The 144,179-nt window shown below is 48.8% G+C and overlaps 1 protein-coding gene across 1 annotated transcript; it reads left to right on the top strand.

Annotated features, from left to right (window-relative positions):
* The first annotated feature begins 23,249 nt into the window (after positions 1 to 23,249).
* On the top strand, positions 23,250 to 141,279 carry LOC119975866 (antigen peptide transporter 2-like). The gene is made up of 8 exons (XM_038815753.1): positions 23,250 to 23,922; positions 24,935 to 25,049; positions 67,982 to 68,112; positions 70,076 to 70,281; positions 93,601 to 93,798; positions 118,561 to 118,689; positions 131,350 to 131,538; positions 141,100 to 141,279. The coding sequence occupies exons 1-8, from the start codon at positions 23,418 to 23,420 to the stop codon at positions 141,172 to 141,174; spliced, it is 1,548 nt and encodes a 515-aa protein (XP_038671681.1). The 5' UTR covers positions 23,250 to 23,417; the 3' UTR covers positions 141,175 to 141,279.
* Positions 141,280 to 144,179: the final 2,900 nt, after the last annotated feature.

The raw sequence follows: 144,179 nt of genomic DNA, 5'->3' as shown, positions 1-144,179 counted from the left end.
GCAAGCATGCTGTATGTCTTCTTGACCACTCTATCAACCTGCATTGCCACCTTCAGGGTACAATGGACCTGAACTCCCAGATCTCTCTGCACATCAATTTTCCCCAAGACACTTCCATTGACCATATAGTCCGCTCTTGAATTTGATCTTCCAAAATGCATCACCTCGCATTTGCCTGGATTGAACTCCATCTGCCATTTCTCTGCCTAACTCTCCAATCTATCTTTATTTTGTTGTATTCTCTGACAGTCCTCCTCGCTATCTGCAACTCCACCAATCTTAGTATCATCTGCAAACTTGCTAATCAGACCACCTATACCTTCCTCCAGGTCATTTATGTAGATCACAAACAACAGTGGTCCGAGCACGGATCCCTGTGGAACACCACTAGTCACCCTTCTCCATTTTGAGACACTCCCTTCCACCACTACTCTCTGTCTCCTGTTGCCCAGCCAGTTCTTTATCCAATTCTTCCCCCAATTGAGCACTCTTCCTTTAGGACTACTCTCGTCTTTGTCCATGTGTATTTTAAAATTTACGGAATTGTCATCACTATTACCAAAGTAATCCCCAACTGAAACTTCTCCCACCTGGCCGGGCTCATTCCTCAACACCAGGTCCAGTATGGCCCCTTCCCGAGATGGACTATTTACATACTGCTCTAGAAAACAGGAGGAGAGTTAGATTAGACTGGGTGGGATATTAGAGGGCATGGGCCATGAGGAGGAGAGTTAGATTAGACTGGGTGGGATATTAAAAGGCATGGGGAGTGAGGGGGAGAGTGGGTTTAGACTGGGTGGGGTATTAAAAGGCATGGGGAGTGAGGGGGACAGTGGGTTTAGACTGGCTGGTATAGTAAAGGGTGCGGGGAGGGAAAGGGTGGGTGGGTTGGACTGGGTGGGATATTAATGGGTGGGGGAGTGAATAGGAGAGTGGGTTTAGAATGGTGCGGAGAATGAGGGGATAGAGTGGAATTAGAGTGGATGATTATTAGAAATGCGGGGAAACAAGCAAATTAATGGGAGTAACTGGGGTGGGATTTTAAAGGGTGCGGGGAGGGAGAATGGTATCAGACTGGCTGGGATATTAAAGGGTGTGGAGAGTGAGAGGGAGAGTGAGAGGTAGAGTGGGATTAGACGAGGTGGGATATTAAAGAGTGGGGGTGTGAGGGCGAGAGTGGGATTAGACTCGGCGAATACAAAAGTAAATTGGGAGTGAATAATTTGGCTGGGTAGGATATTAGAATGTGGAGGGAGAGAGTGTGCATGGACTCGGGACAATATTAAAGGGTGCTGGGAGTGATGGGAAAAGTGGGTGTGGAGAGTATTGGGGAGAGTGGGATTAGACTGGATGGGATATTAAAGGGTGTTGTGAGTGAGGAATAGAGTGGGATTAGACTGGGTGAGATATTAAACGGTGGGCTGCGATAGTAGGGTAGGATTAGACTGTGGGATATTAAATGGTCCAAGAAGTGGGAGAGTGGGATTAGACTGGATGGGATATTAATGGGGAGAGTGAGTGGTGGGTCATTAGGCTAGGTGGGATATTAAAAGGAGTGGAGAGTGAGTGGGGTTAGATTGGGTGGGACATTAAAAGTGTGGTTAGTGAGGGAAGAGTGGGATTAGACTGGGTGGGTTATTAAAGGGTGCAGGGAGGGAATGTGATTAAACTGTATGGGATATTAAATGGTCCAGGGAGTGAGGGGAAGAGTGGGACTAGACTGGTTAGGATATTAAAGGGAACGGGGAGTGAGTGGGGTTAGACTGGATGGGATATTAAAGGGTGCAAGGAGTGAGGGAAGAGTGGGATTAGACTGGTGGGATGTTAAACGGTGTGGGAGTGATGAGCAGGATTTGATTTGAGTGGGTGGGACATGGGTCTGGGGAATGAGGGGAAGAGTGGGACTACACCGAGTTGTATATTAAAGGATTGGGGTGTGAGGGGGAGAGCGGGATTAGACTGGGTGAGATATTAAATAGTGCGTGGTGAGGGGAGTTTGGGATTAAACTGATTGGGATATTAAAGAATGCGGGGATTTGTGAGGGGTAGGTCTTGCCTTACAAGTCTTATTGAATTCTTTGAGGAGGTGACCAAGCATGTGGATGAAGGTAAAGCAGTGGATGTAGTGTACATGGATTTTAGTAAGGCATTTGATAAGGTTCCCCATGGTAGGCTTATGCAGAAAGTAAGGAGGCATGGGATAGTGGGAAATTTGGCCAGTTGGATAACAAACTGGCTAACCGATAGAAGACAGAGAGTTGTGGTGGATGGCAAATATTCAGCCTGGAGCCCAGTTATCAGTGGCGTACCGCAGGGATCAGTTCTGGGTCCTCTGCTGTTTGCGATTTTCATTAACGACTTGGATGAGGGAGTTGAAGGGTGGGTCAATAAATTTGCAGATGATACGAAGATTGGTGGAGTTGTGGATAGTGAGGAGGGCTGTTGTCGGCTTCAAAGAGACATAGATAGAATGCAGAGCTGGGCTGAGAAGTGGCAGATGGAGTTTAACCCTGACAAGTGTGAGGTTGTCCATTTTGGAAGGAACAAATCTGAATGCGGAATACAGGGTTAATGGTAGGGTTTCTGGCAATGTGGAGGAGCAGAGAGATCTTGGGGTCTATGTTCATAGTTCTTTGAAAGTTGCCACTCAAGTGGATAGAGCTGTGAAGAAGGCCTATGGTGTGCTAGCGTTCATTAGCAGAGGGATTGATTTTAAGAGCCGTGAGGTGATGATGCAGCTGTACAAAACCTTGGTCAGGCCACATTTGGAGTACTGTGTGCAGTTCTGGTCACCTCATTTTAGGAAGGATGTGGAAGCTTTGGAAAAGGTGCAAGGAGATTTACCAGGATGTTGCCTGGAATGGAGGGGTAGGTCATACGAGGAAAGGTTGAGGGTGCTAGGCCTTTTCTCATAGAACGGAGAAGGATGAGGGGCGACTTGATAGAGGTTTATAAGATGATCAGGGGAATAGATAGAGTAGACAGTCAGAGACTTTTTCCCCGGGTGGAACACACCATTACAAGGGGACATAAATTTAAGATAAATGGTGGAAGATATAGAGGGGATGTCAGAGGTAGGTTCTTTACCCAGAGAGTAGTGGGGGCATGGAATGCACTGCCTGTGGTAGTAGTTGAGTCGGAAAATTTATGGACCTTCAAGCGGCTATTGGATAGGTACTTGGATTAGGGTAGAATAAGGGAGTGTAGGTTAACTTCTTAAGGGCAGCACGGTAGCATTGTGGTTAGCACAATTGCTTCACAGCTCCAGGGTCCCAAGTTCGATTTCGACTTGGGTCACTGTCTGTGTGGAGTCTGCACATCCTCCCCGTGACTGCGTGGGTTTCCTCCGGGTACTCCGGTTTCTCCCACAGTCCAAAGATGTGCAGGTTGGTGGATTGGCCATGAAAAAATTGTCCAAAATTCTATGATTAACCAAGGACAAAAGTTCGGCGCAACATCGTGGGCCGAAGGGCCTGTTCTGTGCTGTATTTCTCTAAAAAAAAATCTAAATCTAAATAGTGGGATTAGATTGTGTAGAATATTAAATGGTCCAGGGAGTGAGTGACAGAGTGGGATTAGACTGGGTGGAATATTAAATGGTCCAGGGAGTGAGTGGCAGAGTGGGATTAGACTGCGTGAATACGAAAGTCTGCTGGGAGTGAGTGATCTGGCTGGTATGGTATTACAATGTGGAGGGAGAGAGGATGAGAGTGGGATTACTCCGGTGTTTGTGTCTATAAAACAGTTTTGGGTTGTGCTGAGGATGCACAGGTTGCTACAGAAACTTTATTTTTCCGCTGTCACACTCTGACATTGTGAAACAGATTGTGCGTTCAGAGTCCGACGAATCTGTCCCAATCTAATCTACCCAGTAACATACAACGAATGGACAGCGAGCAGCCCGATTTGTGTTTTTGAAATTTGTTTGATGGAGTTTGTGTTTGAATGTGTAGAATGGACAGTAAGGGAGTGAAAATCAAATCAGTTTAACACAGGGAATGTTAGTCAGGAAGAGACTGACTGGAAAAGAGGTGACGAATAAACAGAGTGGGGGCAGGTCAGGGACAGAGAGAGAACAGGAAAGGAGAGTCCAAATGTTAAACTGGGAAATTAGATCACATTAATTCCCCCACTCTGTGATAGAGACGCTCATGCCAAAATTTGAGGTCATCCACCTTCCGAAAAATCTGTTCGCGAAAAAAATCGAAATCTACGGAAAGGATTTGGGTGTGAGGATTAGTAGTGGGATTAGACTGGGTGGGATATTAAAGGATTCGGGGTGTGAGAGGGCGAGTGGGATTCATCAGATGTCTGTATCTGTAAAACATTTTTAGTTTGTGCTGAGGATGAACAAGGCGTTACAGAAATGTAACTCTTTCCTTCTCCGCTCTCACACTCTGACATTGTGAAACAGGTTGTGTGCTCAGAGTCCCAGAATATAACTAACCTGTCTCAATCTAATCTACCCAGTAACACATGATTAAACAACAGTGAGCAGCCTGATTGGTGTCTTTTGAAATTTGTTTGATGGAGTTTGTGTTTGAATGTGGAGAATGGACAGAAAGGGAGTGAACGTTTACCACAGGGGGAATTCCGGGAATATTAGTCAGCAGGAGGCTGACTGGAAAATTCCAGAAAGAGGTGGCGAATAAACAGAGTGGGGGCAGGTCAGGGACTGAGAGAGAACAGGAAGGAGACACCAAGTGTTAAACTATGCGAGAGAGACACTCACTGGAGATCCCGCTGTCAGAATTTGCTCTTACTAATTAATACTCCGCATCAAACACACACACACGAACAACACAGAGAATGGTGCTATGATCAGACCCAGGGGAGAGCAGGAGACCGCACAAACTGAAAGGGACAGGTCCCTGCACACCGAGCGGTGGTGGGGTGGGGGGGGGGGGGGGGTGGGGAAGAGAGAGAGGTCCCCACAAACTCACAGAAACAATGGGATAGGAGCTCTCCACACGCAGATTGGGGGAGAGTGGGGTTCGAACACACTGTTGTAGCATCCATAATAATAATAATTTTTATCATTGGCACAAGTAGGCTTACATTAACACTGCAATGAAGTTACTGTGAAAATCCCCTAGTCGCCACATTCCGGCACCTGTTCGGGTACACGGAGGGAGAATTCAGAATGTCCAAATTACTGTGAATACATGATGGCAGTGAACACTAGAGAAGGACAGAATCCGTATCTACCAAGACATTGGGGCAGATCTGGCAAAACGAAGGGCCGAGTTCAGCTAGGCAAACGCGACGCTATACAAAATGGGGTGCGATTTGGCTCTTCCCAGCCAGACTCTGGGGCACACATCAGAACAAAGAGCACTACTCCAATACCCCCGTGCAGACCAACAGCCTCGAAAGAGGGCAGGCGAGGTAGCAATGAAGTTGGATCGGGAGAAGATCGCTAAAGAAACAGACATGTGGGACTTAACTGCCTCATTCTGATCAAAAAGACCGGGTCACAGGAGAGAGCGAGAACAGGGGAATGCAGGTGAGGGTGCAGGAAGAGAAATCAGACAGTCAGCAGGCATAAGCATGGGTCGAGACTTGCCCAGGGAGGGGAGCCACCGCACTAGCCGGGATACCTGGCACGGAAAGATAGGTAGTAAGGGGGGCTGCGGTGAACCTCTTGGCATGGAGGGAGCGCCTGTCTGGGAGGAGGGGGACACAGGGGCAGGGAGGGGAACACGTAGGAAACAGGACAGGGAAAAAGGAGTTGGTTCCTGGATTGTCTTCAGCAGGTAGGGAGCAAGATGAAACAAGATGGCGCCACAAGCAGTCACTTTGGGGGGTCCTGGAACAAAGGGAAACCCTAGAGTGCAAGGGCACACCCACGTGGCATCCACAAAGTTGGCGGCCATGTTGGGTGCCCCCTGGACAAAAGGAAACCCTGGAGCGCGGGGCCCCGACCCTCATGGTGAGAACGGCGACCACGGCCATTTTGGACAACCCCCGAACAAAGGGAACCCTGGAGTGCTGGGGCGCATCCACCAGTTAAGTATGGGTGATCCCACAAGACCGGGGAGGACAGAAACCTCCCACCAGGATTGTTATCTGGAATGTCAGGGGACTCAACAGCCCAGTGAAAAGATCCAGAGTCTTCGCCCACTTAGGAAGTCTGAAAGCCGAGATAATCTTCCTGCAGGAGACACACCTGCGGGAGAAGGGCTGACTGCTGGTAAGTAAGGGCTGGGAGGGACAGACATACCATTCATGCTACGGGACGAGGGCTAGGGGAGTGGCCATATTGATTAGCAAGAACATGAGGTTCACTGAGACGAGGACGGTTATGGACCCGGGGGACGGGATGTCATGGTCAGCGGTGTTCTAGACGGGGCACTGGTGGTGCTGGTAAATATGCACGTGCCGAACTGGGACTACACAAACTTTATAAAGAAGAATGGTGGAAATCCTCGACATTGACAACACCGACTGATGATGGGGGTGGGGGGGGGGGGGGGGGGTGGGGGGTTGGTGGGGGAGGGGGCGACTTCAACTGCATTCTGACCGGCGGATAAAACCTCAGAACGGGAAACAAGACAGGCATGGCTAGGGAATTGGGAGCATTCATGGAGCAGATGGGGGCTGTGGACACATGATGGTTTCTACATCCCGGTGAGAGGGAATTCTCGTTCTTCTTACTGGTCCACGAGGTATACGCCCAGATCAACTTCTTTGCAGTGGGGAAATTGGAGTTTCCAGGAATAGCAAGGATGGAATATTCAGCGATAGTCATCTCTGACCACGCCCCATATTACATGGATGTGCGGTTAGAGACGGGTCGTGCCCAGCACACCACTTGATGGCTGGACAAAGACCTCTTGGCCGACAAGGACTGCTGCCAAAAAACATCAAAGGCCAGAGGCAAGTTTATTCCTAATAACCAGAACGGCAAAGTCTCACCTTCCACGTTCTGGGAGGCACTGAAGACTGTGATCAGGGGAGAAATTATGGCCTACAAGGCTTGGAGGGACAGGGAAGAGAGGGCAGACAGGCAACAACTGATCAACACTTTTTAGCTATGAGGAGCGGTTGAATAAACTTGGTTTGTTCTCACTAGAACGACGGATAGGCGACCTGATAGAGGGCGACAAAATTATGAGGGGCAAAGACAGAGTGGATAGTCAGAGACTTTTCCCCAGGGTAGGGGGGGGGTGTCAATTACTAGGGGGCATAGGTTTAAGGCGCGAGGGGCAAGGTTTAGAAGAGATATACGAGGCAATTTTTTTTTTACAGAGGGCAGTGGGTGCCTTGAATAGGATGGGAATAGAGCGATGGACCCCGGAAGTGTGGAAGATTTTAGTTTAGACGGGCAGCAGGCTTGGAGGGCCCAAGGGCCTGTTCCTGTGCTGTACTTTTCTTTGTCCTTTGACTCCAACCTTGTGGTTGACAGAAAATACTCCGAGGCCTCGACCATAGAGCTCTGGCAGAGGAAAAAGCTGCAAATGGACTTTAACCTGCCATCCATCAGGAAAGCCGTACATCAACTCTGCCACACACGGGGATCCTTCTATGAGCATGGATAAAAGGCTGGCCGCCTGCTGGCTCACCAGCTGAGAAAGCGGGCAGCCACGAGGGAGATAGCCCAGGTAAAGAATAGCAGAGACAGACTGGTAACCGAGCCTAAAAAAGTCAACCGGACGTGTGAGACCTTCTACCAAGGGCTGTACATCTCCGAGCCCCTTGACGGGGATGTGGGGATGAAACGGTGCCTCGATGAACTGGACATGCCAGTTGTGGGGGACGATAGGCGGGGCGAACTGGAAGCACCAATATCTGGGAGAGATCATGGAGAGCATCAGCTGCATGCAGACGAGGAAGGTGCTGGGACTCGACGGGTTGCCGGCGGACATACATAGAACATAGAAAAATACAGCACAGAACAGGCTCTTCGGTCCACGATATTGTGCCGAACCTTTGTCCTAGATTAATCATTGATTATCATAGAATTTACAGTGCAGAAGGAGGCCACTCGGCCCATCGAGTCTGCACCAGCTCTTGGAAAGAGCACCCTACCCGAGGTCAACACCTCCACCCTATCCCCATAACCCAGTAACCCCACCCAACACTAAGGGCAATTTTGGACACTAAGGGCAATTTAGCATGGCCAATCTACCTAACCTGCACATCTTTGGACTGTAGGAGGAAACCGGAGCACCCGAAGGAAACCCACGCACACAAGTGGAGGATGTGCAGACTCCGCACAGACAGTGACCCAAGCGAGAATCGAACCTGGGACCCTGGAGCTGTGAAGCAATTGTGCTATCCACAATGCTACCGTGCTGCCCTTAAGAACAAATTAATCTACACTCCATTATTCTACCATAATCCATGTACCTATCCAATAGCCGCTTGAAGGTCCCTAATGTTTCCTACTCAACTACTTCCACAGGCAGTGCATTCCATGCCCCCACTATTCTCTGGGTAAAGAACCTACCTCTGACATCCCCCCTATATCTTCCACCATTCGCCTTAAATTTATGTCCCCTTGTAATGGTTTGCTCCACCAGGGGAAAAAGTCTCTGACTGTCTACTCTATCTATTCCCCTGATCATCTTATAAACCTCTATCAAGTTGCCCTTCATCCTTCTCCGTTCTAATGAGAAAAGGCCTAGCACCCTCAACCTTTCCTCGTAAGACCTACTCTCCATTCCAGGCAACATCCTGGTAAATCTCCTTTGTACCTTTTCCAAAGCTTCCACGTCCTTCCTAAAATGAGGTGACCAGAACTGCACACAGTACTCCAAATGTGGCCTTACCAAGGTTTTTTACAGCTGCATCATCACTGCATGGCTCTTAAATTCAATCCCTCTGCTAATAAACGCTAGCACACCATAGACCTTCTTCACAGCTCTATCCACTTGAGTGGCAACTTTCAAAGACCTATGAACATAGACCCCAAAATCTCTCTGTTCATCCACATTGCCAAGAACCCTACTGTTAACCCTGTATTCCACATTCATATTTGTCCTTCCAAAATGGACAACCTCACACTTGTCAGAGTTAAACTCCATCTGCCACTTTTCAGCCCAGCTCTGCATCCTATCTATGTCTCTTTGCAGCCGAGAACAGCCCTCCTCACTATCCACAACTCCACCAATCTTCGTATCATCTGCAAATTTACTGACCCACCCATCAACTCCCTCATCCAAGTCGTTAATGAAAATCACAAACAGCAGAGGACCCAGAACTGATCCCTGCGTTACGCCACTGATAACTGGGCTCCAGGCTGAATATTTGCCATCCACCACCACTCTCTGACTTCTATTGGTTAGCCAGTTCGTTATCCAACTGGCCAAATTTCCCACTATCCCATGCCTCCTTACTTTCTGCATAAGCCTACCATGGGGAATCCTATCAAATGCCTTACTAAAATCCATGTACACTACATCCACTGCTTTACCTTCATCTACATGCTTGGTCACCTCCTCATAGAACTCAATAAGAGTTGTAAGACAAGACCTACCCCTCACAAATCCGTGCTGACTATCCCTAATCAAGCAGTGTTTTTCCAGATGCTCAGAAATCCTATCCCTCAGTATCCTTTCCATCACTTTGCCTACCACCGAAGTAATTCCCAAGGTTATCCCTATTCCCTTTTTTGAACAGGGGCAAAATTTGTAAATACTGAAGAAAAGTACTCGTTCAAGACCTCTCCTATCTCTTCATACTCAATACACAATCTCCCGCTACTGTCCTTGATCGGACCCACCCTCGCTCTAGTCATTCTCATATTTCTCACATAGTGTAAAAGGCCTTTGGGTTTTCCTTGATCCTACCCACCAAAGATTTTTCATGCGCTCTCTTAGCTCTCCTAATCCCTTTCTTCAGTTCCCTCCTGGCTATCCTGTATCCCTCCAGCGCCCTGTCTGAACCTTGTTTCCTCAGCCTTACATAAGTCTCCTTCTTCCTTTTAACAAGACATTCAACCTCTCTTGTCAACCATGGTTCCCTCACTTGACCATCTCTTCCCTTCCTGACAGGGACATACATATCAAAGACACGTAGTACCTGTTCCTTGAACAAGTTCCACATTTCACTTGTGTCCTTCCCTGACAGCCTATATTCCCAATTTATAGAACATAGAACATAGAACAGTACAGCACAGAACAGGCCCTTCGGCCCTCAATGTTGTGCCGAGCCATGATCACCCTACTCAAACCCACGTATCCACCGTATACCCGTAACCCAACAACCCCCCCCCAACCTTACTTTTTTTTATTAGGACACTACGGGCAATTTAGCATGGCCAATCCACCTAACCCGCACATCTTTGGACTGTGGGAGGAAACTGGAGCACCCGGAGGAAACCCATGCACACAGGGGGAGGACGTGCAGACTCCACACAGACAGTGACCCAGCCGGGAATCGAACCTGGGACCCTGGAGCTGTGAAGCATTTATGCTAACCACCATGCTACCCTGCTGCCCCCAATTATGCACTTCAATTCTTGTCTGACAGCATTGTATTTACCCTTCCCCCAATTGTAAACCTTGCCCTGTTGCATGCACCTATCCCTCTCCATTACTAAAGTGAAAGTCACAGAATTGGGATCACTACCTCCAAAATGCTCCCCCACTAACAAATCTATCACCTGCCCTTGTTCATTACCAAGTACCAAATCCAATATGGCCTCCCTGCTGGTCAGACAATCTACATACTGTTAGAAAAGCTTCCTGGATACATTGCACAAACACCACCCCATCCAAACTATTTGATCTAAAGAGTTTCCACTCAATGTTTGGGAAGTTGAAGTCACCCATGACTACTACCCTGTGACTTCTGTACCTTTCCAGAATCTGTTTCCCAATCTGTTCCTCCACATCTCTGCTGCTATTGGGGGGCCTATAGAAAACTCCCAACAAGGTGACTTCTCCTTTCCTATTTCTGACTTCAACCCATACTACCTCAGTCGGCAGATCCCCCTCGAACTGCCCTTCTGCAGCTGTTACACTATCTCTAATTAACAATGCCACCCCCCCACCTCTTTTACCACCCTCCCTAATCTTGTTGAAACATCTATAACCAGGGAACTCTAACAACCATTTCCTCTTCTATCCAAGCTTCCGTGATGGCCACCACATCGTAGTCCCAAGTATCGATCCATGCCTTAAGTTCACCCACCTTATTCCTGACTTGTATAAAAAATTTGCGCCAGCCCTGGCTCCACCCCTAAGAGATATATTCGCAGACTTGCTAGCAAGGTGCACCCTGACTCCTACTCTAACACAGGCCACGATATCACTGATACCCAAAAAAGACAAAGACCCGATGGAATGCAGATCATACAGCCCCTTTTCGCTGCTCTACGTTGACGAGAAGATACTCGCGTAGGTCCTGACCAAGTAACTGGAGAACTGTGTACCAGACATAGTCGCAGAGGACCAGATGGGCTTGTCAAGGGTAGACAGCTAACTGCGAACATCAGGCGGCTGTTGAATGTAATAATGCCCCCCTCTGGGGAGAGAACACCAGAGGTGATCAGCTCCCTGGATGCAGAAAAGGTCTTTGGCAAAGTTGAGTGGAAGTATCTCTTTGAGGTACTGGGGCGGTTTGGTTAGCAGCGTTCACTTCCTCACGCTCCCAAGGTGAGCGATCGGACCAACACCACCAGCTCTGAATACTTCCAGCTGCACAGAGGCACATGGCAGGAATGCACACTGTCCCCCTCCTGTTTGTCCCAGCAACTGAACCCCTGGTGAGACGCAAAGCTGGAAGGGCATCCAAAGAGGAGGCAGAGAGCACAGAGTTTCATTCTATGCGGATGACCTTCTCCTCTAAGTTGCGGACCCGCAGAATGGCCTGAAAGCAACTCCTGGAAGAGTTCGGAGCCTTCTCAGGCTACAGACTCAACCTGGGCAAGAGCGAGGCTTTCCCGGTGAACCACAATAGGGGAAGGGACAGAGCTGGAGGGACTTCCATTCAAACTAGCCCAAAACAAATTCCGCTATCTGAGGATCCAGATAGCCCATGACTTAGCACGGATCCACAAATGGAATCTGACCAGCCTGGAGGAGAAAGTCAAAAAGGACCTACAGACATGGGATTCACTCCCGCTCTCCCTGGCGGGGAGAGTGCAGATGATCAAAATTAATGTACTGCTGAGGTTCCTCTTCCTGTTCTCTCCAAACCGATCTTCATCCCAAAGGCCTTTGTCCATAACATAGACAAAATGATGATGCCGTTTGTGTGTGGGATGCTGGAGTCTTTCTGTATAGAAGCGACCTCCCAGGCCCTCACCACGACAGCGCTCCCATCCCTCCTGACGAAATACACATCCTGCTCAGTGGTGGTAGCCACACTAAAGAAATGGAGGCAGCATTTTGGTCTAACTGAGATGTCCCCCATGGCCCACATCTGCGGAAATCACAAATTCCCACCAGCCATACTCAACACCACCTTTAGAAACTGGAGATAGGACGGTAACCGCTAACCATCAGGGACTTCTACATAGGAAACAGACTAATGATCTGATGTACCTCCAAATCAAACACTTCTTCCGCAAAGAGACTACAAGATGCCCCAGGGCCCCCGAGAGACACGCTATTAGAGGAACTGATAAACACGGCAGTGGTGGGAAACTGGGAACACCTATGGACTGGTACTGGATAGGGCAAGACTGTTAGTGGACGAAGCTAGACAAAAATGGGAGGACGAACTGGGGCTGGAAGTTTGTTTCGGACTCTGGAGCGAAGCACTGAGCAGGGCCAACTCTACCTCCTCCTGCGCAAGGCTCAGCTTCATGCAATTTAAAGTGGTGCACAGAGTGCACCTAACCAGAACCCGTATGAACAGATTTGTCCTGGAGGTGGAGGATAAATGTGAGCGGTGCCAGGGAGGCCCAGCCAACCACCCCCACATGTTCTGGGCTTGACACAAACTTGCTGGGTTCTGGACAGCCTTCTCCGAGGCAATGTAAACTGGCTTCCAGTCACCAAAGCAGCCATCTGTCATCACACTCTGTCTCCTGCAACTCAGCCAATTTCAATCCACCTTGTCAAGTGACCCTGTATCCCATGTGCGTTTGCCTTCTTTATGTGTGGGAACTTATCATAGATTTTGTTGATATATTTAAACTGCATCCAATGCACTACCCTCATCTGCACACATACTCAGAAATATTGTTGGGCATGACCTCCCTCTGACAAAGCCATGTTGACTATTTCTGATCAAACCTTGGGTGGGATTCTCCTGTACCCAGCGGGGCAGGGGGTCCCAGTGGGATGGAGTGGCGTGAACCAATCTGGCGTTGGGCCGCCTCAAAGGTGTGGGGTCCTCTGCACCTGCAGGGGCTAGGCCCGCCCTGGAGTGGTTGGCGCTCCGCCGGCTGGCGGGATAGGGGCCTGGCGCCACGCCAACCGGCGATGTAGGGCCTCCGCCGGCTGGCGCACACACGTGCTGGCATCATCCCCGCGCATGCGCACATGGAGTCACTTCCGCACCGAGAATGGCGGATGACCATGGCCTCCGGTGCGGAAGGAATAGAGTGCCCCCACCGCACCTGCCCGCCCGCGGATTGGTGGGCCCCGACCGTGGGCCAGGCCACAGTGGGGGTACCCCCTGGGGCCAGATCACCCCACGACCCCCCCCAAGAACCCCGGAGCCTGCCCGCGCCGCCAGGTCCCGCCGGTAAGAGACCAATTACAATTTACGCCGACGGGACCGGCATAGAACGGGCAGGACATCGGCCCATCGTGGGCTGGATAATCCGGACAGCCCCGGGGCCCATTGAGTCGCGCCGGACCCCGCCATTCTCCGAGGCGGGCGGCGTGACTCACGCCACGCCGGTTTTTGGGGGTGGGATAATTGGGAGGACGGCGGGAGCGGGATTCATGTCGACCCCCGCCGATTCTCCCGCCTGGCGGGGGTCGGAGAATCCCGCCCCTTGTCTCTCAGTGGAGATAGATTCTCTTCAGAATTTTCTCCATTAGTTTCTCCATCATTGACGTGAGACTCACTGGTCTGTAGTTCCCGGTCTTATCTCTACAAACCTTCTAAAATAGTGGGACTACATTCCAGTCCTCTGGCACCTCCTGCTAGGCCAGAGAGGAATAAAAGTTTGGGTCAGAGCCCCTGCAATCTCCTCCCTAGCTTCCTGGGACACAATTCCTCTGGACCTGGAGATTTCTCCACTTTTAAGCTTGCCAACACCTCCAATACTTTGTCTCTCTCCCTATAACAATTTGCTCAAGAACCTCACAATCTCTATCCCTGAGTTCCATAACTACCTCCTCATTCACTTGGGTGGAGACAGATTTATTCATTGGAGTTTGGAAGAATGAGAGGGGATCTCATAGAAACTTACAAAATTCTAACAGGATTACACAGAGTAGTCAGGAAGAATATTCCTGATGGTGGGGAGTCCCAAAACTAGGGGTCATAGTTTAAAAATAAGGGGTTAACATTTTAGAACTGAAATGAGAAATTTCTTCACCCCAGAGAGTGGTGAATCTATGGAATTCACGACCACAGAAAGTGTAGTGATCTCTGTATGTGCATGTACATGAGGGGTTAATGTGTAATCAGTAGCACCACAAGATCACTCGAGGGCCGGACCAACAGGGGTATAAAAAGAACCACATTGAGTCTCTCTCTCTCTTGGTGCTCTGTGACCAGGGCAATAGCAGACTAGTTCAGATAACTACGTATAGTTACCGTAGTTAGATCTTGTTAGCCTTAACACTAGTATCAAGGTTAAAGTCAATAACTCATGCAATTATTGTTGTAGTTACTCGGCCCTCCCAGCCTGCGCCGATCCAGATCCTTTATCTAAACCTGTCGCCTATTTTCCAAGGATCTACTTGTAGTTTTGATGTCCTTATCTGAAAGATTTGAACAGATATTCCAAATATTTATCGCAGCTAATAATTTAAGCACGTTCTCTGACGCAACAAAAATAGCACTACTACTCTCAATAGGAGGGCATGAAGCTAGAGAAATCTATAATTGCTTTAATTACTTACAAGGTGAAGACAACACCAAATTTGAAATAATACTCAAAAAATTTGATGAACACTGTAAGTCAGTCTGGTGAGATGCTGGGAAGATTTAACTCTTGTCAGGCAGACAGTGCAGGGATCCCTCGTGGCCATTCCCCTTCAAAACAAGTATACCGTTTTGGATGCTGTTGGGGGGATGACCTCAGGTCTCTGGCACTGAGTCTGGCTCTGGGGCTCAGAAGGGAAGGGGGGAGCATAGAAAAGCAATAGTAATAGGAGATTCAATGGTTAGGGGAATAGATAGGAGATTCTGTGGTCGCGAGCGAGACTCCCGAAAGGTATGTTGCCTCCCGGGTGCCAGGGCCAGGGATGTCTCTGATCGTGTCTTCAGGATCCTGAAGGGGGAGGGTGAGCAGCCAGAAGTCGTGGTGCACATTGGTACCAACGATGTAGGTAGGAAAAAGGGTATGGAGGTAATAAACAAGTTTAGGGAGTTAGGCTGGAAGTTAAGGGCCAGGACAGACAGAGTTGTCATCTCTGGTTTGTTGCCGGTGCCACGTGATAGCGAGGCTAGGAATAGGGAGAGAGTGCAGTTGAACACGTGGCTGCAGGAATGGTGTAGGAGGGAGGGCTTCAGGTATTTGGATAATTGGAGCGCATTCTGGGGAAGGTGGGACCTGTACAAGCAGAACGGGTTGCATCTGAACCAGAGGGGCACCAATATCCTGGGGGGGGAGGTTTTCTAGTACTCTTCGGGAGGGTTTAAACTAATTTGGCAGGGGAATGGGAACCGGATCTGTAGTCCAGCAACTAAGGTAGACGATAGTCAGGACGCCAAAGCACGTAGTGATGCAGTGGGGAAGGTAACAATGACAAAGGAGAGTACTTGCAGGCAAGGAGATGGGTTGAAGTGTGTATACTTTAATGCAAGAAGCATCAGGAATAAGGTGGGTGAACTTAATGCATGGATCGGTACTTGGGACTACGATGTGGTGGCCATCACGGAAACTTGGATAGAAGGGGGGCAGAAATGGTTGTTGGAGGTCCCTGGTTATAGATGTTTCAACAAGATTAGGGAGGATGGTAAAAGAGGTGGGGGGGGTGGCATTGTTAATTAGAGATAGTATAACAGCTGCAGAAAGGCAGTTCGAGGGGGATCTGCCTACTGAGGTAATATGGGTTGAAGTTAGAAATAGGAAAGGAGCAGTCACCTTGTTGGGAGTGTTCTATAGGCCCCCCAATAGCAGCAGAGATGTGGAGGAACAGATTGGGAAACAGATTCTGGAAAGGTGCAGAAGTCACAGGGTAGTAGTCATGGGCGACTTCAACTTCCCAAACATTGAGTGGAAACTCTTTAGATCAAATAGTTTGGATGGGGTAGTGTTTGTGCAGTGTGTCCAGGAAGCTTTTCTAACACAGTATGTAGATTGTCCGACCAGAGGGGAGGCCATATTGGATTTAGTACTTGGTAATGAACCAGGGCAGGTGATAGATTTGTTAGTGGGGGAGCATTTTGGAGGTAGTGACCACAATTCTGTGACTTTCACTTTAGTAATGGAGAGGGATAGGTGCGAGCAACAGGGCAAGGTTTATAATTGGGGGAAGGGTAAATACAATGCTGTCAGACAAGAATTGAAGTGCAGAAGTTGGGAACATAGGCTGTCAGGGAAGGACACAAGTGAAATGTGGAACTTGTTCAAGGATCAGGTACTGCGTGTCTTTGATATGTATGTCCCTGTCAGGCAGGGAAGAGATGGTCGAGTGAGGGAACCATGGTTGACAAGAGAGGTTGAATGTCTTGTTAAGAGGAAGAAGGAGACTTATGTAAGGCTGAAGAAACAAGGTTCAGACAGGGCGCTGGAGGGATACAAGATAGCCAGGAGGGAACTGAAGAAAGGGATTAGGAGAGCTAAGAGAGGGCATGAAAAATCTTTGGCGGGTAGGATCAAGGAAAACCCCAAGGCCTTTTACACATACGTGAGAAATATGAGAATGACTAGAGTGAGAGTAGGTCCGATTAAGGACAGTAGCGGGAGATTGTGTATTGAGTCTGAAGAGATAGGAGAGGTCTTGAACAAGTATTTTTCTTCAGTATTTACAAATGAGAGGGGCCATATTGTTGGAGAGGACAGCGTGAAGCAGACTGATAAGCTTGAGGAGATACTTGTCAGGAAGGAAGATGTGTTGCGCGTTTTGAAAAACTTGAGGATAGACAAGTCCCCCGGGCCTGACGGGATATATCCAAGGATTCTATGGGAAGCAAGAAATGAAATTGCAGAGCCGTTGGCAATGATCTTTTCGTCCTCGCTGTCAACAGGGGTGGTACCAGAGGATTGGAGAGTGGCGAATGTCGTGCCCCTGTTCAAAAAAGGGAATAGGGATAACCCTGGGAATTACAGGCCAGTTAGTCTTACTTCGGTGGTAGGCAAAGTAATGGAAAGGGTACTGAGGGATAGGATTTCTGAGCATCTGGAAAGGCATTGCTCGATTAGGGATAGTCAGCACGGATTTGTGAGGGGTAGGTCTTGCCTTACAAGTCTTATTGAATTCTTTGAGGAGGTGACCAAGCATGTGGATGAAGGTAAAGCAGTGGATGTAGTGTACATGGATTTTAGTAAGGCATTTGATAAGGTTCCCCATGGTAGGCTTATGCAGAAAGTAAGGAGGCATGGGATAGTGGGAAATTTGGCCAGTTGGATAACAAACTGGCTAACCGATAGAAGACAGAGAGTTGTGGTGGATGGCAAATATTCAGCCTGGAGCCCAGCTATCAGTGGCGTACCGCAGGGATCAGTTCTGGGTCCTCTGCTGTTTGTGATTTTCATTAACGACTTGGATGAGGGAGTTGAAGGGTGGGTCAGTAAATTTGCAGATGATACGAAGATTGGTGGAGTTGTGGATAGTGAGGAGGGCTGTTGTCGGCTTCAAAGAGACATAGATAGAATGCAGAGCTGGGCTGAGAAGTGGCAGATGGAGTTTAACCCTGACAAGTGTGAGGTTGTCCATTTTGGAAGGACAAATCTGAATGCGGAATACAGGGTTAATGGTAGGGTTCTTGGCAATGTGGAGGAGCAGAGAGATCTTGGGGTCTATGTTCATTGTTCTTTGAAAGTTGCCACTCAAGTGGATAGAGCTGTGAAGAAGGCCTATGGTGTGCTAGCGTTCATTAGCAGAGGGATTGAATTTAAGAGCCGTGAGGTGATGATGCAGCTGTACAAAACCTTGGTCAGGCCACATTTGGAGTACTGTGTGCAGTTCTGGTCACCTCATTTTAGGAAGGATGTGGAAGCTTTGGAAAAGGTGCAGAGGAGATTTACCAGGATGTTGCCTGGAATGGAGAGTAGGTCATACGAGGAAAGATTGAGGGTGCTGGGCCTTTTCTCATTGGAACGGAGAAGGATGAGGGGCGACTTGATAGAGGTTTATAAGATGATCAGGGGAATAGATAGATAGTCAGAGACTTTTTCCCCGGGTGGAACACACCATTACAAGGGGACATAAATTTAAGATAAATGGTGGAAGATATAGAGGGGATGTCAGAGGTAGGTTCTTTACCCAGAGAGTAGTGGGGGCATGGAATACACTGCCTGTGGTAGTAGTTGAGTCGGAAAATTTATGGACCTTCAAACGGCTATTGGATAGGTACTTGGATTAGGGTAGAATAAGGGAGTGCAGGTTAACTTCTTAAGGGCAGCACGGTAGCATTGTGGATAGCACAATTGCTTCACAGCTCCAGGGTCCCAAGTTCGATTTCGACTTGGGTCACTGTCTGTGTGGAGTCTGCACATCCTCCCCGTGACTGCGTGGGTTTCCTCCGGGTACTCCGGTTTCCTCCCACAGTCCAAAGATGTGCAGGTTGGGTGGATTGGCCATGACAAATTGTCCAAAATTCTATGATTAACCTAGGACAAAAGTTCGGCGCAACATCGTGGGCCGAAGGGCCTGTTCTGTGCTGTATTTCTCCGGTAGCATTGTGGATAGCACAATTGCTTCACAGCTCCAGGGTCCCAAGTTCGATTTCGACTTGGGTCACTGTCTGTGTGGAGTCTGCACATCCTCCCCGTGACTGCGTGGGTTTCCTCCGGGTACTCCGGTTTCCTCCCACAGTCCAAAGATGTGCAGGTTGGGTGGATTGGCCATGACAAATTGTCCAAAATTCTATGATTAACCTAGGACAAAAGTTCGGCGCAACATCGTGGGCCGAAGGGCCTGTTCTGTGCTGTATTTCTCTATCTATCTCTATAAATGCCAGAGAAATGGAGGGCCCATCACTGACTTTATTACAAATCTCAAGTTAATACCACAAGACTGAGATTATGCTGATTACAGAGACACTGTGATAATGAATCAATTAATTTCTGGACTATCTGATAAAAATTTGAGGGAAGAACTTTTACAAAATGAGCATCTAACTCTAGAAATCGCTGTACAAAAATACCTTGCTTAAAAACAGAATCATTATCCAGAAAACAAAATCGGTAAAAATGGCGCGAACACACACGAGGCAGAGGCAGGATCTCACTCGATGCAACAGCAGTTTTTGATTGGCAGCCATCTTGAGCAAGAGTGTTCCGGCCAGTACGCACATGTGCACTTCTCAAAGAGAAGGAAAATGACAAACTACATTTGCGCGCATGCGCGAGAAGCCGTGCGTGCGCAGTTGCGAAAAGAGCGCACAGTAAAGGAAACTCGAATCGCGCATGCGCATTTGATTCATACGCATGACATCACGAGCGTCATGATGTCAGAAGACCAGGACCACGCCCACTTAAAAGGGAAATGCACGAAAATTAACAAAAATAAATTTAAAGCTGCAAAACCCAATTTTCTTACCTCAAAAGACAGAACCATGCCCCAACTTCCACCAGCAGTTGAAAATAATTTTCACAACACCCTGGAACAAGCAGTCTAAACCACCCAAAGTGAAGAGCACAATGACAAATCCAAAACCAAAGAAGATGATTTGTTCATTGAACATGAACAGAACGATAACAAATCTGAAACAAAAAGAGATGATTTGTCTATCGAACAATACACGCAATACTACTCAGACATGGCTGACTTATTCGGATATGCTGATCACAGCATCAACAACACAGTTGCAAAGCTCAACACGACTCTTCTCATGGTAGATGAATCCAATACCATGATGCCATGGCAGATCGTTGATACATTGGATGCCAGCAACGTGTCACACAGAGACTACAGAACGACTCAGTTGAGACAGCACAGACAGACTCCATAGAGAGCGGTGAGACTCCAAAGAGAGAGCGATGAAAGACTCCACAGAGAGAGCAATGTAAGACTACAGAGAGTGATGAAAGACTCCACAGTGAGAGCGATGAAAAACTCCACAGAGAGCAATGTAAGACTCCACAGAGAGAGCCTCCTCAGACAGCTCGTTCACAGACGCAAAAATGGAAGCAAGCAAACATTCCATAGTGAACGCCATGCATGAACAAGACTATGAAGGTCCATCCACCTTATCTGAGCAACCAGCAGCAGACTATGTTAGTCTACCAAGTTCACGTGAACAACAAAAAGTCTATGAAAGTCTGCCCAGCTTATTTGAGCCACCAGAAGAAGGCTATGAAAGTCTACCCAGCTCATTTAACCAACAAGAAGACACTGAATGTCTACCGCTGTATGTGAGAATAGTGATAATGTGATCGCAATCGACATACAGGATGTCCAGGATCACAGCTCGTCTGTACAGAAGCCCTCAACAATCAGAGGAGGGCTACTCATGAGTCCAGCGAGACCACATCAGTTGAAATAGTGAAGATTATAACTCTAGAAGAGGAGCACCAAGAGTCCAGAGAGACCAAGTCAATAGAAATCCTGAACATTTTGACTCCAGAAGAGGAGCACCACGACCCACAACAAAATGAAATTGTGAAGATTTTGACTCCAGATGAGGAGCACAAAGGCCAACAAGAAAATGAAATTATGAAGATTTTGACTCCAGAAGGGGAGCACCAAGAAATCAATGATGATTCAAGTGAACCTGAAATGACTCTAGAAGAGGAGTACCAAGGAAGCAAAGAAGAATCAATCCACTACAAATACTGATGTCACCAACATCAATGCAACATCAGATCATTCTCACAATCCTCAAGAAGAAATGCTCAATGAAACAGATACCACAAAGGACAATGGCACCAATAACTGTAACAATGACTCAAATCATCCACACAGAACACTCACTGAGCGCAAAAAGAACAACAAAACCCGCAAGAAGCACAGCAGAAACAAGAACAAAAACAACATGCAGCGCAACAAGACGCATCACAGGAACAAGCACGACAAGAAAAATGACAAGAACAGTGACAAAAACAACAAAAACAGAATCAACAAGTATGACAAAAACAACAATAAGGACACGAAAACAACAAAAACAGAATCAACAAGCATGACAAAAACAACAATAAGGACGACACGAAAACAACAAAAACAGAAACAAGCATGACAAAAACAACAATAAGAATGACACGAAAAAAACAGACAGAAACAACAACAATGAAACAACGACCTGTACAACACAGTACAACTCTGCACGTGAAGGACAATGCCATAGCACACTGCAAAACAATGACAAGACTACAAGCATGCCATGGCATGACAAGGAATCACAAATTCACATCTGCTCCAGAACAAACAAGCAAACCAGCTTTCACGGAAGATGACATACAGAATCAATACCACAAACACAAGGAAAAGTCCAGGTCAGACAACAAAGATGACGTACAGAATCAATACAAGCATAGAAAAAAAGCATAAATCAGACAACATAGTGATTCGACCATTCAAATACCTCATTGATGACTTCTTGGTTACTTAAACACAGGAACACTGACGACGATCACAAAGAAATAAATTCATACAGTATGGACTCACAATTTTTATTTATTTATTAAGATTGGATTCATAAATATTGATTGGCTTTGTATAATCATCAAGATCATCACAACTTGTACATAAATGCTTCACAGCTCCAGGGTCCCAGGTTCAGTTCCCGGCTGGGTCACTGTCTGTGCGGAGTCTGCACGTCCTCCCCGTGCGTGTGTGGGTTTCCTCCGGGTGCTCCGGTTTCCTCCCACAGTCCAAAGATGTGCGGGTTAGGTGGATTGGCCATGCTAAATTGCCCTTAGTGTCCTAAAAAATAAGGTTAATGGGGGGGGGGTTACTGGTATAGGGTGGATACGTTGGATTGAGTAGGGTGATCATTGCTCGGCACAACATCGAGGGCCGAAGGGCCTGTTCTGTGCTGTACTGTTCTATGTCTATGTCTATAACATCATTTGCCTACCTGTTTCACACAAGCAAAAACAACCTAAGAGACTAAATGTATTAACAATTGACGGATTAACTCATTGATTTTATAATATGCATTTGCAAACTGCATCCATTATGTTTGTTCAATTTTCTTTACAACATACAGAAAATATGTAACACGAAAGAAAGGGGATGTAGTGATCTCTGTATGTGCATGTACACAAGGGGTTAATGTGTAATCAGTAGCACCACATGATCACTAGAGGGCCCGACCGACAGGGGTATAAAAGGCAACCACATTGAGTCTCTCTCTCTCTTGGGTGCACTGTGACCAGGGCAATAGTAGACTAGTTCAGATGGCCAGTGGAGTGTATAGTCACTGTAGTTAGATCTTGTTAACGTTATCACTAGTATCAAAGTTAAAGAACTCATGCAATTATTGTTCAAGTTACTGAATAAACCTTTTGTGACTACTGGAAGAATTTGAATCTTTTTCATCGGGTTCAGAATACCTCATCACCAACCAAGGATTGAGTAGCACATGTTACCTACCACACAGGTAACAAAACAGAAAGTAATTGTGGACAAACGTGTAATTTCAAGGAATTAGAAATAGCTCTTGGGGCTAAAGGGATTGGGGGGGGGGGGGGGGTTTGGAGGTTGGGATCAAGGTATTGAAGATGATCAGCCATGATCATAATAAATGCTTGAAGGGCTGAATGGCCTCCTCCTGCTTATATGTTCCATGTTACCCTCTATCATGGCTGTATAGAGTTTATATTCCCTCTCTCTTGGGTTATCTGTCACCAGGGCAATAGCAGACTAGTTCAGATGGCTAGTGGAGTTATGTATAGTTACTGTAGTTAGATCTTGTTAACCTTATCACGAGTATCAAAGTTAAAGTAAAGAACTCGTGCAATTATTGTTGTAGTTACCCACAAACCTTTTGTTATTACTGGAAGAATTAAAATCTTTGGGATTCAGAATACCTCTCTCTCTCGCCCAGTATCTGGGCTGGATATAGTTTATATTCCCTCTCTCTTGCCCAGTATCTTGTCTGTATACAGTTTATTATTGTTTATTGTTAGTTTATATTTTCTTTCTCTTTCTGTCTGGGCGGGTCTCTCTGGCAGTGAAACTGAAAGCTCTCCCCGGGCTGGGACACTCGGCTGCCGGTGGCTCAGCAGGATGGACTCCCCGGTGAATACCCTGACTCCGGCCCCCAGCCCCCTGGCTCCGGCCCCCTGCCTCCGGGCCCTTGGCCTCTCCCTGGCTCCCGCTCTGCTCCACCTGGCTCTCTGCCCGCTGCTGCCGGCTCTGCCCGAGCTGCTGGCCCCGGCTCTGGCCGTGCTGGGGGCCCTGGCTGTGGGGCTGCTCCTGGGCCCCGCGCTGGGCTCTCTGCGGACCCCGGTGCTGCTCTACACGGCCTGCTCCAGCCTGCTGCCCCCGCTCTGGCGCCTGGTGCAGGGGGCCCGCGGCCCCGGCCTCTCCTGGCCGCTGCTGCTGCTCTCGCACTCGGCCTCGGGGCTGGCGGCGGGGCTGCTGGAGAAGCTGCTGCCGGGCCCGGGGGCAGACAGACAAAGCCCCGGAACGGCCTCTCACCGCCGCATCTACCGCCGCCTCCTCACCCTGTCCCGGCCTGACTTCCTCCCGCTGAGCGGGGCCTTCACCTTCCTCACACTGGCTGTGGTCGGTAAGTGGGGGGAGACAGCAATGTGCAAGGTGGGCATTACAGAGCTGTGGGGGTAAAGGCGGAATGTGGGGCTATCTGGAGTTAGGGGGTGTGAGGGAGGGAGATGCTCAAATAGAGGTGCAGTGATTGTTCAGTCCCTTTACCCTCCTGTCCCTTTTGTGCCAAATCTCCCTCTCCTTTCCCCATTCTGTATTCCACATAAACCCCTCCCTCTTTACCTCCCACCCACCATCTTTTTCAATTTCACTCATTTATCCTGTTCTCTCTCATGCTCTTTGTGGTGAATGTATTACTGCTACCATTGAGCATTACATTACATTACACTATTATGTTGGTGCCCTTGTGGGCTCCGTCTGTGGCTCCACCCCCTTGGGGGAGGTATAGAGATCTGCAGCCTGTAGGCGACACTCAGTACAGAGCAGTCGCAGGCAGGCAGGCACAGATCTAGCTGATTAAAACCACTGTTCGCTTCAACTCTTCGTCTTGTGTGGATTGATGGTCGCATCACTCCTCACTCTTGCTTCAATCCTCTCCTTTCTCATGTATAATGTGTAGTCAGGTTAGTGAAGGGTTAATAATTACATCTCTGTAAATCAAACACAGACTCAGGGAATTCTGGGAGAAGCATGGTGAAAGCGCAAAAAGCTGAGAGCAGAATGCGTGTTAATTAGAGCTTGCATGAGGTTAGATCACAGTGTAGTTAGTGACTAGATAGAATATTGAATACTGGAAAATAGATTCAATATAATTTGATTATCATCTGTAGCGCAGTAGAGTGTTTGAACTTCATTTAATTTGTAGTGTAATAATAAATTAGTTTTATTTCAATCTGTTGATCGGTATATTCTTTGTCAACACTATATCGGGTCATTCTGGAAGAAAAGACAAAGAATACAACATATTACCAATTATGGTAACATAACATCATGCTCCTCACCTTCTTTCCCCAATTCCTCTCCTTCCCCCCCCCCAATATTGATTTGCTATAATGATTCTGTATGTTTGATTCTAGGGGAGATGTTTATTCCTTATTACACGGGGAAAGTGATTGATTTGCTCAGTTCCCGCTATGACCATCGAGCGTTCCTCATCGCCATATCGTACATGTTTATGACCTCCATGGGAAGGTGAGAATTACCAAAGAGACTGGTTATCCTTTCCCCCACCCCTCTCAGTACTGCCTCGACCCGAACTGCTCCTTATACCTGGCAAGATGAGGATTAGTAACAGTTGGGATTGATGAGGTGGATGTGGAGAGGATGTTTCCTCTTGTGAAAGAATCTAGAACTAGGGGTCAATTTTTAAAAATAAGGAGTCACCCATTTAAGATGGAGATGAGAATTTTTTTCTCTGAGGGTTATACGTTTCTGGAACTCTCTTCCCCAAAAGGCAGTGGAAACAGAGTCTCTGAATATTTTAAAGTCAGAGCTGGATAGATTCTTGATTAACAAGGGGTGAAAGGTTATTGGGAGTAGGCAGGAATGTGGGTTTGAGGTTTACAATCCGATCAGCCATAATCAAATTGAATGCCAGAGCAAGGTCGAGGGGCCAAGTGGCCTTCTCCTGCCCCTCATTTGTATGTAGCTAGTGATGGTCCTGATCTGCCCAGTTCTATACTAACCAGACTGGCTTATTGTCCTAGAGCCTAGTAAGGAAGCTGTATTCTGGGCATGAGCTAGAATCGATGCCTTGATTGCTCAGCTGATGATGCACAGAATGAAGGCCTTCCTGGTGTCCCAGCCGCCCTGAAGGTTCCTCACATCTGCATCTACGGCCTCACCATGTGCCTCCCGGGCTCCTCATCAGAGACATCACGAGTCACCCTCCAATGCATGTGGAACTGTCTCTTTATGCTCCTCCTCCAGTTGCTCCTCCTTGCCAGATCTAATTTGTGCAGAGCACAGCAGACAATGACTCTTAGTGACATGCACAATGGAGGATGTAGCAGTGCAGTCTCTGATCGGTTCAGACAAACAAACATACAAATTGGGAACAGTAGGCCGTTTGGTCCCTCCAGCCTGGTCTGTAATTCAATAAGATCAGGGCTGATCTGATTGTAACTTTAACCCCACATTCCTACCTGCCTCCGATAACCTTTCACCCCCTTGCTAATCAAAAATCTGAACCTCATCTTCAGCCCAATGGTAACCTCAACTACTACACTTATGGAGGGATGACTCCTCTTCTACCTTTCCTCTGTCTTGGTGCTTGGGTGCCAGAATAATGTCATGTTACTTTTTCAAGGGATAGCCCTTGTCACCCAGGAGCCATCGATCCAAATGAGCTGGAGCAACGAAGAGCCTTGGTACCTATGAGTGTCACAGGATGTGGGCATCATGAGCTGCCAAGGTGGACTGTTGTATTAGCCCAACTCAGATACTTCAACCAGTGTATTAATCAAAAGTTTTATCCAGGTGCCCTTATTTGAAAGATGAACAAAGAACAAGGCAGGTTCATAGTTTAATGCAATGTTATTCACAATTCTCTCACTCAACAAAGCATGACTCAGACTGATAGCTGAGCTTTAGGTATTACCGCACTTAGTGAAGGAGGCTGGTCAGGCTACAATCACTACGATCTCTGGGCTTCTGAAACCCAGGGTCCTGTCTTTTTGCGATGGTTGTGCCTGGCGTTCTCTCAGGTTATTGCTAAAGATCTGTTCCAAATGTGGTCTGCTAGCATTGGGTCATAGATTCATTCCCACAATTGACTGTTGTCCCAACCAGACCCCAACTTGTTAATGGAAGAACAGGATACTCCTGAATATCCAGGGTGATTCAATCAAGACCATTTTTCCTGAATCACCCTTGTCTGACCAGCCATCAGCTCATTATGGAGTCTGATGGCTGTTTTTGTCTGTACTTCGTCCTGCTGCAAAGTTGATCATCTGTGTCTGGAAGTTTGTTACATATTTACAGCATGGTCTTGTCGTTTTTGTGTACACTAGTGAGTAATCACAAAGTCCACATAGCGATAATATAGTTTGTGTTGACTTGAGTGATCTTGCAGGCGACCAGTATCCTGGACCGTGTTGATTCCAGCCAGGGCCTCATGTGGTAGTTTCTGTTCAGTGCCACAGGGCACAGAATTGCAATGATTGTGATTGCAAATGATCTGAATAGTCATTGATTGGATCCCCTTTCTGTTCATGAAGGTACCTGGCTCACCCATTGGTGAATTGATGGCCACTCGAGTTCAGTTGATTGTACTCTGGATGCGGGGGAAACGCAGCAATTGCTGCAAAGCGTCTGGCTCTCAGCCTGGCTGACTTAATCATTCCATAAATGAATTAAGATCATGACCCATTTGAAGAGAGCAAGGTGGACAATTTATGCACCTGTGTTCAGCAGATTGAGATATACTGCACAAATCCCCCACTGACCCCTAGAAAAAAAACAGGGGTAGAAGTTGAGGGGCACTGTTACCTTCACAGACACTGGCAAAGAATGACCACCTATGCAGTTAGAAGCAATTTCCGGCCTAATCATCTGGGTATGGAGGGTTACAGTGTCACTAGAGAGGGCAAGCCTCCTTTAGCACTGGATCCCAAACATGTTGAGGTAGCTGGATTGCTGCCTGTAGACTCTGGCTTCAAGATAGCGGGTCTTCTACCTTGCATTCTCTGCTGGCCCTATATCCTGGTTTGGCACACTGGGCTAAATCGCTGGCTTTTAAAGCAGACCAAGGCAGGCCAGCAGCACGGTTCAATTCCCGTACCAGCCTCCCCGAACAGGCGCCGGAATGTGGCGACTAAGGGCTTTTCACAGTAACTTCATTGAAGCCTACTCGTGACAATAAGAAATTTTCATTTCATTTAATTTCATCCTTTGGGCCTCTCATCCCTGGCCCTCTCGTTGGAGGAAATCCCACCAGGAAAGTACAAAATCTCCATTAGCACAGTTTTTTTTAAAAACTCATTTTTACTGGATGTGGACTTTGCTATGCCAGCATTTATTGACCATCCCTAATTACTCTTGAGAAGGTGGTGGTGAGTTGCCTCCTTGAATCACTGCAGTCCATGTGGTGTAGGTGCACCCACAGTGCTGTTAGGGAGGGAGTTCTGGGATTTTGACTCCGTGACAGTGAAGAAACGGTGATATATTTCCAAGTCAGGATGGTGAGTGACTTGGAGGGAAACCTCCAGGTAGTGAGGTTCCCAGGTATCTGCTGCTCCTGTCCTTCAAGCTGATAGCGGCTGTGGGTTTGGAAGGTGCTGGCGCAGGAACCTTGAGTTGCTGTAGTGCATCTTGTAGATGGTAGACACGGCTGCTACTGTTCGTCGGTGGTGGAGGGTTTGAATGTTTGTGGAAGGTGAAGCAATCAAGCTGTTGTTTTGTCCTGGATGGTGTTGAGTTTCTTCAGTATAGTTGCAGCTGCACCCATCCAGGCAAGTGGGGAGTATTCCATTACATAGAACATAGAACGATACAGCGCAGTACAGGCCCTTCAGCCCTCGATGTTGCACCGACATGGAAAAAAAACTAAAGGCCATCTAACCTACACTATGCCCTTATCATCCATATGCTTATCCAATAAACTTTTAAATGCCCTCAATGTTGGCGAGTTCACTACTGCTGCAGGTAGGGCATTCCACGGCCTCACCACTCTTTGCGTAAAAAAACCTACCTCTGACCTCTGTCCTATATCTATTACCCCTCAATTTAAGGCTATGTCCCCTCGTGCTAGCCACCTCCATCCGCGGGAGAAGGCTCTCGCTGTCCACCCTATCTAACCCTCTGATCATTTTGTATGCCTCTATTAAGTCACCTCTTAACCTTCTTCTCTCTAACGAAAACAACCTCCAGTCCATCAGCCTTTCCTCATAAGATTTTCCCTCCATACCAGGCAACATCCTGGTAAATCTCCTCTGCACCCGTTCCAAAGCTTCCACGTCCTTCCTATAATGAGGCGACCAGAACTGTACGCAATACTCCAAATGCGGCCGTACTAGAGTTTTGTACAACTGCAACATGACCTCATGGCTCCTGAACTCAATCCCTCTACCAATAAAGGCCAACACACCATAGGCCTTCTTCACAACCCTATCAACCTGGGTGGCAACTTTCAGGGATCTATGTACATGGACACCGAGATCCCTCTGCTCATCCACACTACCAAGAATTTTACCATTAGCCAAATATTCCCCATTCCTGTTATTCTTTCCAAAGTGAATCACCTCACACTTCTCCACATTAAACTCCATTTGCCACCTCTCAGCCCAGCTCTGCAGCTTATCTATGTCCCTCTGTAACCTGCAACATCCTTCCACACTGTCTACAACTCCACCGACTTTAGTGTCGTCTGCATATTTACTCACCCATCCTTCTACGCCCTCCTCTAGGTCATTTATAAAAATGACAAACAGCAACGGCCCCAGAACAGATCCTTGTGGTACGCCACTCGTAACTGAACTCCATTCTGAACATTTCCCATCAACTACCACACTCTGTCTTCTTTCAACTAGCCAATTTCTGATCCACATCTCTCAATCACCCTCAATCCCCAGCCTCCGTATTTTCTGCAATAGCCGACCGTGGGGAACCTTATCAAATGCTTTACTGAAATCCATATACACCACATCAACTGCTCTACCCTCGTCTACCTGTTCAGTCACCTTCTCAAAGAACTCGATAAGGTTTGTGAGGCATGACCTACCCTTCACAAAACCATGCTGACTATCCCTAATCATATTATTCCTATCTAGATGATTATAAATCGTATCTTTTATAATCCTCTCCAAGACTTTACCCACCACAGACATTAGGCTCACCGGCCTATAGTTACCGGGGTTATCTCTACTCCCCTTCTTGAACAAAGGGACCACATTTGCTATCCTCCAGTCCTCTGGCACTATTCCTGTAGCCAATGATGACCTAAAAATCAAAGCCAAAGGCTCAGCAATCTCCTCCCTGGCTTCCCAGAGAATCCTAGGATAAATCCCATCAGGCCCCGGGGACTTATCTATTTTCACCTTGTCCAGAATTGCCAACACGTCTTCCCTACGCACCTCAATGCCATCTATTCTAATAGCCTGGGTCTCAGCATTCTCCTCCACAATATTATCTTTTTCCTTAGTGAATACTGACGAAAAGTATTCATTTAGTATCTCGCTTATCTCCTCAGCCTCCACACACAACTTCCCACCACTGTCCTTGACTGGCCCTACTCTTACCCTAGTCATTCTTTTATTCCTGACATACCTATAGAAAGCTTTTGGGTTTTCCTTGATCCTACCTGCCAAAGACTTCTCATGTCCCCTCCTTGCTCGTCTTAGCTCTCTCTTTAGATCCTTCCTCGCTTCCTTGCAACTATCAAGTGCCCCAACTGAAACTTCACGCCTCATCTTCACATAGGCCTCCTTCTTTCTCTTAACAAGAGATTCCACTTCTTTGGTTAACCATGGTTCCCTCGCTCGACTCCTTCCTCCCTGCCTGACTGGTACGTACTTATCAGGAACATGCAATAGCTGTTCCTTGAACAAGCTCCACATATCCAGTGTGCCCAACCCTTGCAGCCTACTTCTCCAACCTACACATCCTAAGTCGTGTCTAATGGCATCATAATTATCCTTCCCCCCAGCTATAACTCTTGCCCTGCGGGGTATACTTAACTAACATAAAGGTCACCGAATTGTGGTCACTGTTTCCAAAGTGCTCACCTACCTTCAGATCTAACACCTGGCCTGGTTCATTACCCAAAACCGAATCCAATGTGGCCTCGCCTCTTGTTGGCCTGTCAACGTATTGTGTCAGGAAACCCTCCTGCACACATTGTACAAAGAACGACCCATCTAATGTACTCGAACTATATCTTTTCCAGTCAATAGTTGGAAAGTTAAAGTCTCCCATAACAACTACCCTGTTACTTTCGCTCTTGTCCAGAATCATCTTCGCCATCCTTTCCTCTACATCCCTAGAACTATTAGGTGGCCTATAGAAAACTCCCAACAGGGTGACCTCTCCTTTCCTGTTTCTAACCTCAGCTGAAACTACCTCGGAAGAAGAGTCCCCATCTAGCATCCTTTCCGCCACCGTAATACTGTCCTTGACTAGCAGCGCCACACCTCCCCCTCTTTTTCCCCCTTCTCTGAGCTTACTAAAACACCTAAACCCCGGAACCTGCAACAACCATTCCTGTCCCTGCTCTATCCATGTCTCTGAAATGGCCACAACATCGAAGTCCCAGGTACCAACCCATGCTGCCAGTTCCCCTACCTTATTTCGTATACTCCTGGCATTGAAGTAGACACACTTCAAACCACCTACCTGAACACTGGCACCCTCCTGCGAAGTCAAATCTGTGCTCCTGACCTCTATACTCTCAATCTCCCGTACCCCAAAACTACAATCCAGGTTCCCATGCCCCTGCTGAATTAGTTTAAACCCCACCCCCAAAGAGCACTAACAAATCTCCCCCCCCAGGATATTGGTGCCCCTCAGGTTCAGATGTAGACCATCCTGTCTATAGAGGTCCCACCTTCCCCAGAAAGAGCCCCAGTTATCCAGAAATCTGAATCCCTCCCGCCTGCACCATCCCTGTAGCCACGTGTTTAATTGCTCTCTCTCCCTATTCCTCATCTCACTATCACGTGGCACGGGCAACAACCCAGAGATAACAACTCTGTTTGTTCTCGCTCTGAGCTTCCATCCTAGCTCCCTAAAGGCCTGCCTGACATCCTTGTCCCCTTTCCTACCTATGTCGTTAGTGCCAATGTGGACTACGACTTGGGGCTGCTCCCCCTCCCCCTTAAGGACCCGGAAAACATGATCCGACACATCACGTACCCTTGCACCTGGGAGGCAACATGCCAAACGTGAGTCTCTCTCGCTCCCACAAAATCTCCTATCTGTGCCCCTGACTATTGAGTCCCCAATTACTAATGTTCTACTCCTTTCCCCCCTTCCCTTCTGAGCAACAGGGACAGACTCCGTGCCAGAGGCCCGTACCCCATGGCTTACCCCTGGTAAGTCCCCCCCCCCCCCCCCCACAAGTATTTAAAACGGTATACGTGTTACTCAGGGGAACGACCGCAGGGGGTCCCTGCACTGACTGCTTCTTCCCAGTCCCTCTTACAGTTACCCATCTATCTCCAGTCTTTGGGGTAACTACTTCCCTGAAGCTCCTATCTATGACCCCCTCTGCCTCCCGAATGATCCGAAGTTCATCCAGCTCAAGCTCCAGGTCCCTAACACGGTTTTTGAGGAGCTGGAGTTGGGTGCACTTCCCACAGATGAAATCAGCAGGGACACTGACGGTGTCCCTCACCTCAAACATTCTGCAGGAGGAGCATTGTACTGCCTTCCCTGACATCACCTCTAGATTTAAAAAAAAAACAAGAAAAAGAAAAAGAAAGGAAGAGCTTACCTGGTATTCCCTCAAACCCTGCTGCCGCTGAAAGGTAAGCACATTTAAAGGCACTCACTCACCTTCACGACAGGCCCCTGCTCCCGCTTCCCAACAACCGTGGTTTTTTTTTGGTCAGAGGAGCAGGTGGGAAACATTGACAAAGTGTTTTGGGTTTAACTGTCACTTGACAACAGCCCCTCCACAAACCACCTTCAAATTAGGCTGACCGCACTGCACGTATGCAAATTTCCCCAGAACAGCTGATCAGTAGCTCTGCTCTGCTGCCCTCTGCTGGATGCTTGCCTTCACTCAAACTCCTTGGGTCTCCTTCGCAGGTTCACCTTCAAATTAGGCTGACTGCACTGCACGTATGCAAATTTCCCCAGAACAGCTGATCAGTAGCTCTGCTCTGCTGTCCTCTGCTGGATCTCTCCTGACTTGTGCCTTGTAGATGGTGGACAGGCGATAGATCTACCATATGGTTTTAGCAGCACTTTGCCATCACTAAAACTCAGTAGAGTTTAAGTTATAACTTCTCAGGTGCAAATAAGAATCTGCTTTATTGATTACAATTGAGAGTCATTTAAAGTCTTATTCTCTAATAAGTCCAGCTAGCATAGGACTCACAGGGAGGCAATTGTAGACAATTCAACTTGCAAACAATCACAAATGATTTTCTTGTTTAGGCAAACAGCTCGCAATAACTTCAAAAGTCAAAGTCAGAAAGTGAAATATAAAAAACAGAGAGACGGTGAATAGTTAAGTCAAAGCATAGATTGATTCATGAAAGAGAGAGAGCCAAAAATCCATCACAGTTATCCCAAATCATATCAGACTTGGGTCAGCTATCTACACCCCAATGTAATTCTAATTGGTTTATATTAACATCAAATGAGTTTGATTTGAGGGTTAGTTGTCACTTATTAATAGGCAACATTAACCTAAAATGTATTCTTGTATACAGTGTTCTGAAATGTGATTCTGTGCCATTATCACAAGCTGCTTGAACTGAATTCTTGCTGAGGACAATAGTGCCTTTAGGTTCCAGGCCTCTTGTCACAGAGCCTGCCCTGTCCCTGCCCTGGTAGATAACGAGGAGCCAATGGATGTGGGATATCTGGATTTCCCGAAAGCTTTTGACAAGGTGCCACACAAAAGGTTGCTGCATAAGATAAAGATGCATGGTATTAAGGGTAAAGTAGTAGCATGGATAAAGGATTGGTTAATTAATAGAAAGCAAAGAGTGGGGATTAATGGGTATTTCTCTGGTTGGCAATCAGTAGCTAGTGGTGTCCCTCAGGGATCCATGTTTGGCCCATAATTGTTCACAATTTACATAGATGATTTGCGGACCAAGTGCAATGGGCGGAATTCTCCGCTCCCGCGAAAAATCGGGAAGGCCGTCGTGAACTCGGCTGCATTTCACGACGGCCTCGCAGGCCGCTCCTCTCACCTTATTTACCCCCACCCGGGGGGCTAGGAGCGGTGCTCCGTAACTCTCGGCCGCCGGGCCTTGACGCTTGCGTCAAGGTGGTGCGCTGAGAGTGATGCGACGGCGGCGTCTAAGTGACGTCAGCCGCGCATGCGGAGGTTGGCCGGCTCCAACCCGCGCATGCGCGGCTGACGTCTCGACGGCTCAAACCCGCGCATGCGTGGTTGCCGTCTTCCCCTCCGCTGACCCGCAAGATGTGGTGGCTTGATCTTGTGGGGCGGCGGAGGGGAAAGAGTGCGTCCCTTTGTGACGCCGGCCCAATGTTCGGTGGGCACCGATCGTGGGCCAGTCCCCTCCCAAGCACGGCCATGGTGCTCACGCTCCTCTCCGGCCCCCACAAGCTTCAATCCAGCTTTTGACGCCATGTTCACGACGGCAAAGACCAGGTGTGGTTGCCGCCGTCGTGAATCGGTCGCGAACGGCAGGCCGCTCGGCCCATCTGGGTCGGAGAATCGGTGGTCGCCGCGAAAAACGGCGAGTGCCGATTCTTCTGAGCGGGGGGTGGGAGAATCGTGGGGGGCGCCAGGGGGGCGTGTCGTGAGTCGCCCGGCCCTCCTGCGATTCTCCCACCCGGCGTGGGGAGTGGAGAATTGCGCCCAATGTGTCCAAGTTTGCAGCTGACACTAAGATGAGTGTTAAAGCAAAAAGTGCAGAGGATACTGGAAGTCTGAAGAGGGATTTGGATAGTTTGCGTGAATGGGCTAGGGTCTGGCAGATGGAATGCAATGCTGACAAATGTGAGGTTATCCATTTTCAGGGTTAAATTCCATCTGCCACTTCTCAGCCCAGCTCTGCATCCTATCTATGTCTCTTTGCAGCCGACAACAGCCCTCTTCACTATCCAGAACTCCACCAATCTTCGTATCATCTGCAAATTTACTGACCTACCCTTCAACTCCCTCATCCAAGTCATTAATGAAAATCACAAACAGTAGAGGACCCAGAACTGATCCTTGAGGTACTGTAGCCACCTGGGATGGCCACTTCCAGAATACGAAATGGATGCTCGCAATGACTGTAGGGAACTATGGACAATGTTAAGAAAGCAAGCAGACACAGAGCCTGCATGCATATTGGAAAGGCAGCTCCCAGATGAGACTGAAACTGTAGGTTGATTAACATATTGATGGCCCATCTCCGGGAACAAAGGGAAGACACTCAAGCAACTTATACAGCTCCAGACACCCCGGCGCCAGTTCTCCAAACCAAGCCAGGCCAATGGCCACCGAGGACCCGCCCAGCCATCAGGGCACCCACCTCTTTATTGGTCAAGATCAATACGAGTGATCAAGATACGGCCCAATTAATTCAAGTTCAAGGCCCACCCAAAAGCGCGCGAAGCCCCTTCGAGTATAAGAAGAAGCCCCCGAGAGAGATTCATAGAACATAGAACATAGAACGATACAGCGCAGTACAGGCCCTTCGGCCCTCGATGTTGCACCGACATGGAAAAAATCTAAAGGCCATCTAACCTACACTATGCCCTTATCATCCATATGCTTATCCAATAAATTTTTAAATGCCCTCAATGTTGGCATGTTCACTACTGTTGCAGGTAGGGCATTCCACGGCCTCACCACTCTTTGCGTAAAAAACCCACCTCTGACCTCTGTCCTATATCTATTACCCCTCAATTTAAGGCTATGTCCCCTCGTGCTAGCCACCTCCATCCGCGGGAGAAGGCTCTCGCTGTCCACCCTATCTAACCCTCTGATCATTTTGTATGCCTCTATTAAGTCACCTCTTAACCTTCTTCTCTCTAACGAAAACAACCTCAAGTCCATCAGCCTTTCCTCATAAGATTTTCCCTCCATACCAGGCAACATCCTGGTAAATCTCCTCTGCACCCGTTCCAAAGCTTCCACGTCCTTCCTATAATGAGGCGACCAGAACTGTACGCAATACTCCAAATGCGGCCGTACTAGAGTTTTGTACAACTGCAACATGACCTCATGGCTCCGGAACTCAATCCCTCTACCAATAAAGGCCAACACACCATAGGCCTTCTTCACAACCCTATCAACCTGGGTGGCAACTTTCAGGGATCTATGTACATGGACACCGAGATCCCTCTGCTCATCCACACTACCAAGAATTTTACCATTAGCCAAATATTCCGCATTTCTGTTATTCTTTCCAAAGTGAATCACCTCACACTTCTCCACATTAAACTCCATTTGCCACCTCTCAGCCCAGCTCTGCAGCTTATCTATGTCCCTCTGTAACCTGCAACATCCTTCCGCACTGTCTACAACTCCACCGACTTTAGTGTCGTCTGCAAATTTACTCACCCATCCTTCTGCGCCCTCCTCTAGGTCATTTATAAAAATGACAAACAGCAACGGCCCCAGAACAGATCCTTGTGGTACGCCACTCGTAACTGAACTCCATTCTGAACATTTCCCATCAACTACCACTCTCTGTCTTCTTTCAACTAGCCAATTTCTGATCCACATCTCTAAATCACCCTCAATCCCCAGCCTCCGTATTTTCTGCAATAGACGACCGTGGGGAACCTTATCAAACGCTTTACTGAAATCCATATACACCACATCAACTGCTCTACCCTCGTCTACCTGTTCAGTCACCTTCTCAAAGAACTCGATAAGGTTTGTGAGGCATGACCTACCCTTCACAAAACCATGCTGACTGTCCCTAATCATATTATTCCTATCTAGATGATTATAAATCGTATCTTTTATAATCCTCTCCAAGACTTTACCCACCACAGACGTTAGGCTCACCGGCCTATAGTTACCGGGGTTATCTCTACTCCCCTTCTTGAACAAAGGGACCACATTTGCTATCCTCCAGTCCTCTGGCACTATTCCTGTAGCCAATGATGACCTAAAAATCAAAGCCAAAGGCTCAGCAATCTCTTCCCTGGCTTCCCAGAGAATCCTAGGATAAATCCCATCCGGCCCCGGGGACTTATCTATTTTCACCTTGTCCAGAATTGCCAACACGTCTTCCCTACGCACCTCAATGCCATCTATTCTAATAGCCTGGGTCTCAGCATTCTCCTCCACAATATTATCTTTTTCTTGAGTGAATACTGACGAAAAGTATTCATTTAGTATCTCGCTTATCTCCTCAGCCTCCACACACAACTTCCCACCACTGTCCTTGACTGGCCCTACTCTTACCCTAGTCATTCTTTTATTCCTGACATACCTATAGAAAGCTTTTGGGTTTTCCTTGATCCTACCTGCCAAAGACTTCTCATGTCCCCTCCTTGCTCGTCTCAGCTCTCTCTTTAGATCCTTCCTCGCTTCCTTGTAAATATCAAGCGCCCCAACTGAAACTTCACGCCTCATCTTCACATAGGCCTCCTTCTTCCTCTTAACAAGAGATTCCACTTCTTTGGTAAACCACGGTTCCCTCGCTCGACCCCTTCCTCCCTGCCTGACTGGTACGTACTTATCAAGAACATGCAATAGCTGTTCCTTGAACAAGCTCCACATATCCAGTGTGCCCAACCCTTGCAGCCTACTTCTCCAACCAACACATCCTAAGTCATGTCTAATGGCATCATAATTGCCCTTCCCCCAGCTATAACTCTTGCCCTGCGGGGTATACTTATCCCTTTCCATCACTAACGTAAAGGTCACCGAATTGTGGTCACTGTTTCCAAAGTGCTCACCTACCTCCAGATCTAGCACCTGGCCTGGTTCATTACCCAAAACCAAATCCAATGTGGCCTCGCCTCTTGTTGGCCTGTCAACATATTGTGTCAGGAAACCCTCCTGCACACATTGTACAAAGAATGACCCATCTAATGTACTCGAACTATATCTTTTCCAGTCAATATTTGGAAAGTTAAAGTCTCCCATAACAACTACCCTGTTACTTTCGCTCTTTTCCAGAATCATCTTCGCCATCCTTTCCTCCACATCCCTAGAACTATTAGGTGGCCTATAGAAAACTCCCAACAGGGTGACCTCTCCTTTCCTGTTTCTAACCTCAGCCCATACTACCTCAGAAGAAGAGTCCCCATCTAGCATCCTTTCCGCCACCGTAATACTGTCCTTGACTAGCAGCGCCACACCTCCCCCTCTTTTGCCCTCTTCTCTGAACTTACTAAAACACCTAAACCCCGGAACCTGCAACAACCATTCCTGTCCCTGCTCTATCCATGTCTCTGAAATGGCCACAACATCGAAGTCCCAGGTACCAACCCATGCTGCCAGTTCCCCTACCTTATTTCGTATACTCCTGGCATTGAAGTAGACACACTTCAAACCACCTACCTGAACACTGGCACCCTCCTGCGAAGTCAAATCTGTGCTCCTGACCTCTATACTCTCAATCTCCCGTACCCTAAAACTACAATCTAGGTTCCCATGCCCCTGCTGAATTAGTTTAAACCCCCCCAAAGAGCACTAACAAATCTCCCCCCCAGGATATTGGTGCCCCTCAGGTTCAGATGTAGACCATCCTGTCTATAGAGGTCCCACCTTCCCCAGAAAGAGCCCCAGTTATCCAGAAATCTGAATCCCTCCCGCCTGCACCATCCCTGTAGCCACGTGTTTAATTGCTCTCTCTCCCTATTCCTCATCTCACTATCACGTGGCACGGGCAACAACCCAGAGATAACAACTCTGTTTGTTCTCGCTCTGAGCTTCCATCCTAGCTCCCTAAAGGCCTGCCTGACATCCTTGTCCCCTTTCCTACCTATGTCGTTAGTGCCAATGTGGACTACGACTTGGGGCTGCTCCCCCTCCCCCTTAAGGACCCGGAAAACACGATCCGAGACATCACGTACCCTTGCACCTGGGAGGCAACATACCAAACGTGAGTCTCTCTCGCTCCCACAAAATCTCCTATCTGTGCCCCTGACTATTGAGTCCCCAATTACTAATGTTCTACTCCTTTCCCCCCTTCCCTTCTGAGCAACAGGGACAGACTCCGTGCCAGAGGCCTGTACCCCATGGCTTACCCCTGGTAAGTCGTCCCCCCCACAAGTATCCAAAACGGTATACTTGTTACTCAGGGGAACGACCGCAGGGGGTCCCTGCACTGACTGCTTCTTCCCAGTCCCTCTTACAGTTACCCATCTATCTCCAGTCTTTGGTGTAACTATTTCCCTGAAGCTCCTATCTATGACCCCCTCTGCCTCCCGAATGATCCGAAGTTCATCCAGCTCAAGCTCCAGGTCCCTAACACAGTTTTTGAGGAGCTGGAGTTGGGTGCACTTCCCACAGATGAAATCAGCAGGGACACTGACGGCGTCCCTCACCTCATACATTCTGCAGGAGGAGCATTGTACTGCCTTCCCTGACATCACCTCTAGATTTAAAAAATAACAAGAAAAAGAAAAAGAAAGGAAGAGCTTACCTGATATTACCTCAAACCCTGCTCCCGCTCAAAGGTAAGCAAATTTAAAGGCACTCACTCACCTTCACGACAGGCCCCTGCTCCCGCTTCCCAACCACCGTGGGGTGGGGGGGTTGGTTAGAGGAGGAGGTAGGGTGGGAAACACTCACGAAGTGTTTCGGGTTTAACTGTCACTTGCCAACAGCCTCTCCACAAACCACCTTCAACTTAGGCTGACCGCACTGCACGTATGCAAATTTCCCCAGAACAGCTGATCAGTAGCTCTGCTCTGCTGCCCTCTGCTGGATGATTGCCTTCACTCAAACTCCTCGGGTCCCCTTCGCAGATTCACCTTCAACTTAGGCTGACCGCACTGCACGTATGCAAATTTCCCCAGAACAGCTGATCAGTAGCTCTGCTCTGCTGCCCTCTGCTGGATGATTGCCTTCACTCAAACTCCTCGGGTCCCCTTCGCAGATTCACCTTCAACTTAGGCTGACCGCACTGCACGTATGCAAATTTCCCCAGAACAGCTGATCAGTAGCTCTGCTCTGCTGCCCTCTGCTGGATGGTTCTCTTGGACTCGGCTTTCAAAGTAGAGAGACCCGTCCACCAGCTGCACCAGAAACAAGTAAGTCCAAGGTCAACGCTCGCCATCAGACGGACGACCTTAGCTGTTTTCCTGTTACACCTTCGCACCCAACAGCCTCAAATCCGAACAACGGCCATTGTTCCTCTGACTGAGTGGGCACCCGAAGTTAAGTATAGGCGTTAGTGACAGTTTAATTTGTCGTATTTTGTGCATGAGTAGATCTTACTGTGTGTGTAAATAAATAGTATTGACTTTGAACTAACTAACTGGTGTATTGGCTCTTTGATCAGTATTCGGGTTTGAACTTTGTGGTGGTATCGAAAGACACCTGGCGACTCTAAAGTAAACATAATTAGGATTAAGGAAGGCGACCATATTTACCGCCATATTCATAACCAGAGAAACAGAGCAACAGTACGCCACTGGTAAATAGGCTCCAGGCTGAATATTTGCCATCCACCACCACACTCTTTCTATCGGTTAGCCAGTTCGTTATCCAACTGGACAAATTTCCCACTATCCCATGCCTCCTTACTTTCTGCATAAGCCTACCATGGGGAACCATATCAAATGCCTTACTAAAATCCATGTACACTACATCCACTGCTTTACCTTCATCCGCTTGCTTAGTCACCTCCTCAAAGAATTCAATAAGACAGGGCAGCACGGTGCCCTAGTGGTTAGCACAACCGCCTCATGGCGCTGAGGTCCCAGGTTCGATCCCGGCTCTGGGTCACTGTCCGAGTGGAGTTTGCACATTCTCCCCGTGTCTGCGCGCGTTTCGCCCCCACAACCCAAAAATGTGCAGAGTAGGTGGATTGGCTACACTAAATTGCCCCTTAATTGAAAAAAATAATTGGGTAATCTAAATTTTAAAAAAAAATAAAAATAATTCAATAAGACTTGAGGCAAGACCTACCCCTCACAAATCTGTGCTGGCTATCCCTAATCAAGTGGTGTCTAAGATGCTCAGAAATCTTATCCCTCAGTACCCTTTCCATTATTTTGCCTCCCACCGAAGTAAGACTAACTGGCCTGTTATTCCCAGGATTATCCCTGTTCCCTTTTTTGAACAGGGGCACGACATTCGCCACTCTCCACTCCCCTGGTACCACCCCTGTTGACAGTGAGGACGAAAAGATCATTGCCAACGGCTCTGCAATTTCATCTCTTGCTTCCCATAGAATCCTTGGATATATCCCATCAGGCCCGGGGGACTTGTCTATCCTCAAGTTTTTCAAAATGCCCAACACCTCTTCCTTCCTAACAAGTATCTCCTCGAGCTTACCAGTCTGTTTCACACTATCCTCTCCAACAATATGGCCCCTCTCATTTGTAAATACTGAAGAAACGTACTCGTTCAAGACCTCTCCTATCTTTTCAGACTCAGTGCAAAATCTCCCGCTACTGTCCTTGATTGGACCTACCCTCGTTCTAGTCATTCTCATATTTCTCACATGTGTAAAAGGCCTAGGGGTTTTCCTTGATCCTACCCACCAAAGATTTTTCGTGCCCTCTCTTAGCTCTCCTCATCCCTTTCTTCAGTTCCCTCCTGGCTATCTTGTATCCCTCCAGCACCCTGTCTGAACCTTGTTTCCTCAGCCTTACATAAGTCTCCTCCTTCCTCTTACCAAGACATTCAACCTCTCTTGTCAATCATGGTTCCCTCACTCGACCATCTCTTCCCTGCCTGACAGGGTTAGGGTTAGGGTTAGGAACATGCAGTATCTGTTCCTTCAGCAAGTTCCACATTTCAATTGTGTCCTTCCCTGACAGCCTATGTTCCCAATTTATGCACTTCAATTCTTGTCTGACAGCATCGTATTTACCCTTCCCCTAATTGTAAACCTTGCCCTGTTGCACGCACTTATCCCTCTCCATTACTAAAATGAAAATCACAGAATTGTGATCACTTCCTCCAAAATACTCCCCCACTAACAAATCTATCACTTGCCCTGATTTATTACCAAGTACCAAATCCAATATGGCCTCCCCTCTGGTCGGACAATCTACATACTGTGTTAGAAATGCTTCCTGGACACACTGCACAAACACCACCCCATCCAAACTATTTGATCTAAAGAGTTACCACTCAATATTTGCGAAGTTGAAGTCAACCATGACCTTTCCAAAATCTGTTTCCCAATCTGTTCCTCAACATCTCTGCTGCTATTGGGGGGCCTATAGAAAACTCCCAACAAGGTGACTGCTCCTTTCCTATTTCTGACTTCAACCCATACTACCTCAGTCGGCAGATTCCCCGCAAACTGCGTTTCTGCAGCTGTTATACTATCTCTAATTAACAATGCAACCCCCCCGCCCCACCTCTTTTACCACCCTCCCTAACCTTATTGAAACATCTATAACCAGGAACCTCCAACAACCATTTCTGCCCCTCTTCTTTCCAAGTTTCCGTGATGGCCACCACATTGTATCCATGCACAGTGGATAGCACAATTGCTTCATAGCTCCAGGGTCCCGGCTTGGTCATTGTCTGTGCGGAGTCTGTACATCCTCCCCGTGTATGCGTGGGTTTCCTCCGGGTGCTCCAGTTTCCTCCCACAGTCCAAAGATGTGCTGGTTAGGTGGATTGGCCATACTAAATTGCCCTTAGTGTTGGGTGCGGTTTCTGGGTTATGGGAATAGGGTGGAGGTAGGGTAGGGTGCTCTTTCCAAGAGCCGGTGCAGACCCGATGGGCCGAATGGCCTCCTGCACTGTAAATTCTATGATGATGCTTCTTGCGTTGAAATATACACACTTCAACCCATCTCCGTGCCTTCAAGTACTCTCCTTTGTCAGTGTTACCTTCCCCACTGCATCACTATGTGCTTCGGTGTGCTGAATATCGGCTACCTTAGTTGCTGGACTACAACTCCGGTTCCCATTCCCCTGCCATATTAGTTTAAACTCTCCCAAAGAGTACTAGAAAACCACCCTCCCAGGATATTGGTGCCCCTCTGGTTCAGATGCAACCCGTCCTGCTTGTACAGGTCCCGCCTTCCCCAGAATGCGCTCCAATTATCCAAATACCTGATGCCCTCGCTCCTACACCATTCCTGCAGCCACATATTCAACTGCATTCTCTCCCTATTCCTAGCCTCGCTATCACGTGGCACCGACAACAAACCAGAGATGACAACTCTCTGTCCTAGCTTTTGACTTTCAGCCTAACTCCCTAAACTCGTTTATTACCTCCACAACTCTTTTCCTACCTACCTTGTTGGTACCAATGTGCACCACAACTTCTGGCTGCTCACCCTCCCCCTTCAGAATCCTGAAGACACGATCCGAGACATCCCTGGCACCCGGGAGGCAACATACCTTCCAGGTGTCTCGCTCGCGACCACAGAATCTCCTGTCTATTCCCCTAACCATTGAGTCTCCTGTCACTATTGCTTTTCTATTCTCCCTCCTTCCCTTCTGAGCCCCAGAGCCAGACTCAGTGCCAGAGACCTGGCCGCTAGGGCCTTCCCCCGGTAGGTCATCCCCCCCAACAGCATCCAAAACGGTATAATTGTTTTGAAGAGGAACGGCCACGAGGGCTCCCTGCATTGTCTGCCCATTTATTTTCTTTCCCCTGACTGTAACCCAGCTACTCTTGTCCTGTACCTTGGGTGCGGTTACCACCCTGTAACTCTTGTGTAGTACCCCCTCTGCCTTCTGGATGATCCGAAGTTCATCCAGCTCCAGTTCCCTAACGGTCTCTGAGGAGCTGGAGTTGGGTGCACTTCCCGCAGGTATAATCAGCAGGGACACCGGTGGTATCCCTCACCACCCACATCCTACAGGAGGAGCATGCAACTGCCCTAGCCTCCATCCCCTCTTACCTTACAGAATATAGCTGCCCTGTGGACCAACTGGAACTCCGCCCTCCGACTCTGCTCCCAGTCAGCTGCCCTCTCTGTAAACCCCCGGTTCCCTTCACGCTCTTTGAGTAAATGTAGGAAATGAAATGAAAGGAGCACCTTGCTCCCTCCTCACCGAGCTCCCTCAGTCACCAAACTCTCACTATTGCACTCAAATGCACCCAAATTCAGCACTCAGTGAAAACAAAGTCTGCACTGTAGCTGACTCACTTTTACACTTTTTGGTAGGAATAACAGCAAAAGGGATTATTATTTAAATAATAAAATATTAAAACATACTCCTGTGCAGAGGGACCTGATTGTCCCAGTGCATGAATTGCAAAATGTTGGTTTACAGGTGCAACAGGTGATTAAGAAGGTGAATGGAGTTTTGTCCTTCATTGCTAGAGGGATGGACTTTTAGACTAGGGAGGTTATGCTGCAATTGTATAAGGTGTTAGTGAGGCCGCACCTGGAGTATCGTTCAGTTTTTGGTCTACTTGCCTGAGAAAGGATGTACTGGCACTGGAGGGTGTGCAGAGGAGATTCACGAGGTTAATCCCAGAGCTGAAGGGGTTGGATTATGAGGAGAGGTTGAGTAGACTGGGACTGTACTCATTGGAATTTAGAAGGATGAGGGGGGGATCTTATAGAAACATTAAAAATTATGAAGGGAATAGATAGGATAGATGCTGGCAGGTTGTTTCCACTGGCGGGTGAAAGCAGAACAAGGGGACATAGCCTCAAAATAAGGGGAAGTAGATTTAGGACTGAGTTTAGGAGGAACCTCTTCACCCAAAGGGTTGTGAATCTATGGAATTCCTTGCCCAGTGAAGCAGTTGAGGCTCCTTCATTAAATGTTTTTAAGGTAAAGATAGATAGTTTTTTGAAGAATAAAGGGATTAAGGGTTATGGTGTTCGGGCTGGAAAGCGGAGCTGAGTCCACAAAAGATCAGCCATGATCTCATTGAATGGCGGAGCAGGCTCGAGGGACCAGATGGCCTACTCCTCCTGGTTCTGATAGTCATCCTTCTGTTGGTGGCGTGATGGTCCTCCTCGTGGTGGCCGGTGAGGATCACCGTTGTTCTGTCCTGTTCCTTTAAACCTATTGCACCCTTTTGGGCAGTCTCTGGATCATTGCCAATTGGTTGATCAGGGTTCGATCACCCTGATCGATGAGGTGTCACATCGGTTTTAGGGTGTGCACTCAACGGCCATGCTCGCAGGTGTTGGGGCACGTGGGCTTTCCAAATATGGAATTTCGGCACCACTATGTCTGATAAACAAGTGTGATTGACTGGACAATTCTATTGTCACATGAGATGGCCTGGAGATAGCCTCTTTCCTGTGTCGGGGCTGGTTTAGTACAGTGGACTAAACAGCTGGCTTGTAGTGCAGAACAAGACCAGCAGCGCGGGTTCAATTTCTTGATTCTAAATTCCTCCCCGAACAGGCGCTGGAATGTGTCAACTAGGGGCTTTTCACAGTAACTTCATTGAAGCCTACTTGTGACAATAAGCGGTTATTATTATTATTGCAATGTCCAGACTGCAGCCTGCTCGTCAATATTCAATTAGACTGCAGCCTGCTTGTTCTTGCACTTGGCTAATTTTCCCAGTATACCTTGCAGAACGCCATCTTCGGTGGCCGTTCGGCCACATGTCCCTCCTCTTGATCCTGAACGCGAAGCACGATGGATCACAAACTCGGGACCGATATCTGTCAGGCATTCCCCAGTCACTCAGCAGTCAAACAAGACCTAGGCATTTTCATATTATTTACATACATTGGTAACAAATTCCTATAATGCATTTACAAACAGCAAATATTCTTCTATTAATTTTCACATTACAACCAAATGTTATACTGCTACCCATGGAAACATTCCAATAAACATTTGCCGGTCTGTGGTATATTCCAGTATTAATTGTCCATTAGTGAAAATAGCCAATCAGGCAAGCTTTCTGTCTTTACAAGATTACAGGAGACTGATTCGAGCGTGGGCCCCAATGTTTTTCCACTGCGTAATCTTTGCTTTCCATCGGCGGAATTAGACTGAGGATGATGAGATATATCAGGGTAAACAGGATTGGGCGGCATAGTAGCACAGTGGTTAGCACAATTGCTTCACACCTCCGGGATTGCAGGTTCAATTCCCGGCTTGGTTCACTGTCTGTGCGGAGTCTGCACGTTCTCCCGTGTCTGCATGGGTTTCCTCCGGGTGCTCCGGTTTCCTCCACAGTCCAAAGATGTGCGGGTTAGGTGGATTGGCCATTCTAAATTGCCCTTGGTGTCCAAAAAGTTTAGGTGGGGTTACAGGGATAGGGTGGAGGTGTGGGCTTAGGTGGGATACTCTTTCCAAGGGTCGGTGCAGACTCGATGGGCTGAATGGCCTCCTTCTGCACTGTAAATTCTATGAATATAGCCACATGTGATATCAGGCGAACAAATGGATGTATTTGGATTTTTGAGCCCCAATTCCAAACGTCAACCCACCAAGTGATGGTCTTAACTTCTTTAATTTGCCTTTTTACCTCTTGGATCTGCTGTATTACTTTGGTGATTGTGGGCGGTAGCCAATTTTATCTGAATCTGGTGTAATTAGTCTGGTAGGGGTTTTAGATCTGTGCCATATTCCTCATAGTACTCCCCCAAGTTCTGTCGGAGTTCATCAGTGGCATTTCCATCCACCCTCTCCCTCTGGTGAATGTCTGTCAGCTGGATGAGGCCCACCCTTGCCGGTATGTCTGGTTTGATACACAATGTGCTATTGGTAATGTCACAATGTGTTGTGCCATACTGATACTGTTTTTAGGGAGGTGGTAAGACAGTATTCCCCTGCTTCCCCGTAAGCTACCTGACTGATGTCTGTGCCCAGGCTGCGAGCTTCTATCGATAAATTTAGACTGGTGTTTATTCTGAAGCCACATAGTCCATGCTCATTCTAGTAAACTGGGTAAAGGCATGCGATTATTTCGGCAGTTTGCTGACATCTGTCCAGAGTAGTGCATATGAGTCTCCCTTCCTTCTCCACTGCGTGCGATAGAGTGCTGTTGTGCTCTATCCAGATATCCTCATGGATAGTCCCTATACTCTCTACCAAAACCTTAGTCCAGCTCGGACGTCAGTGATTATGGGGAGTCTTAATATCATCCCGACAGCTTTCCCCGGAGTCCCTCTACAGTCGTCAATAAACCATACTTTGGTAAACTGCTGCATCTGGCAGCTAGATAATGTTGGGTGTTTCTTACCCTTGAATAAGTGCTCCATCTGCTCATCACTAATCCAAGACTGAACCTGTCCCCTCTGTACCTGCTCTTGATTTTCTCTGAGCTGCTCTATCATCCACTGTCCATATGTGCTACACGAAGTCCAGTTCTGTTGCTGGTCGTTGTCTTCCAATTTTCCCCTGACAATTTGGTTGATTGTCTTAGCGTGTCCTTCTAATACAGTGGCCATGAAGTTGCTGGGTGCATCCCAGTCAGTTCCCCCTCAGCATCTTGCTGGTTGACCTCATTGGTGAATTTTAGTGCCTGTTTAACCTGTCGGGTCAGAATTCTAAGTTTATTATCCAGGTTGGCTGGATCAAGGGTGTTGATGGTTGCTACCACCACCCCCGTGTGCTGTGGCTACGTCATTCACTATTGCCCTGTTGGATCTTTCCTGCCTTTCATCCATTCCTATCTTTCGTCCTAACAGCCTGTGAGTTAAGTGTAAGTACAGTCGCTTGAGTTGGGGTGAGCACACCTCTGGCAGTTGGGTCCCAGCTATATCCACCACCACAGGTACCAGTTTGTGGTGAATGTTGGCATACAGGATATTCCCTGTGTGTTTTAGTACAAATCCATTTTGTGGTCTGGGGGTGACTTCAGGGCAAATGCAGCGGGGTAATTTAGAGGTTGGCTTCGGCTCATTTCTGATCTTGTATAGGGCAACACCCTTCTATGAGTGTTCTGAGGCACTCTGTTGCCCGAGGTCTAACTCTGGGCTGTTAGCCAGACATCTGATTTTGAGGCACCCATTATTCAAAAATCCCCACCAATCACCTGTTACGATGATGCTCAGATAACATTCAGCTGAGTTACCATTTGGTTTTTTTGGTATATCAGCCACTGATTGTTACACCCAAACATTATACTTTTATTAGGATGTATCCTCACATTCCCCTGCATTAGGTGGAGCAAACCACAGGTATCCAGGGTATATATAAAGTTCATGTTGTTTGGGATGTCCTGTGTGTTAATCCTGATGATGATTGTGATGAGGTAGATTCCGGGTTGCATCTTTGCCATTGTCCTGAGAAGATCAATGTAATTTCTGTTGTTAGGCCCAATATTTGATGCATCTACATTTAAACATGTTTAAACTATGTTTTTTTTTAAAAAGTCCACGAGTCGTGGAGTGGTTGGAAACAACCTTATTTTAACTGGTCTGCAAAATCAGGGTGGCCTGTTTTATTGAGCAACAATCACAATTTGCCTTGGATTTAAATAGCATGTGGAGTCAGTCTAGTATGACCGGCAGAGGTTGGCATTGGAGGGTGCTTTGAGAGGTGGGTGACTGGCAGATCTGATGGCATCGTGAGGCAGACAACTGTGGAAAAGTGGTATCGGAACCGAGGAAATGAATCTGCTGCATGGGCCGTTTCTTTTTGGAGCTTTGGCAGAACTGGTGGATACTGCGAGGGGTGCACCTGTTACAAGAATAGATATTTGTCTGCCAGACCGTATGGAAATGGTGACAAGTCTTGTCCAAGGTGAAGTGGGGAAGACCTCATTCTGTTCACAAAGAAAGTGGGAAAAAAAACAATAAAACTAGGAGTGGTGGACCCATTGGTCCCGTATTGGCAGTGACCCAGCGGATTGAGTTTGCCAAGGTTTGAGGAAGTGCTTCAGAGGGCTAGTGTCCGATGTGGCATATTTGTGCCATGAAGATTTAAAATTTAGCAAGGAAGTTTTGATGATTTAAAAATTTCATTGGACCTGGTTATTCCTACTAATAAGTGCTGTCCATAAGAAATTCTTGTACCGTGCTGTTGCTTGTAAGTAGGCTGAATCTCATCATCTGGAGCACCTTCAAAATCAACACTCAACATTACATTTTGCAAATCGCTCAACAGAGACATCGTCCGAATCATTTATCTCATCGGGCTCCATCATCATCTTTTCACCTGATTTCCATACTTGTGTCTGTTCATTGGGCCACCGAGTAGGGTTTGTAACGGTATCCGAGAGCTCTCTGTCCTCATCCCCTATCCTAATTAGTCTATTGATCCGATCACTTACCCAGTATGGGGATGCACCATTGGTGTAATCATACAAGCAATCCGGTGTCGTTTAGTCAAATCCATGCTGAAAGGACTGGGGCTAATGGGGCTTATGCTTACAGGCAAATTGATAGTATTGTGAAGACTGGTGTAGAGGGTCACGCCAGTCTGCCAGGGTGCACAAATATCTTGCTGTATCCTGGTTGAGTCGTGCACCTAAGGGCACTTTAGGTGTGGGAAGGGGGTTTTGGCTATGGTGTGGAAGTGATATGGGAGTAATCCTCCCCTATACCTCATGTTACTGATTACTCTGAGCACTGTCAGCTTTCAGCTGGTTTACATGAAACCATCCAGTCTTCCCGTTAGCAAACAAGATTACATAGATTACATAGAATTTACAGTGCAGAAGGAGGCCATTCGGCCCATCGAGTCTGCACCGGCTCTTGGAAAGAGCACCCTACCCAAGGTCAACACCTCCACCCTATCCCCATAACCCAGTTACCCCACCCAACACTAAGGGCAATTTTGGACACTAAGGGCAATTTATCATGGCCAATCCACCTAACCCGCACATTTTTTGGACGGTGGGAGGAAACCCACACACACACAGGGAGGGTGTGCAGACTCCGCACAGACAGTGACCCCGCGGGGAATCGAACCTGGGCCCCTGGAGCTGTGAAGCGATTGTGCTATTCACAATGCTACTGTGCTGCCCAAATCTTACTGAGGGGCTTATTTTTGTCGGTGATGGTGTTCGGGTCTGCATATTTGGGAGACAGGAAAGAACTGGCGTTGTAAAGGGCTATCATTATCTGCTGTCCAACCGTGTATTCTACCTGCCTATTAAAATATGCCTCGCTCTGTTTCTTTCTCGCTCCGACTTGGACAACCACTGCTAATTGGGCCGCTTTAATGTTTTTGGTGATCTGCTGGATAGCCTTCTCGTGTGTGTGAGCGCTGTGACAGCGGGCTCAGTTAAATCAAGCCCTAATAAATATTCAACTCCCTTCATGGGTCAGCCCGTCATTGATGTGTGGGGGGTGAATGCAGTAGAGCTGGAAACAGTATAGAACATAGAACATAGAATTTGCAGTGCTGAAGGAGGCCATTTGCCCCATCGAGTCTGCATCGATCCTTGGAAAGACCCTCCCACTTAAGCCCACACTTCCACCCTGTCCCCGTAACCCCATCTAATCTTTTTGGACATTAAGGGCAATTTATCATGGCCAATCCACCTAACCCGCACATCTTTGGACTGTGGGAGGAAACCAGAGCACCCGGAGGAAACCCACACACACACACGGGGAGAACGTGCAGACTCCACACAGACTATGACCCAAGCCTGGGACCCTGGAGTTGTGGAGCCACAGGCTAACCACTGTGCTACCGTGCCGCCCATTGAGCACCGTCATGAGGGCAAAGAGAAGCACTGTATCCCAAGTTGTGTTATTTTGCTGCACAGTTTTCCTGATGATCCCTTTACGCGTTCGGTTCATGTGCTCTACGATTCCACTGGATTGTGGAGGTAGGCGATATGGAAATGTTGTTTGATGCCAAACATGGCCATGACGTTCTGCATCACCTGCCCGGTGAAATGTGTCCCTTGGTTGGACTCTTTTTATAATCTTTATTATTGCCACAACTAGGCTTACTTTAACACTGCAATGAAGTTACCGAAAAGCCCCTAGTCGCCACACTCCAGTGCCTGTTTGGGTAAACAGAGGGATAATTCGGAATGTCCAATTCACCTAACAAGCATGTCTTTCGGACTTGTGGGAGGAAACCGGAGCACCCGGAGGAAACCCACGCAGACAAGGGGAGAACTCTATACTGCGGGGAAGATTTCTGCAGCTGTGTACTGCGCAGTCCATTTCCAGGTGGCATTTTTCTTTAGTAGTTCAGACAATGGGACTGCTATGGATCCGACAGTACCCTACCAGGCCTAGGAAAGATCGGAGGGCACTCTCATCCCAGGGTAGTGGGAGCTGCAGTATGGAATCTATCTTTTTCTATCGATCTCCCTCTTTCCACCCGTGATGACTGTACCCAGGTATAGGACTTTAGATTGCATGATTTAGGCCTTTTTTCCAGGTTGATTTTACAACCTATTGAGTGGAGCAGTGCGAGCAATTCATCTAGCAATGTTACATGCTCCTCTTGATGTTGGCATGTAAATAGTAAGTCATCGAAATATTGAACCAGGCACTTGGGTGGGGAGAATTTTTCTAATCTGGTGAAAAATGGAAGGTGATTATGGAAACCCTGTGGTAGGCAAGTCCAAGTGTATTGCTGGTCTTGGGAAGGTGAAAGCGAACTTGTACTGGCAGGACCGATTTAAGGGGATGGACCAAAAATCCTTGCTGATATCCAGCACCGTGAAGTTCGGAATGTTACAACCAGCTCATCTGTGGGTCACCTACGAACGTCAAGAGCATAACTTTGGATCGCTGAACAAGGCGATGGACTTTGTTAAGGGTAAAAGGCTGGCAGGCAACTGAAGATACTGAATTTTGGGGGTGGGTAATGATGTGCTTGTGCTGTTAAAGTTACTTTTGTTTTGAACTGTACACGGAGTGCTTTTTTGTGTATCAATTTTGGGCAGTTTATCAGTTCTGTATGTGAGTTAACTTTGTTCTTGTGGGGGGATGGTGGGTCGAATATTTTTCTTGTATGTCTGTTGGGGATTGTGATGATTTGAATATGTATGTTCGAGCAGGGGGCGGAGGGGAGAAAATGAGATGCTGAGCCTGCAGCTGGTGAGAGCATTTAATGAGGCAAGGGAGCGAGGTGTCCTTCCCCCAACAATGTCACAGACTTCGATCTCACTGATCCTGAAGCGGGAGAAGGACCCAGAGCAATGTGGGTCATAGAGACCAATCTTCCTACTGAATGTCAATGTCAAATTACTGGCCAAAATTCTGGCCTCGCGGATAGAGGACTGTGTCCCGGAGATGATAGGGGAAGATCAGACAGGGTTTGTTAAGGGCAGGCAGTTTAACGGCCAATGTTAGAAGGCTCTTAACTGTGATCATGATGCCCTCCGAGGGGAGGGAGATGGAGGTAGTGGTCGCTATGGGCGTGGAAAAGACCTTCGTCCGGGTGGAGTGGAATTATTTGTTGGAGGTATTGGGGTGGTTTGGGAGGGGCTTCATTGACTGGGTCTGGTTGTGGTACCAGGCACCGGTAGCGAGTGTACGAACAAATCGGCTGACATCGGGCTATTTTAAATTGCACCGGGGTACAAGGCAGGGATGTCCCCTCTCCCCATTGCAGTTCGCTGTGGCCATAGAGCCACTGGCGATGGCACTAAGAGGATTAAAGGACTGAAAGGGGCTAGTCCGGGGGGGGGGGGGGGGGGGGGGGGGGTGGAACACAGGATCTCGCTATACGCTGACGACCAGCTCCTGTATATTTCAGACCCGTTAAGAGGGATGGGGATGATTATGCGGATCTTAGGGAATTTGGCCGGTTCTCGCGGTACAAATTGAATATGCATAAAAGTGAGATGTTTATGATCCAGACCAGGGGCCAGGAGAGGGGACTGCGAGAGCTGCCGTTTAGAGTGGTGGGAGGGAGCTTTCGCCCTCTGGGAATCCAGGTGGCACGGGAATGGGAGCTACTACATAAATTTGACCCGGCTAGTGGAACAAATGAAGGAGGATTTTTGGAGGTGGGACATGCTGGCGGGGAGGTTATGGACCGTGAAAATGACGGTCCTCCTGAGATTTTTGTTTATATTCCAGTGCCTCCCTATCTTTATACCATAGGCCTTTTTTTAAACGGGCAACTAGGTTGATTTCTGGTTTTGTGATGTGGAGATGCCGGCGTTGGACTGGGGTGAGCACAGTAAGAAGTCTTACAACACCAGGTTAAAGTCCAACAGGTTTGATTCAAACACGAGCTTTCGGAGCGCGGCTCCATCCTCAGGTGACTGGAGAGGTATGATCCAGAAACATTTATATAGACAAAGTCAGCGATGCTGGACAATACTTGGAATGCGAAGGACTTCCGGTAGCGGCAATGACCAGCTGAGCCGCACGTTCGGAGGCTCCCGAAAAAAAACGGACTTCGGGGCTTTTTTAAAGGCCCCCAATGGAATTGAGGAGGCAAATCCTGACTGGGGAAGAGGCCAGGAGTTTCCCCAGAGGTCCCATGGTGCAGACCAGGAGCGGAGCAGGGAGAGAATCGGGAGAAAAAACTCTTGGAAAAAATCGGGACCCGAAGGACAAAATGGCGGCCGGCGAAAGTTTTGAAGAACTGAAGAAGTGGGTCCAGGAGCAGCAGACGACTCTGCTGAGCCTCTTCCAGGATCTGAAAGTGGAGCTGCTGGAGTCCATCAAGGTAACCAACAGGGAACTGATGGAGACCCAGACGGCCCAGGGGGCTGCGATCCGGGAGCTGCAGCAGCAAGCCGCCGAGAGGGAGGACGAGGTCATGGCCGTGGTGGGGAAGGTGGAGGTGCACGAGGCGCTCCATAAAAGATGGCAGGAGCGGTTCGAGGAGTTGGACAACCGGTCGAGGAGGAAGAATTTACGGATCCTGGGCCTCACGGAGGGGCTGGAGGGGTCGGACCTAGCGGCCTATGTGGTGATGATGCTGAACACGCTGATGGGGGCTGGGTCCTTCCAGGGGCCCCTGGAGTTGGAGGAGGCCTACAGAATTCTGGCTAGGAGGCCCAAGCCGAACGAGCCGCTGCGGCCGGTGTTGGTAAGGTTTCACCGGTTTGTGGATCGTGAGTGTGTGCTCCGGTGGGCCAAGAAGGAGCGGAGCAGCAAATGGGAGAACACGGAGGTGCGGATCTTCCAGGACTGGAGTGCGGAGGTGGTGAGGCGGAGGGCCGGGTTTAACCGGACGAAGGCGGTGCTCCACAGACGGAAGGTGAAGTTTGGAATGCTGCAGCCGGCACGTCTGTGGGTCACCTACCAGGATCGGTACCACTATTCTGAGTCCCCGGAGGAGGCGTGGGCCTTCGTGCAAGCCGAGAAACTGGACACAAACTGAGGGTCCCCCGGATGGGGGATGCTGTAGAATACTGTATTTATTTATACTGTATGTGTATTTGCGGGGTTTAGGGTATGATGTGGGGTGGCTGTAGTGTGGGTGGGGTGATGTCGTACGGGTGTTTTCTTTATGGGTTTTCAAGCAGGAGTTGGGTGGACGGGTTTGGACTGAGGGGTAAACGGGGTGTTCGGGGAGCTGGTGGGGGGGACTGACAATGGGAGTGGCTCTGGAGAAGGCGGGGCCCAGCAGGGCGAAAGCGCGGGCTTTCTGCGGGGTCCCCGCGCTGGGAGAGGGAGGGTGGACTGGTTGATGGGCACTATGGGGGAGGGGCAGTCCCACATTGGGAGGAGCCGAAAGTAGGGTGGGAGCCGCCGGGGTCAGCAGAAGATAGCTGGCTCACGGGAGTGCTGTAGAGGGGGGGGGGGGCGCGGCTAGGAGGGGTCCTAGCCTGGGGGGGGTTTACCGGGTTGCTGCTGAAACGGTCAGGAAAGAGCTGGAGGACGCAGGGGGTGCTGGAGAGAGGGGGGGGGGAGGTGCAGCCGTGGGAAACTGGCAGAGCGTGGGATGCTGGCTGGGGGTGGGCAAGGGATGGGGTATGGCTAATCGGCAGGGGAAGGAGGCAGGGAGCCCTCGGATCCGGCTGATAACCTGGAATGTGAGGGGGCTGAATGGGCCGGTCAAAAGGGCTCGAGTAGTTGCGCACCTGAAGGGACTGAAGGCGGATGTGGCCATGCTACAGGAGACACACCTGAGAGTGGTGGACCAGGTCCGGCTGAGAAAGGGGTGGGTGGGCCAGGTATTCCACTCAGGGCTGGACGAGAAGAGTAAGGGGGTCGCGATCCTGGTGGGGAAGAAGGTGTCGTTTGAGGCGATGAAGGTGGTGGCTGACAGTGGCGGGAGGTACGTGATGGTGAGTGGCAAGCTGCAGGGGGAGCGGGTAGTGTTGGTGAATGTTTATGCCCCAAATTGGGACGATGCGGGCTTCATGCGGCGTATGTTGGGCCGCATTCCGGACCTGGAGGTGGGGGGCCTGATCATGGGGGGAGACTTTAACACTGTGCTGGATCCCCCATTGGATCGATCCAAGTCCCAGACGGGTAGGAGGTCGGCGGCGGCTAAGGTGCTGAGGGGATTTATGGACCAGATGGGGGGGTGGACCCTTGGAGGTTTGAGAGGCCAAGGGCCAGGGAATACTCGTTTTTCTCCCATGTACATAAGGCCTACTCGAGGGTTGACTTTTTTGTCCTGAGCAGGGGGCTGGTGCCGAGGGTGGAGGAAGTGGAATACTCCGCCATTGCCATTTTGGATCATGCCCCACACTAGGTGGACCTCAGGCTGGGGAAGAGAGGGACCAACGTCCGCTCTGGCGCATGGAGGTGGGGCTGTTGGCAGAGGAGGAGGTGGTCGGGAGGGTCCGGGGGTGTATTGAGAGATACCTCGAGGCCAATGATAACGGGGAGGTTCGGGTGGGGACGGTCTGGGAGGCATTGAAGGCGGTGATGAGGGGGGAATTGATCTCCATTCGAACCCATAGGGTGAGGGGGGAGCAGAGGGAAAGGGAAAGACTGATGGGGGAGATGGTGCAGGTGGATAGGAGATATGCGGAGGCCCCAGAGGAGGGATTGCTGGGGGAGAGGCGTAGCCTTCAGGCCAGATTTGATCTAGTGACGACCAGAAAGGCGGAAGCCCAGTGGAGGAAAGCACAGGGGGCGGTGTATGAATACGGGGAGACGGTGAGCAGGATGCTGGCGCACCAGCTCCGGAAGCGAGACGCGGCCAGGGAGATTGGGGGAGTGAGGGATAGCGCTGGGAAGGTGGTGCGGAGGGGGGTAGAGGTCAATGGGGTCTTCAGGGACTTTTATGGGGAACTGTGCCGGTCTGAGCCCCCGGTGGAGAAGGGTGGAATGGGGCGCTTCCTGGACAGGTTGCGATTCCCGAGGGTGGAAGAGGAGCGGGTGGAGGGACTAGGGGCGCCGATCGAGTTGGAGGAGGTTGTCAAAGGGATAGGGAGCATGCAGTCGGGGAAGGCGCCGGGGCCGGACGGGTTTCCGGCGGAATTCTATAAAAAGTATTTGGACCTGTTGGGCCCCCTGTTGGTTCGGACCTTTAACGAGGCAAGGGGGGGGGGGGGGGGGGGGGCTTTGCCCCCAACTATGTCGTGGGCGCTGATTTCCTTGATCCTGAAGCGGGACAAGGACCCTCTGCAGTGCGGGTCATATAGGCCGATTTCGCTGCTGAACGCCGATGCCAAGCTGCTGGCAAAGATCCTGGCCACTAGAATAGAGGATAGTGTGCCGGGGGTCATACATGAGGACCAGACGGGGTTTGTGAAGGGAAGGCAGCTGAACACAAATGTGCGAAGACTCCTCAATGTCATTATGATGCCGGTGGTGGAAGGGGAGGCGGAGATAGTGGTGGCGTTGGACGCGGAGAAGGCCTTTGATAGGGTGGAGTGGGAGTACTCGTGGGAGGTGTTGGAGAGGTTTGGGTTTGGGGAGGGGTTTATTCGGTGGGTGAGGCTGCTCTACGAGGCCCCGATGGCAAGTGTAGCCACGAATAGGAGGAGGTCGGAGTACTTTTGGCTGCATCGGGGTACGAGACAGGGGTGCCCCCTGTCCCCCTTGCTCTTCGCGTTGGCAATTGAGCCCCTGGCCATGGCATTGAGGGAGTCAGGGAACTGGAGGGGCATGGTGCGGGGTGGGGAGGAGCATCGAGTGTCACTGTACGCGGACGACCTGTTGCTGTATGTGGCAGACCCGGTGGGGGGAATGCCGGAGGTGATGAGGATCCTTGGGGAATTCGGGGGTTTCTCGGGGTATAAGCTGAACCTGGGCAAGAGCGAGGTGTTTGTGGTGCATCCGGGGGATCAAGAGGAGGGGATTGGTAGGCTCCCACTGAAGCAGGCAGGGAAGAGCTTCAGGTACCTAGGGGTCCAGGTGGCTGGGAGTTGGGGGGCCCTGCACAAGCTCAACCTCACAAGGTTGGTGGAGCAGATTGAGGAGGAGTTTAAGAGGTGGGATATGTTACCGCTGTCACTGGCGGGGAGGGTGCAGTCCGTCAAGATGACGGTGCTCCCGAGGTTTTTGTTCTTGTTCCAGTGCCTCCCCATCTTTATCCCAAAGGCCTTTTTCAGGAGGGTCAACAGCAGTATCACGGGATTTGTGTGGGCGCATGGGACTCCAAGGGTTCGAAGAGTGTTCCTGGAACAAGGCAGGGATAGGGGGGGCTGGCGTTGCCCAACCTCTGTGGGTACTACTGGGCTGCCAACGCAGCGATGGTGCGTAAGTGGGTAATGGGCGAGGAGGGGGCAGCGTGGAAGAGGATGGAGGCGGCGTCTTGTGTGGGCACGAGCCTGGAAGCGCTAGTAACGGCGCCGCTCCCTCCAACGAGGTATACCACGAGCCCGGTGGTGGCGGCTACCCTCAAAATTTGGGGGCAATGGAGACTGCACAGAGGAGAAATGGGGGGCTCGATGGAGGCCCCGATACGGGGGAACCATCGGTTCGTCCCAGGGAGCATTGATGGCGGATTCCGGGGCTGGCACAGGGCAGGGGTTATGAGGTTGAGGGACCTGTTTGTGGAGGGGAGGTTCGCGAGCTTGGGGGAGTTGGAGGGGAGGTTTGGGCTCCCCCCGGGGAACATGTTTAGGTACATCCAGGTCAGGGTGTTTTCCAGGCAGCAGGTGGAGGGGTTCCCCTTGCTGCCTCCACGGGGGGTGCGGGATAGGGTGCTCTCGGGGGTGTGGGTCGGAGGAGGGAGGTTCTCGGACATATACCGGGTGATGCAGGAGGTAGACGAGGCCTCGGTGGAGGAACTGAAGGGGAAGTGGGAAGAGGAGCTGGGGGAGGAGATTGAGGAGGGGACGTGGGCGGATGCCCTGGAGAGAGTGAATTCCTCCTCTTCCTGTGCGAGGCTTAGCCTCATACAGTTCAAGGTGCTGCACAGGGCCCACATGACTGGGACAAGGATGAGTAGGTTTTTCAGGGGCGAGGACAGATGTGCTAGGTGCTTGGGGAGCCCAGCAAACCACGCCCATATGTTTTGGGCGTGCCCAGCGTTGGGGGAGTTTTGGAAGGGGGTAGCAAAGACGGTGTCGAGGGTGGTGGGATCCAGAGTCGAGCCAGGCTGGGGACTCGCAATTTTTGGGGTTGCAGTGGAGCCGGGAGTGCAGGAGGCGATAAAGGCCGGGGTCCTGGCTTTGCGTCCCTAGTAGCCCGGCGGAGGATCTTGCTCCAGTGGAAGGATGCGAGGCCCCCAAGCGTGGAGGCCTGGATCTCGGATATGGCGGGGTTCATTAAATTGGAGAGGGTGAAATTTGCCCTGAGGGGATCAGTACAAGGGTTTTTCAGGCGGTGGCAGCCCTTTCTGGACTTCCTGGCGGAACGGTAGGGAAATAGGCCGACAGCAGCAGCAACCTGGGGGGTGGTTGGGGGGGGGGGGTAGGGTAAGGATGGGGGGGGGAGGGAGAACTGTACACATTGGTTTGTGGAGGGTGCTATCTCTCTCCTTTGTTTTTTTTTCTCTTTTCTCTGTCTCTTGGTTTCTGTGTTTTTTTTTCTTTTTTCCTTTTGTTTGAAGTTGCTCTTGCAGCTGGGGGGCATTGTTTATGGGGTGTTACCGCGGGTGTACGTTAATAGAGTTATGATGTTTATATTTTGTAAAAACTTCAATAAATAAAAATTATTTATAAAAAAAAATGCTTGGAATGCGAGAATTTGCGGGTAATCAAATCATTACAGATCCAGGGAGAGGGATAATCACAGGTTAAAGAGGTGTGAATTGTCTCAAGCCAGAACAGTTGGTAGGATTTTGCAAGTCCAGGCCAGATGGTGGGGGGTGGATATAATGCGACATGAATCCAAGATCCCTGTTGAGGCCACACTCATGTGTGCGGAACCTGGCTATAAGTTTTTGCTCAGCAATTCTGCATTGTCGCGTGTCCTGAAGGCTGCCTTGAAGAACCTTACCCGGAGATCAGAGGCTGAATGCCCTTGGCTGCTGAAGTGTTCCCCGACTGGAAGGGAACATTCCTGCCTGATGATTATCGCACGGTGCCTTTTCATTCTTTGGTGCAGTGTCTGCATTGTCTCGCCAATGTCCCACGCTTCGGGACATCCTTTCCTGCAGCGTATGAGGTAGACTACATTGGTCGAGTCGCACGAGTATGTGCCGCGTACCTGGTGGGTGGTGTTTCCACATGTAAGGGGTAAAACCCCGTGGATGACGAAAGTGTTGCTGGAGCGTAATGAGGAGAGGGTGGGCGGGCGCTGCCGAACTTAAGCAACTATTACTGGGCGGCAAACACAGCCATAAATAGGAAGTGGGTAGTGGTTGGGTCGGTGTGGGAGCAACTAGAGGCGGCATCATGCAAGGACACCAGTCTGGAGGTATTGATAACGGCTCCTCTGCCGCTCTCGCCGGCCCGGTACTCCACTAGCCCGGTGGTAGTGGTGGCCCCGAGTGTTTGGGGGCAGTGGAGGAAGCAGATGAGTGGAGGGAGCATCGGCCTGGGCTCTAATTTGTAATAATCACTGGTTGATTATGGTTGGAGGCTGGATGGGAGGTTTCGGAGATGGCAGACAGCAGGGATTGAGAGGATGAGGGATTTATTTATAGATGGGAGATTTCCCTGTTTGGAGGATTGGAGGAGGAGTTTGGATTCCTGGGAGGGAATGCGTTTCGATATCTACAGATACTGGATTTTGTGCAAAGGTGGTCTTGACCTTTCCGCTCCTACCGCCACGGTGATACAGGACAGGGTAGTTTCCAGAACGGGGGTGGGAGAGGGGAAGGTTTCGGACATCTACAAAGAGCTGATGGATTGGGAGGTAACTCCAATAGATGAGCTAAAGCATAAATGGGAAGATGAGCTGAGGGGGGAGATAGAGGCGGGTCTGTGGGCGGAAGCTCTGAGCAGGGTCAACACGTCCTCATCATGTGCCAGGCTCAGTCTGATACAATTCAAGGTGGTGCATCGGGCACACATGACGGTGGCCTGGATGAGCAAGTTCTTTGGGATGGAGAACAGGTGTGCGGAAGGGCCAGCAAACCATGTCCATATGTTTTGGCCATGCCCGAAGCTTAGGGGATTTTGTCAAGGTTTTGCAGATGTCATGTCCACGGTGCTAAAAACACGGGTGGTGCTGGGTCCGAAGATGGCGATTTTTGGAGTGTCGGACAATTCGTGAGTCCAGAGGGTGAGAGGATGACGTCTTGCCCTTTGCCTCCTTGGTAGCCCGGAGACGTATATTGCTAGCGTGGGGGGATCTGAAGCCCCCGAAATCCGGGATCTGGGTTAGCGACATGGCTGAGTTTCTCAGACTTGAGAAAAGTAAGTTTGCCTTGAGAGGGTCAATGCTAGGGTTCGTCCGGAGGTGGCAGCCGTTTGTCGACTTCTTCGGGGAAAACTAAACTGTCAGCAGAGGCAACAAAAGGGAGGGGGGAGTAGGGCTCTTTTCTGTTTAGGGTGGGTGGGTTTAGCGAGGGATGGAGATGTTTTTTGCACTATGTTTGCATTTGTATTTGTACTGTTTATTGTTATTATTATAAAATTATAAATGCCTTAATAAAATGTTTTACAAAAATAACAACCAAGCATAGAATAAAGCAAAAATCGCAGAAAAAGATATCAAATTTCATACACACACCAACAGCAAATCTCGCCTAAACTGACATTAACAATGCTCCAGAGCTCTTTTACCCTGCCCTTGAATGGGAAAGAGATGAAAACGAATGGCCGTCTGCCAGTGTGTGAACACGGGCAATATGTAATTTCAATCAGTAGCCTTTTCAGTCGGCTTAATTGTCGAGCGGGCGTGGTTCCAACTAACGAGTGTGTCTGCTAATTGTGATATTGCACATGTGCATGATGACATCAGGATGCATGCCTGACAAAATCTGGCATGATTTCTCAAGTTCAGCCGGGGACATGACTGCAGTAATATTCTGACCTCTGACTTTTATTGACTTTGTGGATGTCCTTGTTGTCAAGCACTCGTAGCTGTAGAAAGCTGATCTGTCACAGTGGATCCCGGTGTTGGATCTCCTCATCAATGGTGACCTTCCAGAGGCATGGCTGCCGAGGTCTGGGAAGTGCTCAACAAATTCCAGAGTCTTTGCTTTAAATATATGGGAGGGGGAATATTTGGTGTGTTGATCAATGAGTTCTGCTTTGGCAACATCAGGGACAGTCCAGGTTTTTTATACACAGAATGGAAGAGATTGAGAGAGGTTTGTATATCTGTTAGAGTGGACAACTGCAGTCATCTACAAACTGTAGATTGTGTAGTTTAAATAGGGAGTGTGTTGTGGACAATGGCTTTCAGAGGCTCTGAAGTTTTTGGGGGTGGAGAAGGTCACACGCAGTGCCTTACAGACTAAAAAGAGGCTTTTAGATTTGGCTGGTATGGGACTTGAACCCACGCGTTCTGCCTTGTTCTGCATTGCAAGCTAGCAGTTTAGCCCACAGTGCTAAACCAGCTTTGAAAACAGACCAAACGTACGAAGCTCTGAGAAATGATTATTTTGGAGAAGTTGAAAAATTCAATTTCTGATGTAGTGCGAATTCATGTGGAAGAGCAGAGGGTTAAAACTGTGAGATTAGCAGCAGAAATGGCAGATGATTATGAATTAGTTCATAAATCAAAGTTTGGTTTCCGACAGCACGGTAGCATGGTGGTTAGCATAAATGCTTCACAGCTCCAGGGTCCCAGGTTCGATTCCCGGCTGGGTCACTGTCTGTGCGGTGTCTGCACGTCCTCCCCGTGGGTGCTCCGGTTTCCTCCCACAGTCCAAAGATGTGCGGGTTAGGTGGATTGGCCATGCTAAATTGCTGGTAGTGTCCTAAAAAGTAGGGTTAAGGGGGGGGTTGTTGGGTTACGTGGATACGTGGGTTTGAGTGGGGTGGTCGTTGCTCGGCGCAGCATCGAGGGCTGAAGGGCCTGTTCTGTGCTGTACTGTTCTATGTTCTATGTTCTATCAGTTTCAGCCAGTGAGGGATAGAAACTGGGGAAAAGAGAAATGCTCAGGTGGTAAAGGTAAAGGGGATCTGATGGGAGATAATAAGGATAGCGTACTTCAGATTTAAAAAAAAAAACATCCAGGAGGATGGAAGAGAAATAAAGTTTCAGATGTTTTTACTGTAATAAACTAGGCAATGTAAAGTCAGTGTTGGGGGTTGAAGAAAAGCACTGGGAAGGCTGATGTGGTAAAACACGATTAAGACAGTGGGGTTTGTTAAAGTGGTAAAGGAAAGCCCAACAGAAGCGAAGGATTTGAAAGTCAGAATTTTAAGAGATATGGGAGCTAGTAATCTTTGATGGTAAGAGATGAGGAGTAATGTAGTTTGGGAGGAATATTGCCAGAAAAGGTGGTAATATGTGGGATTCAGGGTGAGAGGAGTAGTGTTATTTAAGGTAAGTTTGGAAAGTCCAGTGAAGAGTGGTAAAGTGGTAGTAGGAGTAATAGAGAAATTATCTTGTCCAGGAATACAGTTTATTTCGGGTAATGATATAGCTGGATGGCAGGTGGGAGTGATGCCTACTGTGGTTGATAAGCCAGTGGAAAATCAAACAACGGAATATTTGAAGGATGAATATCCTGGGATTTTTCAGGATTGTGTAATAACAAGGTCGCAAAGTCAAAGGTTAAGACGAGGAGAAATCAGAGTGAAGACAAAGTTGAAGTTCAATTATCAGAAATGATTTTTAATCAGATGGTTGAAAAAGAACAAGAATCGGTGGAGGTTGAGGCGGATATTTTTAATTCAGGAAAGTTGCCGGAGTTACAACAGAAAGATATAGAAATAAAACAGATGTATCAGAAAGCATACACAAAAGAATGTATACAAAAGAATGAGTGTATACCAGAATGTTATTACCTTAAAAATTATGTCTTAATGAGAAAATGGAGACCTTTACATATGCAGGCTGATGAAAAGTGGGCTGATGTTCATCAAGTAGTATTGCCGGTAGGGTATAGAAAGGAGGTGTCGTAGCACATGAGGTACCAGTGAGAGGTCATTTGGGAATAAGGAAAACTCGATCTAAAATCCAGAAACATTTTTATTGGCCTGGACTACATAAAGATGTAGTTAAATTCTGTCCATCATGTCACACTTGTCAAGTGATAGGGAAACCTCAAGTGGTGATAAAACCAGCGCCCATAATGCCCATTCCAGCATTTGAGGAACCTTTTACAGGGGTCTTAATTGATTGGGTATGACCGCTTCCTAAAACAAAAAGTGGGAATCAATATCTTTTGACGATAATGAATGTGTCTATTAGGTTTCCAGAGGCCATTCCAGTACGCAATATTACAGCTAAGAAGATTGTGGAGAAGTTACTTAAATTCTTTACTAGATATGGACGACCCACAGAAATACAATCGGATCAAGGGGCTGGTTTAGCACACTGGGATGAATAGCTGGCTTTTAAAGCAGACCAAGGCAGGCCAGCAGCACGGTTCAATTCCTGTACCAGCCTCCCCGAACAGGTGCCGGAATGTGGCGACTGGGGGCTTTTCACAGTAACTTGATTTGAAGCTTACTTATGACAATAAGCAATTTCATTTTTTTTTTCATTTTCATTTTACCTCGAGGTTAGATTTAAATCAACTGCGTACCATCCAGAATCGTAGGGAGTGTTAGAACGGTGGCATCAGACGTTGTTGAGGGCTTATTGTCAAGATTATCCGGAGGATTGGGATAAAGGAATTCCATTCATACTGTTTGCAATTAGGATGCACCTAATGAGTAAACAAAATTTAGTCCTTTTGAAGTAATTTTTGGTCATGAGGTAAGAGGACCACTTAAATTGATTAAGGAGAAATTGATGAGTGAACAGTCTGAAATTACATTATTGGATTAAGTGTCAAATGTTGTGGATCTGATCAGATTGAAAGGAAATTGAGTGAAGTGAATTTCCCCCGTGGGGTAGACGAGGGTAGAGCAGTTGATGTGGTGTATATGGATTTCAGTAAAGCGTTTGATAAGGTTCCCCATGGTCGGCTATTGCAGAAAATACGGAGGCTGGGGATTGAGGGTGATTTAGAGATGTGGATCAGAAATTGGCTAGTTGAAAAGACCGAGAGTGGTAGTTGATGGGAAATGTTCAGAATGGAGTTCAGTTACGAGTGGCGTACCACAAGGATCTGTTCTGGGGCCGTTGCTGTTTGTCATTTTTATAAATGACCTAGAGGAGGGCGCAGAAGGATGGGTGAGTAAATTTGCAGACGACACTAAAGTCGGTGGAGTTGTAGACAGTGCGGAAGGATGTTGCAGGTTACAGAGGGACATAGATAAGCTGCAGAGCTGGGCTGAGAGGTGGCAAATGGAGTTTAATGTGGAGAAGTGTGAGGTGATTCACTTTTTGGAAAGAATAACAGGAATGCGGAATATTTGGCTAATGGTAAAATTCTTGGTAGTGTGGATGAGGAAGGACGTGGAAGCTTTGGAACGGGTGCAGAGGAGATTTACCAGGATGTTGCCTGGTATGGAGGGAAAATCTTATGAGGAAAGGCTGATGGACTTGAGGTTGTTTTCGTTAGAGAGAAGAAGGTTAAGAGGTGACTTAATAGAGGCATACAAAATGATCAGAGGGTTAGATAGGGTGGACAGCGAGAGCGAGAGGTGGCTAGCATGAGGGGACATAGCCTTAAATTGAGGGGTAATAGATATAGGTCAGAGGTGGGTTTTTTACGCAAAGAGTGGTGAGGCCGTGGAATGCCCTACCTGCAACAGTAGTGAACTCGCCAACATTGAGGGCATTTAAAAGTTTATTGGATAAGCATATGGATGATAAGGGCATAGTGTAGGTTAGATGGCCTTTAGTTTTTTTCCATGTCGGTGCAACATTGAGGGCTGAAGGGCCTGTACTGCGCTGTATCGTTCTATGTTCTATGAATTATTTGGTAAGAACACCAAATAGAAGGAAAACTCTCCGATTGTGTCATGTGAATGTGCTTAAAAGGTACTTTGAAAGGGAAGGAGAGCAAAAGGAGGAGATTTTAGTGATTCTAACTCAAAGTGAAGAACCGAATCCAGATGACTCTGAATTTGACATTCCTCAAATTCAATTGGATAACAAGGATGTTCTTAAAAATTGGAATAAATGGGGACTTCCGGTGGCGGCTGTGAAGGAGTAAGTCGCACATTTGGTGGCTCCCGCTCTGGTCGTTTGGACCTTTTCCCCCGATCTTCTACCGGACTTGAAAACTGAAGACGGAGGCAATTGTGTACTGAATTCCCACATTGGTGCCTGGAGAGAAGGACTAGAAGTGCTCGTAAAGGCAGAAACAGAAAGACAGAGAACGCTTGGACTGAAGCTGCAGCATGGCGGAGGGACTGGACCTTTAGTTTGTCGACCCAGCGGTCAACGGAGCAGCTAATGCATTACTCAGGAAGGCTTTGCTGAGCAGAAATGGGACTGCTTGGACCCGATAAAAGTCAATTGAGCGGCTGGAGCTTAGATTGGATGCCCAAGATCGGGCGCCCCAGAAGGTGGGGAAGGTGCTGGCTGAGCAGGAGGAACATCAAACTGTGGTGGAGTTGGAGGTGGGGATGCTGAGAGACCAGCAGAAAAGGCTCCTGGAGAAGGTGGAGGACCTAGAGAATGGCAGAACTCGAGAATCATTGGCTCCCGGAGGGGTCTGAAGGAGCAGACGCTGGGGCATACATCGCAGACATGTTCGAGAAGCCGCTGGGGGATGAGGCATTCCCCCGACCCTTGGAGGTGGACATGGCTCACAGAGCACTCACGAGAAAGCCGCGAAGGGGAGATCCCCCCCCCCCCAGAGGGCAATGGTGGTGATATTCCACAGGTACTTGGATAAGGAGCGCATTCTACAGTGGGCCAAGCAGACAGGGAGCTGTAAATGGGACAACCGTATCCTGCGGGTTTACGAAGACCTGAGTGTGGAGGTGGCCAGGAGAAGAGCAGGCTTCAACCAGATTAGGTCGATCCTTTTTAAGAAAAAGGTGAAGTTTGGACTGTTGTATCCGGCCCGTCTCTGGGTCACGTACGAGGAACAGCACTTTTATTTTGAGTCGCCTGAGGACGTGCTGGACTTCACGGAAAGGACTGGTGGTGCCCTGAAGTTTTAAACTTTGCTGCACCATTCTTGTTTGTTTTTCTGTTCTTTTTAAAAACAAAAAAAAGTTTCTCGTTTTGTGGAAGCTGTTTGTAATGCCTTTTGCATTGATTAGGGGCCAGCGGTAGAGCTGAGTGAGTTAAGGTTTTCATTTGCACTATTGGGGGATGGAGGTGTGCTTGTTTAGATCTTGGTGTTTTTCTGTCAGGCAATTGTGTGGGGATTGTTTGATGTTGGAGTATGCTAGTATGAACGGGGGAGGGAGAGTGGAGAGGGAACAATAGGTGGGAGACTGTGGTGCTAGGGATGGGGGGGCCACCAAGCTAGCTGGGCGGGCTAGCTCATGGAAGCGCAGTGGGCGGTGTGCATAGCTTCAGTTTATTAAAGAGGTTGGGTTACAGAGTATTGTTACTGAGGGAGGGGAGGTAAATGTTCTGCTGACGAGGGAGGGACTTGGGCTAAGGGACAGAGAGGAGGTTGGGGTGGAGTATGGGCTGGAGGCGGCCCCAAAAAAGGGAATGGCTGGTCGGCGAAGGTGGGTGAGCAATGAGCCCCCCAACTAGGCTGATCACCTGGAATGTTCAAGGGTTAAATGGGCTGGTCAAGAGGATGCTGGGGAAGATACCAGACTTGGACACGCACAGGTTGGTCATGGGAGGGACTTTAACAGTTATTGACCCTGGCTTGGACCGGTCAAGCTCGAAAATGGGCAGAGTGCCAGCAATGGGACTAAAACAGTTCATGGAGCTGATTTGGGGGGGGGGGGAGATCCATGGAGATTTGGGCAGCCGAGGGTGAAGGACTTCTCCTTCTACTCGCGTGCATAAAGTGTACTCCCGGATTGATTTCTTTATTTTGAGCAGGGCCTTACTGGCAGGGATGATGGACACTGGGTACTCGGCGATCACAATCTCGGACCATGCTCCGCACGGGGTTGACCTGCAGGTTAGTAAAGACAGTAACCAGCGCCTGCAATGGAGGTTAGATTTGGGACTTTTGGCTGACGAAGGGGTGTGTGAGCTGCTGAGGAAATGTATTCGGAGCTACCTACGGGTCAACGACACGGGGGAAATTTCAGCAGCGATGGTCTGGGAAGCACTGAAGGCGGTGGACAGAGGGGAGCTGATCTTGATACAGGGAGAAGGTGGACAGGGCAGAGACGGACTGACTGGTCAAGGAGATACTACAGATTGAGAGGAGGTATGCGGAAACTAAGGTTATTCATGAAGGCCACATGTTCTCAACTTTGCCCCTCTCCTGAGGTGTGGTAATTCTCAGGTCAAATCACCACCAGTCAGCTCTCCTCAAAGGGTAAAGCAGCCTATGGTCATCTGGGACTATGGCAACTTTACTTACTTACTTTAAATAGAATAGGAGCTATCACAGTCTGGATTTTGAAGGGTTCTGTTTCAGATCTCTCACTTGAGACATTTACAGTCATCATGAAACAATTGCAGGATTGGGATGAAGTTTCTTGCACGTCAAAATCGTTGGAGCGCAATCCACAGAGCCACCTGATTTATTTACTGAGTCAAGTGCTTTGGTCATGTCGATGAATGTAATGATGAGTTCCTGACATTTTTCTTGAATTGTCTGGCAACAAAAACCATGATGGAAGTTCCTCTGGAGGATCATTTGGGAGGGAAAATATCTTTTTAGATCCTGAGGAGTTGGGGAGATCCCCCCTTCTAACTTCAGGAATGTGACAGTTGTAACTAACTTCAATGAGGGAGATAAATCATGTTGTGGTAACTATTGAGGTATTGTCCTGTGTCCAGAGCAGGGAAAATCCTGACACACATCCGCCTGAATCACCTACTTCCTGTGGCTGAGGAAATCCTCCTCAAAACAAAATGTGACTTTATACCTTCTGCAGGAACTTCTGACATGGTATTCGTTGCCAAACAAACCCAAGGAGATTTAGTACATCTTTGGAGTAAAGACACTGGAGATACTCAATGGAATAGTCCAGGTGTATAGACTCTATTTAACATGCCCCTGTTCAGATACAAACCCCTAATTCTACAGGCTTACAGGGAAGGGGCCAACTTCAAAACTTTAACTCCATCCCACTCAGATTAAACCTTTCTGACTGAAGGAATTGTTCTTGAAGCTCCATTTCAGCAGGTCTCCGGGGAGGGCTCTTCACGTTCACAAAATACAGATTTACCAAACGAGTTCGAAATCAGCTCTTCTCATCCCTGGTACAGCAGGACATTGGCTTCTTTGAGGCAACTCGGACCGGTAAGGACAAAACCGCTCTTAAATATCATACAGCTATTAGCAATGACATCTTTGTGCTCTTAGTAATCATTACTGTTTTAATATTATAATATTATAATAGTTTAATATTATAATAGTTGCTACTATTTTATGTTACTGTTATTTAGCAACGCAATAATTTTTCAGGAATAAAAGAATGACGAGGGTAAGAGTAGGGCCAGTCAAGGACAGTGGTGAGAAGTTGTGCGTGGAGTCCGAGGAGATAGGAGAGGTGCTAAATGAATATTTTCCGTCAGTATTTACACAGGAAAAAGACAATGTTGTCGAGGAGAATACTGAGATTCAGGCTACTAGACTAGAAGGGCTTGAGGTTCATAAGGAGGAGGTGTTAGCAATTCTGGAAAGTGTGAAAATAGATGTCCCCTGGGCCGGATGGGATTTATACCAGGATTCTCTGGGAAGCTAGGGAGGAGATTGCTGAGCCTTTGGCTTTGATTTTTAAGTCATCTTTGTCTACAGGAATAGTGCCAGAAGACTGGAGGATAGCAAATGTTGTCCCCTTGTTCAAAAAGGGGAGTAGAGACAACCCCGGTAACTATAGACCAGTGAGCCTTACTTCTGTTGTGGGCAAAGTCTTGGAAAGGTTTATAAGAGATAGGATGGATAATCATCTGGAAAGTAATAATTTGATTAGAGATAGTCAACACGGTTTTGTGAAGGGTAGGTTGTGCCTCACAAACCTTAGAGTTCTTTGAGAAGGTGACCTAACAGGTGGATGAGGGTAAAGCAGTTGATGTGGTGTATATGGATTTCAGTAAAGCGTTTGAAAAGGTTCCCCGCGGTAGGCTATTGCAGAAAATACGGAGGCATGGGATTCAGGGTGATTTAGCAGTTTGGATCAGAAATTGGCTAGCTGGAAGAAGACAAAGGGTGCTGGTTGATGGGAAATGTTCAGACTGGAGTCCAGTTACTAGTGGTGTACCACAAGGATCTGTTTTGGGGCCACTGCTGTTTGTCATTTTTAGAAATGACGTGGAGGAGGGCGTAGAAGCATGGGTGAGTAAATTTGCAGTTAACACTAAAGTCAGTGGCGTTGTGGACAGTGCGGAAGGATGTTACAAGTTACAGAGGGACATAGATAAGCTGCAGCGCTGGGCTGAGAGGTGGCAAATGGACTTTAATGCAGAAAAGTGTGAGGTGATTCATTTTGGAAGGAATAACAGGAAGGCAGAGAACTGGGCTAATGGTAAGATTATTGGTAGTGTGGATGAGCAGAGAGATCTCGGTGTCCATGTCCATAGATCCCTGAAAGTTGCCACCCAGGTTGAGAGGGTTGTTAAGAAGGCGTACGGTGTGTTAGCTTTTATTGGTGGAGGGATTGAGTTTCAGAGCCATGAGGTCATGTTACAGCTGTACAAAACTCTGGTGCGGCCGCATTGCGTGCACTTCTGGTTGCTGCATTATAGGAAGGATGTGGAATCATTGGAAAGGGTGCAGAGGAGATTTCCCAGAATGTTGCCTGGTATGGAGGGAAGATCTTATGAGGGAAGGCTGAAGGACTTGAGGCTGTTTTCGTTAGAGAGAAGAAGGTTAAGAGGTGACTTAATTGAGGCATACAAGATGATCCGAGTATTAGATAGGGTGGACAGTGAGAACCTTTTTCCTCGGATGTTGATGTCTCGCACGAGGGGATGTAGCTTTAAATTGAGAGGAGATAGATATAGGACAGATGTCAGAGGTAGGTTCTTTACTCAGAGTAATAAGGGAGTGGAATGCCCTGCCTACAACAGTAGAGGACTTGCCTACACTAGGGGCATTCAAGTGGTCATTGGATAGACATATGGACGATAAGGGAATAGTGTAGATGGGCTTTAGAGAGGCCGGTGCAACATCGAGGGCCGAAGGGCCTGTACTGCGCTGTAATGTTCTGTTCTATAATGCCTGTGTTTAATACCTACAATAACTAATGTGTTTTATCCTACAGGTCATATTACCTCCCGCCTCTCCACTGACACCGCACTCATGAGTGACTCTATTGGACTGAATGTGAACGTCTTCCTGCGAAGTTTGGTGAAGACAGTCGGGATCCTTTTCTTCATGTTCTCCCTGTCGTGGCAGCTCACCATCTTAATGTTTTTCGAGTCTCCCCTCACCATAGTCATTCAGAAACTCTATAATAAGTATCACATGGTAGGTACACACCCAGCAATGCAACAGGCTGCAATTGCTCCAGATGCTTTTGTTAATTTGTCTCTCCTTTTTAAAAATTGGTGCATTTGGAACACAGTCTCTGTATTCCTTTGCAATTTTTACCACGAGTGTATTTTTCCTCTGTTTATTTACTCTCTCAAAATGTGTCACTTCAGATTTCTCCCCAGATTTTTCATCCTCTGAAATCTATGTCCATACTTATTATGTTTGTGTGTATGTGCATGTCTGTATGAGAAGTCATTTGGTGTTTCCTACAGCTACCGCATGCTATTTGTATGACAGGCTAGAACATAGAACAGCACAGAACAGGCCCTTCGGCCCTCGATGTTGTGCCGAGCAATGATCACCCTACTCAAACCCACGTATCCACCCTATACCCGTAACCCAACAACCCCCCCTTAACCTTACTTTTTAGGACACTACGGGCAATTTAGCATGGCCAATCCCACCTAACCCGCACATCTTTGGACTGTGGGAGGAAACCGGAGCACCCGGAGGAAACCCACGCACACACTGGGAGGACGTGCAGACTCCGCACAGACAGTGACCCAGCCGGCAATCTAACCTGGGACCCTGGAGCTGTGAAGCATTTATGCTAACCACCATGCTGCCCCACTGAATTTTCTGCCCTCGACCCAAATCCAGATCAAGATGAACCAGTGATTCCAACACTGACCTCTGTGGGACATCACTCTTTACATTATTCCAGTAACCTCAACTACGTTGATTTAGTGAAAATATATATTTAAAGCATTCACGACCACCATTTGTGTGACTTGTATATAATCACATAAAATAGACTTCCGGGGGTGGCCACGGAGTGAGTGGTCACACATTTGGTGGCTCCTGCTTGAGGCGAGTTTTTTCAGTCCTTCCTTTTTTCAGTGTTTTGAGGGCAAAAGGTGCATGAGTGTCTGGGAGTGTATGGATCAGCGGACATGGAGTGCCACGAGGAATAGGGAGCAATTGGAGCAGGAAAGTTTTTGTGGTGCCGACACAGGTGAAGATGGTGGAGGGCAAGGGAGCAGCGCTGGCCGTCCAGTGGCCAAGTTTTTAAATAACTAATTTCAGCAACAGAGGAAAGAGGCCTCAAAGGATTTGACTAAGGTGGTGGGGCTGCTCAGGTCAACAATTGAGCGGGTGGAGCAGAGGCTCAGGGCCTGGTGATCCAGAAGGTGGTGGAGGAGCATGAGCATCGGTTGACCTCGCTGGAGACTGAGATGGGGATGGCGATGAACAGCCAGAAAAGGCTGAGCGAGAAGTTGGAAGATCTCGAGAATCGCTCCAGGAGGCAGGATCTGAGGATCGTGGGGATGCCCGAAGGCTTTGAAGGTGCAGAAGCCACTAAGTTTGTGGCGAGCATGTTGGAGAAGCTGATGGGGGTGGAGCCCTTTGACCGGCCCCTTGACATGGATTGGGCGCACTGGGCACTGAGGAGGCTGCAGGTTGGGGACTCACCGACGGCGATGGTGGTGAGGCTGGATTGGTTCTTGAATAAAGAGATCCTGAGTTGGGCGAGTCAGACCAAGAAGTGTACCTGGGAGGGGATTGAGCTACGGATTTACCAGGACCCAGATGTGGAGCTGGCCAAGTGGAGGGCTGGGTATAATTGGGTAAAGGCCACCCTCTACATGAAGGGGGTGAAGCTCTAGAGAGTGCTGTACCCTGCCCGCTTGTGAGGGGTGCATCAAAAACAGAAATTTTGTTTTGACTCTCCGTTGGAGGCGATGGACTTTGAGAAACTGTGGACTCGGAGAGGAGTTCTGTGTAAAGTATGGGGCATATTGGGTGGGTGGATTGGGGCAGGTAATGCCAGGTAACCGAGACGGTGAGTGTACAAAGAACAAAGAAAATGACAGCACAGGAACCGGGTCTTTGGCCCTCCCAGCCTGCGCCGATCCAGATCCTTTATCTAAACTTGTCTCCTATTTTCCAAGGTCTACTTCCCTCTGTTCCCGCCTGTTCATATACCAGTCTAGATGCCTCTTTATACCTTTTTGTTTTCTTGCTTTCTTGGTAGTTTTGTGGGGGGGGTGTTGATTGTGAGGGTGAGGGGAAGTCAGAGGCCTTTGGCGGGGGCCACCATGCTTTCTGGGCAGGCTAGTTAATGGGGGTGAAGGTGTGGGGTAGGCGAGATGAGTCGTTTCTTTGGCTGTGTGGGGGAGGGCGAAGGTTGCTAGACATGGGTGTGGTTGGTGTGGCACAGTTGGGAAGGGGAGATGGCGGCCAAAATCTGGGAGTGGGCCTGGAGGGCCGCGTCGTGGGGGCGGGGAGGTGCTGGCCTAAAAAGGGGTATGGCTGATTGGCAGGAGATGGTGGTTATGTGGACTGTGCAAGGGCTTGAATGGGCTGGTTAAGCTGTTGCGTGTTTTCGGGCACCTGAGGAGTTTGAAGGTGAACTTTGTGCTCCTGCAGGAGACGCACACAAAGTTGGGAGATCAGACGAGGCTGAGGAAGGGATGGGTGGGGCAAGTATTCCACTCTGGGTTAGACATGAAGGTGGGGTTAATAAGAAAGTGTTGTTTGAGGTGGGGAGCATGATGGCTGATCATGGGGGGGAGGGGGGGGGGGGGTGGCTAGATATGTGATCGTCAGTGGGAAGTTGGAGGGGATGCGGGTGGTCCTGGTTAATATTTATGCCCCCCGTTGGGACGATGTGGACTTTGAGGCGGGTGTTTGGGGAAGATGCCGGACGCATCGGGCTGATCGTGGGGGGCGATTTCAGTACGGTCCTGGATCTGAGGAGGTTGGACCAGTCGAGTCTGAAGTTGAGGGTGTTGTCGGTGGCTAGAGAGTTGAGGGGGTTCATGGATTGCAAGGGGTGGGGGATCCCTGGAGGTTTGGGAGACCGAGGGCGAAGGGATTCTCGTACTTCTCACATGTGCACAGGGTGTACTCCCGGATCGACGACTTTGTGAAGGATAAGGCGCTGTTGGCGGAGGTGGCCGACTCAGAGTATTCGACGATCGTGGTTTTCCACCACGCACCACATTGGGTGGATTTGCGGGTGGATCAGGGGGAAGCCCAATGACCAGAGTGGAGGCTGGATGTTGGGTTGTTACATACATGCATGGATACATAGAAGATAGGAGCAGGAGGAGGTCTTTTGGCCCTTCGAGCCTGCTCCGCCATTCATCACGATCATGGCTGATCATCCAACTCAATAGCCTAATCCTGCTTTCTACTCATAGCCTTTCATCCCATTCTCCCCAAGTGCTGTATCTAGCCGCCTCTTGAATATATTCAATGTTTTAGCATCAACTACTTCCTGTGGTCATGAATTCCACAGGCTCAACACTCTTTGGGTGAATAAATGTCCCCTTATCTCTGTCCGAAACGGTTTCCCCTGAATCCTCAGGCTGTGACCCCTGGTTCTAGTAATATCATTCATTGGTAACATCTTCCCTGCATCTAACCTGTCTAGTCTTGTTAGAATTTTATAAGTGTCTCTGAGATCCCCCCTTATTCTTCTGAACTCCAGCGAGAACTATCCCAATCTAATCAATCTCTCCTCATATGACAGTCCCGTCATCCCAGGAATCAGTCTGGTAAACCTTCGGTGCATTTCCTCGAAAGCAAGAACATCCTTCCTCAGAGAAGACGAAAACTGCACACAATATTCCAGGTGTGGCCTCACCAAGGCTCTGTGTAATTACAGCAACACATCCCTGCTTCTGTACTCGAAACCTCTCGCAATGAAGGCCAACATACCATTAGGCTTCTTTACCGCCTGCTGCACCTGCATACTTACCTTCAGCGAATGGTGCACAAGGACACCCAGCTCCCTCTGTACACTCTCCTCTTCAAACATACAACCATTCGGGTAGGAATGTGCCTTCCTGTTTTTGCTTCCAAAGTCAATAACAAACACTTATCCAAATTATACTGCATCTGCCATTGATTTGCCCACTCGCCTACCTGTCCAGATCTTGCTGCAGGATCCTTGTATCCTCGTCACAATTTACCCTCCCACCTAACTTGGTATCATCTGCAAACTTTGAGATGTTACATTTTGTTCCCTCATCCAAATCATTAATATATATTGTGAATAGCTGGGGTCCCAGCACCGATCCCTGTGGCACCCCACTAGTTACTGCCTGTCAATTTGAAAAGGACCCATTAATTCCCTACTCTTTGTTTTCTCTCTGCCAACCAGTTTTCTATCCACCTCAATACATTTCCCCCAATCCCATGCGCTTTAATTTTGCACAATAATCTCTTATGCAGGACTGTTGTTGGCGGATGAGTGGCAGTGTGAGCGGATGAGTGGCAGTGTGAGCGGATGAGTGGCTGTGTGAGCGGATGAGTGGCTGTGTGAGCGGATGAGTGGCTGTGTGAGCGGATGAGTGGCTGTGTGAGCGGATGAGTGGCTGTGTGAGCGGATGAGTGGCTGTGTGAGCGGATGAGTGGCTGTGTGAGCGGATGAGTGGCTGTGTGAGCGGATGAGTGGCTGTGTGAGCGGATGAGTGGCTGTGTGAGCGGATGAGTGGCTGTGTGAGCGGATGAGTGGCTGTGTGAGCGGATGAGTGGCTGTGTGAGCGGATGAGTGGCAGTGTGAGCGGATGAGTGGCAGTGTGAGCGGATGAGTGGCAGTGTGAGCGGATGAGTGGCAGTGTGAGCGGGTGAGCGGATGAGTGGCTGTGTGAGCGGATGAGTGGCTGTGTGAGCGGATGAGTGGCAGTGTGAGCGGATGAGTGGCTGTGTGAGCGGATGAGTGGCAGTGTGAGCGGATGAGTGGCAGTGTGAGCGGATGAGTGGCAGTGTGAGCGGATGAGTGGCAGTGTGAGCGGATGAGTGGCAGTGTGAGCGGATGAGTGGCAGTGTGAGCGGATGAGTGGCTGTGTGAGCGGATGAGTGGCAGTGTGAGCGGATGAATGCCGCCATCCGAGGCTACGTGGAGCTGAACAATATGGGAGAGATCACGGCCACCACACTGGGAGACACTCAAGGCAGTAGTTAGGGGTGAAGGTATTTTGATCCGGGCGCATAGGGAGAGGATGCAGTGGGAGGAGAGAGCAAGGCTGGTAAAGGAGATTCTGAGGGTGGATTGGAGGTTTCGTGGGTGGAGGTGCTGTTAAAGGAGATGCAGAGGCTCCAGATGAAGTTCGGGTTAGTGTTCACGGGGAACGCAGTGGGGCAGTTGCGGAGGGCCAGAGGGGCAGTGCATGAGTATGGGGAAAAGGCAAGTAGGATACTGACCCACCAGCTGAGGAAGCAGGCAGTGGAGATTGGTATGGTGAGGGCTGAGAAGGATAATGTGGTGGTTGATCCAGAGGGAGTGAATGGGGTATTTGAGGCCTTCTACAGGGGGCTGTACAAGTCTGTATATGTAATGGGGTTGAGAAGGCCCCTGGATGATATGGAGTTCCCCAGGGTGGAGGAGGAGAGGGTGCAGGGACAGTGGGCCCCCGATCGGGCTGCGGGAGGTGATTGAGGGAATGGGGGCAATGCAGACAGGTAGGCCCCCGGGCTGGATGGGTTTCCAGTAGAGTTGTATGAAAAGTTTGATGCGGAGCTGGGGCTACTGCTACTGAGGACGTACAATGAGGTGAGGGGTAGGGGGTGCTCCCCCCACACGTTGTCGCAGGCTTCCATCTCCCTGATTTTAATAACGATAAGGACCTGGAGCAGTGTGGGTCCTAGCACCCGATATCGCTACTTAATGTTGATGCAAAGTTTTTGGCGTCCTGAACAAAGGACTGTGCTGCTGGTGATAGGGGAGGGCCAGATGGGATTTGTGAAGGTGCAGCAGTTATCGCCGAATGTGCACAGGCTGACTCATGTTATTACGATGCCCTCAGAGGGGCAAGAGGTGGCGACAATGAATGCGGAGAAGGCCTTTGATTAGGTGGAGTGGGCGTATATGTTGGAGGAGCTGGGTCGATTTGAGTTCGGTCAGAGGTTCGTGGACTGGGTTTGGCTGCTGTGCAGGGTGCCGATGATGAGCGTTTGGATGAACAGGACAAGTTTGGTGTACTTCAGGCTATATCGGGGGACAAGGCAGGGGTTGCCCATTGTCCTGGTAGCTTTTCACTTTTGCGATAGGAGATGTTTGCAATGGTACTTCGGATATTGAGGTGTTGGAAATGGATTGAGCGGGGTGGTGGGTGGGGGGGGGGGGGGGGGGGGGGGGGGGGGGTGAAGTGAATGTGACTCTAATTCACTTGTCTCTCAGTCCGGAAGGAACAATCTCGAACACATCCGTATTTCAGAATATTCTTTATTACGATCGAGGCCGCTGTCTAGATATTCCGGAGAACCACCTTGGAGAGTGCCAAAGTATTGCTCAAAACATCCCTTTTTATATGTATTATTAAGGGGCTGTCCCTTACATTCACTTGAGCTTGCTCCCATTACAAAGCATAGCTTGTTTTTGCCATAGATCCAATACATGATTAACTTGTTATTGCCATAATTTCGATACATGATTTTACAGACTTTGAGGTTATCTATTGGCACATGAGTATACAGCAGTCTTAGCATAAACAGCAGGTGTTAGCCACAGTTGCAAGCGGCTCCCACATTTCATATTCCGTCATCCGGCCATCTTCCTTGTTTCTCAAGGCTATTCGGCTTACAGTCATAAGTCGGCTCACGAATTCAATAACAACTCCTTTATTTGTGATTTTCCACTAATGTGTCCCATTAATTCTGGCTTGTTCTAGCTATTAACCATTGCTTCACATTCTCATTCCCCCCCTTTGATCATTCCATGATCACACAGCCCTCAGGGACTTATCCTTGAGAGTCTGAGGAATTCCTCCGGGAAATCATCCTTTGGTCCAATGTCCTCATACACATTTCCGGCATCTACTGAGTCCTGCTTGTCGAACTGGGAATGCCGCTGCAGCATCTGTGGCATCACAGAGGCGCCTAAACGATTACAAAAGCATTTAACACAGGTTACATTATACATAGCAAAAGGCAAATAACGATAAAGAGAATAAATCCATGAAACAGATAGGTGGTCCAGGAACTAGACCACAGCCCTCCCCACCAGTCGTTCGAGGAGGACTGGCGGAGCCTCTTTACCCCATCCCTAATGTGGTCCACTAGGTGAGTAATGTTCTCCGAGCTATCAGGGATATAAGTACAGCACTCAGAACCCACTACAGTAGGGCAGCACGGTGGCACAGTGGTTAGCATTGCTGCCTGCGGCGCTGAGGACCCGGGTTCGAATCCCGGCCCTGGGTCACTGTCCGTGTGGAGTTTGCACATTCTCCCCGTGTCTGCGTGGGTTTCACCCCCACAACCCAAAGATGTGCAGGGTAGGTGGATTGGCCACGCTAAATTGCCCCTTAATTGGAAAATAAAAAATAATTGGGTACTCTAAATTTAAAAAAAAAAAAGAACCCACTACAGCACATGTACCTCCCTTGCTGGCGAGGAGGTAGTCTAGAGCCATGCGGTTCTGTAAGGCAACCGTCCAAACAGCTACTAACTCTGCGCTGAGCTCACTGAGTCCTTCCGCGGTATCATTAGCCACCTGCTCCAGTATATCCCAGAGCTCTAATACTGCCGAACTGCGGCCAAAGGACAGCAGCTATCACCTCCCAAGGCACAAGGGAACCTAGTGGTTCGGGCATGGGGATGTTTGGATAGATCTGTATAATGGGTGATGCCAGGGACTACAAAGCCCATATAGCAAGAACCCGACCAATTTTACGGCAACCGGGGATATGCTTTTATGTCCGCATATAAAATAGGTATCATTGTACGAGGTCAAGTTCCCCTTGGCATCCATCATCATGATTCTAGTCGGCTCCCCCCTCCAGGGGCCGCCACTAGTATGGTTTTCTATTGCTGACCAATTAAAGGTGAACAAGCCTTTTTGTGTAAGATTAGTTATGGGTGGTTGCCAAATCAAGGCCTGGTTACATTGGCTGGTACCTACCGGGTGGGTCCCATTGGCATGATCCTTTTTAAAACATATACTACCTTTTGGAAATTTAGCATACTTGGCGAGGATCAGGTAGGGCGGCTGACGGGTTACAGTAAATTTCAGCCACCACCATCCTTTAAATCTGCTCATATCGAACCTGACTGATCGCCAATCTATCATATCTTGAGTATCATTATCAGGATTGGTACGATTACGTCGCAGAGCCCATTCTGCGACCTCCTCGATCAAATAGGAAAGAGGGACCAAGGGAATACCCCCATGGGCATGGCTCGGAACATGCGTACATACCCAACAAGAGGAGACATTCAATTTCTTTGCATAAGTATAAGACATAAACAGGAATGAATTCACAGTCACATGGTGCGTTGCCCGCTTCCTCCTGGTAGGCGGGTGAGTATGAATAGTCTTAGTATGGATAGTCTTACATTCAGGAACTCGTGGCTTGCCTTTCCTCCTACACCTGTAGTCCCACCGGCAAGCGTAGCGATCGCAGGTCAGGGATCCGCGGGTAGTCAGGAACCGAGGCTTCTCCTCGTCTTGATGAATGATGGTGGTGCAGGTATCTACCGGGGTCGCCGTCCACAAGGTCTCATCTGTGATGCTGTTGGCACAGCTAAAGGTGTCCTCACGACAAAGGTGCAGAATTCGTCCGCCGGGCCTACATCGCCGGTCTCGAGCGGTCGCACACAGTAGTGTGCTAGCGAGGATCGCGAGGACAAAAGGCAGCCTCATCCTGTAGTCGAACGATCAGCCACATGTACCTAGAACTTTAAAACGAGAGTTAGTGATCATGCAAACTTTATTAGTTTACAATGGTGCATGTGGATCCATGCATTATGTCCTTCAACTTTGACTGCTGTGGGGGTGGTTAGGAGAACTTGAAATGGTCCCTCCCAACGCGGTTCCAACCCCTTCCGTGTCCAATTGCGGATCATCACATGATCTCCCGGTTGTACAATATCGGAGCTGGCCAAGGGTGGCACTTCCTCTTGCGTGGCACGTACTCGTCAGTGGAGACTCTTTTTAATACTTTAGTCAAGGCTATTATGTAATTAGCCATTTCTGTAGTCATGTGGTGGAACTGGACCTCTTGGGGAATCTCACAATCCCATGGAGTGCGGAGAGGTCTTCCATACAGGATTTCCGCAGGGATTAATCGAGTCTTTCCTGCTGGGGTGGTTCTGATCTGGAAAAGTGCAACAGGTAAAAGTTTGAGCCAAGTGGCTCCGGTCTCTGCTTGTAGCTTAGCAAGTTTGGTTTTCAGTGTCTGGTTAGCTCTTTCCACTATCCCAGCTGCCTGGGGTCTGTAGGCGCAGTGTAACTGCTGTTTAATTCCCAGTTGAGTGCAGAATTCTTTATTGATCTGTCCCACAAAGTGAGGTCCATTATCAGAGCTTAAACGACAGGAATTCCAAATCTTGGTACAATTTCACACATAAGAACTTTTACTACAGTAGGATCTACAGTATCTTATTATCTACAGTAGGATAGGCCTCTATCCATTTACTAAACACATCAACAATCACTAATACATGCTTATAACACTGGCATCTTTCCAACTCAATGTAGTCCAGTTGCAGGGTCTCAAAGGGACCCTCGGGCAATGGTGTTTTTCCCTGCTCGCAGGGGACAGCCTTCCCAGGGTTATACTGCTGACATATCAAGCAGTGACTGCTAATTCGTTGGGCTATTTCCTGCAACCTAGGATGCCTCCAGGTCTACAGCAGTATATCACCTGTAGCACGTGTACCATAGTGAGTTGCAAAGTGTACACATTCGGCCACCCAGGCTGCCAAAGCATCGGGCATACATATCTGCCCTGCTGGGGTGACCCACAGCTTATTTTCTTTATCATATGTACATCCTAATTCTTCCCATAACTTTTTATCACTAGCAGGAGCGTCCTCCTGTAGCTGGATTACGTCAGTAATGGTCGGCATAGGTTTTTCAGAGGGAGACTTGTCTTTTGAGCTTTTAGTTTGGCTCATCATTTTAGGCACTACCATTTCCTTTGAATGGGAGGCTTCTTTTGCTTGGTGGTCTGCCTGCCTATTTCCTTCATCTACTGGAGTTTTTCCTTTCGTATGGACAGTACACTTTATCACTGCTACCTTTTCTGGGAGCAGAAGGGCTTGGAGTAACTGGGTCACTAGCTGTTGATGGGAAATTGGGGTGCCAGCGGATGTTAAGAATCCTCTGTTCTTCCATAATTGTCCAAAATCATGTACAACTCCAAAGGCATATCTGGAGTCTGTATAAATATTTACTTTTTGCCTGCTCCTAGTGCGCATGCGTGTATTAGTGCGAACAATTCTGCTTGCTAGGCCGAGAATGGAGTTTCAAATGCTACTGATTCTACTGTCTCCCCAGTTTCAAATGCTGCTGATTTTACTGTCTCCCCATCCTGGTTGACTATAGCATATCCTGATAACCGCTCCCCCCTTTCACCGATGGAAGCACTTCCATCTGTGAACATGGTCAGGTCTGGGTCGTTAAGAGGGGCATCCGATAGGTCCTCCCTGACAGATGAATCGTCCTTTATAAGTGACATGCAATCATGTCCAGGGTGTTCTTGCTCAAAGATCCATTCTGCATGGGACAGAGTGGCTTAATTAATCTGAAAAAATCTGAAAATTCAAAACTTAAGATTTGTAAGTTCCAATTAAAATGCATCTTCAGCTGTGTGGACTGTTCATTACTTTATCAGAATTAAAAGGGCCAGAGCTCACAGGCAAACCCAGCATGGGAGTGTCAAGACATCTTCTGGATTATACACAAAAGCTTGTTGAAAGGGTTAATTTTCTTGCAGAGACAAAAAGGGGCGTATAGTGGGTGGATAAATTGGAATGATGCCATTCGCATCTCTAAACGTTTTTTTATATTTATCACTCAAATGGACTGGGAGTAAAAGTTGGAGTGCTGCCAAATTCCCGTTATCAAGTCTAGAATATGTTCTGTTCTCTCTATGGAGTTGCTGTAATCAGTTACTGTTCTGAAGTTTTAATTTCCAAGCTAATTTTGAAATATCAAACAATATGTTATTGAATCTCTGACTGAACCAATTTTGCGCTTTATCGTGGTTCTTTCCCAGACGAACATGATCATGGGCATATATCATTTACCTATCTGTTGTTTGTACTTAATTCTGCAATCTCATAATTAAAACATCTGCGTTGTGAGACAGGTTAGTTTTACCCTACTGATGATTATTTGTGTCAGGGAAGTTTTAACCCTGAACTAATGAAACACCGGCTTGATCATATTTGTCATATGTATTTCAACTATCCTAACCTCCACTGAACACCATAAAACTAATATTTTCTTCTTCTTACTTACGTGATTTTGCACCCTGATTAAAATTCCTTGTGTATCAAAATTACCCTAGAAATGCCAATGATAGCCTTTGAAAAGAAAAAATTGTTAACTGTACTCAAACTATAGTCTTTAAAGGCAATGCGTAGACAATTTGAAGCTTTCAAATAATCACAGCTCATAACAAAACTCTTAAAAGTCAAAGTCTGAAGTCAAAGTCTGAAAATGAAACATGAATGCAGAGACGGTGAATAGTTCAGAACAAAGTTTAGATGCCTAAAACTCCCTTTCTCTCTCTCTCTCTCTCTCTCTCTCTCTCTCTCTCTCTCTCTGTCTATCTCTCTACGTAACTCTGTCTGTCTCTGGAACTCTTGTCGCTCTTTCTCTTTATCTAACTACCCCTCCCCGCCTCTGTCTCTCCCTGACTCGCTCTCTTTCGCTCTCTCAACTTTCGCTGTCTCTATCAGTCCCTCCCTCTGTCTCTGGCGCTCTCTCTCTAACCCTCTCACTCTTTCTCTAAAATGGAGCTCAATTAAAATACTGAACAAGATTTTTCATTCTTCTTCGAAAATTTTATCTGTGTCATTCCATTTAAGTCAATTTCCACTGATTAATTTAGAGGCATTAGCTATTCTTAGAGATGTATATTTCTTTGTGCAGATGACCTGCTTGCTGAAATGGTTAAATTTTTGTACAGAATCGAAAGTGGTGGAGAACTTGGCATGATGCCATCTCCATTCGCTACGTGACCTCGACCATTATCCATCCTTTCTTTCAATTTTCAATGTTCGTTATTTAACCGATTTTTGGAAAGAGACATTACGGGATGTTTATTTTTCTTTTATTTCAAATTAGTTGAATTACTGCTGAATTTATCTGGACGGATTGAAGCGATCTGAAGTTATTCTCGACATGTATCCATTGTTAAGTTTGTAACCGTAATCTTGTATTGATTTTCCTCCCCATTTTTTCGTTTTGGGATATTCCTGAACAAAACTAATTGAGTGTTTTAGCCCCTTTCTGATCTTTTGGACTTCACTTAATTTGATTTTTTTTTCTCCTTGAGACATTCCGGGACAGTCATTAGCCGTAATTGTTGGCAGTTTTGTGATGTCTTTTGCTAGTTTGCTGAATCTGTACTGCCGTATCTTTACCCGATTTATTGCTATGCTTAAAGGAGTTAGAGCTCAATTCCTTTAAACCAGCCTGTCTTCCAAATGGTGTGAAGGTTTAATTTATGTCATTTGTGCTTAGAACATAGAACAGTACAGCACAGAACAGGCCCTTCGGCCCTCAATGTTGTGCCGAGCCATGATCACTCTACTCAAACCCATGTATCCACCCTATACCTGTAACCCAACAACCCCCCTTAACCTTACTTTTTAGGACACTACGGGCAATTTAGCATGGCCAATCCACCTAACCCGCACATCTTTGGACTGTGGGAGGAAACCGGAGCACCCGGAGGAAACCCACGCACACAGGGGGAGGACGTGCAGACTCCACACAGACAGTGACCCAGCCGGGAATCGAACCTGGGACCCTGGAGCTGTGAAGCATTTATGCTAACCACCATGCTACCCTGCTTCTAACTTTTATTTGTCTTATCTTTACTTCTGTGTATCTCACCATTTTTCTCTGTTCCACAGAAATCACACCCATCTTTGATCATTGTTTTTTGCTCTTCAAAAACCAAAAAAATTTTTAACTGACTTTTTTACTCATTTGGCCTTGATACCAGATTTGTTGGATGTTACCTCACCGTCTGTCTGCCTTGCCAAGTGATTCTAATTTTAGGCGGTCAAAGGTTTGACTACTCGCCTTGTCCACCGGCTCGAGCGGCGTCCAGCTCAGCAAATCCTTCCAGACTTACACTAAATGTTATGGGTGAAAATATTCACACGAAGGCCTGGGTATCAGTAACAAAGCAGTTTATTATGTCAGAATTCTGGGAGATAAGGTCTGGGAACTCCACTGTCCCTGACAGCACCTTATCCCTCTTAAGCTTAAACTCACATGGATTAATATACAGATTCAAGGCGGATAGCCTAATGACTTGGTTCTTTTCCCATATGCGCATTCCTCTTTTTATAAGACCTTGGCTGTTTTAACTATTTCTTTCTCTGTCAATTTTATACCCAATTTTAATGCATTAGTTTTCCCCCCCAGTGGCCATCTTTCTTCTCCTAAATTTTTATGCCATTCTCCTGACAATTGATGGAAAAAATGAAGTTGTATGGGGTTCAGGGTGTACTAGCTAGATGGATAAAGAACTGGCTGGGCAACAGGAGAGAGAGAGTAGTGGTAGAAGGGAGTGTCTCAAAATGGAGAAGGGTGACTAGTGGTGTTCCACAGGGATCCGTGCTCGGACCACTGTTGTTTGTGATCTACATAAATGACCTGGAGGAAGGTATAGGTGGTCTGATTTGCAGGTTTGCAGATGATAGTAAGATTGGTGGAGTTGCAGATAGCGAGGAGGACTGTCAGAGAATACAACAAAATATAGATAGGTTGGAGAGTTGGGCAGAGAAATGGCAGATGGAGTTCAATCCAGGCAAATACGAGGTGATGCATTTTGGAAGATCAAATTCAAGACTTTAGGTGAGCTACTGGCATGGGTTGAGGATTGGCTGTCTGACAGAAGGCAGAGAGTTGGGATAAAAGGTTCTTTTTCGGAATGGCAGCCGGTGACCAGCGGTGTCCCACAGGGTTCAGTGTTGGGGCCGCAGCTGTTCACCATATATATTAATGATCTGGATGAAGGGACTGGGGGCATTCTAGCGAAGTTTGCTGATGATACGAAGTTAGGTGGTCAGGCAGGTAGTGCTGAGGAAGTGGGGAGGCTGCAGAAGGATCTAGACAGTTTGGGAGAGTGGTGCAGGAAATGGCTGATGCATTTCAACGTGAGAAAATGTGAGGTCTTGCACTTTGGAAAAAAGAATCCAAGCATAGACTACTTTCTAAACGGTGAGAAAATTCATAATGCCAAAGTACAAAGGGATCTGGGAGTGCTAGTCGAGGATTCCCTAAAGGTAAACATGCAGGTTGAATCCGTGATTAAGAAAGCGAATGCTATGTTGTCATTTATCTCAAGAGGGTTGGAATATAAAAGCAGCGATGTGCTACTGAGCCTTTATAAGGCTCTGGTTAGGCCCCATTTGGAGTACTGTGTCCAGTTTTGGGCCCCACATCTCAGGAAGGACATACTGGCACTGGAGCGTGTCCAGCGGAGATTCACACGGATGATCCCTGGAATGGCGGGTCTAGCATATGAGGAACGGCTGGCGTTCCTGGGATTGTATTCATTGGAGTTCAGAAGGTTAAGGGGAGATCTAATAGAAACTTACAAGATTATACATGGCTTAGAAAGGATGGACGCAAAGAAACTGTTTCCGTTAGGCGAGGAGTCGAGGACCCGTGGGCACAGCCTTAGAATTAGAGGGGGTAAATTCAAAACAGAAATGCGGAGACATTTCTTCAGCCAGAGAGTGGTGGGCCTGTGGAATTCATTGCCGCAGAGTGCAGTGGAGGCCGGGACGCTAAATGGCTTCAAGGCAGAGATAGATAAATTCTTGATGTCGCGAGGAATTAAGGGCTATGGGGAGAATGCTGGGAGGTGGAGTTGAAATGCCCATCAGCCATGATTGAATGGCGGAGTGGACTCGATGGGCCGAATGGCCTTACTTCCACTCCTATGTCTTATGGTCTTATGGTCTTAAGAGCGGACTATATGGTCAATGGAAGGGTCTTGGGGAAAATTGATGTGCAGAGAGATCTGGGAGTTCAGGTCCATTGTACCCTGAAGGTGGCAACGAAGGTGGATAGTGTGGTCAAGAAGGCATACAGCATGCTTGCCTTCCTCGGACGGGGTATTGAGTACAAGAGTTGGCAGGTCATGTTACAGTTGTATAGGACTTTGGTTCGGCCACATTTGGAATACTGCGTGCAGTTCTGGTCACCACATTACCAGAAGGATGTGGATGCCTTGGAGAGGGTGCAGAGGAGGTTCACCAGGATGTTGCCTGGTATGGAGGGTGCTAGCTATGAAGAAAGGTTGAGTGGATTAGGATTGTTTTCGTTGGAAAGACGGAGGTTGAGGGGGGACCTGATTGAGGTCTACAAAATTATGAGAGGAATGGACAGGGTGGATAGCAACAAGCTTTTCCCAAGAGTGGGGGTGTCAGTTACAAGGGGTCACGATTTCAAAGTGAGAGGGGGAAAGTTTAAGGGAGATGTGCGTGGAAAGTTTTTTACGCAGAGTGTGGTGGGTGCCTGGAACGCTTTACCAGCGGAGGTGGTAGAGGGGGGCACGATAGCATCATTTAAGAAGCATCTAGACAGGTATATGAATGGGCGGGAACAGAGGGAAGTAGACCTTGGAAAATAGGAGACAGGTTTAGATAAAGGATCTGGATCGGCGCAGGCTGGGAGGGCCGAAGGGCCTGTTCCTGTGCTGTAATTTTCTTTGTTCTTTCTTTGTTAATTGTCTCAGTTGCTTGGAATATTCCAGATATTGTTCACACAAGGTTTGAAGCGCGCTTCCACTATCAGAGGTTGTATCTTGCGATTATTGTTTATTTGGCGAAATGGTCCTGGACCACTTTATTCAATCATGAATTTAAACTGAGTTACCCTGCTCCGTTGCCCAATTCAGGCAGGCTCATCCGTGCCTGCAAGCCTATCTAACTACAAGGTTATAACGTCCTTGTTATGTTGTTACCTTAGGGTTGATCACGCGCCCTTCTAAAGCCTCTTATTGTGGGGGCACTTTTAGACAAAAGCAAGGATCATGATGATGCCGAAACCTCTTCTGTAGCTATAACTGTAGGGGCTACACACCCTCCCTTAAAGCACTAGTCCATGACTGTGCCTGTGACTATAACTGTAGGGGTCACACTCCCTCCCTTAAAGCACTAGTCCATGACTGTGCCTGTGACTATAACTGTAGGGGTCACACTCCCTCCCTTAAACGGGTTCGCCAGACTGACCTGGATTTCGTAGGAGCGTCCCTGAGCGCTGGCAGCGGGGCTGAATCGTGGACGGTACAGCGGATGGGAATACCAAAGTGACAAAACCTTTACTCACAGTGGGGGCCCAATTCCTCCTTCGCTCCCGAACCCGATCAGTCGCTTATGCCGCCAATCTCAGCGGAGACTCTTTGAAATCCCACCGCTGCCACCAAAATGTGAATGCAACTCTAATTCACTTGTCTCTCAGTCCGGAAGGAACAATCTCGAACACGTCCGTACTTCAGAATATTCTTTATTACGATCGGGGCAGCTCTCTAGGTATTCCGGAGAGCCACCTCGGAGAGTGCCAAAGTATTGCTCAAAACATCCCTTTTTATATGTATTATTAAGGGGCTGTCCCTTACATTCACTTGAGCTTGCTCCCATTACAAAGCATAAACTTGTTTTTGCCATAGATCCAATACATGATTAACTTGTTATTGCCATAATTTCGATACATGATTTTACAGACTTTGAGGTTATCTATTGGCACATGAGTATACAGCAGTCTTAGCATAAACAGCAGGTGTTAGCCACAGTTGCAAGCGGCTCCCACATTTCATATTCCGTCATCCGGCCATCTTCCTTGTTTCTCAAGGCTATTCGGCTTAGTCATAAGTCGGCTCACGAATTCAATAACAACTCCTTTATTTGTGATTTTCCACTAATGTGTCCCATTAATTCTGGCTTGTTCTAGCTATTAGCCCTTGCTTCACATCCTCTGGGATATGCAGACAATCTGTTGCCGTACATTTCGGACCTGGTGGGCAGTTTTGAAAGGATCATGGAGATTTTGAGGGAATTTGATCTGATCTCGGGGTACAAATTGAACATGGGGGAGAAGCGAGGTATTCCTGATAAATGCTAGAAAGTAGGAGAGGAGGTTAGGGGAGTTGGCGCTCCGGGTGATGGGGACGGGTTTATGGCATTGAGGAATCAAGATGGCTCAGAGTTGGGCGAAATTTACACAAATTGAACTTGACACGGCTGTTGGAGGGGACGAAAGCGGGTTTCAAGAGGTGGAATGTGTTGTCGCTGTTACTGGCTGGGCGCACACAGATGGTGAAAATGACGGTGCTGCCCACGTTCTTGTTCACGTTCCAGAACCTCCCCATCTTTCTCCCAAGTCCTTTTCCATTAAGGTGAACGGGATAATTTGGGGTTTGCGTGGGCAGGGAAGACCCCACGGTTGAGGAGGGTGTTCTTGGAGAGGGAGAGGTTGCCAAATTTTATGGATTAGTATTGTGTCGAACATCACAATGGTGAGGAAATGGCCTGTGGAGGGGGGTTGGTATGGGGCGGATCGAGGCGGTGTGTGCAGGACGGGTTTGAGGGCACTGCTGTTGGTGCCCCTTCCGTTCTTGCCAGTCAGGTACTCCATGAGCCCAGTGGTGGTTTCGGTGTTATGGGTGTGGAGCCAGTGTCGGCATCAATTGTGGGTTGGAGGGCATGTTGTTGTGAGCACTGATATGGAACAATCAGAGGTTTGTTGTCGGAGGATGATATTGGGGAGGGAAGAGTGTCGGACATGTACAGAGAGTTGTTGGAGAGGGAGGGTGCTCCCATGGAGGAGAATACGTGCAAATGGGAGGAAGAGTGGAGGTGAGGGCCGGGATGTGGAAAGAGGTCCTGCGGAGAGTGAATTCATCCTCCATGTGAAAGATTAAGCCTCATCCAGTTTAAGGTTGTGCATAGGGCCCACATGACGGTTGCAAGAATGAGCCCCTTTACAGGGTTTGTGGACAGTTGTTGGCGGTTTGCCGGGAGGGCCCGTGAATCATGCCCACATTTTTTGGGCGTGTCCAATGCTGAGGGGTTTCTGTCAGGGGTTCTCGGACTTTATGTGGCCCCGAGACTGGAGATTGCGATATTTGGTGTGTTGGAAGGTCTGGGAGTCCAGGTGGGGAGAGAGACCAATGTATTGGCCTTTGCCTCCCTGATGCCCAGAGACATATGGGATAATGGGGAAAAATTAGGAAAGCTGGGTGCAGTGAGATTTTGGTATCAGTGGAGGTTGGCGGCTTGTGGTTTCTGTTCATGTTGATGTTTTGGTCTTGTATTGATTAACAGGTCGTTCAGTCCAACTGGTCTACATCCATTCCAAACAAGCCTCCTTCCACTCTATATCATTTAACACTATCGATATATTGCTTTCCCCATTATATGTTTATCTCACTTCCCCTTTCCTAACAACGTATAATTCTTGACACTTAGCTATATTAAATTGAATTAATTCACTTCCAATCAGATGGCACTCACTTACACCAATCATTGTATTGTGTCTGAATAATGTATTTTGTCTGGGACAGAAGTTTGTACAGAAAAATTAATGCTTTTCAGTGTGGTGAAAAGTGCTACATTCCCACAACTGTCTAGGTATAGAAGTTTCTCCTGAACTTCATTTTGAATGTATGAATGACTATCATATGATAGGTTCAGGCCTTGGGGCCCCAGCTATTTACAAACTATATAAACGATTTGGGCACAGGGATAGAAGGCTCTAGAGCCAAATTTGCAGACGGTGCAAAAATAGGTGGGACAGTCAGTTGGAATGAGGAAATAATCTTGTAAATGAATATAGATAGGTTAGGAGAGTGGGCCAAAATGTGGCGGATGGCGTTTAATTTCGATAAGTGTAAGGCCATTCATTTTGGTTGGATAAAATGGAAAGGCAACTTATTATCTAAATGGGAACAGTAAGAAGTCTTACGGCACCAGGTTAAAGTCCAACAAGTTTGTTTCAAATCACTAGCTTTCGGAGCACAGCTCCTTCCTCAGATGAGTGAGAGGTGGGTTCCACAACACATATACAGACAAAATCAATGATGCAATGATGCAAGGGGGGCAGCAGGGTAGCATGGTGGTTAGCATAAATGCTTCACAGCTCCAGGGTCCCAGGTTCGATTCCCGGCTGGGTCACTGTCTGTGTGGAGTCTGCACGTCCTCCCCCTGTGTGCGTGGGTTTCCTCCGGGTGCTCCGGTTTCCTCCCACAGTCCAAAGATGTGCGGGTTAGGTGGATTGGCCATGATAAATTGCCCGTAGTGTCCTAATAAAAAAAGTAAGGTTAGGGGGGGGGGGGGGGGTTGTTGGCTTACGGGTATAGGGTGGATACGTGGGTTTGAGTAGGGTGATCATGGCTCGGCACAACATTGAGGGCCGAAGGGCCTGTTCTGTGCTGTACTGTTCTATGTTCTATGATACTTTGAATTGCAGGGAATTAAGTCTTTACAGGTCCAGACATAGCAACTAGAGAGGGGCTTAATCACAGGTTAAAGAGGTGTGAATTGTCTCAAGCCAGGACAGTTGTCAGGATGTCACAGGTCCAGGCCAGATGGTGGGGGATGAATGTAATGTGACATGAATCCAAGGTCACAGTTGAGGCCGTACTCATGCGTGCGGAACTTGGCTATAAGTTTCTGCTCGGCGATTCTGTGTTGTCGCGCATCCTGTAGGGCGGTTTTGAGAACTCTTAACCAAAGATCAGAGGCTGAATGCTCTTGACTGTTGAAGTGTTCCCCGACTGGAAGGGAACATTCCTGCCTGACGATTGTCGCGCGATGTCCTTTCATCCATTGTTGCAACGTCTGCATGGTCTCGCCAGTGTACCACGTCTCGGGACATCCTTTCATTCAGTTTATGAAGTAGACAACATTGGCCGAGTCTCATGAGTATGTACCGCGTACCTGGTGGGTGGTGTTCTCACGTGTCATAGTGGTACCCATGTCGATGATCTGGCACGTCTTGCAGAGGTTGCTATGGCAGGGTTGTGTGGTGTCATGGTCACTGTTCCCCTGAAGGCTGCGTAGCTTGCTGCAAACGATGGTCTGTTTGATGTTAGGTGGTTGTTTGAAGGCAAGTAGTGGGGATGGCCTTGGAAAGATGTTCGTCTTCATTGATGACGTGTTGAAGGCTGCGAAGAAGATGTAGTTTCTCTGCTCTGGGGAAGTGTTGAGTGTTGCTTGTGTCCTCACGGTAGGAGGATGGAGTTAAGGCCAGAATGAAATCAGCCATGATCGAATGACGGAGCAGACTGATGGGCCAAATGGCCAAATTCTGCTTCTGTATCTTATGAACTTATGAACTGGGGCAAGGTATTCCTGGAAACTGGCAAAAAACGATGGCGGGCTGGAAAAGTTGTTGAACCCACCGATGGCCTTGGCGGTTTTCCCATGGTATTATACGGCATTTAGATGCACTGGAGGCATGATCTGAAGTCTTGCACCCATGCACAGGGGGCAGACTAGCTTGGGAGGCAGTGGCAGCTGTGGTTAGCACCAACTCGTTGCAGAAGACAATAGAACACCCCAGGGCCATCTATACAGGTGACTCTGGGAGTGTCCCATGCATCAGAATCCCCTCTTCCTGTGACCGCTCCAGCTACAGAGGCTGAGGAGGGTGCTGCTACCACCCTGCAGCGGCACCTGAAAGCAGGCCAGGCTCTTCCAGGTCTCGCCTCTCTCGAGGATGTCTGCCAAGGTAATCACAGACAGCAGGCTGCCTCCACCTCTGCTGTGGGTGTTGTGGATGCACCAAGACTTAGCAACAGGGTAAGGAAAGTTAAGAAGTTCTAGTTGCACAACGAGGGCATGGGTGTTGAGCACCTGTGCATAACATTCACCTCTAAACATTCACCTTTAAATAAATTCCCACTTTCAATTGCTACTTATTTTGATGTGTTGTGTTCCTGTCATCCTGACCTGAAAACCGGATTTCTGCACATGATAATACAGGGTGCACAGTCCAGGGCTTCCTCCACTTGCGTTGTGCTAGGTTCCCAGCATATTGGTAGCGTCCCTTCACAGTGACTGAACACATCAGTCATGCCTGTTTCTCGTAGGGAATGAGGACGTCTCCCACAGTATGTGGCATCACACATTGTCCTTGTGTGTTCTCTGCACCTTTTGAGGTGCGGCTGGACTCCCCATCCCATTTGCCTCAGCTTCCGGTGACACTGAACCTCAAGGGTACAGCTCACAAAGGATGCCATAAGATCAGGAGAGGTGAAACTTTCCCCACTGCATCGCCGTGACGTGGCCCGAGGCATTGAGATCAAACGAGCTGCCATCAGCCAGACTGCTCTGTGAGGATCTATGCACTGTTTCCACTGCAAGTCATCCCTGCAATGTAGGGACTATGACAAACTGATGCGTCCCCATGACAGGAGCCTTATCATCAGATAATTGGAAGAGCAATGCTCACAGAAGCCATGTGAAGATAATGCGATTTCCTCGTAAGATGACTTCTTCATCCTCGATGAATCTAGTGGAAATCAGCATGTCATCTGGACATTGCCATTGCCTCATGGCCAATATCCTCTCCCATGAGAACCTTCTCAGCTTCATCCCTTTCAGTGTCATCCTCATTGGAGGAAGCGTGCCATTCCTCCATCTCTCCCTCTGGCAGTTGTTCCCCCGTTGCAGTGCCAGGTTGTGCAGGGCACAGGAAGTGAACATGATAGAACAAACAGTGCAGAAGGAGGCTATTCAGCCCATCAAGTCTGCACGGACCCACCTAAGCTCTCTCTTCCATCCTATCCCAGTGACCCCTCCTAACCTCTTTTTTGGACACTAAGGGCAATTTATCATGGCCAATCCACCTAACCTGCACATCTTTGAACTGTGGGAGGAAACCATAGCACTCTGAGGAAACTCACGCAGACACTGGGAGAACGTGCAGACTCCGCACAGTGACCCAGCAGGGAATAGAACCTGGGACCATGGAGCTGTGAAGCCACAGTGGTAGCCACTATGCTACCGTGCTGCCCCCACATGATATATGACACCCCTTGTGGATTATATTGCAAGGCTCTACCCTCTGGTCTGCTCCACCAAAGGGTGAGTTGCAGCATGAGCATCATTGTACCTGGTCTCAGCTGCACTCTGTAACCTCTACACGAGCATCAATAACCACCTCCTCAGTGGGCAACCATAGTCCCTGAGGAGCCTACCCTGCAGCCCCTGTGGACCCTGAAAGATGTCAGGGATCTGAGAGCGGCTCAGAATGTAGGTGTCCAGCACACCCCCTGGGGATCGAGCATTCACCTGGAACATGCGTTTGGTGTGGTCACAGACCAGCTGATCACCAGGCTCCAGGTTTCATATTTTCCATTTCTGTTGCCAAACCTACCCAACGAAAATGGGAGGAAAATCCTGGCCTTGTTTCCCTCTCAAAAGAAAACATCTTTTCAATGTCTACTCTCAGAATTTGACAGGGCTTTATAGGATTTGATGAAGATCGCTATTTGAGCAGCCATCAATCTTGCCGTTTCTGCAGAGAACAATGCATTCTCATCAGTCTTCCCTTTGGTATAACCTCGCAATCCAGGTTATCAAATTATCTATCTTTTTTGCATCTTCTTCAGTGCCTCTAGCCCTCTTTTATTATATGAAGGCCAGAACTGTTGACAGTACGTCAAATGTAGTCTCACCATTGCTCAATATGAGTTCAACATAAATTTCGAACTAGGGACACAGTTTAGGAATAAGGGGTCTCCCATTTAAGACTGAGATAAGGATAATTTTCTTCTCTCAGAAGGTCATTGCTCTCTGGAATTCTCGTACCAAAGAGAGCAGTGGGGACAGAGTCGCTGATTATATTCCAGGTTGAGTTAGACAGATTTCTGATCGACAAGGGAATCGATGGCTATCGAAAGATGGCCGGAAAGTAGAGTTAAGGCCACAGTTGCATCAACTATGAGCTTGCTGAATGGCGGAGCAGGTTTGATGGGCTGAATGGCCTACTTGTGCTCCTAATATTTATCTTGTTGAATTAAATTCTCTTCCTTTCAATTCTTCCCTCCAGCAAGGAACCCTAATGCTTGGTTTGCTTTTTTATTATGGTCTTATTAGCGTTGCTACTTTTACTGATTTGTGTACCTGATCCCTCATATCGCTTTTCCTCCTTCTCCCCATTTGAATGCTTATGCTCCAGGCATCATGTGGCCTCCTCACTTTTCCAACCAGTGTAATTCTTCACGCTTAGTTATTTTGAAATTTAATACATTAACTGATCAGACAGCACTGAGACCAAAACATTATACTGAGATTGATTGTTGTGTTTTGTTTTGGGGACAGAAACTGGTTCAGGAGGTGCAGGATTCTATCGCGAAGTCAAACCAACTGGCCGGAGAGATTGTTTCGGGGATCAGAACGGTCAGGAGTTTCGCCACTGAGACCGAGGAGTCCGAACTCTTTGAGGAGAAGCTCCAGGTTACACACCAACTCAAGACCAAACGGGATATTGTTACAACAGTGTACGTAGTGTGTCACAGGGTAAGTGACAGAGTAAGCCCCCTCATTGTGTATATTCCAACTGCTTCACTCAGCTCACAGCCACCCTCTAATCTGAGCATCGACCCATATCTTCACAATGTCAGCAATTTCAGGAAGCATGCAACTCCAAAACATAGGCATGGAAATTCAGACACATTGCAGTGTATAATGTCTACTGGGTGAGTAGTTCTCTGTCTTTCCTTCTGTCTCTCCATAAGACCATAAGATGTCGGAGCAGAAGTAGGCCATTCAACCCATCGAGTCTGCTCTGCAATTCAATGAGATCATGGCTGATTTGAGTGAACAGTTTTGGTCTCCTTATCTGAGGAAAGATATACTGGCATTGTAGGCTGTCCAAAGAAGATTCACTAGGGTGATCTCAAGTGTGGAGGGATTTTCTTATACTCATTGGAGTTGAGAAGAATGAGAGATAACCACATTGAGACACATAAGATCTCAGGAGGCTTGACAGGGTAGATGCTGAGAGGATCTTTGGGTGACTAGAAGTAGAGGGCATAATCTCAGAGGAAGGGGTTGCCCATTTAAGACCGAGATAAGGAGGAATTTTATCTTTCAGAGGATGGAAAATCTGTGGAATTCTTGACTGCAGAGTGCTGTAAAGGCTGGGTTTTTTAATATGTTCAAGGCTGAGATAGACAGATTTTTAATCAGTAAGGGAATTAAGGAGTATGGGCATAAGGCAGGAAAGTGGAGTCGATGACTTTATCACATCAGTCATGATCTCATTGAATTGCGGAGCACTCTCGATGGGCCGAATGGCCTAATTATGCTCCTACGTTTTATAATTAAGATTAAGGATTAAGGGTTATGGTGTTCGGGCCGGAAAGTGGAGCTGAGTCCACAAAAGATCAGCCATGATCTAATTGAATGGCGGAGCAGGCTCGAGGGGCCAGATGGCCTACTCCTGCTCCTAGTTCTTATGTTCTTATAATCCTTAACTCCACCTTGTATAGTTTTAGCAAGATTTCCTCGTTTTCTATTAATATTATTTTCTACTTTACCCTCAGTTTATCTTCTCCCTCTATTGTTTTGTCTTTTTTTTTTGTTTCTTGAAACTTTTCCAATCCTCTGGTTTACCACTAAACTTTGCCGCATTATGTTTTTGATTTTTCAGTTTAATATTATCCTTCTCTTTCTTGGTTAACCAGAGTTAATTTATCTCCTTCCTACAAACCTCCTTCCTCACTGGGACATATCTTTATTTTAAGTTGTGAAGTATTTTCAGAAACGTGTGTCTTTCAACTGTCTTTCCTGCTAAACTCCTTTCCCAGTCCACTCCAGCCAACTCTGCCCTCGTACCCTTTTTAAGTGTAGCACAGTTGTTTCTGACCCAAATTTCTCACTCTGAAATTGAATGCTAAACTCTTATCATGTTATGGTCACTGCTTCCTGGGAGATCTTTTACTCTGGGATTGTTTATTGAACCTGCCTCATTATAAATGACCAAATCCAAAATCCCTGGTTGGTTCCACGGCAGGGAAATTAGAGTGTCATATAGAGTGTCACATAGAGGCCTACAGCACAGAAAAGGCCCTTTGGCCAATCACATCTGCACCGGTCAAAAACAACCACTTAACTATTCTAATCCCATTTTCCAGCACTTGGCCCACAGCCTTTTATTCCATGGCATCGCAAGTGCACATCTAAATACTTCTTAAATGTTATGAGATCTCTGCTTCCACCATTGTTTCAGGCAGTGAGCTCCACCCTCTGGTGAAAAAGTTTTCCTTCACATCCCCTCTAAACTTACAGATAGATAGAATTTACAGTGCAGAAGGAGTACATTCGGCCCATCGAGTCAGCACCAGCTCTTGGAAAGAGCACCCTACCCCAGCCCACACCCCCACCCTATCCCCATAACCCAGTAACCCCACCCACCACTAAATGCAATTTTGGACACTAAGGGCAATTTATCATGGCCAATCCACCTAACCTGCACATCTTTGGACTGTGGGAGGAAACCGCAGCACCCGGTGGAAACACACGCGGAGAAGTGTAGACCCCGCACAGACAGTGATCCAGCGGGGAATCGAACCTGGGACCCTGGCGTTGTGAAGAATTTCTGCTAACCACTGTGCTACCGTGCTGCCCTTCCTTCCCCTTATCTTAAATCTAAGCTCCCTGGTTTTTTACTCCTCCACCAAGGGGAAAGTTTATTTCTTCTACTCTATCTATGCCCCTCATAATTTTATACATCTCAATCATGTACCCCCTCAGTCTCCTCTGCTCCAAGGTAAACAACCCCAGTCTATCCAATCCTCTTCATAGCTCTTGGTCACTGTCTGTGAGGAGTCTGCATGTTCTCCATGTCTGTGTGTGTTTCCTCCGGGTGCTCTGGTTTCCTCCCACAAGTCCCGAAAGATGTGCTGTTAGGTAATTTGGACTTTCTGAATTCTCACTCTGTGTACCCGAACAGGTGCCAGAATGTGGCGACTAGGGGCTTTTCACAGTAACTTCATTGCAATGTTAATGTAAGCCTACTTGTGACAATGAAGATTTAAAAAAAAAGCTAAAACTCTCCGGCCAAGTGTTATCACATCACTCCTATAACTTGGATTCCAGAACTGCACACAATACTCTAGCTGTTATACAGCTCCAGCAAAACTAACGTGCTCTTCAACTGTGCCTCAGCTAATAAAGGCAAGTGCACCATATGCCTCCTTAACCACTATCGACCTGCTCTGTTAACTGTTGCACGTTTTACTATGGGCGTAAAACGCGTTTATTGGAGTGTATTAACACGCCTCCGAGTTCGACGTGTGCTTAACACTGCTAGGCTCTGTTCTATGTAATTATTTAGCTCTGGAGTCGCCAGTTGCCGTATAGGCAACGTCACAAGTATTCCAAGGTCAAATTCAAAGTAATGAAGACGATACACCGATTAGTCAAGTTCAAACGATCAATATTTATTATACAGTTAATAATAAATACTCATGCACACACTAAGAGACTAAGCTACAACTAAACTTAAGCAAACAGAATACTTATCTAACAGGAACAGGCAAGGTCAGAGAACGAGGCCTTCGTCCTGGTTTTGTCTGCAGCCTTCAGCAAGCGTTCTGGCACTTGGGAGTCTAGCGGGCTTGGATCGCGTAGCGAGCGTTGAACTTACGGTTTCGGCGGCTGGTGCTCAACGGCTGGAGTCAGGATACCAGGTGTCAGTCGGGGCCGGAGCACGGGTTTAACAGACCGGACAACACGAGGTCCCTATCTTTTATAGGGGTTCCGTTGTCCTTCCCTCTTCTCGGGCGGGCTCTACCTATTGGATCAATTTCTTATCGATACTGGATTAATTCCCCAATGCGAGGGGGTCTCCGTGATGGAGGGGGCGTTTCTTATGTCCTTTTGTTGGGAGGTTTCTGGTGCCTCGATGTCTGGGTCTTGATTGGAATGTGTCCATTCAGAACCAAATGTATCTATTGTGTGGGTGTTCAAGTCTGATGGCCTCATTAGCATGCAAAGCGTTTTGCCATTTGCACCTAGCTAAGGTCTTTTCACCTGAGCCCAAACTGGTTTCTGCTGCTGCAGAATGCAAACTGCTCTTTGCAGACTGCTGTTCTGGCTGAACTGTCTGTTTCTCAGCAGCCTTCCATTTTAGTTTGGCTCAGTGTCCATTTTGCGTGGCCAGCATGGCTACATTCCCTCCTTGTGATCCTCACAATCATACTATTGTGAAGGATCACCTATGTACTTTGCCTCCTTGTGTTCTGACCTCTTGCCAGTTCCTGTTCTACTCTGTTCTAAACTATGGGAAGAAGAGAAAAAAAATTTTAACTAACATTTCTACTTGGCCCTATGTCAAAGGGACATGCATTACTACAATTGGGAACCTCTACCTATCACTATTAACCTTAACCTTAACTTAAACATTTAATCACTCTAAAATCTTAACCATTCACACCACAACATCACACTTCCCAACTCGGCAGTCGAGTATGGAACAATATAATACATGGCTGAATTTTATTTACAGAGTGTTGTAATCAGTGAGGGGTTGAGGGGTTTGGTGGAATCCGAAGATGGGGGATTGCACTCTATAGATGGGTGAGGTGCTGGAACGAGAGGCTCTCCTCTTCCATTTCCTCAACCTGATGGTCTGCACTAGGACGATGAGGATCGCAATCACCAACAGTGATTCGATTATGTAGGACATGGAGTACCACGTCATGAATTTAGTACACCAGGTCTGAACCTCGCTGATCAGAGCTGAGCACTGGGGGTTTGTTGTAATGGAAACATTTACGGTGGGGGTTGTGGGGGAAACGTGTCTTGTTTCCACACATATACATATGACATTGAACAGTAATAAGTGGGCTTCCATCATTTTGCTGTTCTTCCTCTTTCTCTTCCTTCTTCCTCCGGTATTGACAATCCTGGCTTCGACCTCTGTCTCGTCCTTTGAAACCTTTGGGATCAAGCACAGTATCTGTCAATACACAGTTTAAGACCTTTACTTGTTAGTGCATCTGTCTTTCAAAACCCAATTGACCCTTTAAAATGACTGGCTAAGTCACACCCTGTGACTCCCCTCATTTTTTTTTCAAAAAGCGAATTTAAAGACCAGCATACACCTAACAATCCTTCCTTCTGCGAGCCGTCTCGCAGGCTTGGCTGATTTACCATCCGAATGTTTCCGGATGTAAATAGCATGTGGGATGGCGGCCGAAGGGCTACCTAACGTAAAATGAAAACAAACTTGGAAATAAACATCCGAATGAGTTGCGTATGGGCCGCTACGGGTACGAGTTGGATGGGATCCCCGGGTAGGGCGTGCTGTGCCATACCCGAGCTTGGCTGACCAAGGGTTGGTTCTCAGACAGGGCGGGTCCTCAGTGCCGTTTGTCCACTGCCTGAGTAACCTGGAAAAAACGGGTACGAATGTGTTTACCATGACTTGCAGCCTCTATTTCGCCGAATAGAGGGGCACCTAAAAAACCAAGGGAGCCAAGATGCTCCAACTGAGGACATGAGCTGGTCTTCAGATATTTTAGACGATACGGTGAGCTGCTCACCAGGCTGTCACAAGTGTTACAACTTTGGAAAAGATCTCCAATCAAACCGAAGTTCTCAGAAGTATCTGCGGACAAACTAACGTGCATGTGAGGTGGTCACAATCTTTTCAGCTGAAAAGAAGATGTCCATCCTCCAACTGAAACATTTACATTCCTGAAAACAAACAAACATAAAACGAAGACAAACATACGTGCAGGTTCCATCAGAAAGGACATCGTTTCCCTCAAACGATTCCTATCTTACATCATCTGGACACCTCACTTTGATTCTGCCTCTGTGAACAGGGTCACAAAGGGGTTGCCGTGTCGGGAGTCAGACACCGTGTCGTCCTGCTCTCCCGGATCCCACACCCTTGTGTGGATCAGGCATGCTATTTTGGAGTTGTGTGACCGGGGGTCACTCTCGTCATTGCGGACAAGTCTGTAGGAATTGTCCCTGTGCCATTGTGTAGCGTCGAGTGTGTTGTCGGGGTAGTCGGGGTCGGGTGGTGGTTCTGGGTTTTTAAGGTAAGTGACTTCCATGGGGTCACTGGAGTCGGGGTCGTAGTTGGTGCAGTGTGGGCTGTATGGCTGTGTGGTGTCGCTGTCTTCAGAGTCAGTGTCTGTCCTACTGTCTCTGCTGTGGCAGCTTGTGGGCGTGTCGGGGCGTGGTCTGTAGTGGTCTGTGGGCGGAGTCGTGGGCGAGTCCGTGGATGAACTGGTCTGTGAGGGGGATGGTGGAAAAGTGTCTCTGGTGGGCGGGGTGAAGTGTTCTGCTGCATCCAGCAGGACATGGTGAGCATGGTTGGCCTGTGTTCCATATGCCTTTAACTGGTTTATATGGAACCACGCGGTCTTCCCATTAGGATACTTTATCCTGTAAACGGAGGGGCTAATTTTGTCCGAAATTGAGTAGGGACCGGAGTATTTTGGAGCCAAAAAAACTGCTGGGGTTATAAACAGATAACATTACCTGTTGCCCAACCTGGAATTCTGTGGTGTGGACGGTCTTATTGAAACAGGCAGTCCGTTGCTGTCGGCGTTTCCCTAGCTGGACTGCGGCTGCGAGCTGTGCAGACCTCACAGTCTCAACTAGATCTTTAACTGCCTTTTCATGTGTGAGGGCCGTCACTTCGGGGCTTGTCATGTCCAGTCCTAAAAGGAATTCTGTACCTTTCATAGGGCGTCCGGTCATGAGTGTGTGTGGTGTGTATCCTGTCGATGTGGAGACAGTGTTCCTTATGAACATAAGTGCAAATGGGAGCACTGAATCCCATGTGGAATTGTTCTCTTGAACCATTTTCCTAAGGGTAGTTTTTAGGGTCCGATTCATGCGCTCCACAATCCCGCTGGACTGTGGATGATACGCAATATGGAAGTTCTGTTTGATTCCGAATATTGTCAGGACGTTCCTCATGACCCGTCCTGTAAAGTGAGATCCCTGGTCCGAATCGATACTTCGGGGTAAACCCCATCTCGTGAAGATGTGGTGGGTCAGGATCTTTGCAGCGGTCTTTGCTGTATTTGTTCGTGAGGGAAATGCCTCTACCCATTTGGTAAAGGTATCTATCACCACCAGAACGTATTTATAGCCATTCCTACAAGGGGGCAATGGACCTATAAAGTCGATCTGGAGGTTTGTCCAAGGGCCGTTAACTGGGCGAGTATGCCGAAGTTGTGCCTTCTTAGAATACCGCTCCGGGTTATTCTGAGCACAAATCAGGCAATTCTCTATGTAGTGCGTTACATCATTCCTGAGATTAGGCCACCAACAGAGTTGCCTGAGGTGCCTCGTTGTTGCATCAATTCCCTGATGCCCGTGTCCGTCATGGAACAAGGCAATCATCTGATTCCTGTCCTGCTGTGGGACCACATAAAGTCGGTCCTTAATGATCACACCCTCATGTGTGGTCAGTGCGTGTTTAAAGTGCTCGTAAGCAGGCACAAAGTTTCCCTTGAAAACCTCCCTGAGGTCTCCGTCCTGTTTTTGTGCTGCCACGAGATCTTTAATATCAGTCTGTGAGACTTGGACTGCGCTCACAGGGGCGCTAGCTGGTGCGCTAGCTGGGGGGGTCCATAAGTGTCCTCTCCTGGAACCTGCCTTAGCCAACGCGTCGGCTTTTACATTCCCAGGGGGTGATGACCTATGGTGGCTTCTTACTTTTATTATGCCGAAGGTCCTGTCCTTCGCTTTCTCTAGGATATGCTGGAGTAAGGGGGCTGATGGAAGGGGTTTTCCGTCTGCGGAGACAAAACCTCGTGTCCTCCACAGGGGCAGAAAATCTGTTAAACTGTTACAGACATATAAGCTGTCTGAATATATGTCTGCTGGGCTGGGGAAAGAATCGGGGTGGTCCACTATGTACGCTATGGCTGCTAGCTCTGCTGCCTGCGCGCCTAAGTGACCTGGTAACTTAAGAGCTATCTCTTCGAGAGCGCGCCCCTGCGCGTCCTCTACATAGATGCCGCATCCTGTGATACGCTCACCATTTAAAACTGTGGAGGAACCGTCTACATAAATCCTCAAGGGTCCACACGTGTCTGTGGGCTGGGGGCTTTGTTTCGGGTTCCCTATCTTCCTGGGGGGTGTCTTTGCGATAAAGGGTCCTGTGTTATGCAGGGGAGCTACAATTTCACAGTCATGGGGCTGTCCGGGGTATTGGAGGTTGTCGGCTAAGTATGTGTGTGTGCGTGTCCGTTTCACTGTAATGTCCCGTCCTTGTAAAAGTAGGGTCCACCTAGCTGCCCTAATCTGGCTAACTGAACCGTCCTTCAGTCGACCGTCTAGTAGTAGCTGTGTGGGTGTATGTTCGGTTAGAATGGTGATGGGGTTTAGTCCGGTAATGTAGGAGAAATACTGTACTGCCCAGAAGACAGCAAGGAGGTGCCTCTCACAGGCTGAAAATCCTTGTTCTACTGGGTCTAACAGTCGGGAGGCATAAGCCACTGGTCTTAGCTGCTCGTGCCGTTCCTGAAGCAACACGGCCGAGAGGGTCAGATCGGTGCTCGCTACCTCGATTGCGTACGGGGAAAGTTGGTCGGGGACTAGCAGCGCGGGTGCTGCACTAAGGGCTCGTTTCAACTCTTCCACAGCGCCTGTATGCTGCGGAAGCCATTCCCAGGGGGCTCCTTTCTTAAGGAGGTCTGAAAGTGGGGCGGCTTTTGTCGCGAATCCGTCGATGTGGTTCCGACAATAGCCAACCAGTCCTAAAAACGACCGGAGGGCTGATACATTCTGGGGAAGGGGCAATTTGACAATCGAATCAATTCTTTTGAATTCGATCTCGCGTTTGCCGTGCGTGATGACTGATCCCAAATACATCACTTTACTTTCCAATATTTGGGCCTTTTTCGGGTTAACTTTACAGCCAATTTCAGTTAAGAGTTCCAGGAGTTCGGCCAGAAGCGAAATGTGCTCTGCCTTTGTGTCTGTCTGCAGTAGTAGGTCGTCTACATACTGTACCAGACATTCGGGTCGGGAAAATTTCTCTAATCCACTTGCCAGCTGTCGGTGGAAAATGGAGGGGGAATTGTGGAATCCTTGTGGGAGGCATGTCCACGTGTACTGCTGTGTTTTAAAAGTGAATGCGAATTTGTATTGGCACGCTTTTGCCAATGGTATTGACCAGAATCCATTACTGATGTCCAATACCGTGAAGTACTTGGCGTTGAGACCCTGCTTGAGCATGGTCTCGGGACTAGTAGCTACCGTTGGGGCTACTGCGGGGGTTACTTTGTTGAGTTCCCGATAATCGATGGTCAGACGCCATGATCCATCGGGCTTCCTCACTGGCCAAATAGGGGCATTGTTGGTGGAGGCTACCGTTCTCAGTACACCTTGGTCCAACAAGCTGCCTATAACTTTTTCTATTTCCACCTCTGCCTCGAGGGGAAATCTATATTGCTTTTGCGGTCGGGGGTCCTGTCCGGTAACATGAACTTGTCCAGTCATTCTGCCACAGTCATGACGGTGACTTGCAAATGCTGTCCTGTGTTTGTTCAGTAGGGCCTTAATTTGTCTGTCGGTGTGGAGTGTAGTCAGGTCGAATGAGTACTCTCCCACTGCGCTAATCCGATTAGCGTAGTCTCCTACTGTGAGGGTGGCTGGGGCTCTGTCTGATCTCGCCATTCGCCAGACACACTGGTTCACTGGGTCGAACGACAAGCTGTGAGCGTTCATAAAATCTATCCCCAGGATGTGCTCTGCTGTCCGGGGAAGATTTACTAAAACTACGGGGTGCCTTGTGCTAATGTTCCCTAGCTGGATCGCTACGGGTGCTGTGATATGTCCCTGCTGCGAGTGTCCGGTGAACCCGCTAAGTGTGATGGTGGAGGTGGTCGGCCACGTGTCTGCGTGTGCCGTGGTTGTGGAGTTAATGGTGGTGCGGGATCCTCCTGTGTCCCACAGTAACTCTATGGGCTTCCCTTTGACTTTTGCCGTGACTACGGGCCTCCCTGATGAGTCCCATAGTGTGTCACAGACCCAAGTGGGGGAGCCCGAACACCGTCAGTTCGTCTCGTCCACATTGGTGGGTCCTGACTGTACTGCTACATTGTGGATGGGTTTTGCCTTGTTGCGGTTCAGAGTGCCTGTCTGTTGGCCTCTCTGAGATCGCTGGGGTGCATTACACTCTTTTGCCCAATGCCCTAACTGTCCACAGTTATAGCATTCCTGTCCTTTCTGTTGTGGGCTGCTCTTGCCTTCATTTACCCATGCGGGCTTCTGGTGCTCTCTGACTGCTTGGATATCTGCAGCAGCCTGAGCCTCTTCTGGGGATCTAACCTTTCCTTTTGCCTGAAGCGATTGCTCCCAAGCGCGGGACAATCTTTTCAGGACCCATTTTTCGTTATGGGCCTCTTCTGAGGGGTCGTAGCTATTGCAAGCGCTCTGTCCTGCTTCTGTTGCGTGTGAGATAATTGTGCGCGTCCACTTAACCATGTTTTCGCGGGTTAAATGCGCTCTATCTAGCTGTCCGAAAACTGCGCTGAAATGAATCCACAGCCTTCCTGCGAATGCTGTGGGGTGTTCGGATCTCTTCTGCCTGCACTTATTCAATCCTTCTACGGGGTCACCTCTATTGTACCCGATGGCATCTAAAATGGCAGTGTGCATCTCCTCTAGGCTGCCTCCTGCCACGTTCTGTGGGTCGGGGAGGGCTGCCACTACACTCTGGTCTAAGCTCAGCACGGTGAGCTTAACCTGCTCTCTCTCATCCAGGCCGTACATGGTAGCCTGCTGTCTTACTTTAGCGAAGAACTGGTGGGGGTCTGCGGTGGGGAGGAACGGAGTGATCTTTTCACAAGCGTCCCTTAGCTGGGTTACTGTTAAAGGGGTGGTGTAAGTTATGTCTGGGGCGCCTTCTGATTCGGCTTTCCTCTGTGTGGTTACAGGATTCATGGGTGCGGTTATGATCTGAGCTGTGGGGGGTTGGGGTGCCTGTCGTTTCTGCTGAGCTGCGGGCGCACATGTTCCCTGAACATAACGCTGCGCTGTCTCGCTTAATTCCTGCCAATCTGGGGCGTTTTCCCCATCTAACTGAGCTCCAAAGGTGCTTTGGAAGCCATTCTGCACCGAAAGCAGAGATTGCAGTTCCGCAATCTGTTTCCTGCATTTCGCGTGGTCAACTGTGCTTTGTCTTTGTTCGGTCGTTGCAGCGTGGAGTGCTCTCAAAGCTGCTTTGAGATCGGAGCATTGCCTCTGCAATGCCTCCACCTGCTTTTCCGATTCCTGTCTTATCAGAACGGCACGTTGCACGTCCTGATAGGCTTTCTCATACTGGGTCTGGGAACTGTTCAGATGAGCTAGACAAGACTGGTGAGCCCTCTTGGCATCATCCACCTCTCTACCCTTCTCTGCCAACTTCCCTTTAAGATCCAGGTTTTCTTTCTCGATGTCCCTGACATCGACCTTACTCATTCGGTTCCTTTCCTCTAAATCTGCCCGGAGCGTCCTGATGACCTCCTCTGCGCCTCGCAACTGTGCCAAGCAGGACACAATCGCCATCGGCTTGCGTGCTTTACCTAAACTCTTTTTGTGTATCTGAGAGAGGTTCTCCCACCAAGTATGACCTATACTTCCGGGACCTGTCTCCTCATTTGCACAAAACTCTTTCCAAAGGGGCCATCCCTTTCCCTGCAGATATTTGCGGAGTTCCAGCTCCCACGTGGGACACTGGCCTACCCTGCTACTGCTGCTGGTCGCTGCGACCACAAACTTTGCTGGATCCATCAGACGTTCCATTGCCTGCATGGCCATTTTCTCTGACTCTCTTTTTATAATTTGGAACAGGGGGTTGCTGGGGTGGTGTTTCGAAAAAAGGGTACGGCTTACGCTATTTTCCGATTACAAAACTACCGAAAGTTTGTCGCAACAAAAAGCTTTCAGTTTTACCTTACAGCCCTGTTAGTACGCATGCACTAAACACACTTCCGAATTTCGCTTATTATTTTGAACACCTTGAATACTTGTGATCTCTTTCTTTCTCTGCAATTTGGAGTTCTAATTCAAATTTCAGGGTCCTGGACACTGTGGTGTTTCCACTTACAACAGGGTCCCGGCGGATGTCGCCACTAAATGTTGCACGTTTTACTATGGGCGTAAAACGCGTTTATTGGAGTGTATTAACACGCCTCCGAGTTCGACGTGTGCTTAACACTGCTAGGCTCTGTTCTATGTAATTATTTAGCTCTGGAGTCGCCAGTTGCCGTATAGGCAACGTCACAAGTATTCCAAGGTCAAATTCAAAGTAATGAAGACGATACACCGATTAGTCAAGTACAAACGATCAATATTTATTATACAGTTAATAATAAATACTCATGCACACACTAAGAGACTAAGCTACAACTAAACTTAAGCAAACAGAATACTTATCTAACAGGAACAGGCAAGGTCAGAGAACGAGGCCTTCGTCCTGGTTTTGTCTGCAGCCTTCAGCAAGCGTTCTGGCACTTGGGAGTCTAGCGGGCTTGGATCGCGTAGCGAGCGTTGAACTTACGGTTTCGGCGGCTGGTGCTCAACGGCTGGAGTCAGGATACCAGGTGTCAGTCGGGGCCGGAGCACGGGTTTAACAGACCGGACAACACGAGGTCCCTATCTTTTATAGGGGTTCCGTTGTCCTTCCCTCTTCTCGGGCGGGCTCTACCTATTGGATCAATTTCTTATCGATACTGGATTAATTCCCCAATGCGAGGGGGTCTCCGTGATGGAGGGGGCGTTTCTTATGTCCTTTTGTTGGGAGGTTTCTGGTGCCTCGATGTCTGGGTCTTGATTGGAATGTGTCCATTCAGAACCAAATGTATCTATTGTGTGGGTGTTCAAGTCTGATGGCCTCATTAGCATGCAAAGCGTTTTGCCATTTGCACCTAGCTAAGGTCTTTTCACCTGAGCCCAAACTGGTTTCTGCTGCTGCAGAATGCAAACTGCTCTTTGCAGACTGCTGTTCTGGCTGAACTGTCTGTTTCTCAGCAGCCTTCCATTTTAGTTTGGCTCAGTGTCCATTTTGCGTGGCCAGCATGGCTACATAACTCAACATAGAACATAGAACATTACAACGCAGTACAGGCCCTTCAGCCCTCGATGTTGCGGCGTCCTGTGAAACCCCTCTAAAGCCCATCTACACTATTCCCTTATCGTCCATATGCCTATCCAATGAACATTTGAATGCGTTTAGTGTTGGCGAGTCAACTACTGTTGTAGGAAGGGCATTGTAGGAACGCCCTTACTACTCTGAGTAAAGAACCTACCTCTGACATCTGTCCTATATCTATCTCCCCTCAATTTAAAGCTATGTCCCCTCGTGCTGGACATCACCATCCGAGGAAAACGGCTCTCACTGACCACCCTATCTAATCCTCTGATCATCTTGTATGCCTCAATTATGTCACCTCTTAACCTTCTTCTCTCTAACGAAAACAGCCTCGAGTCCCTCAGCCTTCCCTCATAAGATCTTCCTTCCATACCAGGCAACATTCTGGTAAATCTCAAATGTTACACATACCTCTACATTCCCCCGAGGAAGGAGCAGTGCTCCGAAAGCTGGTGTTTGAAACAAACCTGTTGGACTTGAACCTGGTGTTGTAAGGCTTCTTACTGTGCTCACCCCAGTCCAACGCCGGCATCTCCACATCATCACTCACTCACTCACTCACTCACTCTGTGTACAGGGTGTTGTTCAGTGTCTCTCACTCTCTGTGCACAGGGTGTTGCTCAGTGTCGCTCACACTCTCTGTGTACAGGGTGTTGTTCAGTGTCTCTCACTCTCTGTGCACAGGGTGTTGCTCAGTGTCTCTTACTCTCTGTGCACAGGGTGTTGCTCAGTGTCGCTCACACTCTCTTTGTACAGGGTGTTGTTCAGTGTCTCTTACTCTCTGTGTACAGGGTGTTCAGTGTCTCTCACTCTCTCTGTGTACAGGGTGTTGTTCAGTGTCTCTCTCTCTGTACAGGGTGTTGTTCTGTGTCTCTCACTCTCTGTGTAAAGGGTGTTGTTCAGTGTCTCTTACTCTCTGTGCACAGGGTGTTGCTCAGTGTCGCTCACACTCTCTTTGTACAGGGTGTTGTTCAGTGTCTCTTACTCTCTGTGTACAGGGTGTTCAGTGTCGCTCACACTCTCTGTGTACAGGGTGTTGTTCAGTGTCTCTCACTCTCTGTGCACAGGGTGTTGCTCAGTGTCTCTTACTCTCTGTGCACAGGGTGTTGCTCAGTGTCGCTCACACTCTCTTTGTACAGGGTGTTGTTCAGTGTCTCTTACTCTCTGTGTACAGGGTGTTCAGTGTCTCTCACTCTCTCTGTGTACAGGGTGTTGTTCAGTGTCTCACTCTCTGTACAGGGTGTTCAGTGTCTCTCACTCTGTGTACAGGATGCTGTTCACTGTCTCTCACTCTCTTTGTACAGGGTGTTGTTCAGTGTATCTCACTCTCTCTGTGTACAGGGTGTTGTTCAGTGTCTCTCTGTGTACAGGGTGTTGTTCAGTGTCTCTCACTGTCTGTGTACAGGGTGTTGTTCAGTGTCTCTCACTCTCTGTGTACAGGGTGTTCAGTGTCTCTCACTCTCTTTGTACAGGGTGTTCAGTGTCTCTCACTCTCTGTGTACAGGATGCTGTTCAGTGTCTCTCACTCTCTGTGTACAGGGTGTTGCTCAGTGTCTGTTACTCTCTGTGCACAGGGTGTTGCTCAGTGTCGCTCACACTCTCTTTGTACAGGGTGTTGTTGTGGCGCTAACAATTATACTCAAAGCCGAGAGACTAGTACAATAGAGGCTTTATTGCTGTACGATGTTGTCCCTCCATCTGCAACAGTAGACTAAGGGTCTGAGCAGCTCTCATACATTTATACATAAGCTCCCTGTGGGCGGAGCTAGCCGGCAGGGGCTGACCGGAGGAACCTGTATTACAGGTACAGGCATACATCCCCCTGTACACAGTACGCATAACTACAGTGGTTATCTCACCACATTCACCCCCTGTAAAAATGAGTCCGGCGGGGGTGACATGTAACTCTAATACAAAGGATGCTATTTACAAGAGGGTCCAACAAGGAAATCAAGAGTCCATCCGGTTAGCAGGTTACAGGTTGAGCCGAATCGGTGGTCGGACGTTCCGCTGTGATCGGCGTAGCTGTGGTGGTGACGTCGGCACAGGCGGTGATGGTGCTGGCGGTGTTGGTGCTGGCTGCTGGCGGGATGACTCCGAGAGCAAGCCAAAATCTTCCGTGTCCTCCAGGGTGGGCAGGGGGATGAGGGATGGACCTGATGGGGACGAATAGGGGGGCGCTGGGGTTGGCGCCGGAAGGGGTGTGGGCATGGGATCGGCACCTGAGGGAGCCAGGTCCCGGAGCGAGACTGTGTCCTGGCGGCCGTCGGGGAACTCCACGTAGGCATACTGAGGGTTGGCGTGGAGAAGGCGTACTTTGTCCACCAGGTGTTCCGCCTTGTGGTGCCGTACATGCCTACGGAGAAGGACTGGGCCCGGAGTCGTGAGCCAAGTCGGGAGCGACACTCCGGATGTGGACCTCCTAGGGAAGGCAAAAACACGTTCATGGGGTGTACTGTTAGTTGCGGTGCACAGTAGCGACCGAATGGAATGGAGCGCGTCAGGGAGGACCTGCTGCCAGCGAGCGGCTGGGAGGTTCCTGGACCGTAGGGCCAGCTGGACGGCCCTCCATACCGTCCCGTTCTCCCTCTCTACCTGCCCGTTTCCCCGGGGGTTGTAGCTGGTCGTCCTGCTGGAGGCGATACCCCTGCTGAGCAGGAACTGACGCAGCTCATCGCTCATGAATGAGGATCCCCTGTCACTGTGGATATAGTCGGGGAAACCGAACAGGGCGAAAATGGAATCCAGGGCCTTGATGACGGTGGCAGACGTCATATCTGGGCATGGGATGGCAAAAGGGAACCTAGAAAATTCATCGACCACACTAAGGATGTAGGTGTTGCGGTCGGTGGAGGGAAGGGGCCCTTTGAAGTCCACGCTGAGGCGTTCAAAGGGGCGGGATGCTTTCACCAGGCGCGCGCGATCTGGCCGGTAGAAGTGCGGCTTGCACTCCGCACAGATCTGGCAGTCTCTGATGACTGTCCGTACTTCCTCGATGGAGTAGGGCAGATTGCGGGCTTTGATCAGATGGTACAAGCGAGTGACCCCCGGATGGCAAAGGCTGTCGTGCAAGGCACGGAGCTGGTTCACTTGTGCACTGGCACATGTACCTCGGGAGAGGGCGTCTGGGGGCTCGTTGAGCTTGCCGGGGCGATACAAGATCTCGTAGTTAAAGGTGGAGAGCTCGATTCTCCACCGCAAGATTTTGTCATTCTTGATCTTGCCCCGCTGCGTGTTGTTGAACATGAAGGCTACCGACCGTTGGTCAGTGAGAAGAGTGAATCTCCTGCCGGCCAGGTAATGCCTCCAGTGCCGCACCGCTTCAACGATTGCCTGGGCTTCCTTTTCGACAGAGGAATGCCGAATTTCGGAGGCGTGGAGGGTGCGTGAAAAGAATGCCATGGGTCTGCCGGCCTGATTCAGCGTGGCGGCAAGGGCGACATCTGAAGCGTCGCTCTCTACTTGGAAAGGCAGAGTCTCGTCTACGGCGTGCATCCCCGCCCTGGCTATGTCAGATCGAATGCAGGCGAAGGCCTGTTGTGCCTCGGCCGAGAGGGGAAAATGTGTGGACTGGATAAGTGGCCGGGCCTTGTCTGCGTATTGCGGGACCCACTGGGCGTAATAAGAGAAAAACCCAAGGCAGCGTTTGAGGGCCTTGGGGCAGTGGGGAATTGGGAGCTCCATGAGGGGGCGCATGCGGTCGGGATCGGGCCCCAGTAGTCCGTTTTGGGCTACGTAGCCAAGGATGGCTAAGCGGTCTGTGCGGAACACGCATTTCTCCTTGTTGTACGTGAGATTAAGGAGAGATGCGGTGTGGAGGAATTTATAAAGGTTGGCATCATGGTCCTGCTGGTCATGGCCGCAGATGGTGACATAGTCGAGGTACGGGAAGGTGGCCTGCAATCCGTACCGGTCAACCATTCGGTCCATTTCTCGCTGAAAGACCGAGACCCCATTCGTGACGCCGAAGGGAACCCTCAGAAATTGGTACAGACGACCGTCCGCCTCGAAGGCAGTGTAGGGACGGTCCGATTTACGGATAGGGAGCTGGTGGTAGGCGGATTTCAGGTCAATAGTAGAGAAGACCCAGTACTGTGCAATCTGATTGACCATATCAGAAATGCGGGGGAGGGGGTACGCGTCGAGCTGCGTGTACCGGTTGATGGTCTGGCTGTAGTCCACGACCATCCTGTGCTTCTCCCCGGTCTTAACCACTGCCACCTGGGCTCTCCAAGGGCTGTTGCTGGCCTCGATGATACCCTCCCGAAGCAGCCGCTGGACTTCGGATCTGATGAAGGCCTTGTCCTGGGTGCTGTACCATCTGCTCCTGGTGGCGACGGGCTTGCAATCCACAGTCAGATTAGCAAAGAGGGAGGGGGGCTCGACCTTGAGGGTCGCGAGGCCGCAAACGGTGAGGGGAGGTAGGGTTCCACCGAATTTGAGGGTGAGGCTCTGGAGATTGCACTGGAAATCCAGGCCTAGTAAGAGTGAAGTGCAGAGGTCGGGGAGAATGTACAGACGGAAACGGTCGAATTCCACACCCTGTACAGTGAGTTTAACCAGGCAGAAACCCCGGATCGGGACAGAGTGGGAACCGGAGGCAAGGGAGATCTGCCGGTCGGCGGGATGGATCGCAAGGGAATAGCGCCTTACCGTGTCCGGGTGGACGAAGCTCTCGGTGCTCCCGGAGTCTATGAGGCAGGAGGTCACATGGCCGTTGACCAGCACCGATGTGGAAGAGGGTGCCAGGTTGCGAGGACGGGACTGGTCGAGCGTAATGGAGGCGAGCAGTGGTTGGTCGGCGGTTGAGTCAGATGAGTCCGACGAGGAGCGGTAGCGACCCGTGTCCCGTGATGGCGGCCCCTGGAGACGTGATGGCGGCATCCGCAGTACCTGTGGGTAAAATGGCGGCGTCGATGGAGCGCACGTTATGGGGTCAGAACAAAATGGCGGCGCCCATGGAACGCACATGGCTGTGGTGGATGAAGATGGCGGCGCCCATGGGGCGCACGTGGTGGGGGCGGCAAAAGATGGCGGCGCCCACTGATCGCACGTGGGGTCGGGGGAAGCGGACGGCGGGGCACATTGAGGGAGCGGCTGAGGCGTGGGGACCGGTGGCGCGATAGCGGCGACCGTCCGGGACTGACACACCGCTGCAAAGTGGCCTTTCTTGCCACAAGCTTTGCAGGTCGCTGTGCGGGCCGGGCAGCGTTGGCGAGGGTGCTTCTGTTGGCCGCAGAAGTAACAGTGGGGACCCCCAGGGGGTGCGGTGCGGTGCGGCGGGCAGCGCAGGCATAGTGCGCGGGGGCGGCTGCTGGGGGGGCCGTTTGCGGGGTCCACGAGGGGTAGGACGGGTGGGCCGAGTGGCTAGCGGAGTAAGTTTGCGCACTACGGGAGGCGGCCGTCATGGAGAGCGCCAGGGCCTTTGCGGCCGCGAGGTCGGGGGCGACCCCTTCCAGCAGTCGTTGCCGGATGGGGTCCGATGCAATGCCTGTAACGAAGGCATCGCGCATGAGTAAATCAGAATGTTCCGTGGCTGTGAGGGCCCGGCAGTCGCAGTCTCGTACCAGAGGTATAAGGGCCCTCCAGAAGTCCTCAATCGACTCACCCGGCTGCTGGACGCGAGTAGAAAGTTGATGCCTCGCAAACAGGGTGTTCGTCGATGGTGCATAGTTCTCCTTGAGCAGTTCCATAGCTGTGGTGTAGTCAGTCGCATCTCGAATGAGCGGAAAGACGCTGGAGCTAAGTCTGGAGTACAGGAGTTGCTTTTTCTGAGCCTCCGTCGGGGGAGGGTCCGCTGAAGAGATGTAGGCCTCGAAGACTGCGAGCCAGTGATCAAAGTCTTTTCTGGCGTGAGGCGAATGCGGATCCAGCTGCAGACGGTCAGGCTTGACTCTGATGTCCATGGTGACTGGGAAAGCGTACAACAATAAATTGTAGCGCTAACAATTATACTCAAAGCCGAGAGACTAGTACAATAGAGGCTTTATTGCTGTACGATGTTGTCCCTGCATCTGCAACAGTAGACTAAGGGTCTGAGCAGCTCTCATACATTTATACATAGCTCCCTGTGGGCGGAGCTAGCCGGCAGGGGCTGACCGGAGGAACCTGTATTACAGGTACAGGCATACATTCCCCTACTGCAGTACACATAACTACAGTGGTTATCTCACCACAGTTGTTCAGTGTCTCTCACACTCTCTTTGTACAGGGTGTTGTTCAGAGTCTCGCACTCTGTGTACAGGGTGTTGTTCAGTGTCTCTCACTCTCTGTGTAAAGGGTGTTGTTCAGTGTCTCTCACTCTCTGTGTACAGGATGCTGTTCAGTGTCTCTCACTCTTTATACAGGGTGTTCAGTGTCTCTCACTCTGTGTACAGGGTGTTCAGTGTCTCTCACTCTCTGTCTACAGTGTGTTCAGTGTCTCTCACTGTCTGTGTACAGGGTGTTGTTCAGTGTCGCTCACACTCTCTTTGTACAGGATGTTGTTCAGTGTCTCTCACTCTCTGTGTACAGGGTGTTGTTCAGAGTCTCGCACTCTCTGTGTACAGGGTGTTGTTCAGTGTCTCTCACTCTGTGTACAGGGTGTTGCTCAGTGTCGCTCACACTCTCTTTGTACAGGATGTTGTTCAGTGTCTCTCACTCTCTCTGTACAGGATGCTGTTCAGTGTCTCTCACTCTCTTTATACAGGGTGTTCAGTGTCTCTCACTCTGTGTACAGGGTGTTGTTCAGTGTCTCTCACTCTCTCTGTGTACAGGGTGTTCAGTGTCTCTCACTTTCTTTGTACAGGGTGTTGTTCAGTGTCTCTCTCTGTGTACAGGGTGTTCAGTGTCTCTCACTCTCTCTGTGTAGAGGGTGTTGTTCAGTGTCTCTCACTCTCTCTGTATACAGGGTGTTGTTCAGTGTCTCTCACTCTCTCTGTATACAGGGTGTTGTTCAGTGTCTCTCACTCTGTGTGTACAGGATGCTGTTCAGTGTCTCTCACACTCTCTTTATACAGGGTGTTGTTCAGAGTCTCGCACTCTCTGTGTACAGGGTGTTGTTCAGTGTCTCACTCTCTGTGTAAAGGGTGTTCAGTGTCTCACTCTCTGTGTAAAGGGTGTTGTTCAGTGTCTCTCACTGTCTCTGTACAGTGTGTTCAGTGTCTCTCACTCTCTGTGTACAGGGTGTTCAGTGTCTCTCACTCTCTGTGTACAGGATGCTGTTCAGTGTCTCTCACTCTTTATACAGGGTGTTCAGTGTCTCTCACTCTCTGTGTACAGGGTGTTGTTCAGTGTCTCTCACTCTCTCTCTGTACAGGGTGTTGTTCAGTGTCTCTCTCTGTGTACAGGGTGTTGTTCAGAGTCTCGCACTCTCTGTGTACAGGGTGTTGTTCAGTGTCTCTCACTCTCTGTGTACAGGGTGTTGCTCAGTGTCTGTTACTCTGTGCACAGGGTGTTGCTCAGTGTCGCTCACACTCTCTTTGTACAGGATGTTGTTCAGTGTCTCTCACTCTCTCTGTACAGGATGCTGTTCAGTGTCTCTCACTCTCTCTGTGTACAGGGTGTTCAGTGTCTCTCACTTTCTTTGTACAGGGTGTTGTTCAGTGTCTCTCTCTGTGTACAGGGTGTTGTTCAGTGTCTCACTCTCTGTGTAAAGGGTGTTGTTCAGTGTCTCTCACTCTCTGTGTACAGGGTGTTCAGTGTCTCTCACTCTCTCTGTGTACAGGGTGTTGTTCAGTGTCTCTCACTCTGTGTGTACAGGGTGTTCAGTGTCTCTCACTTTCTTTGTACAGGGTGTTGTTCAGTGTCTCTCTCTGTGTACAGGGTGTTGTTCAGTGTCTCTCACTCTCTGTGTACAGGGTGTTCAGTGTCTCTCACTCTCTGTGTACAGGGTGTTGTTCAGTCTCTCACTCTCTCTGTGTAGAGGGTGTTGTTCAATGTCTCTCACTCTCTGTGTACAGGATGCTGTTCAGTGTCTCTCACACTCTCTTTATACAGGGTGTTGTTCAGAGTCTCGCACTCTCTGTGTACAGGGTGTTGTTCAGTGTCTCACTCTCTGTGTAAAGGGTGTTCAGTGTCTCACTCTCTGTGTAAAGGGTGTTGTTCAGTGTCTCTCACTGTCTCTGTACAGTGTGTTCAGTGTCTCTCACTCTCTGTGTACAGGGTGTTCAGTGTCTCTCACTCTCTGTGTACAGGATGCTGTTCAGTGTCTCTCACTCTTTATACAGGGTGTTCAGTGTCTCTCACTCTCTGTGTACAGGGTGTTGTTCAGTGTCTCTCACTCTCTCTCTGTACAGGGTGTTGTTCAGTGTCTCTCTCTGTGTACAGGGTGTTGTTCAGAGTCTCGCACTCTCTGTGTACAGGGTGTTGTTCAGTGTCTCTCACTCTCTGTGTACAGGGTGTTGCTCAGTGTCTGTTACTCTGTGCACAGGGTGTTGCTCAGTGTCGCTCACACTCTCTTTGTACAGGATGTTGTTCAGTGTCTCTCACTCTCTCTGTACAGGATGCTGTTCAGTGTCTCTCACTCTCTCTGTGTACAGGGTGTTCAGTGTCTCTCACTTTCTTTGTACAGGGTGTTGTTCAGTGTCTCTCTCTGTGTACAGGGTGTTGTTCAGTGTCTCACTCTCTGTGTAAAGGGTGTTGTTCAGTGTCTCTCACTCTCTGTGTACAGGGTGTTCAGTGTCTCTCACTCTCTCTGTGTACAGGGTGTTGTTCAGTGTCTCTCACTCTGTGTGTACAGGGTGTTCAGTGTCTCTCACTTTCTTTGTACAGGGTGTTGTTCAGTGTCTCTCTCTGTGTACAGGGTGTTGTTCAGTGTCTCTCACTCTCTCTGTGTACAGGGTGTTCAGTGTCTCTCACTCTCTGTGTACAGAGTGTTCAGTGTCTCTCACTCTCTGTGTACAGGATGCTGTTCAGTGTCTCGCACTCTCTTTGTACAGGGTGCTCAGTGTCTCTCACTCTGTGTACAGGGTGTTCAGTGTCTCTCACTCTCTCTGTGTACAGGGTGTTCAGTGTCTCTCACTCTGTGTACAGGATGTTGTTCAATGTCTCTCACTCTCTCTGTGTGCAGGGTGTTGTTCAGTGTCTCTCACTCTCTGTGTACAGCGTGTTCAGTGTCTCTCACTCTGTGTACAGGGTGTTGTTCAGTTTTTCTCACTCTGTGTACAGGGTGTTCAGTGTCTCTCACTCTCTCTGTGTACAGGGTGTTCAGTGTCTCTCACTCTCTTTGTACAGGGTGTTGTTCAGTGTCTCTCTCTGTGCACAGGGTGTTCAGTGTCTCTCACTCTCTGTGTACAGGGTGTTGTTCAGTGTCTCACTCTCTCTGTGTACATTGTTTTGTTCAGTGTCTCTCACTCTCTCTGTGTAGAGGGTGTTGTTCAATGTCTCATTCTCTCTGTGTACAGGGTGTTGTTCAGTGTCTCTCACTCTCTGTGTACAGGGTGTTCAGTGTCTCTCACTCTCTGTGTACAGGATGCTGTTCAGTGTCTCTCACTCTCTTTGTACAGTGTGCTCAGTGCCTCTCACTCTGTGTACAGGGTGTTGTTCAGTGTCTCTCACTCTCTTTGTACAGGGTGCTCAGTGTCTCTCACTCTCTCTGTGTACAGGGTGTTCAGTGTCTCTCACTCTGTGTACAGGATGTTGTTCAATGTCTCTCACTCTCTCTGTGTGCAGGGTGTTGTTCAGTGTCTCTCACTCTCTGTGTACAGCGTGTTCAGTGTCTCTCACTCTGTGTACAGGGTGTTGTTCAGTTTTTCTCACTCTCTTTGTACAGGGTGTTCAGTGTCTCTCACTCTCTCTGTGTACAGGGTGTTCAGTGTCTCTCACTCTCTTTGTACAGGATGCTGTTCAGTGTCTCTCACTCTCTGTGTACAGGATGCTGTTCAGTGTCTCTCACTCTCTGTGTACAGGGTGTTCAGTGTCTCTCACTCTCTGTGTACAGGGTGTTCAGTGTCTCTCACTCTCTGTGTACAGGGTGTTCAGTGTCTCTCACTCTCTGTGTACAGGGTGTTCAGTGTCTCTCACTCTCTGTGTACAGCATGTTCAGTGTCTCACTCTCTGTGTACAGGGTGTTGTTCGGTGCCTCTCAGTCTCTGTGTACAGGGTGTTGTTCAGTGTCCCTCACTCTCTTGTAGAAGCGAGGGAAGTACAGACCAGTGTGTGTCATGTCAGTGGTAGTAAACTATTGGAGAAAATTCTGAAGGAGAGAATCTATCTCTACTTGGAGAGGCAAGGTTTCATCAGGAATAGTCAGCATGGTTTTGGCAGAGGGAGGTCATGCCTAACAAACTTGATTGAATTTTTGAGCATGTGTCCAGGTGTGTAGATGAGGGTTGTGCACTTGATGTAGTTTACACGGATTTCAACAAAGCCTTTGACAATGTCCCACATGGGAGACTTATAAAGAAAGCAAATGCACATGGGATACAGGGTAACTTGAGGATTCAAGATTGGCTTAGCTGTAGGAGTTCGAGGGTAATGATAGACAACTGTTTTAGTGACTGGAAACTAATGCCCAGTGGCTAACCACAGGGATCTGTGCTAGGTCCCCTATTGTTTATTTAAATGAACAATATGGATGATAGTCGAATCAGAAGGTTTGCGGATGACAGAAAGATTGGCCGGGTGGTTAACAGTGAGATTGTGTGTCTCTGGTTACAGGAAGAATATAGACAGGATGGTCAAATGGGCAGAAAGGTGGTGATGGAATTTAGCCCGTGAGGTGATGCTCTTTGAAAAGAATAATTTGACCAAGAAATATTCAATGAATGGCCTGACACCGGGAAGTTCTGAGGAACACGGAGGTGTTTGTCCAGAGATCTCTCAAGGCAGAAAGGCAGGTTAATAAGATGGTGGCCTTTATTAATCAAAGCATAGATTACAGCATGGTACCATGGTGGTTAGCATAAATGCTTCACAGTTCCAGGGTCCCAGGTTTGATTCCCGGCTGGGTCACTGTCTGTGCGGAGTCTGCACGTCCTCCCCGTGTGTGCGTGGGTTTCCTCCGGGTGCTCCGGTTTCCTCCCACAGTCCAAAGATGTGCGGGTTAGGTGGATTGGCCAGGCTAAATTGCCCGTAGTGTCCTAAAAAGTAAGGTTAAGGGGGGTGGTTGTTGGGTTACGGGTCTAGGGTGGATACGTGGGTTTGAGTAGGGTGATCATTGCTCGGCACAACATCGAGGGCCGAAGGGCCTGTTCTGTGCTGTACTGTTCTATGTTCTAAATGTTGGGAGGTCATGTAGCAGTAGTAATAATAATAATCTTTATTGTCACAAGTAGGCTTACATTAACACTGCAATGAAGTTGCTGTGAAAAGCCTCCAGTAGCCACATTCCTGCACCTGTTCGGGTACACAGAGGGAGAATTCAGAATGTCCAAATTACCTAACAGCACGTCCTTTGGGTCTGTGGGAGGAAACCAGAGCACCCGGAGGAAACCCACGCAAACACGGGGAGGACGTCCAAACTCCACACAGGCAGTAACCCAGCCGGGAATCGAACCTGGGACCTTGCAACTGTGAAGCTACAGTGCTACCCTCTGTGCTACCCATGTTGGAGTTATGTAGAATATTGGTGAAACCACAGCTAGAATACTGTGTGTAATTCTGATCGCCACGTTATAGGCAGGATGTGGAAGTACTGGAGGGGGTGCAGAGAAGATTCACCAGGTTGTTGTCTGGGATGGAACATTTAAGTTATGATGAGAGGTTGGATAGGCTTGGATTGTTTTCGCTGGAGCAGAGAAGACTGAGGGGCGATCTGATGGGGGTGTACAAGGTTATGAGGAGCAGGGTGGATAGAGAGCACCTGTTCCCTTCATTGAGGGGACACAAGCTTAAGGTGAGGGGCAGGAGGTTTAGGGGGGATTTGAGGAAAAACATTTTCACCCAGAGAGTGGTGACGGTCTGGAATGCACTGCCTGGGAGGGTGGTAGAGGCTGGATGCCTCACATCTTTTTTACCTGGATGAGTACTTGGCACAAAATAACATTCAAGGCTATGGGCCAAGTGCTGGCAAATGGGCTTAGGTAGGCAGGGCAGGTGTCTTTCAAAGGGCCTCTTCTCCACTGTATTATTCTGTAATTCTATACACGGGCTGTTGGCCAGTGTCTCTCACTCTGTGTATAGGGTGTTGTTTAGTGTCTCTCAATCTGCCCTAATGATTTCCTGTTCGTCTGTTTCTCCAGCACATACAGCTTGCTATGCAGGTGATTATGTTATACTATGGACAGTATCTAATGCACACCAAACAGATGAGCAGTGGGAATCTGGTCGCTTTCATAATGTATCAGATGAAATTTGGTGTCACCCTGCAGGTAAGTTCATCCGAGTACCTCCTTTCACTCCAATAATGATACCGGTCTCCTTTAATGAAGTATTAGTTCCGGTTCGGTCATCCATTCTCTTCTCAATCAAAGCATGCTAAGCATGGACTGGGGAAATTTGAGTTACTGCAATCTACAGTTTAAGTTCAGGACTTTTATGTGAGCTGGAAGGAAATGAAATCTGGAAAATTTCTACAGTGGCATAGAACATAAGAACATAAGAACTAGGAGCAGGAGTAGGCCATCTGGCCCCTCGAGCCTGCTCCGCCATTCAATGCGATCATGGCTGATCTTTTGTGGACTCGGCTCCACTTTCGGGCCTGAACACCATAATCCTTAATCCCTTTATTCTTCAAAAAACGATCTATCTTTACCTTAAAAACATGTAATGAAGGAGCCTCAACTGCTTCACTGGGCAAGGAATTCCATAGATTCACAATCCTTTGGGTGAAGAAGTTCCTCCTAAACTCAGTCCTAAATCTACTTCCCCTTATTTTGAGACTATGTCCCCTAGTTCTGCTGTCGCCCGCCAGTGGAAACAACCTGCCCGCATCTATCCTATCTATTCCCTTCATAATTTAAAATGTTTCTATAAGATCCCCCCTCATGCTTCTAAATTCCAACGAGTACAGTCCCAGTCTACTCAACCTCTCCTCATAATCCAACCCCTTCAGCTCTGGGATTAACCTCGTGAATCTCCTCTGCACACCTTCCAGCGCCAGTACGTCCTTTCTCAAGTAAGGAGACCAAAACTGAACACAATACTCCAGGTGTGGCCTCACTAACACCTTATACTAATTGCAACATAACCTCCCTAGTCTTAAACTCCATTCCTCTAGCAATGAAGGACAAAATTCCATTTGCCTTCTTAATCACCTGTTGCACCTGTAAACCAACCTTCTGTGACTCATGCACTAGCACACCCAAGTCTCTCTGCACAGCGGCATGCTTTAATATTTTATCGTTTAAAGTAATAATCCCGTTTGCTGTTATTCCTACCAAAATGGATAACCTCACATTTGTCAACATTGTATTCCATCTGCCAGACCCTAGCCCATTCACTTAACCTATCCAAATCCCTCAGCAGACTTCCAGTATCCTCTGCACTTTTCGCTTTACCACTCATCTTAGTGTCATTTGCAAACTTGGGCACATTGCCCTTGGTCCCCAACTCCAAATCATCTATGTAAATTGTGAACAATTGTGGGCCCAACACGGATCCCTGAGGGACAACACTAGCTACTGATTGTCAACCAGAGAAACACCTATTAATCCCACTTTGCTTTCTATTAATTAATTAACCAATCCTCTATCCATGCTACCACTTTACCCTTAATGCCATGCATCTTTATCTTATGCAGCAACCTTTTGTGTGACACCTTGTCAAAGGCTTTCTGGAAATCCAGATATACCACATCCATTGGCTCCCCGTTATCTACTGCACTGGTAATGTCCTCAAAAAATTCCACTAAATTATGACCTGCCCTTTATGAACCCATGCTGCGTCTGCCCAATGGGACAATTTCTATCCAGATGCCTCGCTATTCCTTCCTTGATGATAGATTCCAGCATCTTCCCTACTACCGAAGTTAAGCTCACTGGCCTATAATTTCCTGCTTTCTGCCTACCTCCTTTTTTAAACAGTGGTGTCACGTTTGCTAATTTCCAATCCACCGGGACCACCCCAGAGTCTAGTGAATTTTGGTAAATTATCACTAGTGCATCTGCAATTTCCCTAGCCATCTCCTTTAGCACTCTGGGATGCATTCTATCAGGGCCAGGAGACTTGTCTACCTTTAGCCCCATTAGCTTGCCCATCACTCCCTCCTTAGTGATAACAATCCTCTCAAGGTCCTCACCTGTCATAGCCTCATTTCTATCAGTCGCTGGCATGTTATTTGTGTCTTCCACTGTGAAGACCGACCCACAAAAACCTGTTCAGTTCCTCAGCCATTTCCTCATTTCCCATTATTAAAACTCCCTTCTCATCCTCTAAAGGACCAATATTTACCTTAGCCACTCTTTTTTGTTTTATATATTTGTAAAAACTTTTACTGTCTGTTTTATATTCTGAGCAAGTTTACTCTCATAGTGGCTCATTCCTGTACTGTGCCATCTGATCTCACTATATTCTCATCCAGTGGGGCAGCAGGGTAGCATGGTGGTTAGCATAAATGCTTCACAGCTCCAGGGTCCCAGGTTCGATTCCCGGCTGGGTCACTGTCTGTGTGGAGTCTGCACGTCCTCCCCCTGTGTGCGTGGGTTTCCTCCGGGTGCTCCGGTTTCCTCCCACAGTCCAAAGATGTGCGGGTTAGGTGGATTGGCCATGATAAATTGCCCGTAGTGTCCTAATAAAAGTAAGGTTAAGGGGGGGTTGTTGGGTTACGGGTATAGGGTGGATACGTGGGTTTGAGTAGGGTGGTCATGGCTCGGCACAGCATTGAGGGCCGAAGGGCCTGTTCTGTGCTGTACTGTTCTATGTTCTATGTTCTAACGTCAATATGTTCTTTTTTGAAGGCTGAGAGTTTTTAACAAGGGTTGCTTTCTGGTTTGTGTGGGCTATGTTTTTGGTTTCGTGGCTCATTGATGGTAAAGCCTCCATTGAAGCCCTTCCCCATTCCTCCAGTTACTGATATTGAAACAAACCCGAGGCCTGGAATTTGGGCTCCTCTGCATTTACTGGATTCCCAACATTTTCTATAAACCCAAACGTTTTATTCAAACAAGAAAATGCACGAACAACAGGCAGTGAAAACTTATCGACAGACACTTCTATAGCAGAAACTATTCCAGGAAAATCTGAAGCAAATAGTAAAGACTGCAATTCTCCCCACAATTTTCCTCCTCCTCCTACCCCAGATCTCTGTAAACTTCACTCACAATGATTTATTGGACAAATATAGAAGAGGAAGAAAACCACTGAAAAGGATTTAACTTTTTTATAGTTTGGTTATTGTTGTTCCAGCAGAAATTTGTATTTTTGCAACCCAGATGCAGACGTTTTAGTTGGAAAAATAAAGAATTTTGTTTAAAGTTGAAAAATCATAAGTGTGAAAGTGAATAATGTTGCCTGTTGTCCATACCCACTCTCTCTCGCTCTCCAACATTTCCTTTCTCTCTTTTTCTCTCTCTCCCTTCCTCCCACTCATATTGCCTCATCAGCTCACATTTTGTCCCTCCCTCTTTCTCTCTTGCATTCCCCCTCTCTCTCAGTCACAGCCAGAGCGGCATTTCCTCTAATGGATCCTCCACCATCTTGTCCCCTCTCTCTCCTCTGGACCCACCAATGGCGGTGCCGAGATCACCATTCTCTTTTCTTCTATTGAAATAGAAGGATTGTTGCAGCTGGGGGTGGGGAGCGGGCTGTTCATTTATAGATAATTATGAGAAGACCACCTTCAGTACGGTCTCACCTGTGGCTGCTAGTTGCAGCCCCTCCCATTTGAATAAAAATCACACAATTCAAAAGGAGTTTTAAGTAAGAAATAATTCCAAAGGTGATGTTTGAACCAAGGACACTACCCTGAGGAACTCTTGCAGTGATGTCCTGGGACTCAGATGATTGACAACCACAACCATCTTCCGTTGTGCTGGGTATGGTGGTAATGGTAGAGTGGCGGGGGGAGGGGAGGGGGAGATGCCGGGCCATGAGGTTGCAGATTGTGGGTGAGTATAATTTTGCTGCTGCTGAAGGTCCACAGCGCCTCATGGGTGCCCAGTCTTGAGTTGCTAGCTCTGTTACTGGATCTATCCCATTTAGCGCAATGGTAGTGTTACACAGCAGGATGGAGGGTATCCTCAATGTGAAGATGGCACCTTGCCTCCACAAGGACTGTGCGGTCATTCGATACCGTCATGGACATGGACAAATGTATCTGCAGCAGGCAGATTTGTGAGGATGTTTTTCCCTCTTGCTGGTTCCCTCACCAGTCTAGCAGCTATGTCCTTTAGGACCTGTCCAGCTCGGTATGTGGTGGTACTACCAAGCCACTCTTGATGATGGACATCCAGAGCATATTCGGTGCCCTTGTTTTCCTCCATGCTTCCTCCACGTGATGTTCAACATGGAGGAGTACTGAGGGTGGACGGTACGTGGTAATCAGCAGGAGGTTTCCTTGCCCATGTTTTTTTTTTAAAAATAATTTTTATTCAAGTTTTTTAATAACAATAACAAATTTTCTCCCTGGAATTTAAAAAAAAAAACAAGGCAGCAGGGTAGCATGGTGGTTAGCATAAATGCTTCACAGCTCCAGGGTCCCAGGTTCGATTCCCGGCTGGGTCACTGTCTGTGTGGAGTCTGCACGTCCTCCCCGTGTGTGCGTGGGTTTCCTCCGGGTGCTCCGGTTTCCTCCCACAGTCCAAAGATGTGCGGGTTAGGTGGATTGGCCATGCTAAATTGCCCGTAGTGTCCTAATAAAAAAGTAAGGTTAAGGGGGGGGGGGGGGTTGTTGGGTTATGGGTATAGGGTGGATACGTGGGTTTGAGTAGGGTGATCATTGCTCGGCACAACATTGAGGGCCGAAGGGCCTGTTCTGTGCTGTACTGTTCCAAGGCGTGTTTCCACGACAAAACAAAACAAAAGAACTCTTTCCCCCCCCCCCCAAAACAAATAGCATTACAAGAAAGAAGAAAATAACAAACCCACTGCCGCAAACCCCCCCCCCCCCCCCCCCCACCCCCAAACCATCACCATACCCACCCCCACTGCCTCCCCTCCCCGGTTGCTGCAGAGACCGACCACTCTCCCCCTTCACCAGGAAATCGAGAAAGGGCAGCCAACGCCGAAAGAACCCCTGTACCAACCCCCTCAGGGCCAATTTCATCCTCTCCAACTTGAACCCAGCCATGTCGTTGACCCAGGTCTCCGAACTCGGGGGCCACATATCCCTCCACTGTAACAGAATCCTGCGCCGGGCTACTAGAGACGCAAAGGCCAGAATGCCGGCCTCTCTCGCCTCCTGCACTCCCGGCTCCGAAGCTACCCCAAAGATCGCGAGCCCCCAGCCCGGCCTGACCTGAGACCCCACCATTTCCGACAAAATCCCCGCCAGCCCCTTCCAAAACCCCACCAGAGACGGACATGCCCAAAACATATGGGTGTGGTTTGCCGGGCCACCCGAACACCTCACACACCTGTCTTCCCCTCCGAAAAACCGGCTCATCCTTGCTCCCGTCATATGAGCCCTGTGCAGCACCTTCAGCTGAATTAGGCTGAGCCGTGCGCAAGAGGAGGAAGAATTCACCCTCTCCAGGGCGTCTGACCACGTCCCATCCTCAATCTCTTTCCCAGCTCTTCCTCCCATTTCGCTTTAAGCTCATCTACTGAGGCCTCCTCCTCCTCCTGCATCAGTTGGTAAATAGCCGAGATCTTCCCCTCCCCGACCCACGTCCCCGAAAACACACGGTCCTGCACCCCCCATGGCGGCAGCCGCGCAAACTCCTCCACCTGCCTCTTAACTGCCGAGAGAGAACGAGCTACGTTTTATGCAAGTCAGAAATTTCTGCCAAAAGGAGGCTGGTGCGTTTCCCCAGCCTCAAGGGTCCTCCCTACTGCACAGACTTCTGACGTGGGCAAGCCAGGGGGCAGTGGCTGTACTGACATGTACATGGCTACTCGAGGAGGGGAGAAGTGGGAGGAGGAGCTGGGCATTGAGATAGGGAAGGACACTGGATCGAAGCACTGCACGGGACAAACTCCACCTCCTCATGCGCAGGGCTGAGCCTCGCGCAGCTAAAGGTTGTGTAAATAGCGCACTTAACCAGAACACTAATGAGGTTCTTCGCAGAACATAGAACATTACAGCGCAGTACAGGCCTTTCGGCCCACGATGTTGCACCGTCCTGTGAAACCCTTCTAAAGTCCCTCTACACTATTCCCTTATCGTCCATATGCCTATCCAATGACCATTTGAATGCGTTTAGTGTTGGCGAGTCCACTACTGTTGCAGGCAGGGCATTCCACGCTCTTACTACTCTGAGTAAAGAACCTACCTCTGACATCTGTCCTATATCTATCTCCCCCTCAATTTAAAGCTATGTCCCCTCGTGCTGGACATCACCATCCGAGGAAAAAGGCTCTCGATGTCCACCCTATCTAATCCTCTGATCATCTTGTATGCCTCAATTATGTCACCTCTTAACCTTCTTCTCTCTAACGAAAACAGCCTCAAGTCCTTCAGCCTTTCCTCATATGATCTTCCCTCCATACCAGGCAACATTCTTGTAAATCTCCTCTGTACCCTTTCCAATACTTCCACATCTTCCCTAGAATGTGACGACCAGAACTGTACGCAATACTCCAAATGCTGCCGCACCAGAGCTTTGTACAACTGCAACATGACCTCATGGCTCCGAAACTCAATTCCTCTACCAATAAAAGCTAACACACCGTACGCCTTCTTAACAACCCTCTCAACCTGGGTGGCAACTTTCAGGGATCTATGGATATGGACACCGAGATCTCTCTGCTCGTCCACACTACCAAGAATCTTACATTAGCCCAGTACTCTGCCTTCCTGTTATTCCTTCCAAAATGAATCACCTCGCACTTTTCTGCATTAAACTCCATTTGCCACCTGTCAGCCCAGCTCTGCAGCTTATCTATGTCTCTCTGTAACTTGTAACATCCTTCTGCACTGTCCACAACTCCACCAACTTAGTGTCATCTGCAAATTTACTCACCCATCCTTCTACGCCCTCCTCCAGGTCATTTATAAAAATGACAAACAGCAACGGCCCCAAAACAGATCCTTGTGGGACACCACTAGTAACTGGACACCAGTCAGAGCATTTCCCATCACCCACCACTCTTTGTCTTCTATCAGCTAGCCAATTTCTGATCCAAACTGCTAAATCACCCTGAATCCCATACCTCTGTATTTTCTGCAATAGCCTACCGTGGGGAACCTTATCAAACGCTTTACTGAAATCCATATACACCACATCAACTGCTTTACCCTCATCCACCTGTTTGGTCACCTTCTCGAAGAACTCAATGAAGTTTGTGAGGCACGACCTACCCTCACAAAACCATGTTAACTATCTCTAATAAAATTATTCCTTTCCAGATGATTATACATCCCATCTCTTATAAACCTTTCCAAGACTTTTCCCACAACAGAAGTAAGGCTCACTGGTCTATAGTTACCGGGGTTATCCCTACTCCCCTTCTTGTACAATGGGACAACATTTGCTATCCTCCAGTCCTCTGGCACTATTCCTGTAGACAAAGATGACTTAAAGATCAAAGCCAAAGGCTCAGCAATCTCCTCCCTAGCTTCCCAGAGAATCCTAGGATAAATCCCATCCGGCCCAGGGGACATCTATTTTCACACTTTCACGAATCGCTAACACCTCCTCCTTATGAACCTCAAGCCCTTCTAGTCCAGTAGCCTGTATCTCAGTATTCTCCTCGACAACTTTGTCTTTTTCCTGTGTGAATACTGACGAAAAATACTCATTTAGCACCTCTCCTATCTCCTCGGACTCTACGCACAACTTCCCATTACTGTCCTTGACTGGCCCTACTCTTACCTTAGTCATTCTTTTATTCCTGACATACCTATAGAAAGCTTTAGGGTTATCCTTGATCCGACCTGCCAAAGACTTCCCATGTCCTTTAACCAGGTCGGTCAAGGCAACCTTGAGGAGGAGTTTGTAGAATGTATCCGCGATAGTTTCCTAGAACAGTATGTAATGGAACCTACGAGGGAACAAGCGGTCCTAGATCTTGTCCTGTGTAATGAGACAGGATTGATTCATGATCTCATAGTTAGGGATCCTCTCGGAAGGAGCGATCACAATATGGTGGAATTTAAAATACAGATGGAGGGTGAGAAAGTAAAATCAAATATTAGTGTTGTGTTTAAACAAAGGAGATTACAAGGGGATGAGAGAAGAACTAGCTAAGGTAGACTGGGAGCTAAGACTTTATGGTGGAACAGTGGAGAAACTTCCAAACGATTTTTCACAGTGCTCAGCAAAGGTTTATACAACAAAAAGGAAGGACGGAAGAAAGAGGGAAAATCGACCGTGGATATCTAAGGAAATAAGGGAGAGTATCAAATTGAAGGAAAAAGCATATAAAGTGGCAAAGATTGCTGGGAGATTAGAGGACTGGGAAATCTTTAGGGGGCAACAGAAAGCTACTAAAAAAGCTATAAAGAAGAGTAAGATAGAGTGTGAGAGTAAACTTGCTCAGAATATAAAAACAGACAGTAAAAGTTTTTACAAATATATAAGACAAAAAAGAGTGGCTAAGGTAAATATTGGTCCTTTAGAGGATGAGAAGGGAGTTTTAATAATGGGAGATGAGGAAATGGCTGAGGAATTGAACAGGTTTTTTGTGTCGGTCTTCACAGTGGGTGACACAAATAACAAGCCAGCGACTGATAGAAATGAGGCTATGACAGGTGAGGACCTTGAGAGGAGTGTTATCACTAAGGAGGGAGTGATGGGCAAGCTAATGGGGCTAAAGGTAGACAAGTCTCCTGGCCCTGATGGAATGCATCCCAGAGTGCTAAAAGAGATGGCTAGGGAAATTGCAGATGCACTAGTGATAATTTACCGAAATTCACTAGACTCTGGGGTGGTCCCGGTGGATTGGAAATTAGCAAACGTGACGCCACTGTTTAAAAAAGGAGGTAGGCAGAAAGCAGGAAATTATAGGCCAGTGAGCTTAACTTCGGTAGTAGGGAAGATGCTGGAATCTATCAAGGAAGAAATTGCGAGGCATCTGGATAGAAATTGTCCCATTGGGCAGACACAGCATGGGTTTGTAAAGGGCAGGTCATGCCTAACTAATTAATTTAGTGGAATTTTTTGGGGACATTACCAGTGCAGTAGATAACGGGGAGCCGATGGATGCGGTATATCTGGATTTCCAGAAAGCCTTTGACAAGGTGCCACACAAAAGGTTGCTGCATAAGATAAAGATGCATGGCATTAAGGGTAAAGTAGTAGCATGGATAGAGGATTGGTTATTAATAGAAAGCAAAGAGTTGGGATTAATGGGTGTTTCTCTGGTTGGCAATCAGTAGCTAGTGGTGTCCCTCAGGGATCCGTGTTGGGCCCACAATTGTTCACAATTTACATAGATGATTTGGAGTTGGGGACCAAGGGCAATGTGTCCAAGTTTGCAGATGACACTAAGATGAGTGGTAAAGCGAAAAGTGCAGAGGATACTGGAAGTCTGCAGAGGGATTTGGATAGGTTAAGTGAATGGGCTCGGGTCTGGCAGATGGATACAATGTTGACAAATGTGAGGTTATCCATTTTGGTAGGAATAACAGCAAACGGGATTATTATTTAAACGATAAAATATTAAAGCATGCCGCTGTTCAGAGAGACTTGGGTGTGCTAGTGCATGAGTCACAGAAGGTTGGTTTACAAGTGCAACAGGTGATTAAGAAGGCAAATGGAATTTTGTCCTTCATTGCTAGAGGGATGGAGTTTAAGACTAGGGAGGTTATGTTGCAATTGTATAAGGTGTTAGTGCGGCCACACCTGGAGTATTGTGTTCAGTTTTGGTCTCCTTACTTGAGAAAGGACGTACTGGCGCTGGAGGGTGTGCAGAGGAGATTCACTAGGTTAATCCCAGAGCGGAAGGGGTTGGATTATGAGGAGAGTTGAGTAGACTGGGACTGCACTCGTTGGAATTTAGAAGCATGAGGGGGGATCTGATAGAAACATTTAAAATTATGAAGGGAATAGATATGATAGATGCGGGCAGGTTGTTTCCACTGGCGGGTGACAGCAGAACTATGGGGCATAGCCTCAAAATAAGGGAAGTAGATTTAGGACTGAGTTTAGGAGGAACTTCTTCACCCAAAGGGTTGTGAATCTATGGAATTCCTGCCCAGTGAAGCAGTTGAGGCTCCTTCATTACATGTTTTAAGGTAAGATAGATAGTTTTTTGAAGAATTAAGGGTTATGGTGTTCGGGCCGGAAAGTGGAGCTGAGTCCACAAAAGATCAGCCATGATCTAATTGAATGGCGGAGCAGGCTCGAGGGGCCAGATGGCCTACTCCTGCTCCTAGTTCTTATGTTCTTATGTCCTCGCTTGGCTCTTCTTTGCTCTCTTTAGAGCCTTCCTAGCTAACTTGTAACTCTCAAGCGACCCAGCTGAACCATCACGTCTCATCTTCACATAAGCCTCCTTCTTCCTTTTGACAAGTGTTTCAACTGCTTTAGTAACCCATGGTTCCCTCACTCGACCACTTCCTCCCTGCCTAACAGGTACATACTTATCAAGGACACGCAGTAGCTGTTCCTTGAACATGCTCCACATTTCCATTGTGTCCATCCCCTGCAGTTTTCCTCTCCAGGCGATGCATCCTAAGTCTTGCCTCATCGCATAATTATTGCCTTTCCCCAGCAATAACTCTTGCCCTGCGGTTTATACCTATCCCTTCCCATCGCTAAAGTAAACGTAATCGAATTGTGGTCACTATCACCAAAATGCTCACCTACCTCCAAATCTAACACCTGTCCTGGTTCATTACCCAGTACCAAATCCAATACGGCCTCGCCTCTTGTTGGTCTATCTACATACTGCATCAGGAAACCCTCCTGCACACATTGGACAAAAACAGATCCATCTAAGTACTCGAACTATAGTGTTTCCAGTCAATATTTGGAAAGTTCAAGTCCCCCATAACAACTACCCTGTTATTTTCGCTCCTATCCAGAATCAACTTTGCAATCCTTTCCTCTACATCACTGGAACTTTTCGGAGGCCTATAGAGAATCCCTAACAGGGTGACCTCTCCTTTCCTGTTTCTTAACTCAGCCCATACTACCTCAGTATTCGAGTCGTCATCAAATGTCCTCTCAGCCACTGTAATACTGTCCTTGACTAACAATGCCACCCCTACCCCTCTCTTACCACCTTCCCTGAGCTTACTGAAATATCTAAACCCTGGCACCTGCATTCCTCGCCCTGCTCTAACCATGTCTCCGAAATGGCCACGACAGCGAAGTCCCAGGTGCTAACCCATGCCGCAAGCTCGCCCACCTTATTCCGGTGAAGGACAAATGCGAATGGTGCCAGGGAGGCCTGGCTGGCCACACCCTCATGTTCTGGTCCTGTCCCAGAATTGCCGGGCTCTGGACGACCTTCTTTGAGACCACGTTGTGGGAGTGAAGGTGGAGCTGTGCCCAATAGCGGCAGTCTTTGTGATTTCAAAGCAGCCAGAGCTCTTTATTGGGGATAGGGGCAGATGCCCTCGTCTTTGCCTCCCTTATCACTCGCCGAAAGACTCCTGCTTGGCTGCAATCGGCAGCGCCACCCGGGATGCAGACTTGGCTGTCCAATCTGGCAGAGGTTCTCAAACTGGAGAAAAAAATGCCGCATTCGGGGGTCAGAAGAAAGCTTCTACAACACGTGAGGCTATTTCCCAGTCTGTTCCAAGACCTGTTCATAACCAGCAAGCAATAAGCAAAGGCGGAAGGAACAAAACAGACACGGAAAAAAGAGCGGAATGGGAGAGGGGATACATGGGATGGTGAGAGGTCAGGGGAGGAGGATGCTAGTAGAAACAGGTGAGGGCACACAGGGAGACGACCACAGCGGCAAGAACAAAATACTCCTGGCTGATGCTGAACATGTACACCCAGGTACGTTTAAGTAGCAGGAAACAGTGAAAGTCGGAGTGAAGCTATATGCCGGTGGCAGCCGATCTCCGTGGGCTCCCATACCTATAAATAGGTTCCGTCTCAGGAGACATAACTAACTGTCTGCCCCACATGATTTCTTGGTCTGTTTATTTTTGGTTTCATTTTCTATCCTCATTGTTATGCACACTATTTGTAGACCCCATTTGTGTGTTTTCTTTCTTTTTCTCTGTGTATCTATATCAGTGCTACTGTGCATATATACAAGATATATTGTTGAAATAATTACAAAAACCAATAAAAATATATTTTAAAAAAAAGATCTGCACTGGGCCGAAGGGAATCAAAGGATATGGGGGAATTAAAACCATTGAGTTGGATGATCATCCATGAATGGCGGAGCAGGCTCGAATGGCCACCCTCCTCGTTTCCAATTAGCTCAGACAGTAAGGATGGCAGATTTCCTTCCCTCATGAACCAGATGGGTTTTTATTACAATCGACAATGGTTTCAAGGTCCTGATTATTGGGCAGTAGATGGGAACACCATCATCTGGAGGTTCTCCTCCAAGTCACTCACCATACTGACTTTGAAACATATCGCTGTTCCTTCACTGTCGCTGGGGCAAAATCCGGGAACTCCCTTCCTAACAGCCCATTGGATGTACCTACACCACAAGGACTGCAGCAGTACAGGAAGACAGCTCACCACCACTTTCTGAAGGGCAATTAGAGATGGGCAATAAATGCAAACCTAGCCAGCGCTGTGAGCCGGGACATCCTCATGACTAAGGTGCAGCAGTCCCACCTCCAGCTAATTAATGTCAAACTAGAAATACTGGCCATGGGGATTCTGTGTTGTTACTATGTGTATGTGTATTGCTGTGTTTCTATGGCTCGAGGGGCCAAATAAACTACTGCTGCTCCTAATTTGTATGTTAGTTGTTGGTGTGTATTTCTGAGTGGTGATTTATCTCAGTCTTCTGAGGAAGTGGATGGATGCATTCAGATTAATGCTGATTTCTCTCATTTTAAATAGACCTTGATTTACATTTACTCCAAGATGACTCATTCAGTGGGAGCAGCAGAGAAGTCTTTGAATATCTGGACCCGGAAATCCAGTGTTCCCACTGATGGGAAGCTGGTAGTTGAGCAACTGAAAGGAGATGTGAAATTCCAGAACGTGTCCTTCTCCTACCCAACAAGACCCGACGTCCAGGCCTTAAAGGTAAGATTAAATGAGGTTAAACGCAATATAGTCCCAAGATCAGATATTGATGGGCATGTAAAGTGGAATCCAGTGAGCTTATCCGAAACTGTGAAATGCGATTGGGTGGAGAATAGGTTCCGACTCCAAAATTGCAATTCTCCATCGCCTCGACAGAGGGGTCCATGTGTTCCTGAACGCACGTACAATAAACAGTGCTTGCATGTCATTAGCGGGCCCGACCCGGTATTCTGTGGGACCTCCGCGATTCCCAGCCTCCAATGGATCGAGTTCCGAATGGCGCGGTTCACTTGTGCTTTTGTGAAACCGACATGAGAGAGAGCGGGAGCACGAGAGAGAGAGAGAGCGGGAGGAGGAGAGAGAGAGCGGGAGGAGAGAGAGAGCGGGAGGAGAGAGAGAGAGAGCGGGAGGAGAGAGAGAGCGGGAGGAGAGAGAGAGCGGGAGGAGGAGAGAGAGCGGGAGGACGAGAGAGAGAGAGAGCGTGAGCAACGACGAGAGGAGAGAGCGGGAGCACGAGAGAGAGAGAGAGCGGGAGCACGAGAGAGAGAGAGAGCGGGAGCACGAGAGAGAGAGAGAGCGGGAGCACGAGAGAGAGAGAGAGCGGGCGAGAAGAGAGAGAGAGCGGGAGCACGAGAGAGAGAGAGAGCGGGAGCGGGAGAGAGAGAGAGAGAAGAGAGAGCGGGCGCGGGAGAGAGAGAGAGAGAGCGGGAGCACGAGAGAGAGAGAGAGAGAGCGGGCGCGGGAGAGAGAGAGAGAGCGGGAGCACGAAGAGAGAGGAGAGGGGAGCACGAGAGAGAGAGAGCGGGAGCACGAGAGAGAGAGAGAGCGGGAGCACGAGAGAGAGAGAGAGAGCGGGAGCACGAGAGAGAGAGACCGAGGGAGCACGAGAGAGAGAGAGAGAGGGAGCACGAGAGAGAGAGACAGAGGGAGCACGAGAGAGAGAGACAGAGGGAGCACGAGAGAGAGAGAGAGGGAGCACGAGAGAGAGAGAGAGGGAGCACGAGAGAGAGAGAGAGCGGGAGCACGAGAGAGAGAGAGAGCGGGAGCACGAGAGAGAGAGAGAGCGGGCGAGAGAGAGAGAGCGGGAGCACGAGAGAGAGAGAGAGCGGGAGCACGAGAGAGAGAGAGAGCGGGAGCACGAGAGAGAGAGAGAGCGGGAGCACGAGAGAGAGAGAGAGCGGGAGCACGAGAGAGAGAGAGGGAGCACGAGAGGAGAGAGCGAGAGCGAGAGCGAGGAGAGAGCGAGGGGGGAGCACGAGAGAGAGGAGAGAGGCGGGAGCACGAGAGAGAGAGAGCGGGAGCACGAGAGAGAGAGAGAGCGGGAGCACGAGAGAGAGAGAGAGAGCGGGAGCAGACGAGAGAGAGAGAGAGAGCGGGAGCACGAGAGAGAGAGAGAGAGCGTGAGCACAGAAGAGAGAGAGAGAGCGGGTGCAGGCGAGAGAGAGAGAGAGGAGCGGGAGCACGAGAGAGAGAGAGAGGGAGCACGAGAGAGAGAGAGAGAGGGAGCACGAGAGAGAGAGAGAGACAGAGGGAGCACGAGAGAGAGAGAGAGAGCGGAGCACGAGAGAGAGAGACAGAGGGAGCACGAGCGGTAGAGACCGAGGGGGGGAGCACGAGAGAGAGAGAGAGGGAGCACGAGCGATAGAGACCGAGGGAGCACGAGAGAGAGACAGAGGGAGCAACACACACACACACCGAGAGACACACCACAGACAAAGAGAGAGATTGAGAGAGAACACACAGAACTGACAGAGAAGAGAGAGAGAGAGAGAGAGAGACGCACACACAGAGAGAGAGAGACCCAGTACAGACGTCGGTAGCATGTTCTCCGGTCTGCTGCGTAGGTTTTCCTCCGGGTGCTCCGGTTTCCTCCCACAGTCCAAAGACGCGCAGGTTAAACGCTGAATAGCCATTAGTGTCCAAAAGGTTAGGAGAGGTTATTGGATGATGGGGATAGGTGGAAGTGAGGGCTTAAATGGGTCGATGCAGATTCTATGGGACGAATGGCCTCCTTCTGCACTGTATGTTCTATGCAGTATAATTTTGATAAGTGTGAGGTATTCACTTGGAAGCAAAACAGGAAGGCAGATTGCTACCTGAACGGTTGAAAATTGGAGAGTGTGCAGTGGGACCTGGGTGTCCATGTGCACTAGTCACTGAAGGGGAGCATGCAGGTGCAGCAGGCGGTAAAGAAGCCTAATGGTATGTTGGTCTTCATTGCAAGAGGTTTTGAGTACAGAAGCAGGGATGTGTTGCTGCAATTGTACAGGGCATTGGTGAGGCCACACTTGGAGTATTGTGCGCAGTATTGGTCTCCTTTTCTGAGAAAGGATGTTCTTGCTCTCAAGGGAGTGCAGCGAAGGTTTACCAGACTGATTCCAGGGATGGCGGGACTGTCATATGAGGAGAGATTGACTCGGTTGGGATTGTTCTCGCTGGAGTTCAGAAGAATCAGGGGGAATCTCATAGTGACTTATAATATTCTAACAGGACTCAACAAGGTAGATGCAGGGAAGATGTTCCTGATGGTGGGTGTGCCCAGAACCGGGGTCACAGCCTGAGGATTCAGGGTAAACCATTTCAGACAGGGATAAGGAGACATTTCTTCACCTAAAGAGGTGGTGAGACTGTGCAATTCATTACCACAGGAAGTAGTTGATGCTAAGACATTGAATATATTCAAGTGGCGGCTGGATATAGCACTTGGGAGAATGGGATCAAAGGCTATGGGGATAAAGCAGGATTAGGCTATTGAGTTGGATGATCAGCCATGACCGTGATAAATGGTGGAGCAGGCTCGAAGGGCCAAAAGGTGGCCTCCTGCCCCTACCTTCCGTGTATGTATGCATAACTAAACTGTGCCCGATACCCGTGTCAACTTTAATGGTGTCTAACTTTCTGGCCTTATGGGACCTTAGGCTACATCTAGGTGGATCCCCAGATGGTACAGCAGGTGTGGAGGCGGCCTGCTGTGATTCCCGCTCTGTGGCCAGTTGACGGCATTCTCTTGGAGCGACCTGGCCTGAACGGCTGCTGCTGTTGTGTCCCAGGGTGCGTTGTGCCAATCTGTTCCGCCCGCTGCCCACCAGATGTGCCAAGAATAGATGGGGGGAGTTTAAGGTGCTGCGGTGTTCTGGCACTACTTCTGTGGCAGTCACCGGCACGGGCCCCATCACCACCTCCTCCCTCTGTGAACAGAGATAACCCCTGAGGCTCCTCCACCTGGCGCTGCCAATCCTGGAGGCCCGCTCTGGTCTCACCTGGATCCGCAATCTTGTGGCCATGGAGCATAGGGAGTGGACTGCGCCATGTAACCCATTGACTGCACCATCTCCCTCTGGGGCTCAGCCACCCCTCTGTGTCTGCGCAAGTTGGCCAGCCTGGGCAATGTTGCTGATGTTCCCAGCAATTGCCTGTCTTGACTGGGCCATGCTCAGGAGCACCGCTGCGATTTCCAGGTGGCTCTGGTACATGGTCACCTGTGAGTCGGTAACCCTGTCCTGGGCCTCGGCCAGCACCTGCACAGAATGTCCCACGCCTTGGACATGCTGCTTCCGAAGCCCTCGCCCTCAAGGCCTCCACCACATACGCCACCTCTGCAGTGTTGGCCGCCTGGGTGGCACGTATTGTTGGCACCACCTCCTCCTGCTGTATGTGCTTGGACTCCTGCAGGTATTGGATTACGCCTGCAGGAGCTGGATGCTCGCCGACAACCCCTCATGTAGTCCCTGGCTGTGCGACTGTATCTCCACGATTGATTGGACTGTCTGATCCAGAAGCCTGTAATCTGTCTGGATGATAACTAGTTCCTGGGGTCGGCCTGCCCTCCAACCGTCCGCCCATAGAGTGTTCCTACCTCCACCTGCTGCACCAGAGCAGCTGTATGGTGAGTACCAATGTCCCAGGAGCCTCTTCACTAAAATGCCCAACCTAGGTAAGTGTCTCTGGGATGGTGGAGGCCATGATGTAAATCACTATCATCTCTTGGACTCGAGCTCTGGGGTGTCCTGAGTCCGAAGGGCTGGTATCCGGCTGCTCTCCCCGTCACTGCTCAGCTCACAGTAGGGCTCCGACTGTGGCACTGGTTGGGGTTGGGGATGCCAGCTGGACCCGCCTATCTCCAGCCTGCAAGACACAATACAAGACGCATGAGTGGGCTGCAGGTGGGGGTGTAGGGTGAGGGTGGGGCTGGGTTGGTGTGGGACGGGTTAGGGTGGTGTGATTCTGCTGTGGGCGTGAACACACATGTCATGGGGAACCACAACTCAGCAGAGTCTAACTTCCTCGCCCAGGTCAAACTCCACCCCAGCGACCTCCCTTTCCTCCGAGTTGCCGATCATGTCTAGGGTCCTCTTCTGCCACGGTGAGGGGCGCAGGTCCAGCTGTCCCCCTCCTGTCTTCTCCCACTCCCGGTGGTAATGGGCGGCCTGCCTCCACCACACTCTCAGACAGTACATTCCAGATCCTAACCATTCGCTGAGTGAACCAGCCTTCACCACGTTGGAGAATTAAGATGCTTCAGGAGAGAGAGAGAGGGATGTAAAAGGGGTGGGGAGTAGCATTACTGGTGAAGGAGAATATTATAGCCATACTGCGGGAGGACATGTCCATGTGAAAATGAGGGATAGAAATGGCAAGATTAGGGAACCATGGATGACGGGTGAAATTGTGAGACTAGCTAAGATGAAAAAGGAAGCATACATAAGATCTAGGCGACTTAAAACTGATGAAGCTTTGGAGGAATATCAGGAAAGTAGGACAAATCTCAAACGCGCAATAAAGAGAGCTAACAGCGTTAAGGAAATCCCAAAGCCTTTTATTCGTATATAAGGAGCAAGAGGGTAACTAGAGAAAGGATTGGCCCACTCAAGGACAAAAGAGGGAATTTATGCGTGGACTCAGAGGAAATGGGTGAGATTCTTAATGAGTACTTTGCATCGGTATTCACCAAGGAGAGGAACATGACAGATGTTGAGGCTAGGGATGGATGTTTAAATACTCTAGGTCAAGTCATCATATGGAAGGGGGAAGTTTTGGGTATTCTAAAAGACATTAAGGTGGACAAGTCCCCAGGACCGGATGGGATCTATCCCAGGTTTCTGAGGGAAGCGAGGGTCGAAATAGCTGGGGCCTTAGCAGATATCTTTGCAGCATCCTTGAGCACGGGTGAGGTCCCGGAGGACTGGAGAATTGCCAATGTTGTCCCTTTGTTTAAGAAGGGTAGCAGGGATAATCCAGGGAATTATAGACCTGTGAGCTTGACGTCAGTGGTAGGCAAACTGTTGGAGAAGATACTGAGGGATAGGATCTATTCACATTTGGAAGAAAATACACTTATCAGTGATAGGCAGCATGGTTTTGTGCAGGGAAGGTCATGTCTTACAAACCTATAGAATGTTGAGGAAGTGACAAAGTTAATTGATGAGGGAAGGGCTGCTGATATCATATACATGGACTTCAGTAAGGCGTTTGATAAAGTTTCCCATGGCAGGTTGGTGGAAAAAGTGAAGTCGTCTGGGGTTCAGGGTGTACTAGATAGATGGATAAAGAACTGGCTGGGCATCAGGAGACAGAGTAATGGTGGAAGGGAGCATCTCAAAATGGAGAAGGGTGACTAGTGGTGTTCCACAGGGATCCGTGCTCGGACCAGTGTTGTTTGTGATCTACATAAATGACCTGGAGGAAGGTATAGGTGGTCTGATTAGCAAGTTTGCAGATGATACTAAGATTGGTGGAGTTGCAGATAGCGAGGAGGGCTGTCCGAGAATACAGCAAATATAGATATATTGGAGAGTTGGGCAGAGAAATGGCAGATGGAGTTCAATACAAGCAATGTGAGGTGATGCATTTTGGAAGATCTAATTCAAGAGCGGGCGATATGGTCAATGGAAGAGTCCTGGGGAAAATTGATGTACAGAGAGATCTGGGAGTTCAGGTCCATTGTACCCTGAAGGTGGCAACGCAGGTCGATAGTGTGGTCAAGAAGGCATACAGCATGCTTGCCTTCATCGGACAGGGTATTGAGTACAAGAGTTGGCAGGTCATGTTACAGTTGTATAGGACTTTGGTTAGGCCACATTTGGAATACTGCGTGCATTTCTGGTCGCCACATTACCAGAAGGATGTGGATGCCTTGGAGAGGGTGCAGAGGAGGTTCACCAGGATGTTGCCTGGTATGCAGGGTGCTAGCTATGAAGAAAGGTTGAGTAGATTAGGATTGTTTTTGTTGGAAAGACGGAGGTTGAGGGGGGACCTGATTGAGGTCTACAAAATTGAGAGGTATGGACAGGGTGGATAGCAACACGCTTTTTCCAAGATTGGGGGTGTCAATTACAAGGGGTCACGATTTCAAAGTGAGAGGGGGAAAGTTTAAGGGAGATGTGCGTGGAAAGTTTTTTACGCAGAGGGTGGTGGGTGCCTGGAACGCTTTGCCAGCGGAGGTATTAGAGGACAGGAAGATTATGGCCAGCGCCCCTGTAATTTTCATTCTCACTTCCTTCAATATCCTTGGATGCATCTCATTCGGTCCCACTGCCTTGCCAGCTTTCAATACCGGCAGACTATTCAACACTTCCTCCTTATCAATTTTGAATACTTCCTTCTAATGTCTGACCTACCTCCTCTTTCTCCAGATCCTGAACAGCATCTATCTCCATGGTAAAGACAGATACAAACTATTTAATTAATACCTCGGCCTAGCCCAATTCCTCCATACAGGAATCCCATTTAGAACAGAGAAAAGTACAGCACAGGAACAGGCCCTTCGGCCCTCCAAGCCTGTGCCGACCATGCCGCCCGTCTAACCTAAAATCTTCTGCAATTCCGGGGTCTGTATCCATCCATTTCCATCCCATTCATGTGTTTGTCGAGACGCTCCTTAAATGTCACTATCGTCCCTGCTTCCACCACCTCCTCCGGCAGTGAGTTCCAGGCACCCACTACCCTCTGTGTAAAAAAAACTTGCCTCGTACATCTCCTCTAAACCTTGCACCTCGCATCGTAAACCTATGCCCCCTAGTAATTGACTCTTCCACCCTGGGAAAAAGCTTTTGACTGTCCACTCTGTCCGTCCCCTCATAATGTTTTAGACTTCTATCAGGTCGGTCTTCAACCTTTGTCATTACAGTCAGATGAAACCGAGTATATCCAACCTCCATCCATAGCTAATGCCCTCCATACCAGGCAACATCCTGGTAAATCTCTTCTGCACCCTCTCCAAAGCCTCCACATTCTTCTGGTAGTGTGGCGACCAGAATGAACACCATACTCCAAGTGTGGTCTAAGGTTCCAAACAGCTGCAACATGACTTGCCAATTCTTATACTCAATGCCCGGCCAATGAAGGCAAGTATGCCGTATGCCTTCTTGACCACCTTATCCACATGCGTTGCCACTTTGTGATCGGCGGACATGCACGCCCAGATCTCTCTGCCTGTCAGTACTCGCAAGACTTCTACCATTTACTGTGTAATTTCTACATGCATTGGACCTTCCAAAGTGCATTACCTCACACTTCTCCGGATTTTTATCTGCCATTTCTCCGCCAGACTCCAAACAGTTTATATCCTGCTATATCCTCTGACAATCCTCTTCACTATCTGTAACACCACCAATTTTTGCGTCGTCTGCGAACTTACTATCAGATCAGCTGCATTTTCTTCCAAATCATTTATCTACACTACGAACAACAAAAGTCCCAGAACTGATCCCTGTGGAATGCCGCTAGTCACAGCTTTCCATTCAGAAAAGCACCCTTCTACTGCCACCCCATCCTTTTGTTGCTGCTGACCCCCACTTCCCCTCCCAGAATCCACCATCTACTTCCTGTTGCAAACACCTCACCTTGTTTTGATCCCGTCCCCCCACCATCTACACCTGGTCCTTCAGCTTGACTGTTAGCCCTTTATTGACCTCCACCACCCTCCGCAGCTCCTCACCCATTGAGGTGAACTGGTTGTGGTAATGCCTCCTCCATCCCCTTCATCTTCTCTCCTTGCTCCCGTACCTCAACTAGCATCTTTGTTAATGCAACTTTTATCAGGGCAAGTGCCTCCTCCACCCACTCTTTAAGCAAAGCCATCATCTCCTTCCGAAGCACCTCTAAATGTTTGGCGAAAATCCTTTCAAACTCCCCCAACACCACCTCAGTCAGAGTTTCAACCGTGATGGGTGTGACCCCATCCGAAGAACCAGCCCCCACCATCTTTCCTCCTGTTGGACTCCCAGCAGCACTCCTGGTGGACTATCACTTGGACCCTTCTTCCCCTGACCTTTCTTTTGGAACTTCGACATTCCACCCACTCCTTTGGACTTCACACAACAGCTCCAAAAAGTACCCCTGAGAGTGGGCATAGACCCAAAAACAAAGACTCCAGCAGGAGCCACCTAACGTACGACCTCTACCTACGTGCTCTCACCGGACGTCCCACTTAACTTTCATGACCCGGTTTAAATTCTTAATTTTCCAGCTCCTGATTTGAAAGGAATGCCTGGATTTCAATAGAACAGACAATCACTTGCCCATTTCCTGTGTTTTCACATATTGATCTTTTTTGCAGACCTACTGCTGGTCTCGTTGTATCTTTCAGTTTCTCTCTGCCTTTCCATCTCTCCTTGCAATCCTCTCACTCCTCCAGCTGATCTCGCAATTACTCTCTCACTCCATCTCCTTTCATCCTCACTGTGGCTCACCTTTCCTGCTGGTCTTAGATTAGATACTGAAAGTATATCACAGTGGATACATAGACATACATAGAACATACAGTGCAGAAGGAGGCCATTCGGCCCATCGAGCCTGCACCGACCCACTTAAGCCCTCACGTCAACCCTATGCCCTTACCCCAATAACCTCTCCTAACCTTTTTGGATACTAAGGTCAATTTTAGCGTGGCCAATCCACCTAACCCGCACATCTTTGTCTGTGGGAGGAAAGCGGAGCACCCGGAGGAAACCCACTCGGACACGGGGAGGACGTGCAGACTCCGCACAGACAGTGACCCAAGCCGGGAATCGAACCTGAGACCCTGGCGCTGTGAAGCCGCAATACTAACGACTATGCTACAGTGCTGCCCCAAATCCTCATGAGATCTTAGATGGGGGTGTTAATGGTAATATTAGAGGAGATTCCAATTAGATCTGAGATCAGGTAATGAGGTTTTGAATGAGAACTGAGATTACAAAAAGACGAGTCTCAAAAGGCTTCTTTTCACTGTCCACCCTTTTTCACGTCATTGGGATGTTCACTTTCTTGATTCTATTTCCATCCTGTGCTCTTTATTTCCAGAATCAATTCCCTCAAGGTTTAGTGTTTAACTGTTGTTGGCTGTCTGTCCACCTCCTCAACCTATTTTGAATTTCCAGTGGTTTCTTTCTTTATTCCTCACTCTAGTTTAGGATGAGGAACAAACCTTGACCTCTATCCTTTTGTACCAGATTTCAGCCTGATTCAGGCATGCGTGATGATGAACAAGTTGCCTGTCCGTTGCCAGTTCTAGACCACGTATTCTGTCTCCAGTATTACTCCAAGTTGATCTGTTACTTATAACAATTTTATTTATTTCAGAATGTGTCCTTTGAGCTGAAGCGCGGGGAGATCACGGCCCTGGTGGGTCCCTCAGGCGGGGGGAAGACGACCTGAGTGGCCCTGCTGGAGAGATTTTATCAACCCCAGTCTGGGGAGATTCTGCTGGACGGGAAACCCATCGAGGAATATGAACACAAATATTATCACAACAAGGTGAGAAACAACATGTAATTTACACTGAAATTGATGGGGTGTATTATACACTGAGATAGTGTAAATTACGGGCAACACGGTAGCATGTGGATAGCACAATTGCTTCACAGCTCCAGGGTCCCAGGTTCGATTCCTCGCGTGGGTTACTGTCTGTGCGGTGTCTGCACATCCTCCCCGTGTGTGCGTGGGTTTCCTCCGGGTGCTCCGGTTTCCTCCTACAGTCCAAAGATGTGCAGGTTAAGTGGATTGGTCATGATAAATTGCCCTTAGTGTCCAAAAATGCCCTTAGTGGTGGGTGGGGTTACTGGGTTATGGGGACAGGGTGGAGGTGTTGACCTTGGGTAGGGTGCTCTTTCCAAGAGCTGGTGCAGACTTGATGGGCTGAATGGCCTCCTTCTGCACTGTAAATTCTATGACAATAGTGACGGGGCGTAATATACACTGGGCCTGTGACGGGGCGTAATATACACTGGGCCTGTGACGGGGCTAATATACACTGGGCCTGTGACGGGACGCAATATACACTGGGCCTGTGACGGGGCGTAATATACACTGGGCCTGTGACGGGACGTAATATACACTGGGCCTGCCGGAGTGTCAGGCGAGCTCGGGGACGGAGAGGGCGGGATTCTCCGATGGCTGATGCCAAAATCGCAAGGCAGCCATCTTGCTGTGTAACCGCTGGTTCTGCAGAGTGATACTAGCCGTATGAGTGCCCCCCCATCCCCTCATCCCTCCCTGCGCCATTCCAACCCCCCACCCTGAGGCCACTCTCCGGATGGGGCATCAGGCTGGCCACCCAATGGCAATGCCCACTGTAGCCACTACGGGGGCACTGGACGGGGGCCTGGAACGTACCCCTGACAAGTGCAGCTCCGGTCAATGGTACCCTGGCAGCAGGGACGAACGTCGGGACCAGAGTCCTCATTGTGCTGGACACGGATGGGGGGATGGTAAGGTGGAGGAAGGGATGTGTGCCGAGATTGGGTGGCGGGGGGGCGAAGCATGCTGCGGGGGGAGCCCGCAGTAGCAACCAGCGCCACCATGTACCCCGTTGGACTTTATTGGGCACAGGGTACAATCATGCTAACATGCCGGTGCATCTGTGACTGCAGCTGATGACTGCTATCCGGAGGCCACAGACCAATGTGGAGACCTGCCACAAAGATGCCCAGGCCATGACCATGGGTGTGATCGAGCAGTGCTTCGGCCTCTTGGAGATGCTGTTCAGATGCATTGTGCAGCAAAGGGTGACATTCTGGAGGAGGAGGAGGAACGCAAGGCCTTGTCCGACAAGGAGGATGCGAGGGTGGGCAGGACATGAAGCCCAAGCAGGCACGGGGGGCCACATGATGTGTGTGCCAGGGCCAATGCGCAGGGGACACTCTTGTCGCCTCCACCACCATCTGGGCCTGCGCCACATCCGCCAGTGACAGCGCCATCTCCCTCTGATACTGGACCATCTCTCTATATCTGCGCCACATCAGCCAGCACCTGGGCAATGCCGCTGACATTCCCAGCCATGGCCTGCTGTGACTGGGCAACGCTCCAAAGCGCTGCTGCAATTTCCAGGTGACTCTGGCACTTGGTTGCCTGTGAGTCTCCAACTCTGCCTGGGCCTCAGCCAGCGACAGTACCTGCACGGAATTCACCAGACCGTGAACATGTTGAGCCATAGCCAAAGCCAGCCCCCATGCCTCCACCACGGACGCCACCCGTCTGGTGTTGGCCTGGGTGACACGCTGGCTGGCCCACCTCCTGTTCATGGTAGTACTACCCCCAACTGCATCTGCAGGCCCTGGATGCTCGCCGACACCCTCATGTAGTCCCTGGCTCTACGACTGCATCTCCACAAGCGATGGGACCAATCGAAACCTTCTCGATGGCAGCTAGTTCCTGGGGTCGGCCTGCACTCCAACCATCCCCCCTCGGGTGCACCTACCTCCACCTGCTGTGTGGTGAGCACCAGAGAGTGTCCCAGGATCCTCTTCACTCAAGCACCCAACCGAGGTGAGTGTCTGGGGTGATGGAGGGTGCTGGAGATACTGTGACAGGAAACCTGTGTGTCCCTGGACGTGAACTCTGGCTTTTACTATGTCACGGGTGGAAGGCTGCTGTCCGAGCTATTCTCCCCATCGCTGCCCGCTCACGGGGGATACGAAAACGACAGTTAGCCATCTGACGCATGAGCCCAGGGGTGGGTAGCTGGTGGCTTCAGTAGCAGGACCCGGCCATGGTAGCTGGTATGGTTGCCAGCATTTGATGCAGGCCACCCTCTGGGTTACGGGTGGTGGGACAGGTTAGTGCCAGGGGGCACAGTGCTGCCTACTCACCCTGGCCACCTGAGGAGGTCGTGCCGTTATTTCTGACACTGCAGCCGGACGATGTTGCCCACGGCGTGACGGCCTAGCCATCTGCGCCCAGGCATGGTGAACAACGGTTGGCAGCCACCTTGCCAGGCCGGGTAGAGGTCATCCACCTCTCCTCCAGGGCATCCAGGAGGGTCTCCAGCTCGACATCCGTGAAACTCTCCTCGCTGTCATCTGTTGGCTGGGATGGCGTGTATGGGAGTGATACTATATGCAGCAGCAGCCTGTCTGCCTACTGAATGTGAGTCACGAACCTGGGATTCCGGCACGTTTCTCATTGGAATTGATTATGTTCCATGTGGCACCAGTGGGAGCCTGTTAACAGCAGCTGAATTAGCGAGGTGTAGCGCCAGTTTACTGTTGTGGAACTCCATGAATCTAGCTCTGGCATCAACGCTTACAAGACACCGAGACGGAGTGCAGTACACACGGCGGGGTGGGGGGGTTCGGAGTGCAGTACACACCGGGGGTGGGGGGGGGGGAGGAGGAGGAGTGCAGTACACGCGGTGGGGGTGGGTGCAGTGCACATGGGAGAGA

This window comes from Scyliorhinus canicula, chromosome 13 (genome assembly GCF_902713615.1).
Source record: "Scyliorhinus canicula chromosome 13, sScyCan1.1, whole genome shotgun sequence".
NCBI lineage: Eukaryota > Metazoa > Chordata > Chondrichthyes > Carcharhiniformes > Scyliorhinidae > Scyliorhinus > Scyliorhinus canicula.
This window is presented reverse-complemented; position numbering and strand designations above follow the sequence as displayed.

Bases quoted from the DNA above. Each gene is read 5' to 3' on its own strand.
- LOC119975866 (XM_038815753.1), top strand. From the start codon at position 23,418: ATGGACTCCCCGGTGAATACCCTGACTCCGGCCCCCAGCCCCCTGGCT. The intron at 68,113-70,075 runs GTAAGGACAAAA...TTTATCCTACAG, and splicing joins CTTTGAGGCAACTCGGACCG to GTCATATTACCTCCCGCCTC. The intron at 70,282-93,600 runs GTAGGTACACAC...TTTTGGGGACAG, and splicing joins TCTATAATAAGTATCACATG to AAACTGGTTCAGGAGGTGCA.